This window comes from Castor canadensis, chromosome 12 (genome assembly GCF_047511655.1).
Source record: "Castor canadensis chromosome 12, mCasCan1.hap1v2, whole genome shotgun sequence".
Taxonomy (NCBI): domain Eukaryota; kingdom Metazoa; phylum Chordata; class Mammalia; order Rodentia; family Castoridae; genus Castor; species Castor canadensis.
Window position 1 is genome coordinate 76,509,331 of NC_133397.1, and position 143,518 is coordinate 76,652,848.

The following is a 143,518-nucleotide window of genomic DNA, read 5'->3' on the forward strand; positions in this document are numbered from 1 at the left end:
GTATTTATAGATGTACATAAACATACATATATGAATATACAGATACACACACTGTGATGGTTACTCATGATAACTTGATTAAATTGAGAAGCATCTAGATTAGTAAAGCACACCCCTGGATATCTCTGAGAGGGTTAACTAATGGGGAGGACCTTCTCTCAATGTAGGCAGCACCACCCCACAGCTGGGGGCATGGATGAAATAAAAGGGAAAAAGGAGTCAATTACATTCTCTCTCTGCCTCCTGGCTGGCATGATGTGAGCTGCTCTGATCTGCCATGCCTGCCAAAACATTGTCTCCATCCCAGATTGTTCTCCTGAGCTCCAAATTCAAACATCTTGCTACTGATCCTCTCCATTGGGATGGGCAGAAGTTCAAAATGTCTAAAATTGAACTTCATGGAGTTATTTTTGTCACCCTCCCTCCCTTCCTCGAACTTCATTTTCTAACCCCCAACTAATGTACTCCTTCCACCTCCTCCTGGAGTCCATGTCAGTAAGCATTATCACCGTCCTCGGGACTGCAAGAGCCACAACATGAACATCACCATTGCTGCTCTACTTGACTGCCCTGGTCTGGTTCAGGCCAATCATGTTCTTTCCAGGACTTGAGGCAGCCTCCTGCCTGGTCTTTTGTGTTCTGGTTTTGCTCTGCCTCAACTCCGTAATTTGTTTCATGTAACAAATTATGCACATAATGCCTAGTGGGGTGTTGTTTCAGAGGTGGCCTACTTCCTTGTTCCCTCAACTCATGAGGCACAAGTCCTTTCATCTAAGCTCTGAGGGACAGTGCCTTATAGTCAACCTGTCTTAAAAACTCCTTTCCTCTGGATTTCTTCATGGTTTCTTGAGCTTCCTCTGATGATTCTTCCAAGGGACCTTACATTTCCTATAGCACCCTTTCTGGTTGCCAGGCAACCAACTCCATATAGACATACTGTAGGATGTAATGAAAGGAGTTAGGATAATTGGGATGACAGAAGTCAAATCCTCTAGATTTTTAAAAGAGAGAACTCAAACTTGCCCAGGGCCTTTAATAGCTTCTCTCTGTCCCAGTGACAAACCCAAGTTCCTTAACATAGCTTATAGGAGACTTCTTTGCTTTCCAGGCTCAGCATAACAGAGAAAATTCCAATTTGTCAAACATGAATTTATGGATTTCTTTATAGACTTTTTGATCAGGTGGCTTCTATTAGGAATACACTTCCCATTTCTTCTTCTAAGGAACTGGTCCTTGTAGATGTCTGCTTCAATGTCTTGTTTGGTGAAACCTTTCCCCAAAGTCTTCTCCCATTCCAATTAGTCAGTTACACTGGATCGCCTCAACATCCCTTGCCACTGCTATTGTAGCCTTTCCACCCTGGACTGAGACTGCCCTCTGACTAGCTGGCTTTTTCTGTTGGGTTGCAAGATGTCTATGAGAAACAGCCCAAATTCCCATTTTCTTTCTCAGGTTCCTTCATGGCATAGTGTAGGCACAGTGCTCTCAATATGTGTTCATGTTACACTGGTCAATTCCATTCTTTAAACTTGTTTTTGACAATTATTTTTCAAATTTAGCCAGAATTTGCCTCCCTAAACCTTCAATTGTTTAGGTTCTGTTTTTTGGGAAATGCTATCTTTGAAGAAGCCTTAGAAACAAAAAGTAAAGAGGAAACAAGTGCCAAAAAAGGCTCAGCTTTAACCAGCTTTATATAATCTATTTGAATATTGGGTTGAGGTGGGGAACAGGATCCCCCCATGACATTTTATGGAAAAAAGTTCTAAAAGTTTTGAAAATTACTGTGCAAGCTGTAATGGCTTCCTCAAGATTATCGTATCACATATTTATAGTCTTCTCCTGACCAATTTCTATAGTTTTAATAAAATATTTAAAAAATTATATACATGATATATTTAGTAGAGACTAATGTTCAGATGTGTGCTAACTGCTGCATTTGAATCATACCTTGGCATCTTTCTGAAAATTCTTATAGTGTTGCCAGGATAGAATAATCTAATGGAATTTTAATTTTCTTTTTTTTGTGGTACTGAGGTTTGAACTCAGGGCCTGCACCCTGAGCCACTCCACCAGCCCTTTTATGTGAAGGGTTTTTTCAAGGTAAGAATCTTTTGAATTATTTGCCTGGGGCTGGCTTTGAACTGAGATCCTTCTGATCCTTCTGCCTCCTGAGTAGCTAGGATTATAGGCATGGGTCACCAGTGCCTGGCTTTGGAATTTTATTTCTTATAAATTCATCTCTTTAACTATTTGGAAAAATTGTGGCCAGCCATAGATTTCTGTGCTAAAAACTGCATTCAAATATGAATAAGCCTGGTGTAGTAGGTAAGAAATTTTCACAAGTTCATAGTGTGATTTACTAAAAAGATCTTAACACTTAAGTACAAACTACCCAGTTACTGCTTTTCTTCCAAAAGAACATCACAGGTAAGTAGGAACAGATTTGACAGAAAACATGCAGAAATTAGAACACTTTATTATAAACATTTTCAGAATATAAACTGATTTTGTATGAAGACTCTTTGAAAATTTTAAAACTATATGTAATATAAGCTTATTATTATTATAATGTATTTCACTTTTCAACCTAGAAAACACATTGCAAGTTAGAACAAAGGAAAAAAAAAACCTAAATTGCATCATAGAGAAACCTAATGAACTAAAAAAATCTTGACTCAAAATTAAAACAAACCCAAAAAAGAAACAGATTCTGCAGTCTACAAATCCTCCAATTTAAAATAAATCATCTACTAGGGGAAAATAATTTCACCATCACAGCAATTTGATAAGTAAGAGCCACTCTCATAAAGGGAAGTTAGATTATATATAAGAAAAACGTAGTAATTCTTTTGGAAAATGAGGAAAAGTAATTTCCATGGTGAAGAGCAAGTATACTAAATACTTCATGTTCACTTGGCCTTTGTTAGAAATTAAAAGTATCTGCTCACATAAGAAAAGTGGTAAGAACATGAACATCATATAACCAGGTTCCAACTATTTTTTTCAATTTAACTTCAAAATCCAAGGATAGACTGGTCCCAAAGCATTTCCTCCTCTGTCCTTTCTTTGCCATGTTCCTTTTTCTCTTTTCTATGCTTACGGTCCTCTTTCTTAGAGGATGCACCTCGGTTTTTTTTCTGCTTTCGATCCTTAAGCTTTTCTGTACTGACCTGTACAGTTTCTGTTTCCACCTTTGTTTTTTTACTTTGGATGCTCTTATGTTTGTCTGAATCCATTTCCTCAGAACTTCTTTTATTCTTATGCTTGGGCCGTTCGTCCTCTGTTTTTTCTCTGCCTTCCTCTGGGTGCCTTTTCCTCTTCTGATGTATCTGTTTACGACTGGTTTGAGGGGCACTGGTACTGTGTTCTAAGGAGAGGTGCTTGTGAACTCCGGATTCTACATTGTATGAACCACAATTATATTCTTGTTGACTAAGGTTCAGGGGCACTGGTTTTTCTGAGAAACAGTCCCTGGTGAATTGACAGTAGCCCAGAGAGTCTAGTCTCAGCTTGCTGTCATGAGTTGGTAACCACTGAGGCAACCGGTTTTCTACTTTTTGTGAAATATTGCATGATCTTGGGTAGGTCTGCATAGTTCCAGATGGGAGTCTTTGATCAAACATTCTATACCTGTGTCTGGAATCAACCTCTTCTCTGTACTCACAGGTTTCCAAATAGTCCTCTCTCATTTTTCTGAAACAAGTCTTTGGCTCTAAGCCTCTGGATTTCTGTACTTTAATATAATCTTCGAGTTCATCTTGAAAAGAGTCAGATGACTTCTTTGAATGCTTCATTAGGTTGACAAAAAGGGATTCTCTGTAGAGAAGACAGGAAAAAAATCCTTGCTAGATTATTTTGTTCTGAATAATTCCTTTGCTCTTGAAAAGAGCTTAAAAAACAAAACAAAACAAAACCAAAATCTGAACAAATTAAAACCTACTTTAGCATAAAAGTTAAGTATTATGCTAATGTATGTCAAAAGTAGCACAGGAATGGTTAAACATCTCCCAGGCCACTCACAAGTAACTTTACCCTTCTAAAGTGGGAGAATATGTGTACAAAGATGACATATAGGGTTAATGTCATAGGGCTAAAAATGTAAGACATGTAGGGATGTGTGAATAAAAACCACACATCTGTGGTAGATGGCCTGATCTGAATGTTTAGATAATTTCTTAAGTTCTGATGAATCAGTTTCCTGTGTACTATTTTCTGAGAGTAGCAGAACAATGGAGAATTAATTTGATAGTCAAAATCTTCAGTTTACTGAAACAAAATAAACATACATACTCACCTGACTACAGTACTGTATGGCTTAATAATAAAAGGATGTTTGTAAAATGGTTTGGGAATGCTAGAAATTAAGAAATTCAGCTACGAAATGAAAACTCCTCTTGGGGATAGGGCATAAGAGAAGATGAGGGAACAGAGTTCTGTATCTCTGCACAGCACTTAAGATTTCATTCCATTACTTCTGATTGGTGAAAAAAGCATTCTAGAATGCCTTCTGGTTTGTTCTCTCAAAGTACTGGTGGGAGGATTATGGGAGGAAACAGGAGAAAATGGAGATGAACATGGTGGGGACAGAACTGATATAGAAAAAGTTTCATAAGTAATTTACAGAAGATATAAGAGATTTTGTTTGGCTGTTTGATTTGGGGGGAGGAGGGTTGGAGTATGGTGGGCAGTACTATTCCTGATTGTCTTTCCCCTACATCAAATCCCGAATAAGTAAAAAAAAAATAGCAAAAAGTATACTCACTATGAGATGATAATGCCCTAAGCATTTCTGGTGATATATTTTTATCTCCAAAACTTAGGAGGCAGCAGTAAAACCCATGTAGAAATGAATATTGAGTCCCTTTAACAGAAACAAGCCTGACAAAGCACTTCAGAGTCCCTAATGATCAATTATTTTTCCAGAACTTGATATGAAAAAGAAAAGTCTAAATGAAGCCTAATGTGGTGAGTTAGAAAGATTAGTGCCTATTCAACTTAAATAGTATAACAATTCTGACTAGGACAGTAATTAAACACTTGATTAAATATGGGCAAAATATTTTAACAGATAATTCAGAAAAAAATATATATCTAAATAGCCAATAAGCACATGAAATGATGTTGAAAACCATTAATCATCAAGTAAATGTGAATTAATGTCAAAATGGGTACCATGGCACATTCAGTGGAATGACTGAAATTAAAAAGACTGACAATACTTGGTGAGGATGTGGAGCAACTGGAACTCTCACATATTGCTGGCAGGAATGTGAAAGGGTACAACCACTTAGACAACATTTTGGCAGTTTCTTAAGAAGTTACACATATCAAATGACCATTACCAAATGATCCAGTTATACCACTTACCCCAAAGAAAAGGAAATACTTGTTTATACATAGACTTATACATGAGTGTCCACAGCATTTTTATTTGTAATAGCCCCAGAAAGGGAAAAAGAAACCAAAACTGAAATGTCAATCAATAGGTGAATTGATAAGCCAAATGGTAGAATAATCATAATGGAATAAATATTATCAGTGATAAAAAGTGGAAAGAATCCCAATGTCCATCCACTGACAAGTAGGCAAATAAAAAGTGGCATACTAATACAATGATAAAAAGAAATAAAGTACATAGTAAAAGCACATGGTCCTTGAAGACATTATGCTTCAAAAGACCACAAATGGCACAGATATGAATAGGTGAATGAAACCTTACCCTTATCAGGCCAAGGACTTGGTGGAGAAATCTGATCATATTCACCCATTAATTGCTTTAGTTTCTCTATATGAACCATCTGCAAATAGTGAGCTTGTGCAACAACCAGGAAGCTAAGACACCATGATGCAGAGATTACAACATTTATTTTTTTTGTCCAATACTCTACTCCCATTCACCTGAAACCAAGCACAATCTTGTTATAAAGATTAAATAATTCAAAGTTTATAACTACACAATCAACACAGACTAAGCATCTTAAAATTCATAAAATCTATCTTACTATTTGCATCCTGTAAATTTGAAATCAATCCTAACTTTTTGAGTTTTGTTTTTTTTTATCCCTGGAAAAACTAGTAATTATTTTAAGAATAAGTGATTCCAAAAGAAGAATAAATGATTCCAAACTCATACCTCTCAGTCTGAAAATAGTACTTATTCATGAGTTTTAATGTGTTTGGTCTGAACTAAGAGTTTTAAGAATAGAGTTTTGTTTCCTTTCAAATCAAGTAACGGCTTCAGTAGAAATAATCCTACAGTATAGAAGCCAGTTTTTTTCTTCATTTCTTGAGAGATGGGATCTTACTAAATTGTCCAGGCTAACCCTGAACTCCTGGACTCAAATGATCTTTCTGCCTCAGCTTCCAGAGTAGCTGGGACTATAGGTGTATGCTGTGTCTAGCTTTAGAAGCCAACAATTTTTATAATCCTATTGGTGACAGAAACTACCAATTGTCTTCCAACATACTTTTTTTCCCCTTTGGTAACAAACTCTAGGCAACATAACTAGTTAATTAAAAGACTATTTTCTGGCCATTCTTTTTTTTTTTTTTTTTTGGTGGTATGGGGTTTGAACTCAGGACCTTATACTTGCTGAACAGGCACTCTATATCTTGAGCCACTCCACCAGTCCTCTGGTCATTCTTAAAGCAGTATGTGGCTATCTGAATAACTTCTGGTCAAATAAAAAGAACGTTTAAGTGCTGTACAGGACATCAGGAGGGTTTGGCCCTCCTGCTTCTGGAATGAAGAGACCATGGTTGCTGTTCAGTCATCATATGAGTAAGGAAGTTATTGCCTTAGACCAAAGACAGAAGATGCCTGGGCCCTCTATGACATCCCGAAACTGTCACAAGTCTGTACTGCTCACTTACAAACTTAAGTAAGAGAATGAATAAACTCAGTGGGTTCAAGACCTAATAGAGAATCATCTTGGAATGAGTTTAAAACTGACCACATTACTAAAATGTTGATATAAGGAAAAGGGAGAAACTAACATTTTCCAAGCACAATTAAGAATGTTCTTTATTTTCTTGTATTTGTATGTCTTTTTCTATATTGATATTAACTTTATAATCTTATAAAGTTATTTCAAAATTTTCAAAGCAACTCAAGTTCAGAGAGTTGCCTTTGACTATCGCTTTTCACTAATCTGTCTGAAGAAACATAAAGAGGTACAAATGACCTGCCCAGCAATTAATGGTGGAGTTGAGACATGAATCCAAATCCATTCAATCCAAGGTTAAGACATGACTGTAATTATTACTTTAATATCATCCACGCATGAACTAAAATTCAGTTTCTGACAACATTACTAATGAGCAGAATTAGATGAATTCTTTAAAACAGCGTAACTGGCTTTACATTTCATGTAAGTAAATTAATCGAGTACTTTTGGTATCCCAGTACCAGATTTCTAAAGAGATCCAATAGCTTTTTTCAGGTCTCAGAGTACAAAGAGAACAGAGAAGGAAAAAGACTACTGTAATGTAGTACACATAAGTAGTAGTGTTCAAAACACTATTTTTTTTTCTCTAGAATACCCTTATATGGGAAAGATAAGGAATAAGAAGCTATATCATATAGAGGGAAAGAACACTGGATAAGGAATCAGATCAGATCAAATTTTCATGCTTAGTCATGCCTGTGACTAGCTAAGGAGAATCACTAACCTTCTCCATCATTTTCTTCAGCTATAACCTATTAGACATTTTGCATTCTAGCTCTATAATTTCTAAGGCTAAGTTCAGGGTAAGGTTGCTCATATTGTGTTTATAACCTTCAACTATTACAAGGGAAGCCTCTGAGGGTATATCTCTTGATTCTTACTAATAGTTTCCTGCTCAAGCTTTATAACTTCTCTCATATTTCTATAATTAAGGATATGGTGGCTTTCTGGAGACAATGGAAGATGCAGGGAAAAGAAAATGAGCTTAAGAGTTAGTTATTTCTCTTTTCTGAGCTTGTCTCATCCATCAAAAGGACAATACCACTCCCTTTACAGGGCTCTTAGAAGGACTAAATAACATGACATGTATGAAGTTTCCTGCTACATTGAAAAGCATTTGTAGGATATATTCTTTTTATTTTTAACTTACCTCATAATGTGAAGTCTTTCACTACTCAAACTGTAGCATTACTCCACAGATGCCTTGTATAAAAAGCTGTATTTATTCATTGAATGTGGTTATCTCTGGAGAAAATAAGACAGAAAATCATATTAAACATTAAGTAATATTTTCAATTCTCAACTAGTAGTATCATTTCATAGATAATCTTAAACTTTAATTTCCCAAGTGTTTATTGCTTTCTGCTCAGAATGGCAATATGAAGATATTTAGTAAGTAGGACTGGAGGAGTAGCTCAAATAGTAGAGTGCCTGCCTATCAAGTGTGAGACCCTGAGTTCAACCCTTAGTACTGCTTAATAAAAAAAGATACATGCTTCTAATATTTCATATGGTTAACTTGTTTTCTTTTGCAGTGCTGGAGAAGGAATCCAGAGCCTTGTGCATGCTAGTTAATTGCTCTATTACTGAACTACTTCCTCAGCCCTTTCTAAAATTTTGAGACAAGGTCTCACTAAGTTGCCCAGCTGGCTTCAAACTTGTGATCCTCCAGCTTCAGCCTTCCGAGTAGGTGAGATTATAGCTGTGTGCCACCATGCTTGGGTGTAACATTTTTATTTGGTCCACTCTAAAGGAAAACTTACTGGGGTATCACTAGAAGACTGGACTCTTATGGAAATGGTCTGGGGCACCAATGTTGAAAGATAAGAAATCCAGCCATACCATTTTGTTTTATAGTAAACAATCTCAAGAAATGCAATCCATATGAGAATCACTAATTCTAACTTCAGTAAATCCTCCACATCTAGGGCTTCCACATCTTAGGATTCAACCAAATGCAGACTGAAAATATCTTTAAAAATCACGCCTGTACTGAACACATACTTTTTTCCTAGTCATTATTCCTTAAGAAATACAGTATAGTAACTACTTACATTAAATTAGGTATTACAGGTAATCTATAATATATGGGAGAATGTGCTTACATTTTATGTAACTACTACCCCATTTTACAGAAGGGACTTGAACATCTGTGGGCTGGTACTTATTGGGGGTAGTGGTGGGAGTACCTGGAATCAACCCCAGCAGGTGTATAACTAAAGTCATCGGAGAATCACAGGAACTACCAACCATCTTTACCTGTGGCAGGCAACCCTCCCCCATAGTTTGCACAAACATGACCACACGAATTTCACTCAACAAGGTTGTATAAGCTCCTGAAGGCTATAGTCAATGTTTACGTTAACATCTAGAATGTTTGCCGTAAGTTTTTTCCCTCATAATCTACTCCAAAACTACTGTATTTACACTTGAGTCTACACTTCAATCTAAGTTCCTAACAGCTGAAATTTATTTTACAGAAGTTTACCAGTTTATATACAGGATAATGCTATGGTTTGAATATGACCCCCAAAAAGCATGTGTTGGAAACTTTACCCCCAGTCCAATAGTGCTGAGAGGGTGGATCCTAATGAAAGGTATTTAGGTCATGAAGGCACCACTTTGAGAGGATTAATGTCAATTTTAAGAAGGCCTGAGGCAGCAAGCTTGATCTCTTTCACCTTCTGCCATGGGGTGATACAACAAGAAGGCCAACCAGATGCACCAGGCACCTTAGTATAGAAATCCCCAGCCTCTAGAACTTTGAGATATAAATCTCTTTATAAATTATCCAATGTGGTATTCTGTTACAGCAACATAAAATGTGTAATACAGATGCTAATCATGTAACATCACAACTATACATCTGGGCTGGAAGCATGGCTCAAGTGGTAGAGCACTTGCCTAGCAAATGTAAAGCACTGAATTCAAATCCTAATACAAAAAAAAGAAAATAAAAAACTCCAAACAAAAAGAGTGTACTTTTATGTAGCAATTTAAATGAATGAGTTTGAACCATATATATCTAATGATATTTGCTAGGAGAGAGACCTCTTCTCTAAAATTTTCTCAGTAAGATGTCCCTGGTTAATGATTATTGATAGTAAATAAGCCCAAAATCTATGAGGCACAGCTCCCCAGGAATAAGCCATAAAACTCCCTGGGGTGTAATAGAAATGGTTAATAATTTACTGATGAACCTCACTTAGAAACATATATAATTCTGGGGCAGATTTACATGTTAATGTGAGAAAACATGGTCTAGGGAGACATCTTTCACTTATCAGATACCTCTCTGCTTTATCTCAGTCTCTCAATGGCCTGAATCCCTGAAATAATTACTAAACTTTGATATTGGGTTATATTACAGATTCGTGTAAGTCCAACTGGATAGTTTAATATTGTGTGTTGAATTTTTATAAAGTTGGAAAGATACAGACTAAGTCTAATGGAATTTTGGAAACGGGGTTAGGAAAGTAGGGGAGAACATTTAACATTTATTTTGCTCTGTGTACATGTCTATATTGTTTTAACTTTTGCAAAAAGCATGACTTTGAAACTCCCATAAACATTTAATTATACTGGGTATCTTCAAACTAAGCTTAATTTCAGTGCCAGGGTATATATGTGCTCAAGGTAACTGTGAATTAGAAACATTTTACTTTCTTTATGTAGCCTCAGACTTTTCTTTTGTGGCAGTACTGGGGTTTGAACTCAGGGTTTCATGCTTGCTAGGCAGGAGCTCTACCACTTGAGCCTCTCAACCAACCAAGAAACATTTTAGAAAGAATGTGAACATATTATATAGTATCTCAACTATTTTTATTTTTTGGTGGAACTGGGGTTTGAACTCAAGGCCTCATGACTGCAAAGCAGGTGCTCTATCACTTGAGTCACACCTCTAATTGATTTTGCTCTGGTTATTGTGGAGATGGGGGTCTTAAGAACTATTTGCCTGGGCTGGCCCTGAACTGTGATCCTCCAAATTTCAGCCTCCCAAAGTAGCTGGGATAACAAGGGTGAGCCACCAGCACCCAGCTCTCAATTACTTTTGATTTGTTTTAAAACACTCAATTGTATTTGAGTTAAAGTCAGCAAGGTAAAAAAGTTAATTACAGAAGTTTTCAGAACATACACAAATTGACCAAAGGGATGTGACACTTCTTTTTTTTTGAGAAAGGGTCTTATGTTGTTCAGGCTGGCTCTAACTCCTGGGCTCAAGTGATCCTACTGCCTCAGTCTTCTGCCTCAAATCAGTTTCAGTGGTCCTATCAGGATTTTGAAAGCGAAAATGAAACTGTAGTAACTGGGAGCATGACAGCTCTTTGGTAACTTTTGCAGGAATCTTCTAACATAGTCTGTCTGCCTGCCTATCTATCTATCTATCTGTCATCTAATTTAATACCAAGCAACATTTTTTCCTCTTCTTGTTTATCACAATTGGCAATTATAGCCTTTTATAATTATCTAAAATACAAATATACTGAGTCCTTTTTTTTTTTTTTTTTTAAGGTCCTGGGGTTTGAACTCAGGGCCTTATATTTGCTAGTCAAATTCTCTACCATTTGAGTCACACCCCTAACCTCTTAAATAAGATTTTAAATAGCATATCAAATATTGATCATTTGTCAAATGGCAGTTACCTGAACTGTTAATGAAGGGTATTAACCTGAAATAAAATGACAAAAAGTGATTTTTTAAAAAAAATTACCTTGTATTTTGTCTTTCTAATCTTAGTGAATAATCTCAACCTCAACTCTATAGATTTCATTAATCTTTGACTGTCATCTGATGGACATTGTAGACCAAAGTTTAATATTTTATGAATTACTATTACAGTACATAGCTACACCATGAAAGAACATCAACAGAGAACTGCTAAATCAGTTCATCACTTTCAGTTGTGATGTTAGTTTACATATTGGACTGTTAGTTTGGTTAGTACATGGTTCTTCGACCTTGACCCTGCTAACATTTTGGGTAGGACAATCCTGTATTGTGTATGTGGGGTTATTAAAATCATTTTAGGCATTTTTGTGGCATCTATGGCCTATACCAAATAGATGCCTACAGCACATGCTCACTTACCATGTCCCTCCCTGCCTGGTGATAAGCAAATATCCTGGAGGTGGGGGATCACCTTTGTTTGAGAACAACTGGGCTAGTACAATTATCCCACCCTTATATGATAAAACTAAATCCAGAAAGTTTGGGATTTACAGATTTACTCAGTATCATACAGCTAGTGGAGAAACTAGCACTAGACCTATTACTAGTCAAGATTCCTATTCCGGTATTTTCATTTTACAATCTTAAAGTAGTTTAGAAAGGTTATTTGAACTGGCATCAAATGTGAACGGACATCTTTTAGTCTTTTGCTCATATTCAATGTCACTGCAAAAAACCCCCTCAAATGTTGAGTCTGGCAGAAAGCTGTTTTTAAATGAAGAGCTGTTTCCAAATCTTCCTGTGATCTGACCATGGGGGCCAAAGAGAATTGTAGTCGTGACACTAATAAGCTGCTCAGGCATACTTGGTGGCAGGCAGGAAGTTTGGCACAAAAGGAAAACATCCAGTTCATTTGTTTGTTTTTTAAGTCTCAAATAGGGCTGACTAAAGACACTCACTTGGGTGCAGTAAATTTCTAATTAAATATTTTTAGTGAATGGAAATGGTATAAAGTGTCTACAAAAATGTTGTAAGGAATTTTACTATTTTTCCATTTCTCCAAAGTGAAATGTGTTAAGATACAGATCAGCACACAAAATACATGTCAAGAGAAAGAAATTATTTTTATAGTTATTTATGGACATCCACATATTTATGATGTCCCTCCTCGAAAAAGAAATATTAATTAATTATTCTGTAATACTCTGGTTTCTATTATCTTCCTCTGGGGATAAATAGTAACATAAGGCAACATAGCACATACTAAAAATTATGAAACTGAATACTCTCAATGTTTTACTGAGATGTTCTGCAGTGGAATAAAGCACCACATTCTAAAATCATTTACAAAACTGCTTTAAAGCCTTATTTCACAGTTGCCAATAAGCAGGCTGTTTGCAGGAGTGCAGCACTTTGAAAACCCGTAAGTCTCTTAGATTGGCATAGCCTTTTCTGTTACAGGAAATGTGCTGGTGAGAACTGTAAAAACTCCCCAAATCCTTGTGCAAAGAGTCTGAGCCAAAATTGAACATGTCCTCTAGCAGCCTAAGGCAGGGACCACCTTCACCGCCCCTTGAAGAAAAGCTCTGAGCTGTCAAGAGTTTACTGTTTGTTGTAGCCAACACTTGATGATCAGGCCCCTACCCTCCTGTTTTTTTGTGGTGGTGGAGATGGAATACAGAGCCTAATGTATGCTAGGCAGAATATCTACCACTGAGCTACACCCCTGTATTGGCTTCTTTAAAAAAAAAAAAAAAAACAACAAAACGTTTATTAAAAAAGGCTTAAAATTGTGAATCCTTCCTATATCCTTTTGAGACAGGTATTTCCTACAACTCAGGAGTGTCTTTCAAGGAACAGAAAGCCATTCCTTTGAAATATAATCAGGAAGGACAGAGCCAGTCTTCCTGTCTCTGTGGGAGGACAGAAGCCTAACTGATAATGCCCAGCTAGCAGACACAGCTGGCTTACTTGCAGCTAACCCTTTGTAGTTTTTTCACCTTCCTGATGCTACTTGAGCGCTCCCTTCCCTCTCCTTACCCACTTTTTCCCTTTAAAACGCCTGGTCACTTCTGAGCAAATGAGAATGTAGCTCAGCTTTCCCCGTACTGTCAGTACTAATGGGATAAAACCTGTTTCCATCGCTCTAGCTAATGTCCAGCTTCATCTCTGGCACTGATTCGATACATACCAAAACTCCTATCACTATCAAGACGGGTCTGGAAGTCTTAGTAACCTGTCTAGCCTCGAAAAGCCTAGAAATGCTAAAAGGTGACCCCCCCACCCCCCCAAAAAAACCCTCACCTACTCTTCTCTTCCCTGGAGACCTCTGCCACTTTTGGGCTCCCATGTAACTTCCTAGAAGTCCCCAATTCCTCAGCCCACCTCTCCCTAAGTACCCTGCTGTGATGTCTCAACTCCCTATACTGAACTTCACCAAACGGAGGTTCCCTCCCTTCCACGTCTCGGGCGTTCGTCTCATCTCGTCTGTCTGTCCGTCCGTCCAGGGCATGTTCCCTCCAACCCCGTTCCTCTCCCTGACCTCTTTTCCCACTCAGACCTCAGCTCCCTCGGCAGGTGAGGCGCCCCTTTGCCCTCCACGCTCCACTTGGGAGCCCTGGCGCCCCACTCCAGGGCGACGGGTGCTGGGGGGCGCGGAGAGCCCGACCGCGCCCCGGTCGGCCATTTCGCGTACTCGGGGCGGGGCGCGCAGGGCCTCTACTGGGCCGCGGGAGATGAAGGGCTGAAGGCCGGGCCGCCCCCGCCGCCGGGGCGGGAACTCACCTTCTCTGAGGCAGGGGCGGGCGTCTACAACTACTGTCCCCCTCCCCGCCAACGCCGCCGGCCGGGGGATAGGCTGCGGTGGAGGTGGCGGAGAGGCAGGAACACCGCTGCCACCGCCGCCGCCTCCGCCGCCGAGCAGGCGGGTGGGAGGAGGGGCGGACACCCGGCTTCCTGAAGGGAAGTCGCCGCCACCATCGGCGGCTGACAGAACTGCGCCGGCGCCATAGCGGCGAGGCGCGCTACTGCGCTTGCGTAGTAGGGAGCTTCGCGCTCACGGAGCCCCTTAGCCCCGCCTTCCTGTTTGCTCCGCCCTCTCCATTTTCTATTTCCGGGCTCCGCTCTAGAGCGGCTTCCGCCCTGGTGGTTCCGGCTCTGAGCTTCGGTCTTGCTCTTGGAGGAAAGAAACCGCGTTTGGGACTGCTGGCTGAGGAGCGCGAACGTAAAATCAACTGAGGCCGAAATAAGTCTAGAAATGTATGGATTCCATCAGCAAATATCTCAAAAATACATTATCTCCTGGTTTTTCTCCTCCCCCCGCCCCGTGTATGACCTTTAACACAAAGTAGACTAAACACAATCCTTGGTTGGTCATGACACATTGTCACCGTCGGTGGTCTTTCTCTCCCTCTTTCAGGTTATGTATATATGTGCGTAACACGTAAATTCATATACAGTATATGTATAGATTTTGTCATCTGATCTCTAAAAGTTCACTACCTTGTTTGTACACATTTCCCTCCCCATCTCTGCTCATACTACTGTGTCCTTGGGACTGAAATGGTCTCTCTCCTCCAGTTTTGATTTCCCCTCTCCGTACTTATCTAATCTGGCACTTCTTCTGAAAGTTGTCTCAAGATCTTAGGCTGCTCTAGATAAAGTTTCTTTGGCTCCTACCACTCTTAAACCATATTTCTGTTCTCTCCCCAAATCCCCTTTCCATGGTCAATGTCTTGAAAACAGGTCCTACATTTTATGTGTCTTTTTATCTTGGGCCCTGATCATAGTGCTTGATACCTGTGTTGATATCTGCATGTGAAATAACTGAATGTAGGAATTCTCAGGAGGAAAGCAGTTTGCAGCTAAGAATTTCTTAGAGCCAGAGGGAGAAAGAGAAGTGAGCATGCTACTTTATTTTACTTTGCAGGGCTAGGGATCAAATCCAGGGTCCTGCACCTGTTAGGCAAGGACTCTGTCAGGATCCCAGATCCATACTATTTTAGTAAGAACAGAAGGACCAGAGAGAATGTGAGGTTTTGTCAGTGATGTAATTGTGCAGGACATAGTGGACTATTAAGGAGAGAATATGCTGTTCTCATCCAGGAATGTGAGTGCTAGATGGGCACAAGAACTTTCTCTTTGCTTCTCTCTCATTGTTTATGAAATGAATTTATGAATCAGCCAGTGAGTGTACTTTGGAGCAATGAGCTCCCTGGCCTATTTAACACTGACAAGCATTAAGTTATTAGTCTCAGCAAGGTTTGGCAAACATTTTCTATAAAAGTCAGATGTAAATACTTTTGGCTCTGTGGCAAATATTCAGCTCTGCAATCATAGTGTGAATGCAGCCTTGGAAAATATGTAGACAAGTAAATGTGACTTTTTTTCTGATTCAATTTAAACATTTGAATCTTATGTAATTTTCATGTATCACAAAATGTTATTTGATTTTTCTATAACAATTAAAAAAGGTACAAAAAATTCTTAGCTCACAGTCCTAAAAGATCCTCATAGACCCCTCTCTTAAATGAACCTTAATACCAGATAGAAAGGAGTTTGAATCCAATGGTAAAAGACTGTCCTTTTTACTAAATTAGGACCTAGAAAAAGATGTTAAGTCTTGCAACTTCCTTGATTTGCCACTAGATGGTGATCTCTGTAGGTGTGTGGCTCAGCCAATAGGTCATTAGCAGAAGGGATGAGTTTTTCCAGGATATGGTAGAGTAGTGGATACAGTACTGGTATAGGCAGATGAACTGTACCAAAGATTCAAAACTTATCACAGCCATATAGGTTTGCTTAACTTCTCCACTTTTCTACTTATTTGTTCATATTGCCTAAATTGTAACATTTCCAACTGGGGGAATGCAATCACTCTCTCAGGGCCTCTGGGATCATCAGCTCAAAGGCTTGGGACAATATTATAAATATAAGGCTATAGTTAAAAACATGGCTGCAGTTACAACATGGCATCTAGAAACATATTCTACCCTGGGTACAGGTTAACAATTGGAGTCTTTTCTTACACTAAGAGGATATTTATCTGGGCATGGTGGCATGTGCCTATAATCTCAGAACTCAGGAGGTTAAGGCAAGAAGACCACCAGTTTGATAGTAACCTGTGACATATAGAAATACCCTGTCTCAAAAAAAGAGGATATTTGAAGCCCACACTAGTTTTGTGATAATACACTGATGGCTCACTCCAAAACAACTTAAAATAGCCCCTACATCTGACCTTTTCACATCACCTTATTGTACCTTTGAAGTGCATGATTAGGGACCCAGCACTACCTGTGCTTAGCATGTCCTGCACCAATTGCCTTGAACTTGCTTAGGGTATGGGAGTATGGGATAGTCAGGGTACTATTCCTGGTTTATATGGGTGTGTATATGTATGGTGGAGGGAGTTCTGCTGAAATAGACAGCATGGACATTCTGTTCCATGGGTGGTCATTCTTGTCATTCCCTTGTCTGGAGTCTCCCAGCTCAGACTCCTCTTCTGGACTGGGTCACCTATGTCTTGTGCTGTTTTATTTCTTTCCCTTTCTCACCATACTTCTTCATCCAGACACAAAAATGAAAGGGACCAGATGCCTATTGAAATCATTAACAATGAAAAAAGTTTCTAACTTCTTGCAGTGATAAAGGGCTCATCTATAGCAACATGATCATGAAGGTTGTGAACAATTATATCTTCCCTGGTCTCTAGTTGGACTCTTAGGAGACACAGAATTAATCTATTTATTCTTGCATACTTTAAGATGTATAATGTCAAAGAAAGCTCTCATGTCCTTACAGAATCCTTTCTTCTCTGACTTAACATCTCCACTAGGATAAAAAAAAAAAAATCCTTTCAAAACTCTAGACATGCTTTCCCTGAAAGAAGCACCTCTCAATGGAGAAAACTTCCCTATGCAGGAAGAATTTTAGAGCTGTGGGTAGAACTTTTGGTTGTCACAGTGTGTGTGTGTGTGTGTGTGTGTGGTGATGGTGGCTGTTGATGGCATACTGTTGTCAAGATTAGAGCCACAAAGAAAAATTGGATCCCAGTAAAAGAAAAAACCTGGGGAGAGGGTGCTAGCAAGGGCAGATGGCCAAATTCATATAAAATTTTAAATGAATTTATGTTGAAATACAATGTAGTAGTGCCCTGTGCCCCTTTCTGCACCACAGTGTGGAAATTAGTACCAACACCTCCTGTCTCATTGATATTGATCAGAGATGCTAGATGTACTGGAAAGGTGGAAGGCAATTTTATCAACAAAGAATCTGCCCATCTTGTACCATCTCAAATAGCCATATGTGCTCTTCAGGTAGGTGAAAAATCTGTTTATAATTACGTGAGTCTAAAACTCTGTTTTGTATGCAATCATAGAGTAGTTTTGTAACATTTTAATACATAGTGGATTTTCTAGGAATGCAACTTCTTGTTAGCTGAAAATTTATACTTTCTCTTGTCATTCCCTTGTGTGGAATGCAATGGCTTGCTCAAAACTCTAAGAGACATTTACCATTTCAGAAAATGCCCCATCTCATATTTGTGGTATTTGTGTCTCCCAAATCAAGCTGCATTTTTAGCTCACACTATCGTAGTGATTCCACTTAGAGGTGCAAATGTCTTGCCACTTTATCATGTTTTCTAGTGTAATTGTACACAAGCATATTAATGAGCATATTTATATTTGCAATTAATATATGTTAATTTATTATAAGTTAACTTTTATTGTCTTTCTTCCTTGTTAGGGTAGGCTAATAACATGTTTTAAAGATACTAGCTAAGAAATTTTATAAGAGTTTCATTTCAGAGTAGCAGAGGGGATGTCAGATAATATTTACTGCAATGACATTAAGTATAACACTTTATATGTTAGTTTTACATTGTTGCTGTAACAAATTATGATAATCTTAGTGACTTCTAACAACATAAATTTATCATCTTACAGTTTTGGAGGTCAGAAGCCAGAAATGAGGTTCACCAGGCTGAAAGCAAGGTGTCAGCAGGTCTGTGCTCCCTCTGAAGGCTCTAGGGTGAGAATCTGTTCTTTTTCTTATTGTAGTTTCTAGCGGTCTCTTGAATGACTCATGACCCATTCCTCCATCTTTAATGTCCATGACATAGCACCGTAAAATATCTCTCTGATTCAGACCCTCTTGCTTCCATTGCCATGTCTCCTTCTCTGACCCTGACCCTTCTGCCTTCCTCTTAAAATGCCTGTGATTACATTGGTCCCACAGCAATAATCCAGGATAATCTCCACCACAAAATCCTTAATTACATTTTCAAAGTCCCTTTTGCTATGTGTCTTAGTCCATTTTTCTGATGCTATGACTGAATATTGCAGACTGAGTAATTTATAAAGAATAAGTTTATTTTTAAACTCATGATTCTGAAGGCTGAGAAGTTCAAGACTGGCTGGCTTCACCTGGTGAGGTCCTTCTTGCTGGTGGAGACTTTGTCTGTAGAGGTCCAAGGCAACACAGGGCATCACATAGTGAGACAGGGTGTTTTCACTTAGGTCTCTTTTCCTCTTATAAAGCCACAGTACCTTTGGCTTAGGGTTCCCCCTCTGGCCCCATTTAACCTTAATTACCTCTCACAGAGTCCATCTCCGAATACCATAATTGGGTTAAGATCCTACCCTCTTCATACCTCAGGATTTGCCACCAGAACTACCATTCAGATGTCCTGGTAGAGTCATTATCCAAATGTTGCCAGAACCAGGATTGGTTCAAACCCAAGTATGTCCCAAGGGGGCATGACCTCAACCCAGTGTGTCAAGCTTGTGACATAGGATGCTGTGTGGCTTCCCTGCCAACTAAATTTGTGACATCATCACAGAAAAGAACTTACAGACGAGTCTAGTTAGGTGAGAAGTTTATAGAAGTTTTATTTAGCAAAGCAAGGGAAAAAAGCACCCCCAATAGACTGGAGATGTGGACACGTGAGCAATGTGCCATCCTTCGTGTAATGTATATTATAAGGCTCAAGTCAGTCTGTGGGGGGGTCTACACTTCCTTATCTCTGTGCCTGCTATTTCATTTTGACTGTCTGGTATGTAATCATTTGTTGTGGTAGCATCCTCTAATTGCATCTTATAGTTGTTTTTTTCTTTTTGGCAGTACTGGGGTTTGAATTCAGGGTCTCATGCTTGCTAGGCAGGCAATCACTAAGTCACTTCAGTTGACACAGATGGTATATGTTTGAGAATCTGCCAGATGCTTTTTTAGAAGTTTACTTAAGGGCAGAAAAGGTCCATCTTTTTTTTTTTTTTTTTTTTTGCAGTGCTGAGGTTTGAACTCGGGGCCTACCTTGAGCCACTCCACCATCCCTTTTTCATGATTTTTTTTTTTTTTAAGATACGGTCTTGGGAGCTGTTTTGCCTGGGCTGACTTTGAACTGTGATCTGCCTGATCTCTGCCTCCTGAGTAGCTAGGATTACAGGCATGAGACACAGGCACCCAGCAAGGCCCATCATTAGGAGAGATTTATTTTCCTTTAAGGAGGTTTCCTTTTAGTCCAAGAATGAATTTTACCATATGTTTTTCTTGAGATATTTATTCATGATTTGTTTATATGCAGCAAATCATTAATGCAAGGTTAAAAGTATGGTTAGACTTCAAGTTTTCTATAGTTCTTATTCTTAGCTCCTGGATCTTAACTCACTTTGGATTTTTTTGTCATGCCTTAATGTCCCTAATCTAGCTTTCCTCTGGATGGAGATTATATTTCAACATGAGTTTTGGTAGAGACAGTCCACTCATGGGAAACATATGTAGGGTAACATTCGTAGCTTTGGAGATTTAACCTATACATCTTTCAGGGACCATTATTTTGTCTACTATACTTTAATAATATATTATCATCATGGTTCTGATAAGGTTGATACCCACAGATATAACTAACACTCTGGGTTTGATTCTTCTTGTTTCCTTCTGGTCTCAAGGCAGGCAGATTTCTTCCTTGACCGTGGCTTGGGTCAATCCTGTTCCAGTGCAGTGGCCAAAACACAACCTAATTCTTGCCACTGCCCCTGAAGGAAGATTAGTTGTTGCAGGATCCTGAGTGGCAGAGCAGTGTAGTATAGGACATCCATTGGAAGCTAACTTGAATTGAAAAACTCCTTAATGTTTTTTTTCTTCCTCTTGGGAGCATATGCTGTAGCTAACCCAGATTGAAAAACTCCTTCTCAATATTTTTTCTCTTGGATTTATATGCCCTTCCTTCCTCTTTCCCTCCCTCCTTCCCTCCTCACTCCCTTTCTCTCTCTTTCTTTCTTTCTTTTTTAAAGTACAGAGTCTTGCTAGCCCAGGATGGTCTCGAACTTTTGATCCTTCTGTTTCAGCCTCCTGAATATCTGGGATTACAAATATGTGTTACCACACCTGGCCCTTCATGTTTACTTTTTGAGGCACCAATTTCAAATGTCTTAAGTTGATTTGCTCTTCAGAATAACTCTGAAGTCACTAAGATAGCCTCTACTTCTAGTAAACTGTGTTCTTGTAACAGGACCTTACCTTTGGTCCCATATCCATAGAAATGGAATCTCTATGAGAGTGGGGATTTGAAGAAGAACCCAGTCACAGACATAACTAACTCTCTTTTGTTTGTAATTCTATCTCATTTCTTTTTTTCCTTCTGAGCTCTTCTGAGTCTTTCTCCCCTATAGTTACCTATATCCCAGGAACAACAGGCCTGATTGTTCCTGAAAATCTTAAGATAAAATCTTAAGATAAAAGACTGAAACTATCCACTTAAGCAACAGAGACCTTCTTGGTACCAACATAGCTTTGCATGGCTAATCCTGAGATTAGCCAATGGCTCAAAGTAATAGTCAACCAAACCACTCCAGGCCAATACAACTTGGATGACTACCGTGGAAATCTGTAACCCTTGCCTTTGTTTCTCTTCCCTATATAGCATTTAGACTACTGAAGCATTTTGAAGTTAGATAGACCTCAGTTCTCCCCAGTGTGATCATGCTGTTAATAATGCTCCCTTCCTGCCTTTACTGCTGCTTGTCTCTCTATTTGACTTTCTAGGATGGGATTAAGGTGGCTGGGACTAGTTCACTGAGGCTCCATAGAGCCGAGGCTTTTGACCTGACTCCAGTATCATTATTGTTAGAACCCGGAATCCTATTCCCCCGAGAGACAGAGAGCCAGGCGTGAATGCAATCTACAAAGCAGAGTTTATTGGGCTGGCTAGCCAGGGTCGAGCTCCCACACGGACACGTAGGACCGGTTAGGAAAAACACGACCCTGAGCCTCTTTAGGGGAAATCTTATATAGACCGCGGTGGCGTGCATATTTTCGTTATCAACATTGGGCAAGCAGGCAGAGCACATCTTGCGTGTACCTCACATCTTGCACGTACCTCCCGCTCACATTCCCCACATTCTATATGCCCTAACCGAGCCCTGCCGCATTGCTTATCTTATCTACACGGGGTGTTTGGTACTGGTTTCTCCAACAAGGGGGTTGGGGCCCGCTGAGACCTCCTATTCCTTTCATTCCCCCCTTTTCTTACGGCCTAAATTGAGGAGTCATTCTCAAGGGGATGAAGAGCCTGATATTGTTGGCGGAGGACCAGAAGTTGGATAGTATTAATTCGACTTTTGACAAAAGTCATAAGTCGGTTTAGAATCCAGGGTCCTATGGTAACAAATAATAGGATGATTATTATTGGCCCTGCCAGTGCAGATAAAAGGGTAGCCAACCATGGGGACTGGTTAAACCAAGACTCGAACCAGCTTTCCCCGGCCTCTTTTTCTCGTTTTCTTTGTTCCAGGCTCTTTCGAAGTTTAGACATGGAGTCACGAACAACTCCGGTATGGTCAGCGTAAAAACAACATTCTTCCCCTAGAGCAACACATAGTCCCCCCTTTTGGAGGAACAACAAGTCCAGACCTCGTCGGTTTTGAAGTACTACCTCAGACAGAGAAGTGAGGGATTTTTCTAGGTGGCTAATGGAGGTTTCTATTCTCTCTATATCTTCGTCTATAGCTGCACGCAGCGAAGACATCCCTTTCTGCTGGTGGCCAAAGAAGCTATGCCGGTTCCTGCTCCCGCTAACCCTAGGCTGAGTAGGGTAGCAATAGTTACTGCGGATATAGGTTCTCTCTTTTTCCTTTTCTCAACCATTTTTGTATTCCAGTATGAATATAGACTCTCTTCTGAATGATAGAGGATGCGGGGCAGCACAGCCACTATAACACAGAATTCTTTAGCGCTGTTAAACACCTTAGTTGATAGGCACGGGGTGAGTCCGGACCGCGAGCATAGCCACCACCCATTGTCCTTTGGAATTACCCATTTAATAGCATTTTCCCAGGTAGAACTGGCGTTAATAACAGTACATAAGTCCCGTCTGTTCTTTAGCACTTTTCCTAAGCAGGTTCCTTGACCGCTTACCTGCTGTATGGTCAGACCTCTCTTACGGTCTCCCCAGGAACATTGAGTAGGGTTTTCCTCAGATGAGGTATCGTGAGTGGTGTTTAGCCCTATTGCCTCATAGAATGGGGGCCTCACATCATAACATAACCAACAGGAGTTAGTCATGTTAGGGTTGGTGTGGTTTAACGTCAGGAAGGCAGCACCCACTAGCTCCCAGAGGGGGTCTGTAGATCCGGTCATGAGACTGGGCCTCACCAGGGGAGGGCTGGTTCCTGATGGTCTTGGAGTTGTAACATTAGCCCGGGCTATGGTTGAGGGAAGGTGATGAGCTGTGGAAGGTCAGGGAGGTGGCTTTACATAGGGTGGCCTAAGTACCTTATTAGGGCCTATTGTTAGAGTAGAGACTGGTTGTCGCACACGCCGCAAGGTAAAAAGGGCTCCTGGATGATTTGTTTTGTAGAGTCTGACTCCCCAGGATTTACCCAATTCCCAATTCGTTGCCTTTTTTCCTAAATCAGTGAAATTTATCATAATGGGATTACAATTGGGGGGAGTTGGGCATCCCTTATTTATAGGTCTAGGTTGGTGGTATGTAATGCCAGATTGAGAGACTCTACTTAATTGAATAAGGTCCCCCTGTTCGGGGGGTGGCCACCATATGTCCCCTGAGCTCTCACAACCCCATGACTTACAATAATAGTCTGCGATTCCTCCACATTTTTTTCTGTGGTTGGGTTGGGGAGCGGGGCAGACATAGAAGTAACTTTGGCGCAAATCCCATTGTCCCCTGCCAGTGAATAAGGCCCTTAAGTCAAAGTATAATTCTGGGAACCAGGTGCTGGGAGGGGTCACCTTGGAGGTCTGGTTAAGAATGTCTCCTGTGGATACATCTACAATCATCCAGGTCAGGTTAAAAGGTTGATGTGGATTTGTATGCCCCCAGCAAGTGGTGGACAGGGTTAGAAAAAGGAATAAAGTTACCGAGGTCCAGTATGAAGTTTGAGTTTGAAAAAATTTTCCTTGTGGTGGGACACCCTTCTTGTTGGCAGGAGGCCTTTCTTCATAGCTACCGGATCTGCCGGTCTGATGTGGGTGTAGTGGACCCAGGTGATAATCCCATTCTAGAAGGGCTGCGGAGCATCTGGAGTGTTCTCGTTTTTCGGAGCATCCCGTATCAGCCGGAGCTTGAGTGGGTTTGTTGGATGCTTCCGTGCAGACCAATTTTCCTGTTTTTTCTCCGGAGGGTGAGCCCGTCTTACATGGGAATGGTGTACCCATGCTGCAATCCCGTCGACCTTGAGGGTGGTAGGGGTAGTAAACAGTACAACATAAGGTCCTTTCCATCTAGGCTCTAGGGTTTTGGACTGATGTCTTTTAACCCATACCATATCCCCCGGGACTATGCCATGCTCCGTGTTCGGGGTCCTCTCTGCAGTATGGTACGCTTGAATTAGGGGCCATATTTGTTGTTGTACTTTAGCTAAAGCCTGTAGAGTAACCCGATAATTTGGGGCCAGATCGCCTAGTCTCGGGCTTAAGGTCCTCTGAATGATGGGGGGTGGAGCCCCATACAGGATCTCAAAGGGAGTTAGCCCGTGGACATATGGAGAGTTCCGGACCCGGAAGATGGCCAAGGGAAGGAGCGTCACCCAATCACCGCCAGTCTCCAGGGCCAGTTTGGCTAAGGTCTCCTTTAGTGTCCTATTCATCCTTTCTACTTGCCCTGAGCTCTGGGGGTTATATTCACAATGTAGCTTCCAATTGGCCCCCATAGTCTGGGCTAGTCCCTGCAGGACTTTACTAACAAAAGCCGGACCGTTATCTGACCCAATTGCCTCGGGCACCCCATATCTGGGTATGATTTCCTCTAGCAAAGCCTTTGCCACTACCTGACTCGTCTCCTTCTTTGTAGGAAAAGCCTCCACCCAGCCCGAAAAGGTATCTATGAATACCAGCAAATATTTGTACCCAAACTTTCCCGGTTTTACCTCAGTAAAATCCACTTCCCAACTTCTTCCCGGAGCCCTCCCCCGTTCCCGAGTACCTGTATGGTGCCCCTCCCTTCGTCCTGGTTTCATGACTGTGCAGCTGGCACAATCTTCCACAATTTGGTGGACTGCTATGGTCTGGTTCGGAAATCGGAGCTGCGCAGATGTCAACAAGTCTAGTAATTTTCTCCGCCCCAAATGGGTGGACTTATGTAAGTTAGCCAACAGGAATCGTCCGAGTTTTTCAGGCAGAATTAACTTGCCTTCCAAGTCGCTTTTCCGTCCGTCTTCCCCTTCTCTAAAGGGGGAGTGGGCTCTCATCCAAGTGAAATCCTCTGTGGAGTATTCTGGTCGGGGGGGGGGGGTAGCGGAGGGAGCTCTGGGACCGGCACGTCTATCGCCGCAACCGTGGAAGGTTGCCCTGTCTCCATGGGAGGACTCACCATTGCTACTCTCTTTGCTTCTTGATCTGCTCTGTTGTTACCGACAGCTTCCAGCGTCTTGGCAGACTGGTGGCCTGGGACATACATCACTGCCACTGCCTTCGGTTTTTCCACTGCCATTAATAGACGCTGGACTTCGGCTAGGTTCTTTAGATGTTTTCCTTCTGCTGTGCGGAATCCTCTTTCGCGATAGATGGCCCCGTGGACATGGATGGTACCGAAAGCATAGCGGCTATCGGTGTAGATACTGACTCGCTTTCCTTTTGCCCTCTCCAGGGCCTCTGCCAAGGCAATTAATTCCGCTTTTTGGGCTGATGTTCCGGGTGGGAGGGCGCTGCTCCATACCGTATTTCCTTCTTGGTCGACTATAGCTGCCCCTGCCCTTCGGGCTCCATCTTGGAGAAAACTGCTTCCATCCGTGTACCAGTTTAATTTGCAGCCGGACAGGGGGGTATCCTTTAGGTCAGCCCGTACCTGTGTAACTTCGGAGAGGAATTCTTTGCAGTTATGGACAGGTGTCTGCAGTTCCAGGTTAGGCAACAAGGTGGCAGGGTTCAGGATTACGGGATCTGTGAATGTGATCCGAGGGGAATCCAACAAGAGCCCCTGGTAGTGGGTGAGCCTGGCATTCGTCATCCATTTCCCAGGGGGTTGTTTAAGGATTCCCTCCACCGGGTGAGGGGCCGTTACCCAGAGGGCCTGTCCAAAGGTTAGTTTATCGGCTTCTCTCACCAGCACGGCAATGGCCGCTATGATGCGGAGACAGGGGGGCCATCCTGCCGCTACTGCGTCTAATTTCTTGGAAAAGTATGCCACTGGTCTCTTCCAGGGACCTAGCTGTTGGGTCAAGACTCCTTTGGCTACCCCCTTTTTCTCATCTACAAACAGAGTGAATGGTCTTGTAGGATCTGGCAAGGCTAAGGCAGGGGCCTGCAAAAGAGCGTCTTTTAGCTGATCAAAGGCCTGTTGTTCTCTCTCTCCCCAACTCCAATCTGGAGCTTCTTTGGTGGCCTCATATAGGGGTCTGGCTATTTCCGCAAATCCTGGAATCCAGAGTCTACAGAACCCCGCGGAGCCCAGGAATTCTTTCACCCCCTTAGTGGATGTCGGGGATGGGATAGCCAGAATAGTCTGTTTCATGGCATCAGTCAGCCATCTTGCCCCATCTGCAATCCGATAACCCAAATATGTCACTGACCTTTTACAGATGTGAGTTTTCTTGGCACTTGCCCGATACCCCAGCTCACCTAATTCCGTTAGCAGGTGTTCAGTAGCCTTGATGCACTCCTCTCGGGTTTCTGCCGCTAACAGTAAGTCATCAACATACTGTAATAGAGTGACTCGTGGGTGGCTCCGGCGAAAAGGTTCCAGGTCCTGGCTCAGGGCCTCATTAAACAGGGTGGGAGAGTTTTTAAATCCTTGCGGCAGTCTGGTGCAAGTGAGCTGTCCGGATTGGCCCCCATCTTCTTGCCATTCGAAAGCAAATAGTGGCTGACTAATTTCTGACAATGGAATGCTGAAGAAAGCATCTTTCAAATCAAGGGTTGTATACCATACTTGCGAGGGGGGTAGGTGGCTGAGCAAGGTATAGGGATTCGGAACGGTGGGATGAATGTCCTCCGTCCGCTCGTTTACCTTTCGTAGGTCTTGCACAGGCCTATAGTCCCCGCTTCCCGGCTTTCGGACGGGGAGCAGAGGAGTATTCCAGGCAGACTGACAAGGCCGCAGTACTCCTTCCTTTATTAGCCTGTGGATATGAGGAGCTATGCCTCTTCGGGCCTCCTCAGGCATAGGATACTGTTTCACCCGAATGGGGAGAGCAGAAGCCTTCAATTGTATAACTATGGGCGGGAGGTGTTTGGCAAGGCCGGTTCCCGCGGTCTCTGCCCAGGCCGTGGGAAATCTTTTTACCCAATGAGTCATGTCCCCTCCTGGTTCCTGTTGACTCTCAAACAGACGATGCTCGTCAGCCAATGATAGGGACAAGACATGAATCGGGCTCCCTTCTGATCAGTCACAATTATTCCATCTGGTTCAAAATGGATATGGGCCCCTATTTTGGTGAGTAGGTCCCGTCCGAGCAGGGGAGCGGAGCTCTCAGGGACAACCAGGAAGGAGTGTGTGACCTGGTGTTTTCCTAAGTTCACCTTTCTTTTGGTAGTCCATGTACATAACTGCGTACCGGTGGCCCCCTGAACAACACTTGTTCATGCCTTGTTCAAAGGTCCATGTGCCTTGTTTAAAACCGAATACTGGGCGCCGGCATCCACCATGAACCCCATCGGCTTCCCCTCCACATGTATTGTTACCCAGGACTCGGGGCGGGGGTCCGAGCCCCGTCTCCTTCAGTCCTCTTCTCCGGCTAGGAGGACTCTGGCCTGCTCTACTGCTCGTTCCCTTTCCCTGTTTTCCCCCGGTCTCCTTCCAAACCCTCTTCTTCCCTTTAACTTAGGACATTCTCTCTTCCAATGCCCAGTTTCCTTACAGTAAAAACAGTGTTCCTTATCCGGGGTCCTGGCGTGGCCCCCTCCCCTGGGTTGGTCCCGGACACCCGCTAGGAAAATACGGGCCATTTCTCTCTGTTGCTTTCGGTTTTCCTTAGCCTGGAACTCCCGGTCCTCCTTTCTCAATTTCTCCTGGGCCTCCCTGTCTTCCTTTGTCCGTCTTTCCTCCCTTTCTTCTGGAGTTTCCCTAGCGGTAAAGACCTTTTCCGCTACCTGTAGCATTTCCCTTATAGTCATCTCCCCTAAGTTTTCCTGTTTATTGAGTTTTCTCCTAATATCTGGAGCTGCCTGATTAATGAATGAAAGTACCACAGCAGACCGGTGGAGGTCCGCCTCAGGGTCAATAGGGGTGTACTGACGGTATGCCTCATAGAGGCACTCTAAGAAACCGGCCGGGCTTTCGTTTTCCCTTTGAACGACTGCTTTCACTTTTGCAAAATTGGTGGGCCTTCTAGCGGCCGTTCGGAGACCGGCCATAAGAGTCTGGCGGTAGATCCGAAGATGCTCCCTACCTTCTGCGGTCCCAAAATCCCAATCAGGGCGGCGTAGGGGAAAAGCCTCGTCTATGGCCGGTTGGAGAGTTGTGGGTCTCCCATTATCCCCCAAGACGTTCTTCCTCGCTTCGTTGAGGATGCGCTCTCATTCCTCCATCGTAAAAAGAGTATTGAGCAGCTGATGACAGTCATCCCAAGTGGGACGGTGTGTATGCATGATGGACTCCAAGAGATCTATGAGACACTTGGGGTCTTCAGAAAAGGGCGGGTTCTGCGTCCTCCAGTTATATAGATCACTGGAGGAGAAGGGCCAGTACTGAAACTTGCCCTCCTCCCGGTCCCCCTTGGCCCACCATCCGGACTGGAAGTGTAGGGACAGTTTCCTCCCCCTGTGTTGATGAGGAGGGCCCGTCTTCCCCTTCCCTTTCCCGGATCCCTCGGGGGTGAAGTCTTCGACTCATTCCTCCTCCAGCTGCCAGTCCTATTGAGGTGGATGAGGAAATTTCCTTCTCCGGGGCACTGGCTTGGCTAGGGGGAGTCATATATGGAGGCGGCCGATCTTCCTCTGCCCCTGCGAGGGATGGGTAAAGGGGGGAACTCTCTGGTAAGACCGGAGATGGTGAAGGAGATGCCCTAATTTAAGGACCGGTCAAGGTGGGAAGAGGAAGTTTTTCCTCCTCCTTTATGACCAAGGCGGGCGTGACTGGGGTTTTAGCCCCGGGGGCCGAACTGGAGGGGTGGGTCAGAAAAACTGTTAACCAAGGGGGAGGGTTCCTCACCAGATCCTCCCAAACCAAAATGTAAGGAACTTGGTCTGGATGGCCTCGATTGTCTGGCTGAAAAATGACTGCTTTAACCTTAGTGATCATGTCTAGGGAGAGGGAACCTTGAATGGGCCACCCGACTCCAAAGGTGGGCCACTCTGTAGAACAAAAGGTGTCGAACTTACCTTTCTTGATGACCAGACCCGCATTTAAGGCCCTTTCTTTAACTTCTGAAAAGTGAGAAAGGATCAAAGACTTTGGGGTTGTCTGCCCCTGTCCCATTGTGGAAGGAGAATCAAACACCAGGAGAGAGAGAACAAAAAGGGTGAAGACAACAATAATTCCACACACACAAAACACTCTCCAGCACTCACTCGGACCGGTCCTTCTCTCACACTGGTGCGCACCCCATTCAACCTCCTCACCATCCAACTGGGATATCAGGCCGAAAGGCATCCACTTGACGGGTGGTCGGTCGACTAGTTCAATTAGTTCTTCACCTGGCGCCAGGGTTCCTAAAATGCTCGAGCCCAAATGAGAGGAAAGCCTCTCCCAATAGGACCCTGTGGTCCTCTTTGCGAGATTCCCAGAATGAATCTCCCTGGGGATTGGCCGAATCCCCGCCGCGGCCCAAATGGAACACTCAAGTTCCTCCAAATGAGGGTCTGGGATCCCCTCCCAACGCCTAGGACTTGGGATCGCCCCTGCTCTCTCGCAGGCAGGTTCTGTCTCTTGAGAAAATGAAATCTCGGTGGGACCTCCAAATGTTAGGACCCGGAATCCTATTCCCCCGAGAGACAGAGAACCAGGCGTGAATGCAATCTACAAAGCAGAGTTTATTGGGCTGGCTAGCCAGGGTCGAGCTCCCACACGGACACGCAGGACCGGTTAGGAAAAACACGACCCTGAGCCTCTTTAGGGGAAATCTTATATAGACCGCGGTGGCGTGCATATTTTCGTTATCAACATTGGGCAAGCAGGCAGAGCACATCTTGCGCGTACCTCACATCTTGCACGTACCTCGCATCTTGCATGTACCTCCCGCTCACATTCCCCACATTCTATATGCCCTAACCGAGCCCTGCCGCATTGCTTATCTTATCTACACGGGGTGTTTGGTACTGGTTTCTCCAACAAGGGAGTTGGGGCCCGCTGAGACCTCCTATTCCTTTCAATTATGACCTAGGAATTAGAATATATAGTCTGATAAAGGATTATGGATGGATTTCCAAGAGTCAAAGGAGTTTTGGCAGGTACAATTTGGTTGAAGACACATATTTTGATAATTTGCAGTAGATAATATGACAGAATAAGTAAAATAAGACAGCCATTACTTAATGAGTATTTCATGAAGTGCCAAGTGTGGTGCTATGTTCTTATACACATTACCTCTTTAACCCTCACAACAATTCAGTGAGGTAGAAATTATCACCCTTGTTTATAGTTTCATCTCAAGGTGGTGGTAGTAGACTCAGAATTCAAACTCAGATCTATTTGACTTAGAAATCAGTGCTGTGAACTATTACACTCACAAAGATCCAAGACACAGGGGCTCTCAAAAATTTATTGGTTTATGGTTCTGGAGTCGAAGGTTGAAGGGCTGCATCTGGTGACTTCTTGCTGCATCACAAAATGGTGGAAGGTATCACATGGATAAAAAAAGAGAGAGAAACAAATTCATCCTTTACCAGGAATCTACTCCCAAAATAACCAAACCACTTCCTTAACAATAGCATTAATCCATGCTGAGGGTGGAGCCCTCATGAGCTAATTACCTTTTCAATGTCACACCTCTCAATATTGTGGCTTTGAGGATTAAGTTTTCCACACATGAACTTTGGGGGATACATTCAAATGTACCAAGATGTATCATGAAATTAAAAGTATTACATGGAAGATAAATGCTAGCTCCAGATCTGTAGGTGTTTTTTTTTTTTTTTTTTTTAACCAACCTTAGGGGGATCTACCTGATGGTCAAGAAGAGCGGCATTTCAATCAGTGGGGATTTTAGACTTGTCCCTTCAAAGTCCTCACTCCTGGGTATGAAGAAGGAAAAAAACATGTTGGTATTTTCCTGGCAGCAGACATATGTTTAAGGAAAATATGATAGAAAGACTAGGAGTGGTTGCTTTCAAAGCCTGACTCTACTGTATTCAGCCTGCATCCAGCACTTTGGAACCACTAGCACTAGCAATGCTCTTACTCCCCTGCCTCAGGGCAGGGAGTGGAGGGATACCTTTTGGAGCCTGCACAGTTCAGCTATGTACATACCAAAGGGCTCAGTTCTGTTTCTGCTGCTTCCTGCCAACAGTACCCCTACTGGGGAGAGACAGGGTGTTGGGGGAAGGGGCCCAACTCACTTGAGAAAGTGCAAGCCTGACAGCTGAAGGGTCCCAGAACAGCAAATATCACCTTGCCTCCTTTCTTGGACTATTCCAGCAATCTACTTTTGATTGACAGAGGCATCTGGCTGCTAAAAATACCCTACTGACCAAGTGCTCCCTATTCCAACTCCAGCTGAAGAGGCTGCAGTCCAGAATGTAGCACATGCAGATAGTTTCTCCTTGCAAAGAAACTTTTCAAAATTTGTCAGAACTCCCCATCCCCATCCCAGGACTACACTAGCACACGGTCATTTTTCTGCCCCATCAGCTTTGCTGAGTGATGAATGAAAGCTTTGCCAGGTCACTTTTCTCTTGGCTGTCCCAGGATGAGTGGCAGAGGGGGAGGTGAGGGCCCAGTGGCTGAGAGGGGTTAGGGAAGGGGAAGTGGCCTGTCCATTTATAGTCCTGCTCTTTGGGATGCTGAAGGTGCTAAGTAGCAGCAACAACAAGAGGCTTGGCTCAGTGTGAGACGTCCACTGTGCTGGCCTGACAGGCTCTGAGATGACAATTGGAGGCATGGAGAATGTGGAGGTCTTCACTTCTGAGGGCAAAGGCAGGGGTCTGAAGGCCACAAAGGAGTTCTGGGCTGCCGATGTCATCTTTGCTGAGCGGGCTTATTCTGCAGTGGTTTTTGACAGGTAGGAAACTGGGGAGTTGCCTTTTCTCCCTTGTTGGTTTGACTGGTGCCAAACTCTCAAATACTTGCTCTCAAAATCCCCAGGGGAAGGGATAAAGTCATAGGATTTTTAACAGAGTGGCATTTCTGATGACTGTTTGCCGGCATAATTTTTTTTCTGCAAGGAGTCAGTTCCAATGATATGCTATGGTCACTAGAAGGGTTAAAAAGGTGAATAAGGACTTTGGGGCATTTTCTCCTGATGCTGGTGAGAGGGTGGCTAGAGGGTTGAAAGGTGGGTATGGTGCTGGGAAATGTTTTCTTACAGAGAACTCTTTTTAGCTTCTTTTGACATATAGAAGAAGCTAAAGTCTGGCAGAGTGGATCAAGTGGTAGAGAGCCTGCCTAGCAAGCATGAGGCCCTGAGTTCAAACCCCAGTATCACCAAAAAAAAGAAAAAAAGAAGCTAAAAACCTATGTATTAGGTGATAAAGTAGTTGTTGAGACTTTAAGAAATTTATTGTAGAAATACAGGTAAGACAAGTATCCATTTACCTTTCAAAAACTAGAATCTCATCCAATCCTAGTCCCTGCTCCCTAAAATCATCATGTGATGTGCTCTGTATTGTGCATACATTTATCTGCACTTACCAAATTGGCCAACTATAGTTTGTATATTTTTTCTTTTTATAGAAATGGCATACTACTTCAGATATCATTTTAAAACTTGATCTTTTCCCTAAACAACATGTTTTGATGTCTATCCTTATAAGAACAAGTCTATAAATATTTTATTTATTTATCTTTAAATTTTATTTTATTGTTTTTACATTTACTTACATGTGTATACATTATTTGGGCCACATCCCCCCCACCTCTGGCAGAATAGAATAGTTATTTTAAACCCTCAAAGATCTTTCTTTTAACTACATGTTAAGCCATCCATGTTGATCTATAAACCATATAGATCCCAATTTTAACTGCTGTAAATATTCTACCCTATTAATATATGACATTTTACTTATCTATTTGAGAAACATTTGGTGGTTTCCAAGTTAAACAAAATCTAACATTTCTGCAGTCAAAACACTTGCCTGTGTCCACATGTCCACAGGTGTGATTATTCTGTAGGGTATGTGACCAGAAGAGGAATCACTGGGGCATAAGGTGTGCCATTTTCGGTTCTAATAGGTGCTATTAAATTTACATGCCTGTTTCCTTACAACCATGTTTCCACTGGACTACCCAAATTTTAAAATAGTACTGAATCTTTATTTTTAAAACACCTACATAATGATGACATTAAACTAATTATTTTCTGAGCTTTTGGTTGGAGTGACCTGCTTGACATTTATGTGATTTGAATTAAGATGATCTCTGATAATTGAGGCTCTGTGATTGGCTTGCTGTACCAGCTATCCTGGGAGTGAGTGCTACTTTTTCAGAGATAACTTGGTTAGTGTTCAAATTGTCTTTTCTTCCTGCCTGCCAAGACCTTCAAGGGAAAAGGCAGTGAACCAGGGAGTATGATTTACTACCATTCAAGGAATACCAGGTGACTGAGCCACAGTAATATTAATATAATAAGCTCATCTTGTTTCTTTAATTTATTTGTATGTGTGCTGGGGTGGGCTGAGGGTAGGCAAGGAGTCAGTTGGGGCCAGAATCAAAACACAAAAAGTCAGAAACACATGGATGGCAGACACTGATCTTGGTTTTGTCATTTAGTTGTCATCTGACTTTAAAAGAACATCTCCATTTGGTGCCTAAGATTCTCTAAAGCCAGTCTAGCTAGTTTCTTTCTCAAGACTGTTTGGAGCTGAGAGGTTTTCCCAGGAAAACATTCTTATTTTAGAAAATTTAGAAAGAAAAAAAATACATCACCACACAAAGATAACCCCTCTTATCATGTTGACTGTTTCCTTCTAGCCTGTTTTAAAGCATAGCTTTCATTTGTACTACAGAGTTGGAATCTTACTATTTAAACTAGTGTGTTCCTTCATTTAATAATTTAGGTATCTTCTGTGCAGTTATATACTTGTCATGGCCACAGTATTTAAGGACTGCATGTTCACCTACTATTTGCTGATGAGTAGACATTTAGATTGTTTCCATGTTTTTGTTATTATATATAATGTGTCATACATTTAAAGTAACAGCTATAAAAAAAACCTTAATGCACATGGCAGAAAAATATTATATTATTATTACAAGAGTAATACAAATAAGGATGATTGGGGTAAATGATCTTTAAAATGACTTAAAAAGGGTTTGGGGGTGTAGGTCAGTGGAAGAGTGCACGCTTAGCAGGCATGGTGCCTGTGATGCTGAGTTCGATCCCAGCATCTCTCTCTCTCTCTTTCTCTCTCTCTCTCTCTCTCTCTCTCTCTCTCTCTCTCTCACACACACACACACACACACACACACACACAAAATTGAAAAAGTTCTAAAGGAGAGTTTTAAAAGTACATCATTCAAACTTGTCCTGCACACATGTGGGGGCTGTTCTTTTTGGGGGGCACACTATACCTGCGAACCCAGAGAGGCATCAAAGGAAAATTTACCTATTGTAGGCTCCTGCTGAGGCTCAGCCACTATAGATGAGAAACTTGACTGGGGAAGGTAGGACTGAGTCACCCACAAAAGTCATTATATAAAAGAGGTGCATTCTATTTTTTTTCCTTTTTCTTTTATTATTCATATGTGCATACAAGGCTTGGTTCATTTCTCCCCCCTGCCCCCACCCCCTCCCTTACCACCCACTCCACCCCCTCCCTCTCCCCCCCTCCCCAATACCCAGCAGAAACTATTTTGCCCTTATTTCTAATTTTGTTGTAGAGAGAGTATAAGCAATAACAGGAAGGGACAAGGGTTTTTGCTGGTTGAGATAAGGATAGCTATACAGGGCATTGACTCACATTGATTTCCTGTGCGTGGGTGTTACCTTCTAGGTTAATTCTTCTTCTTTTTTTTTTTATGGGTTTAACTCATTTAATAATAACAAATCTATGTGACCTGTCATTTTACAGATGAGATTAAAGAAATTTTGAGACTTTTCCAAAATTGTATCATCATTGCCAGTGAGAAACTTTTTTTTTTTCATTTTTCTTTTATTATTCATATGTGCATACAAGGCTTGGTTCATTTCTCCCCCCTTCCCCCACCCCCTCCCTTACCACCCACTCCACTCCCTCCCGCTCCCCCCCTCAATACCCAGCAGAAACTATTTTGCCCTTATCTCTAATTTTGTTGTAGAGAGAGTATAAGCAATAATAGGAAGGAACAAGGGGTTTTGCTGGTTGAGATAAGGATAGCTATACAGGGAGTTGACTCACATTGATTTCCTGTGCATGGGTGTTACCTTCTAAGTTAATTCTTCTCGAACTAACCTTTTCTCTAGTTCCTGGTCCCCTTCTCCTATTGGCCTCAGTTGCTTTAAGGTATCTGCTTTAGTTTCTCTGCTTTAAGGGCAACAAATGCTAGCTAGTTTTTTAGGTGTCTTACCTATCCTCACACCTCCCTTGTGTGCTCTCGCTTTTATCATGTGCTCAAAGTCCAATCCCCTTGTTGTGTTTGCCCTTGATCTAATGTCCACATATGAGGGAGAACATATGATTTTTGGTCTTTGGGCCAGGCTAACCTCACTCAGAATGATGTTCTCCAATTCCATCCATTTACCAGCGAATGATAACATTTCGTTCTTCTTCATGGCTGCATAAAATTCCATTGTGTATAGATACCACATTTTCTTAATCCATTCATCAGTGGTGGGGCATCTTGGCTGTTTCCATAACTTGGCTATTGTGAATAGTGCCGCAATAAACATGGGTGTGCAGGTGCCTCTGGAGTAACCTGTGTCACAGTCTTTTGGGTAGATCCCCAAGAGTGGTATTGCTGGATCATATGGTAGATCAATGTCCAGCTTTTTAAGTAGCCTCCAAGTTTTTTTCCAGAGTGGTTGTACTAGTCTACATTCCCACCAACAGTGTAAGAGGGTTCCTTTTTCCCCCGCATCCTCGCCAACACCTGTTGTTGGTGGTGTTGCTAATGATGGCTATTCTAACAGGGGTGAGGTGGAATCTTAGTGTGGTTTTAATTTGCATTTCCTTTATTGCTAGAGATGGTGAGCATTTTTTCATGTGTTTTTTGGCCATTTGAATTTCTTCTTTTGAGAAAGTTCTGTTTAGTTCACTTGCCCATTTCTTTATTGGTTCATTAATTTTGGGAGAATTTAGTTTTTTAAGTATTCTGGTTATCAGTCCTTTGTCTGATGTATAGTTGGCAAATATTTTCTCCCACTCTGTGGGTGTTAAGAGGTGCATTCTATTCCACATTATGGCAAGACAGGCTTTCTGCCCTACTCTTCCAACACAAACAAGAGGAAGATTTCATTTTTAGTCAACATTGCATGAAATGAAAATTAATTATTTCAAATAATATGTGTAGTATATTGTATCCATTAGCATAATACTTCAATATATAATATAGATAACATAAATCATATGGATAACATATATTCTAATATATAATATATAGTGAAGCATAGCAATAAATGCACACCCATGAAGCCACTATCCAACCTAACTAGAAGATTCCAGTATTACATCTTCTCTTTCTTTCTCTATCCTGTCCCATTCCAACCCCAATTGTAACTGCTATCCTAAGTTCTGTATTATACTGTAGTTTCTTTTCAGATTGTATAAATCTTTCACCTTTTATTAAGTTTTGTGTTATATATCCTACTGTCTTTTTCCTAAGTTTTTTTAAACACATAGGTACATATTTATAGTCATTTATAAACATAGGTACTGTAATATATGTATGCCAAATTTTTATTACTGAAGTTTATTTTATTATTCATCCTAATTGTTTTTTGTAAGTACTAATATAAATAAGTTATGTATTTGTGTGTTACAATTTATTTTTCATTCTCCTGTGAATGGTTGCTATGAAAATTTTGTCTATCTCTTGGAGATCAATCAGATACACAGGTGTATATACTACCTGGAATTGCTGGATCATTAATGTATGGATATTCAAATACAGTGAAATGTAGCTGTGTAAGTCTGAATTGTGCCTTTGCTTGAATAGGCTTAGCTTAATATTTACAGAAATAGTCCAGGCTCTTATTATAGTTCTTAGTCTGGTTAGGATCTCTTTAGCTTTGCTGGTTGGAAAAACAAGGTAAGAGAGCAAGAATGAAGCTGAGAAAATCCTTTCAGGCACAGCAAATACATAGACTTGGGTCATGATGGTCCCTGGAAACATGACTAATAGTTAAACACATCTTTCTCCTGAACTCCAACTTAGCATTAGAATCTTTTCCAGCAGGGTGCTACAGGCTGCCATTATGGATCAGTTGGAACTGGCATTTCAAATGAAGTCTATTTGCTACCCCTCTTGGGTGTCTCTGCTTAGTGCCAGAGAGGAGTGAAGGTAGTGAGGTGAGGTCATCTTACCAAGAAGTTGCATTTTTTTTTTTTAAACACACAGTAAGGAATGAGCTAGTAAAAACATCTTCACCTCTCCACTCTGAGGGCTCCAGTTTTGGGGAGGACAGTGAATGGAAATCCACAATACCTTAGCCAACATGATCTCATTTACTTCTGCAAAAGGTGGGCAAACTGGGAACTCATGATACTGAGTTTGTTGTTGTTGCTATTTTTTTCAGCATTTTAGAAAGTTTATAATTATAGAAAAAGGAAGAAAAAACTCTCTAAAATCTTATGGTTTGAAAAAAAACCAATGATTGACTTTTGGAGTATATCCTTCCAGTTGTCTAATGTAAATATTACCTTCCCTTTTTTTTTTTTTTTGGCAGAACTGGGGTTTGAACTCAGGGCCTTCCACATGCTAATCATGCACTCTACAACTTGAGCTATACTGCAGCCCTCTCTGATTATTTACTAAAGATAAACTCCTTTCAGATTCAAAAGTATATTTTTAGAGGTTTTATTTGTTTATTTTGAGACAAAATTTTAATATGTAGGCCAGGTTGACCTTGAACTTGCCATGTAGCTCAGGCTGACCTTGAACTCACAATCCTTCTTCCTTCCTGAATAGTGGGATTATAGGCATGTGCCACCATGTCCAGTTTAAAAGACATTTTTAAGCCTTTTGATACAAAGTTCCAAATCACTTCACCAAAGGAAGTCATACTTTTCTTCACTACAAATGTTGCGTTTGCCTCCCCATCCTAATTCTGGCTAACACAGAAAGTTATTTGTCATCTTTCATATTTTCCAACTTAATCTGTAAAATCTGATTTAGTTATTTATTATTGGAGAAATAAAAGTCTTCATGTTGATTAGTTATTAACATTTATTCTTTTATTATTTGGGTGATGTGTGTTTGTGTGTGTAGTGCTGGGGATAGAACCTGGAGCTTCACACATGGTAGGCAGCACTCTGTCATTGAGCTATACCCTCAGCCTCCTGTTTTCTTTAGATGACTTCGGGTGGTTTTTTTTTGCAGTACAAGGGTTGAACTCAGGGACTCCTGCCTCAGTGGTAGGCAGGCACTCTACCACTTGAGCCACTTTACCAGTCCTGTTTTTGTGTTGGGTATTTTTGATATAGGGTCTCTTGATCTATTGCCCGGGCTGGCTTCAAACCTTGATCCTTCTAATCTCTGCCTCTTGAGTAGCTAGGATTACTGGTGTGAACCACTGGCACCTGGCTTGACTGCAATTTTATTTATTTTTAATTTAATATTTATTTATTCATTCATTCATTTTTTTTCTTTTTTTAATCGTTTATTCACATGTTGACTGCAATTTTAAAGTATAGATGGTCCCAACTTATGATTTTTCAACTACAGTGGTATGCAAGTGATCTGTATTCAGTAGAAACCATACTTCACATTTTGAATGTTGATCTTTTCCTGGGTTAGTGACATGCATACAATACTCTGTCAAGATGCTGGGCTGAAGCAGAGAGTCTCGTCAGCTATGTGACCAGCAGGGTAAACCACAGATACTCTGTAGTATACCGTTCTGCTGAGCTATGACATTAGGTAGGTGAGGTGTATTAAATGCATTTTTGATTTATGATATTTCCAACTTATGATGAATTTATTGGGACAAGTTTCCACCATAAATTGAGGAGTATTTGTATACACTCAACTCTTTGGTTTATTACTCCTTTATGTACTGATCCAAATAGTTTGAATTATTTTGTATCATTTTTTAAATTTTTCTATCATTTTTGTTTTGATTTTGACTCTTACTACTTTTGTTGTTCTTTAATTTTCTGTATATTTTATCTTAAGATATTCTAAAAGGAGCACATTTTTCTTGTTGTGTACCTTTTAAAGGGATATTTTTAAGCTGCTTTTCCTCCCTCCCTCCATACCTCCCGCCTTCCTTTTCTCCCTTCCTTTTCTCTCTTTCTTTCCTGGGGATTGAACCTAGAGCCTGGAACAGCATGCTAGGCAAGTGCTCCACCATTTTAGCCATGCCCCAGCCCCAGCTTCCTTTTCATTTCTTTATTTTTATTTTATTGGCATTGTATTAATTAATTTTTCATGTTTAGCTTATTTGATTCATTTTGTGTCAAGTATAATAAGAAGATAAATAATTTTATCTTCAAGAATGACTCAGAACTGGGCGCTGGTGGCTCACCCCTGTAATCCTAGCTACTCAGGAGGCAGAGATCAGGAGGATCGAGGTTCAAAGTCAGCTGGGGCAAATCATTCTCTAGACCATATTTCAAAAAACCCATCATAAAAAAGGGCTGCTGGAGTGGCTCATGGTGTAGGCCCTGGGTTCAAACCCCAGTACCGCAGGGGGGGAAGAAAAGAATGACTTAGGCTTTTAGGATAGAGTTCTAAAAGGACTCTTTCAGACCCTTAAAGCAGAACCTTCATCTTTTCCAAACTTTAAAGTCAATCAGTTAGATAACTCAGTTGATCCATAGATTAAAATCCATGGAGGATAATTTATGGCAGTATGAATGCAATTATATCATCACCGTCACCACCATCATCATCTCCAATATCATTATCATTACTTTTTTTTTGGAGTACTGGGGTTTGAACTCAGGGCCTCATGCTTGCTACACAGATGCTCAACCACTTGAGTCACTCCACCAGCCCTCATTATCATTACTTTCAAACATTGTCCATACCTAGTAACTATATGACAAACTGGAATGGTTCAGAATTGAGGTGAAAGAATTTGAAGCATGTCATACAGTAATGTTCGAAATCTCTTCTAATAGCCATCTACAAATAATGAACTATCTTTTGAAGAAAAGAAGGTTCTGAACTTTTTTTTTAAATAGAAAGATTAGGACCAGGCACCTTGAATATAAGTTATAGAGTCTTATTTCAGGTTAAATGACAAGGAAAGAAAGCCCTAGGGATCAGAGCTGGTCTTGAATTCTCAATCCCCCTGCCTCAGCCTCCTTAGTGCTGGGATTACAGCACTAAGGTTATGCTCCTCCACCCCCTGTATCTTTAAAGCCAGTAGTGCAGCTTCTTCACTGCCTATGACCTTCTGCTTCCTTTGTATGACCTTGTAATTACATTAGGCCAACCTCGAAGACTCAGGATGCTGTCCCTACTTCAAGTCCCTTCATCCTAATTATACCTGTAAAGTCCCTTTTGCCATGTAAGGTGACACATTCCCAGGTTCTAGGGATTAGGACATGGTCATATTTTGTAGGTCACCATATCCTACCACAGCCAATAATATGAATTTTCTAGATTAATCCAATTCATCACAAAATATATTAAGAAGAGGCAAGAACAGCTATTGAATTTTTCTTTTTTTTTTTCATTTTTCTTTTATTATTCATATGTGCATACAAGGCTTGGTTTATTTCTCCCCCCTGCCCCCACCCCCTCCCTTACCACCCACTCCACCCCCTCCCGCTCCCCCCCTCAATACCCAGCAGAAACTATTTTGCCCTTATCTCTAATTTTGTTGTAGAGAGAGTATAAGCCATAATAGGAAGGAACAAGGGGTTTTGCTGGTTGAGATAAGGATAGCTATACAGGGCATTGACTCACATTGATTTCCTGTGCGTGGGTGTTACCTTCTAGGTTAATTATTTTTAATCTAACCTTTTCTCTAGTTCCTGGTCTCCTTTTCCTATTGGCCTCAGTTGCTTTAAGGTATCTGCTTTAGTTTCTCTGCATTAAGGGCAACAAATGCTAGCTAGTTTTTTAGGTGTCTTACCTATCCTCACCCCTCCCTTGTGTGCTCTCGCTTTTATCATGTGCTCAAAGTCCAATCCCCTTGTTGTGTTTGACCTTGATCTAATGTCCACATATGAGGGAGAACATACGATTTTTGGTCTTTTGAGCCAGGCTAACCTCACTCAGAATGATGTTCTCCAATTCCATCCATTTACCAGCGAATGATAACATTTCGTTCTTCTTCATGGCTGCATAAAATTCCATTGTGTATAGATACCACATTTTCTTAATCCATTCGTCAGTGCTGGGGCATCTTGGCTGTTTCCATAACTTGGCTATTGTGAATAGTGCCGCAATAAACATGGATGTGCAGGTGCCTCTGGAGTAACAGTCTTTTGGGTATATCCCCAAGAGTGGTATTGCTGGATCAAATGGTAGATCGATGTCCAGCTTTTTAAGTAGCCTCCAAATTTTTTTCCAGAGTGGTTGTACTAGTCTACATTCCCACCAACAGTGTAAGAGGGTTCCTTTTTCCCCGCATCCTCACCAACACCTGTTGTTGGTGGTGTTGCTGATGATGGCTATTCTAACAGGGGTGAGGTGGAATCTTAGTGTGGTTTTAATTTGCATTTCCTTTATTGCTAGAGATGGTGAGCATTTTTTCATGTGTTTTCTGGCCATTTGAATTTCTTCTTTTGAGAAAGTTCTGTTTAGTTCACATGCCCATTTCTTTATTGGTTCATTAGTTTTGGGAGAATTTAGTTTTTTAAGTTCCCTGTATATTCTGGTTATCAGTCCTTTGTCTGATGTATAGTTGGCAAATATTTTCTCCCACTCTGTGGGTGTTCTCTTCAGTTTAGAGACCATTTCTTTTGATGAACAGAAGCTTTTTAGTTTTATGAGGTCCCATTTATCTATGCTATCTCTTAGTTGCTGTGCTGCTGGGGTTTCATTGAGAAAGTTCTTACCTATACCTACTAACTCCAGAGTATTTCCTACTCTTTCTTGTATCAACTTAAGAGTTTGGGGTCTGATATTCAGATCCTTGATCCATTTTGAGTTAATCTTGGTATAGGGTGATATACATGGATCTAGTTTCAGTTTTTTGCAGACTGCTAACCAGTTTTCCCAGCAGTTTTTGTTGAAGAGGCTGCTATTTCTCCATCGTATATTTTTAGCTCCTTTGTCAAAGATAAGTTGCTTATAGTTGTGTGGCTTCATATCTGGATCCTCTATTCTGTTCCACTGGTCTTCATGTCTGTTTTTGTGCCAGTACCATGCTGTTTTTATTATTATTGCTTTGTAATATAGTTTGAAGTCAGGTATTGTGATACCTCCTGCATTGTTCTTTTGACTGAGTATTGCCTTGGCTATTCGTGGCCTCTTGTGTTTCCACATAAATTTAACGGTAGATTTTTCAATCTCTTTAATGAATGTCATTGGAATTTTGATGGGAATTGCATTAAACATGTAGATTACTTTTGGGAGTATAGACATTTTTACTATGTTGATTCTACCAATCCATGAGCATGGGAGATCTCTCCACTTTCTATAGTCTTCCTCAATCTCTTTCTTCAGAAGTGTATAGTTTTCCTTGTAGAGGTCTTTCACATCTTTTGTTAGGTTTACACCTAGGTATTTGATTTTTTTTGAGGCTATTGTAAATGGAATTGTTTTCATACATTCTTTTTCCGTTTGCTCATTGTTAGTGTATAGAAATGCTAATGATTTTTCTATGTTGATTTTATATCCTGCTACCTTGCTATAGCTATTGATGATGAAAAATATGGAACGCTTCACGAATTTGCGTGTCATCCTTGCGCAGGGGCCATGCTAATCTTCTCTGTATCATTCCAATTTTAGTATATGTGCTGCCGAAGCGAGCACTGAATTTTTCTTTTAAGTTCCTTTTTTTTTTTTCTTTCTGTGCTGGGGACCAGAATCTTGTCCTTGCTAGATAAATGCTCTACCACTGAGCTATACCTTTCCCCACCCCCTGCTGCCTTTAAGTTCTTTAAATAAAAACTCGGTCAGTTTCTAAATGAGTCTGGTTAAGGCGTTGTAAGTGTCCAGGAGGTCCTGCGTATGTATGTGTGCAGGGAAAAAGATGGAGGGGTGCATGAGGAAAAGTTGAGTACTTTTAAGGAAATGCGTGCCAGCTAGGCTGTTTTTGAAAGTTGAACCAGTTATGAGCTTCTGTAGGCCCAGTGGGGACAGCTGGGCTTGTATCTGGTGTAATTCTATGTGATCCTGTGGGAAAGCCAGGATTAGCCCTGGCATATGAACGAACACACATGTGGCCTTTAATCTGACCACAGCTGGTGAGTGGGTGGTAGAGGACAAATGGTGCTATAAATGGCAATAATTTAATAAAGAGCTTAGAAAAATTTCTGAGCAATTAGTTCAGAAAATGAATGAATAAGTGTTTGTTATTCAGGTTACCACCTTTGATGTTTCACTTGTTAAGGATAGCCATAATAACCACAGTAGATTTAGAATTATGTCTTTAATTTGGTGCTATTAGCTGTGGAGGCTGCACATGCTGATGTGCCCCACAACTTGTGATGAGCTGTATGGCTAAATTTTACTAAGTAATCCTCAAATTCAGAAGTTTGGAAGTAATTGCCTTTCTGCTTTTCTTTCTTTTGCTTTTCTCTTTATTTCTTTTCCCCCCTTTTTCTCTGGGGTCTCACTATGTGGCCCAGATTGGCCTCACGTTCCTGATCCTCCTGCTTCAGCCTTCATTGTGTTGGGATCTCATGTGCTTGCCATCCTGCCCAGCAATAATTGCCTTTCAAATGTGGATCATACCAAATGGGAAGTTGCCTCCATAATGAGGTAACATCTGAGGATGTGACTTGAACTTGGGATGAGGGGTATAGACATAGCTGGGGAAGGTGAGGGTGTATGTGCACCTTGTCATGGGAGTTGTACCAGAGAAAATCTTGAGAGTTGGTGTTTTAATGAAAAGCAATGTTAGAAATAAGTAAGCGGCTGGGCATGTGGTGCACATCTGTGATCCCAGCACTTGTGAGGCTGAGGCAGGAGGATAGTGAGTTCAAGGCTAGCCTGGTTTACATAGCGAGACCCTGTCTCTACAAACAAGCATACTAAAAAGGCAGTCTTGAGAATGAAGAAGGAAGCTGTGCCACCTAACTTATGCCATGAGTATAGCCATGCTCCTCAAGGGTTGACATGGGCCTTTGAAAAATTGAATTAGGCAGATGTCATGGGGAAAACAGTAAGCTTCTTATCAGCCCTGATGTGTTGCTCCTATCAGCAAATGCAAACGTCAGTGGCCCTCCTTTGCCTTCAGGGTAAGGACACACTACTGAGAAAGCATCCCAGATCCTCCACAGGCTGGTCATCTTTCCAACATCATTTCCCATTGTGGTACAGTCTATGATCTCGACAGCATCTCCTGTCTCCTATACATGTCTGTACTCCCCACTTCCAACCTTTGACTCATGTCAGTGCTTCTTCCTGGAAGACCTTGACTTTCTCTGAGTACAAACTCAGCCAATCTTTATGGGGTCAGAACAATACCTCTTTACCTCTTAGCTGATCGATCACCTTTCTTTCCTCACTTCCCACAGCTCAGTGGAAGTACGCTGAGGTGTCCCTTCCTTGAACCTTATAGCAAGTTGTCAGCAGTTGTGGACTTCAGGCCTCACCTTTTTAAAATTTGTGCTTATGTCTTAGCCCAGTCTGGTGACTGCTAGAAGGCAGGGTCTGCTTCTTCTTTATCTCTAAAGCCCTCTACTACCTAGCTCAATGCAAAGCACATAATAGACGCTCAATCAATACTTGTGAAAGGAAGGAAGGTGGGAAGAAAGGAGGGATGAAAAAAGAAAGAAGGAATGAGTAAAGGAATTTAAAATATGGTAAAGTTGTCTGGGTACTTGAGGAATGGGATATTCTTTAAGATACCTCTTGCCAATTTTTGAGGGGAGACCTGGCAGGCTAAGAGGTTTTTATTTTAATTTTTTACAAGATAGATACAAGTTTATCTTTATTTTTTAAACAAAAACATTTCTTTTCTAAAAAATAACATACACCTAAAGCTAATTTGATTTTTAAATCAAAGCTCATTTAGTGATATGACATCTTATAATAAAATTGTAGTACAACACTGACATTTGAAAGTTTAAGCAAGTATCATTTATGTAAAAAACATAGCATATAAAATCTAATTAGAAAATTCATAGTTCACAAATGTGTGTATGTGTATTCAACAGCTTGAGAACATCATAAATTTACTTAAAGAATAAAATTTACAATTAGTTTTAATATTTAGTACTATAACATTTTGCACTGACATTTTTGTTAATAAGGTCAGACAAGAGTTTTTAAACAGCCTGGAAAGACAGAAGTAATGGCTCAGTCCTCTTTGGTGGTGTTTTTTTAAGGTTGTCTGTCCACCATGCAGACACTTTGTCTTTGCATTTATCTGTCAGTAACTGACTACTTCCATACAAGGAGCTGAACAGCAGCTGCCCTTCCAGGCCTCTTGACTCTGACAGATGACAGAACCCAGGGTAGGGCTTCAGAGGGAGGATGAGTGGGGACCCTTCAGCAGGGCACTCCAGGCTGCCTGTAAAGTGAGTGGGCTGTGTGGGGCTCTGCCCTGTGTGCTGGGAGCAGTGGCCAGCAGCTGAGATTTAAAAGAATAATATCCCTGTAAAAATAATGATCACCACTATTCTAAGGAGCTGGGTAAAGATTAAAAAGAAAAAAAAAACAGAGTGGTTAGAAATACACTTTGAAAATGCAAAGTTCTATAGAATAGAAAGTAGGAGACACAATGCTTACTGAAGGTCACTCCACTAAGCCTGGCTGGGACAGGCTGGAATCTGAAAAGAGGTTTGGGGATTTAGTGTCTCTTGGATACTTTCCCATACTAACAGAAGTATGGGAAGGAGGCATTTCTGTCAGGTTCTCTTGTACTCAACTGTCTTCTTCTCCCAAGAGGTGCTGGAGGAGAGCAGAACTCAGAGATCACCTGGGGTGTCTTCCCCATGGGACAGGTGGGATAAGCAGAGGAGGCTGATGTCTACTGAGCCTGTACCCAGGGCCAGGCTGTGTGCTGGCTGCTTTACATGTGGTTTAATTTAACCCTTAAAGTCACTTCAGAACTTCATTGCAACTTTCTTCTTCCCTGTATTAGGAATGCTTTATTCAAAAGCAATAGTCATTAGTCAAAAAGATATCAAGATGTAGACAGCGAGATTCCCATCTTTACGTAAGAAACAAAGACTCAGAGAAGTTAGGGGACTTGTTCAAGGTGATACAGGCAGTAGATACTGGAGTCAGTTGTTGACCCAGCGCTGACTGACTGCAGATTTGACCTTCAATATTATCCATCCTACCACCTGAGGGGAGATGGGGCCTAGAGGGTTAGGATTTTAGAAAAAATTTTAAATTTCCCCTTCCTGTCTACCTGGCATTTCCCAGCATGCCCCACTAGAAGAAGCAGGATTCAGGTTTTTCTCACATCTCTATATTTTTGCTACTCAAAGCTGAAGCATCACTACCACATGGGAATAGAAAGGGCAGAATCCCAGATGGAATGTCAGAATCCCAGGCCCTCAGCAGATCTGGAATTAGAACCTGAATATTAATGAGATCTCTGATGATGTGTGTGCACACTAAAGTTTGAGAAGCCTTATTCTGCATCTTCCTCCTTTCCAGTCCTAGTTTTGTGGCTAAGCCTTAACAGGTAGGGGGATGGAGAAAAGGCTGGCCAACACCTAAAGAGACCCAGATTAAGAGGGAACTCACAATGCTTCCTGTATTTCATCAGCTTTTCAAATTTGCCTCTAGGTCTGAGCAAAATTGTAGAATGGAATATAAAACAGATTGGTGAACCTGGAGGGAATATTTGGTGGTTTACATTTGGAGCCCACTATAAGCTCACCATGAGAAAAAAAAATCTTTCCAAATTGATCACATTTTCTTTTTGTGAAAAGTAATTAAAAGTTTCTTACAGTGAAGCATTTACACAAACAGTTTCATGAGATAAAAGATTGATGAGACACTGTTGAGCTGATAGTGAATTGATTCAAGGCCTGATAAATACTGATATAAATGATTTTAAATGTCTCTCTGTCACTCCACCTGGGGTGAAGACTTTATTGAAGAACCTTAGGACTCTGCAGCTTTTTTCTGGTCAAAATGGTTATTAGTGACTTTGAAGACACATGGTCTGTGCCACTGGAATTTATTCTTAGGGAGACAAGATAGCTACAATTCATGGCAGATGGCTCATTCTATAATTGGGCCCTATTATAAGTGAATTAGCTCAGTTTGTGGGAGCCTAGAGGCAAGTGCTAGACCAGTTGTATTCTTCCCTTTTGAGTCAGGATGGAAAAACCTGCCACAATAAACTACAGATTGTGTGGACCAGGTCAGGGAAGAACAAGGAGTCCATCCCCAGTGCAGGCAATAATAGTGCATTGTCTGTACAGAATAACAGAAAACAGTAATAACTAAAAGTCAGTCTTCTTAAAAAAAAAACTATCACCATGTACCAGCAATTCTGTTGAGCCTTTTCTGTTGAGATGGTGTTTTACGAGCTTTTTGCCTGGGCTATCCTGAAACCACAGTCCTCCTGATCTCTCCCTCCTAATCAAATTATCCATTTAAAAATCAGTTATCCTTGAATGAACATTGTATTTTATCTGAAAGTTAATTTGATAGACTTTCACTTATATAGTCATATCCTAACACAACGTGGCTACCTGGGCTTATTTCAAGGTCAGTTCTTAATGTTCAGAATTGTTTGAACTGGTCACAGTCCATGCTGTCAATCCCTGTGATGCTAACTATTCCCACATTTTACGTAGGTTAGAAATAAGCAGTGATTGTAACGTCTGCTATTCCAGGTGAGCACTAAGAGTTTTTCTTCATATTTAAATTTTATTTTTATTTTTAAAAAGTAAAAAAAAAATAAAATTTTTTGGGAATTGAACACAGAGCCTTACTCATACTAAGCATGCCATTGAGCTATACACCCAGCCCCCAGTATTTAACATTTAAAACTGTGAAACTGAGTGAGAACTGTGTGCTGTAATATTTCTGTTTAGTAGGTACAAATTTCCGTGTATTTATGGAGTTTGCATTTATTTTTAAGAATAAAAATATGAGAGTATTATACTAGAATGTTCTAATCATATCATTTGGGTATACACTATTAGAATAGTCTTAGTGTGGGGTTCTCTGCTGGGTGCCCCTGGAACAGACCAGGCAAGGAGTTGTAAGTGAAAAGTGACAGCCAGCACAATTGTGCTTGCTTCTAACTGTTGGATATCCAGACACTTTTGCAACTCTCCTCCTTTTATTTTCTACCTTAGATTTGTACTCCTGGTCTGGGTTCTGGTATCCCAGAGCTGGATATCTATTCTTCCTACTTCTTTCCCAACCAAAGACAGGCTGTCAGATTTGCGGATTACTCATAGCTTAGCATACTAGCATAAAAGATGTCAGAATGGAAGTCAAAATGAGGGTATTATACTTGACAGTTTGGAATGCTACACTGAAAGCAGCCAGGTAGGAAGAAAGGTGAAGCCTTTACTTCCTGTTAAATAATTCAGTGTCATGAGGTAACTTTTGGAGGTAATGTGTATGTTCACAATCTTGATGGTTTTCTGGGTAGATATGTTTGTCAGAGCCTATGAAAGTACATACTCTCAGAGATGGACTGAATGTTTTGCTTTGTGAGATGGATTTGAACTTTTGGAGGCCAGGGCAGAACACTAGAGTTAGATCTTGTGTGTCTTCCAAAGGCCCAGGTGTTGACGGCTTGGTCTATAGCCTGTGGCACTATTAGGAAGTAGGGCCTGGTGGGAGGAAGTTAGGTTACTGAGGGCATGTCCTTGAAGGAGATGTTGGACCTTGGTTCCTCCTCTTCCTCTCTTTGCTTCCCAGCCACCATGAGGTAAGCAGCTTCCTCTGTCATGTGCTGTTGCCATGTTGTCCTCCCTCACTACAGGTTCCAAAGCAATGGGCCAACTGACCACAAATAAAACCTCCTAAAATAAACCTTTCCTCTTTTTTAAGTTGATTATCTTGGCTATTTTGTTATGATAACAGAGTTAACACATACTTTTTTTCTTTTGATGCGAGGGATTGAACCCAGGGCTTTGCACAACTTGCTCATGCTAACATGTTCTCTACTGCTTGAGCCACACCTTTAGCCCATTTTGCTCTGGTTATTTTGGAGGTGGGGTTTTATGAACTATGTATGTCAATTGCATCTCCAGAAAGCTGATCAGAAAAACTGATTTAGAGAGAAACTGACTTAGCTCAGCACCTTTGAGAAAGCTTGGGCAGTTCTAGTGACTTTGTAATTTGACTTCAAACTAATGTTTTTTTTGTTGTTTTTTAATGAAAGAAACTAATGGAAGCACACTGTTGAGATACAGTAAATAAATGGGAGTGCATCTGGATACTATTCTCTGTTCTTGGCACCACAACATTTTTTTTGAGACACAGTTTCACTATATATCCAAAGTTTCCTTGAATTCAATATCCTCCTGCCTCAGCCTCCTGAGTGCTGAGATAACAAATGTGAACCATCATGCCAGCCCCTTGAATATTGTAATTATAAAGTGTCCTCATCCTTGAGTGGCTAGGAGATAAGATTTGGAGCCTCTTGGAGTCTAATATACTTGTGTTCTTTAGCAGTCCAGTCCCTGCTAGTGAACTTCACATTCTTGCCAGAGAATGCACTCCTGACTTGAGACAGATGTGAGAGATTCATAACTCCCCATCTCCAGGGGTTTGGCGATTCCACTAAGTGGTCAGGATCCCATGTTTGCTGCCAGTGTTCTATTCTGTTAGAGCATTCATGATGAATGACCTTCTCAATCAGACTCACCATCTGTGGCATCATTACGATGGACTATGGATTCCATGCAATTCCAAGTATGCTGGGGTAACTCTATTCCTCCTGTCTCACTAGAGAAGCTTAGGGGACACAAGTGTGAGAGTAAGGAAGACATTATTTTGGGGATAACCTTGAGCCTTCTCTAACTTATAAATAAGCACCGACCTTCTACACCCTCCAGTACTTGGGGATTCTTAACAAATTACACTTTGCAGGAGATGGGGACAGAGCAGTGTTGAGTTGGTTCTCCAGAGGCTGAAAACTGCCTGGACTCTGGGAAGCCCCAATCCTAGCATGGAGTAGTAGCCCATATAGTACCCTCAGCTGGATCTGTACCTATCTCCCCTGCCAACCCTCTTTTCTTCCCTTTCAGCTTTTATTTCTTTTGGTGGCACTGGGGTTCAGGGCCTCACACTTGCTAGGCAGGCACTCTATCACTTGAGCCACTCTACCAGTCCTTTTTTATGTTGGGTATTTTTGAGATAGGGTCTATGAACTACTTGCCTCGGCTGGCCTTGAACTGAAATCTTGATCTCTGCCTCCCAAGTAGGTAGGATTACGGGTGTGAGCCACCAGTGCCCGGCTTCCCTTTCAGTTTTTGAGACAAGGCCTCACTATGTAGCCTAGTCTGCCTTGAACTTGTGATCCTTCTGCCTCAGCTGCCCAAGGACTAGGCTTATAGATATGTACCACCATGCCCAGCTATTAACAGTTCTTAAAAGCAGACGACTCTTCTTCACATGGGAATTAGAAATTTCATGATCAAGGATGCACACAAGGGAGTTCTGTACTTGGGGTTCTGTGAAAGTTTCTTCTTGTTGGCTCTAGAATTCTGTGATTCTTATACTTTTGAGATCCCTGCTTAGATGGCCTACTCCAACCTGAGTTTATGTATTCATTTCTTCTGAGGGAGCTCAGGGCTTCCCTGCATGTTGCTGAAATTGTCCTTCAATTCTTTGCTTCAGTAGCTGGGGGCCTGAGATGCTGTGCATCCCACCTGATGTCACTCACGCTGGATGTCAGGCTATCTTAGATTTGTTTCCTCTGTAGCCTATGCCCTTTTCTGTTAATGATGGGAACACAGGGTGGCCAGAAGCATGGGATAAGAGGCCTCATCTTCCTACATCTCTCTCCCTCACCTCTAACAGGCCTGCATTTTTCCTCACCACTTCTACCCTTTCTCTGAGCTGGGAGGGTACATCAGATGACACCAATAACCTCATAATTCTTACTGTTACACAGAATGGTGACATGGTGGGTAGACTTCATACTGTGTACCATGCTATCATGTTTCTTTTCACATCACTTTTGAAGACAGTTATAATTTGTCATTCTCTCTCTTTTTTGTTTTTTGAGAATGGTCTTGATATGTAGCTTAGGATGGCATCAAACTTGTGATCCTCCTGCCTCAGCCTCCCAAGTGATAGGATTACAGGTGTATGCTGCCATACCTGTTTTGTGATTTGTTATTCTTTTGGGAAGGGGACTTCACATTTCAACAATGAGAAGGATGTGCCACATGACATACTACTAGTACTATAGTGCTTTTGGCAGGGAGCCCATGAAGAATTTCAATCTACTTCCTGGCCTAGGTGACTGCCAGGTTCCTCTGTGTTTTCTCCCATGTGTTATAGGAATGCCCTGTGTTTCCCTTTCACTGTGCTGGATACTGCATGGTGATGTTCAATTGCATTTTTGGTAAGCTGCTCACTGGTGTCCCAGTGCCTGCTTTACAGAGGTGATGAACTTACACTGGCTGAGATGAACTGAAGGACTTATATGAAGAGGAGACAATAGTGTCTCCTACATGAGAGTCATTTAGCAGTCTCTGCTAAAGGAATAATTATAGCTAAAATGACCCCTTTGGAAGCTCGTGTCCCTTATTTTGAAAAGCAGGAACCAAAGTTTTGAATGGTAAGGACCAGCCCACTGAGCCAGTACTGGAACCCAGATTTCCCAAGGGCCAGTATGGTCTCCTTTCCACTGTGCCCTCTGCTATGGTTTGGATGTAGGTTGAGTGTGTGCCCAAGGTTTCCTGTGTGAAATTTAATCCCCACTGTGAGGTATGAAGAGGGTGGAAGCATCTGACTATGGTGTTTAGAGGTGAGGTCTTTGGTAGATGATTAGGATTAAACAAAGTCATCAGGGTAGAGTCCCCATGATCAAATCCTGATGGTTCTGTAATAAGAGGGAGAGACAAGACTCATGCACATACATTCTCACTTCCTGTTTCTTGTCATGTGATGCTCTGCACCACCTTGGAACTCTACCAGAAGGCCATAATCAGATATAAGCCTCACCCTTCCATCTGAACTGTGAGCCCCAATCAGTCTCTTTCTTTCATAGCCCACCCAGTTTGTGCTAATGTTTTATTAGCAAGAAAAAATGGATTAAGACAGTTCTGACCATATGTTTTCTCCCTCTATTTCCAGCCTTATTAACTTTGTGTGCCACACCTGCTTCAAGAGGCAGGAGAAACTCCATCGCTGTGGACAGTGCAAGTTTGCGCATTACTGTGACCGTACCTGCCAGAAAGATGCTTGGCTGAATCATAAGAACGAGTGTTCGGCCATCAAGAGATATGGGAAGATACCCAATGAGAACATAAGGTCAGAGCTGGGCCCTGGGCAGGCTAAAGATTTCCAAATTTCAGGCAGGGAATGGCAGCAGTGACAGCATTCCCAGGCTGTGGAAGTCAGGATAAGCGCAATCAGGAAAGAGCCTTAAAGAGACTGGATATGGTCCTTCTCTTCTTCTAGTCACGCCCTTAGTTCCATGAGGGAGAACTGGGTGTCTACAGCAGCAGTTCCAAACCGTGGACCCCAGCTGGAGGGACTGGCTCCTGAAAGCTCAGTTTTTAAAAGTGAATCTGCCCTTTTAAAAATTGGGAATTTTCTCTTTAAAAAAAAGTTAAGGTTTCTGGTTGCTCTTGAAAGAACAATGGAAGAAATGAAGATTTGACAAAATGGACTGGTGTTCAGTAGCATCTGTCTTTTTAAGAAAGTAGTTTCTATTCTTGTGGACTCTGGTGGCTCACACTTGTAAGCCTAGCTACTTGGGAGGCTGAGATTGGGAGGATCATGGTTCAATCCAGGCAAATAGTTCTCCAAAATAAGCAGAGCAAATTGGATTGGATGTGTGGCTCAAGTGGTAGAGTGCCTGCTTTGCAAGCGTGAAGCCCTGAGTTCAAACCCAGTCTCATCAAAACCCAAAAACAACAACAAAAAAAATGCACAGTTTTCAGTGCACCATCAACTGTCCCTGAGGTCCTCCCTGCAGCCTGCACACTTGCTCCACCTGTCAGACATTGAGTTTGTAATGCCCTGGCCTCCACTGGCCACCATTGCCTGAAGCAGTTGCCCTGGCTCAATATCCCTCACTGCTGAGCTAGTGCCGGACCACAGGGAGGTACTGAGAAGGTGGCAGTGGAGACCAAAGGAGGTGGGGATGGTGACTGGGAGCATTTTCTGTCTGTGTGTAGGGTGTGAAGGGAAGGCCTCACATGGACTTCTCAGTCCTGTGACTCTTTAGGAAACTGCAACCTCCCATCCTGCTTAGTTCCATCTGTTAAAATTGCAAGTATTTTTCAAGATTCACAGTGAATATCACCTCCTGAGATGGGAGCGAATTCCCCCAGGTGCACAGTTCCTGTGGATAGCTTATTCTGCACTGAGGGGAATTTTCCACTGCCTCTGTCCTCTCAGCTTTATGACTGCTTTCCCAGGACTTAGAGGCCACAGACTTTCTCACTCCCACCCTGAACCTTATTTTTCCCAGTGCTGCCCTGGTCTCTGTGTGGGGACACCTCAGGTCCCAGGTATCGGCGAACTCCTGCAGAACTGCAAACAGAGTCAAACCCAGACCATCAGACAGCTTGCCCAATGCTCATCCAGTAAGCTATACTGTCAGGAGAGATCCAGGCTGCCGTACCTCTCTCTGTTCCCAGACTCCAAGTGACCCAGCTTCTGGTCTCCACTCCTTGCTCTCTCTATTCTGCCACCTGGATCTCCTTGCTGATTCTTCATTGGGCCAAACCTGTTCTTCTTTCATGGTCTTTGCTCCTTCCCCAGTGTCACTGTGTATATTCCAGTGTATTCCTTCTGTGTATTCCAGTTCCCAGCTCAAATGTCCCTCCTCCTGATACTTCCCTAATGACCTTAGTTTCCCTTCCCCTAGCCACTCTATCCTATCACTTAATTTTATTTTCTGTTAAAATGATCTTGTTTACTGAACTCTACTATAAGAAGCATCATGTTAATGGGTCATTGATGAAATAAAAGAGGAAATTAAAAGGTTCCTGGAAGTCAATGAAAATGAAAACACAACCTACTGGAATCTATGGGACACAGCAAAGGCAGTCCTGAGAGGAAAGTTTATAGCCATGAGTGCATATATTAAAAAGACTGAAAGATCTCAAATCAATGACCTAATGATACATCTCAAACTCCTAGAAAAACAAGAACAAGCAAATCCCAAAACAAATAGAAGCAGAGAAATAATAAAAATAAGAGCTGAAATCAATGAGATAGAAACCAAAAAAACCATACAAAGAATTAATGAAACAAAAAGTTGGTTCTTTGAAAAAATAAACAAGATCGACAGACCCCTGGCAACCTGACTAAAATGAAGAGAGAAAAAACCCAAATTAGTAGAATCAGGAATGCAAAAGGGGAGATAACAACAAACACCATGGAAGTCCAGGAAATGTTCAGAGATTACTTCGAGAACCTATATTCAAATAAATTTGAAAATCTTAAAGAAATGGACAGATTTCTAGATACAGATGATCATCCAAAACTGAACCAAGAGGATATTAATCACCTGAATAGATCTATAACACAAAATGAAATTGAAGCAGCAATCAAGAGTCTCCCCAAAAAGAAAAGTCCAGGACCTGACGGATTCTCTGCTGAATTCTATCAGACCTTTAAAGAAGAACTGATACCAACCCTCCTTAAACTGTTGCACAAAATAGAAAGGGAAGGAAAACTGCCTAACACATTTTATGAAGCCAGTATTACACTTATCCCAAAACCAGGCAAAGACACCTCCAAAAAGAACTATAGGCCAATCTCCTTAATGAACATTGATGCAAAAATCCTCAACAAAATAATGGCAAACCGAATTCAACAACACATCAAAAAGATCATTCACCATGACCAAGTAGGCTTCATCCCAGGAATACAGGGGTGGTTCAACATATGAAAATCAATAAACGTAATAAACCACATTAACAGTAGCAAAGACAAAAACCACTTAATCATCTCAATAGATGCAGAAAAAGCCTTTGATAAGATCCAACACCATTTCATGATAAAAGCTCTAAGAAAACTAGGAATAGAAGGAAAGTACCTCAACATTATAAAAGCTATATATGACAAACCTACAGCCAGCATTGTACTTAATGGAGAAAAACTGAAACCATTCCCTCTAAAATCGGGAACTAGACAAGGATGCCCACTATCTCCACTCCTATTCAACATAGTACTAGAATTCCTAGCCAGAGCAATTAGGCAAGAAGAAGAAATAAAAGGAATACAAATAGGTAAAGAAACTGTCAGAATATCCCTATTTGCAGATGATATGATCCTATACCTTAAAGACCCAAAAAACTCTACTCAAAAGCTCCTAGATACCATCAGTAGCTATAGCAAGGTAGCAGGATATAAAATCTACATAGAAAAATCATTAGCATTTCTATACACTAATAATGAACAAACTGAGAAAGAGTATATGAAAACAATTCCATTTACAATAGCCTCAAAAAAAAAAAATCAAATACCTAGGTATAAACCTAACAAAGGATGTGAATGACCTCTACAAGGAAAACTATAAACTTCTGAAGAAAGAGATTGAGGAAGACTATAGAAAGTGGAGAGATCTCCCATGCTCATGGATTGGTAGAATGAACATAGTAAAAATGTCGATACTCCCAAAAGTAATCTACATATTTAATGCAATTCCTATCAAAATTCCAGTGACATTCATTAAAGAGATTGAAAAATCTACCGTTAAATTTATATGGAAACACGGAGGCCACAAATAGCCAAGACAATACTCAGTCAAAAGAACAATGCAGGAGGTATCACAATACCCGACTTCAAACTATATTACAAAGCAATAACACTAAAAACAGCATGGTACTGGCACAAAAACAGACATGAAGACCAGTGGAACAGAATAGAGGACCCAGATACGAAGCCACACAACTATTGTTAGCGCCTTTTGACAAAGGTGCTAAAAATATACGATGGAGAAAAGACAGCCTCTTCTACAAAAACTGCTGGGAAAACTGCTTAGCAGTCTGCAAAAAACTGAAACTAGATCCATGTATATTACCCTATACCAATATTAACTCAAAATGGATCAATGATCTTAATATCAGACCCCAAACTCTAAAGTTGGTACAGGAAAGAGTAGGAAATACTCTGGAATTAGTAGGTATAGGCAAATACTCTGGAAATACTCTGGTATAGGAAATACTCTGGAATTAATAGATATAGGCAAGAACTTTCTCAATGGAACCCCAGCAGCACAGCAACTAAGAGATAGCATAGAGAAATGGGACTTCATAAAACTAAAAAAGCTTCTGCTCAACAAAAGAAATGGTCTCTAAACTGAAGAGACCACCCACAGAGTGGGAGAAAATATTTGCCAGCTACACATCAGACAAAGGACTGATAACCAGAATATATAGGCAACTCAAAAAACTAAATTCTCCCAAAATTAATGAACCAATAAAGAAATGGGCAAGTGAACTAAACAGAACTTTCTCAAAAGAAGAAATTCAAATGGCCAAAAAACACATGAAAAAATGCTCACCATCTCTAGCAATAAAGGAAATGCAAATTAAAACCACACTAAGATTCCACCTCACCCCTGTTAGAATAGCCATCATTAGCAACACCACCAACAACAGGTGTTGGCGAGGATGCGGGGGAAAAAGGAACCCTCTTACACTGTTGGTGGGAATGTAGACTAGTACAACCACTCTGGAAAAAAACTTGGAGGCTACTTAAAAAGCTGGACATTGATCTACCATATGATCCAGCAATACCACTCTTGGGGATGTACCCAAAAGACTGTGACACAGGTTACTCCAGAGGCACCTGCACACCCATGTTTATTGCGGCACTATTCACAATAGCCAAGTTATGGAAACAGCCAAGATGCCCCACCACTGATGAATGGATTAAGAAAATGTGGTATCTATACACAATGGAATTTTATGCAGCCATGAAGAAGAACGAAATGTTATCATTCGCTGGTAAATGGATGGAATTGGAGAACATCATTCTGAGTGAGGTTAGCCTGGCCCAAAAGACCAAAAATCGTATGTTCTCCCTCATATGTGGACATTAGATCAAGGGCAAACACAACAAGGGGATTGGACTATGAGCACATGATAAAAGCGAGAGCACACAAGGGAGGGGTGAGGATAGGTAAGACACCTAAAAAACTAGCTAGCATTTGTTGCCCTTAATGCAGAGAAACTAAAGCAGATACCTTAAAGCAACTGAGGCCAATAGGAGAAGGGGACCAGGAACTAGAGAAAAGGTTAGTTTGAGAAGAATTAACTTAGAAGGTAACACCCATGCACAGGAAATCAATGTGAGTCAACTCCCTGTATAGCTATCCTTATCTCAACCAGCAAAACCCCTTGTTCCTTCCTATTATGGCTTATACTCTCTCTACAACAAAATTAGAAATAAGGGCAAAATGGTTTCTGCTGGGTATCAAGGGGGTGGGGGGGTAGGGAGGGGGTGGAAGCGGGTAAGGGAGGGGGTGGGGGAAGGGGGGAGAAATGACCCAAACATTGTATGCACATATGACTAAAATAAAAATTAAAAAAAAAGAATCATGTTAGAAGAAAATCCAACCTCCTAGTCAAGGGCTGGACACTGTGGCTGGCATGCATTAGGCACCCAGTGTTTGCTGAATGAACGAAGGAAGGAATGTGTGCGTGCATTGACCTCCCTGATGCTGCCCTTCCTTGCAGGCTGGCAGCGCGCATCATGTGGCGTGTGGAGAGAGAGGGCACGGGGCTCACGGAGGGCTGCCTGGTGGCTGTGGATGACTTGCAGAACCATGTGGAGCACTTTGGGGAGGAGGAGCAGAAGGAGCTGCGGGTGGACATGGACACGTTCCTGCAGTACTGGCCACCCCAGAGCCAGCAGTTCAGCATGCAGTACATCTCACATATCTTCGGAGTGGTATGGCCCTGCTCCCTCCTCCCTTGCTTGCGAGCCCCCTCCTCTGCCTCTCAGAGGTCCTCTTCCTCCTTCGCTCCTCCCCTCTGGGGATTGGGGCTTCTCAGAGGGAAGGAAGCCCCATCTGCCCTGGACAGTGACTTCAGTTTCCATGACGATGGCGTCTATCCCAGGCAGCCAGATTGCTGAAGTCTGCCTTCTACTTCCCAGGTGTAACAAACACCTGCTGCTTCTTGCATTTTGGAACCCATTTAGGCTCCTAAATGACCCCATTTAAAAAATCCAGAGACCCTGGAGTATGATCCTTCATAAAGGAGGGCCATGGTGACAGCTGGTATTGCCCAACTAAGAAGTTTCCAGAAGCTGCCAGGCCAGGATACCTGAGGAAGAGTTGCAGCTTATCCAAAAGCGTTTCTTTTTGCTTGAGGAGGGTCAGTCTTTATTCTTCAACTGATCGGATGAAGCCCACTCACATTGGGGAGGGAAATTGGCTTTCAGAGTTCACCAGTTTAAGTGTTAATCTCATAAAAAAAAAATAACTTCACAGAAGCATACATAATAAGGTTTTGCCAAACAAAATACCTGGGCCATGACACAGCCATGGTGACACATAAATGTTGTAATCACAGCTTCCCATCCTACATTATTTCATACAGTTTTTACAATGCAAGGTGAGATCCATGCTTTAAATGTTCCTATTTTATAGACAGAAACGTAGGCCCAGTCAGGTTACATAACCTCTGCAGGCCGCACAGTTATTTGGCCCCCAAAGAAGGTCTAGAAGCAGTCTGTCTGGTGCCAGAGCTTCTAGTCTCACTTGCTATGCTCTTATAGCCATAGACCAACACTGGGCATCCCTAAAGGAGTCTGGGGACTATAGTCACAAATCACATAACTAGCAAAGCTTAGAGCTGAATTCAGTTCATTCAACCCAACTTTACTCAACCAGGGCTCAGAGGAGAAATAAATTTGCCCAGAACAATACTGCTTGTTACCAGTGTACATAAGCTTACACTCATGTAGTTGCTAAATATCTGATGAGAATAAATGGAGTCAGTAACACTACTTTTTTCTGTAACAAATTGTCATGGGAATGCATACATGTGTATTGTATTTATATTTTATGTTGGCATGTATTCATATATGTATTTATAAAGTAGAAGGTTGTGTGAGTTATTAATGTATTCTGTTCTTATGTACTTTTCATGCTTTGAGAGCAGATATTTGAAATTTGTTTCTATAGAGAGCAACATATTATTCATTTATCTATCGATCTATTTATTTATTTTGCAGCACTGGGGTTTGAACTCAGGGCCTCATACTCGCTAGGCAGACACTCTTATCATTTGAGCCACTCTACCAGCCCAGAGAGCAACTTATTTTTAAGGAAAAGAAAAATCAGTTGAATGTCATATCATTATTATAACCAACTTAATTTGCCTTGTATTTCAGAGAGAATTGTTGAATGTAATACCCATCTGATTTTAAAATTGTAAAAATGAGCATAAAACTATACATCAGACACAAAATAATCCAAACAAGATGTCAATTTTATTTTGTGCACAGCTACAGGAGTTGTGGGTGGGTAGACAAAGGAAGGCGGGGAGAGACAAGCAGAGAAGTACACACACAAACACACACACATACAAGACAGATGAGGCAGGGCATGGAGAGAAAAACCAAGACAGACAGGAGGACTCGTGTGAGATCCAGATACAGAAAAAGGGATCCTATAATGCCATCTTTGGCCTCTTTAGAACACAGTCACCAAAAGCTTCCAAGGTGGTGATAATATTGTGGCACTTATTTTGTGGGTCATCTGGAATCACACAGAGAACAGGAAATGGTTTCCAGACTCTCTTCATGGTGAGACTGGTCTTCCCTTTTTTAAGATTCCTTTTAACAGCTAGGAGAGTGTTCTGTCCCTAGTCTGTGTCTGTTGACTGACTCTTTCATCCTTTCCTCTGGGTAGATTAACTGCAACGGTTTCACTCTCAGTGACCAAAGAGGTCTTCAGGCAGTGGGTGTGGGCATCTTCCCCAACCTGGCCTTGGTGAACCATGATTGCTGGCCCAACTGCACCGTCATATTCAACAATGGCAAGTGAGTATGCCTTTCACTGGTGGTGTGACATTGGGATGAGGAGATTGTTTTCCCCACTTGACTTCCAATGAAGTCAACCTGTTAAACCAATATCCAATGTTTAGCAGTTCTGGATCTCGTTCTAGGCTAGTTGTGGATAGGTGAAAAGAATTGAGGTGGATATGCTGCCTAGATATGTTAGATAAACCTCTAACTACTATCCTAAACTTGAACCCTGGAATTATCTATCTAAAGGTCATGGTAGAACATTGAGTCAGAGGGATTTGGCAGGAGCATGTTATATAATTAAAAGGCACATTAAAAGAGGTCTATGCAAAGAAAATGTAAGGAAGGGACAATTTATAGAGGTATAGGCAGGATTTAGGAATTGAACAAGGAATGGTGAGGGGTCCAAGGTTCAGAGCATTTGAAACCATTATGACCTCTAGCTTTGGAGGGACAAGTAGAGGAAACACCCTTTCCTATAGTCATTGAGTGCCTGAGCCATGGTAGAGGGCCCTGGCAGGTCAGCTGTGGTTTACAGCTGTGCCTGCTGAGGAACCATGTGATAAATGCTCCAAACTCACTCTCCTCAGACCTATTGGTCTTCTCCCCTTGGCCAATGAACTTGGGTAATGTAGCCCTTAGAATTCAGCCCTCTGCCCCTAGAATGGCACAGATGAGGGACACAGGGACAAAAACTGGATCTTGGGGGTAGGGTACAAATGGAGGAAAATCAACCAAGTAGCTGAGTGAGCCCTTGGTAGTCCATGGCTTAGGCTGGGGAAATTGGGGAGTGAGTTCTGAACCATATTCATTGCTTTATCTCTTAGAGATGATCTCTTATGACAAATGCAAGCCAACTGTGAGCCATCAATTTGAGCAACTTTTCCCCTCAAACTTCTTAGAAGCCAAAAGTCAGTGGTTTCTGAGTCTTAGCTGTGAACACAGCTTAAACCTCAATACAACAAGAACTCTGATTTTCCCTTTCCTTCCTATTTCTGACCCCAGGCTCTAAAGCAATTGAGAAAGATGCTCGAGATGGGAAAGTTTATTTTGAACAAGATGTTAATATTGTCCCAGCATTTGTATTTCTCTTCAGGTCATTGGCCTGAACCCTGTGGAATCCTCCCAAGAAGCCTGTTGTCCAGGCTTAGTCTGGTTAACAAAAAGGATCAAATTTAGCCATATATGAGGCCCAATTTTCTAGATGGCTCACCCTAAGAAGTGGTGACCAGGGCTCCTCACTATGTGTAATAATCAAGGAACCTGGGAACCCTTTCTTCAGATCATCTCTGTTGTCTGCTCTGGCTTCTTTGCATCTACTAAAAGCCATGTGTTACTTGGGCTTCTTGGCTTTTAAGGTCCTTACAGTTACAGCTGCCTGGCATAGTGGAAAGAACTCTGGTCATGGTGTTAGGGGCCCAATTCTAATCCCAACATTTATTTATTTATTTATTTTTGATGCTAGAGCTTGAACTCAATGCCTTGTACTTGGTAGGCAGGTGCTCTAGCACTTGGGCCATTCTTCTAACCCAATCCCAACTGTTTTTGCATACTGCCTGTGTGACCTAACCAGTCTCCATGTACAATTAAAACTTTCCCCAAGATAGTCATTCAAAGAGGCTGGGCTTATTTATGTAGGATGCTTGTCAGTGGGACAACAATAACAACATTCCCTACATTTCTCAGCCCTATACTCTTAAATGCACTGTCTCACAGCAGTCTCATTACTGGGTTACAGGTGAGACACTGAGGCCCAAGGAAGGGCCTGAATCTAGCACTTTGCATTCCAAATCTAGTGTGCTTTCCACTATCCCAGACTGCATCCTGCCATGTGAGCTCAGCTAGAAAGGGCTGGAATAAAGGTTGTGGTGGCCAAAGCTTTGGTTGTGTGACCCAGAATGCTGTGCACCTTTGCTAGCCATACCAGATCAGCTAATGGTATTGACTTCCATTTGGGTATCTGTTTTGTCTTTCAGTCATGAGGCAGTGAAATCCATGTTTCACACCCAGATGAGGTGGGTCAGTCTTTTCAAGCATCCCTGCTCCCTGACCCATCTCCCTCACTTGTCTGGTTTGCTTGGGACCTGCCCCTTTCCAAGAGTCCTTGGCTGCTATCCATCTGTAATGTCCTGCACTGCAGTGTCTCGTCTTCATTGGATGATATATTTTTAATGCATTTAAATTAACCATTTGCTCCTCATCCACCCACTCCCTGCATTGCCTTTGCTGTTTTGTTCTTCCTTTCTTCCCTCTTTTTACTGTATATTTCTCTCATTCCCTCAGCCTCAAAGCATGAATCCTTCTAGTCCACATCACCTTAGCTAAAACCTACATTGTTCATCTAAACCCTGCTTACTATAAAATGAGGACTATTGATACTGCTGACCCTCTCAAGGACTGTGTGTTTGTTTATAACGTCCACTTCTCACCTAGAATGGGCTCTGAGAATAGTACCCATTACTGTGATATTTTGATACGTTTTCATAGTATTTATTTGTTGTTTCTGGGCAACCGTAAATTTGTGGTTTAGGTTACACAAAGTAAACTTTTGACTTTTTTAAAAGTCCACCATATGGCCAATGATGGGTCTTTTGCACAAACTGGACTTGAAAACCCTTAAAATGATCTTTGGGTTAAGAAAAAGATGGTGCATGGAAGTTTGGGCTTTGGAATAAGGGTACACATGACTTTGGATGATTCACATTGTCCCCTGGGCTTGAGTTCTACATCTGTATAGTAAAAGTCAAAAGGAGAGCATCTCTAGAGACTTTTCTAATTCTAATCTGTGCAGCTCTGGTTCTGTTCCTGATCTCTGCAAGAAACACTTAGATAAATTGCCTAATCGTGGTTTAATTAGCTGAACTATAGAATGGTGTCATTGGAAATGGAAGTGTGTGGAGTTCAGGGTGGGGAAGTGACTTCTCCAAGGAGGCTGGTCACAGGAAGAGCCCTCATCTCCTGACTTCTTCTGCAGTGCTTATCATTTTTTTTTTTTGGTGGTATTGGGGCTTGAACTCAGGGCCTCAGGTTTCCTAGGTAGATGCTCTACCGCTTGAGCCACTCTACCAGCCCTTTTTTTGTGTTGGGTGTTTTTGAGATAGAGTCTCGAGAATTATTTGCCAGTGCTGGATTCAAACCTCGATCCTCCTGATCTCTGCCTCTTGAGTACATTGCTTATTTTAATAACCATTTGTCCCTACCTTCCAAGTACAGATGGCCTCTAATTTACGATAATTTACTTATGATTTTTTTTAACTTTATGATAAGCATAATCATATAATCATTCTGTTTTCCACCTTCAGTATAGTATTCAAAAAATTACATAAGATATTTAGCATATGTAATAAAATAAGCTTTGTGTTGGGCTTTGCCCAATAATAGGTAATGAAAGTATTCTGAGCACATTTAAGGCAGGCTAGGCTAAGCTATGTTGTTTGGTAGTTAGGTGTTAAGTGCATTTTCGAGTCGTGATATTTTCAACTTATCTTGGGTTTATTGGAACATAACCCCATTGTACATTGACGAGCATCTGCAATGTAAAATGGAATGGGGATATATGCATTTTTCACATTTAAATAATGTGAAATTAATTTGGGTTTGAAAACTGTGATACTAGTTCAATAATCTGAAATACCCAGATGCCTTTGGGAGTTGGTTCACCCAAGAGGGGAAGCAAAGTTACTAGAGATTCCAAACCAACTGGCCTCTGAGTCACTATTGAATTATGATGTATAATGGTTGCATGGAGAGCTGCCTCTGAAAGGGACAAGTGGGGGCAGAATTGCTTACTTACTGCACCATGACCAAACATCAGGCATCCACACTGGTTCCAGAAGGGCTCACGTAGAACTACGTAGGACATTAGTGGAGTCCTAAGAAGTCAGGGTTTTGATGCACTTCATTCCCCATGCATCCACCACAGAGCCAGTAAGCAGCTGAAAACTGTCAGAGGAGGTCAGTATGAAGTGTGGAAGCTTAAAAGGCACCTGTGTGCTAACCTTGGCTTTGTAGCTCAGGTGCCATGGGAAGTTACTTACCTCTTGTGTAAGCATCTTTGTGAAATGATGGTCCCCTAGAGTTTGGACTTATTAGGATTCTCAACAAAACTGTGAGCAGAGTCACCCAGCCTTCCTCTCCCACTGGCCTTTTATCACTTCAGTAACAGCTGCTGCCAAAAATTGGGCAAGGGGAGAAAGGAAAGAAGGAAAAAGAAGTCAAGGTAGAGGCAGGAGGAGTGTAAATTTAAGATCTGGGTGCAGTTAGTGAGACCCTATCTCAAAAATAAGAAAGAAATAAAAGGACTGAGGGTGTGTCTCAAGTGGTAGAGCACCTACCTAGCAGGGTGAGACCATGGATTCAACCCCCTGAACTGCAAAAGAGCAACCATTTAGGTTTTCCCAGGCTCCATGTCAGTTGTTTTTATACACATTATTGCATTTATTGGACATGTCAGTGTTTTCCACTTCAGGGAAAGGTTATTTATTTATGTTTCTTTGTTTAGAGATAGGTTTTGCAGTGTAGCCCAGGCTCGAACTCATGATCTTCCTCCTTTAGCCTCCTGAGTGCTGGGATTACAGGGATATACCATGATGCCCTGCTCAGGGAAAAGGATTTTAACCTTAAGTGATCACTTTGGATGCCTGGAAATATATGCCTCTGCCATTCAGCAGCTACTTCCTTGGTTGTCATCTCAGAAAACATGGAAGCAGCTGCCTTTGGGACCCTATGAGGTGATGGGGTCTTCTTGCCCTACCTTTCGCACAATGTCCAACTTCGCCTTGCTGGGAGGTAAAGAAACAACCACTGATCTCTGTGATGATGCTGTCCCCAGCCCTCTGCATCTAGTCACTTGCTCTCTGGGGGGCATTTTCTCTCTGGGCAGTGAGACCCCAGGCTATTGGAGAGATACAGGAGCATGGCATAGGTCCCAGCTTGCAGGCCTCACCATTTCTTTTCCTTAGCTGTCTAGCCTTGTGATGGGAGGAACGTGGCTGAGCGGTTCTGGGCTGGCCTCCACTTGTTTGGCTTGGCTGATGTCAGTTCTGCAGAGGGCTTTTTATCTGCAGCACCATCTGTATTATTATATGGTAAGGTGGGTAGTGTTGTGGGTAATTGGAGGGTAAGATCTACATAGGAAGGAAATGAAAATGTCATCGACAGTTCCTAACCACCTTCAACCAAGACGCCACTTCTCTTAATAAGCACAAATATGAACAATGCAGCAGGCTACAGACCCAGCCTTTGTTTATTGAAATGTCTTAAGTGATGTCCAGTGGTCATAAATTCCCCACACAATGCAGGTCTGAACCGTTGAACTGAAGTATAAGAGATGAGGAGGCTTAAAATTAGAAGCAGCCTGGACCAAGATTTTGGGTAACTAAGAGTATGTGTTTCTGAGAGCATAGTCTCCAGACTAAACAGAAATAATTTTTAGATTTTTTTTTTGCTTGAGGTTTCACCTTATTATCTCTCCCTTCCTTTATTAATCAGTAGCTAAGTGTTTGTGGATAAGTGTAGGCATAGAGGTTGTGTATAGCTTTATCAGCAAGCCTAGCCCTCTACTGGGATTCTGTTTGAGCTGATTCCAGAAAAAATTAAGCAAATGGAGCAGATTTGACTATTATATTGAGTAGGGTGGAATTACCGGAAAACTGGTTACTTGTAAACTAGGCCACATTTCCCCTTTCTGGAGGGAGTGGGAATTTTCTTAGTGTATAATTGGAAGTTGCTGTGTTTAGGACTGGACTCCTAGAGGCCTTGGAGAGCATGAATCCCATGCTGGCAAGATTGGATTCCACTGACGCTTTCTCTTTCACCCTGCTCTAGAATTGAGCTCCGGGCCCTGGGCAAGATCTCAGAAGGAGAGGAGCTGACAGTGTCTTATATTGACTTCCTCAATGTCAGTGAAGAGCGCAAGAAGCAACTGAAGAAGCAGTACTACTTTGACTGCACATGTGAGCACTGTCAGAAAGGGCTGAAGGACAACCTTTTCCTGGGGGTGAAGGAAGACCCCAAGGTACATACAGTCCTGCTGCTGGGTGTGTTTGTGGCAGTCTTCTCCAGCAGCCAGGCAAGGGTGGATTTTACAGTTAAGCAATGGTTCCAAAGCTCTTGGGGTGATAGCGTGGGATGGTGCACAGAGCAGAAAAGGTAGGTCCTGGCTACACAACTGGCCAGGTGTTTAGGTCTGGGAAAGTCACCCAGTCTTTTCAACCTTAAAATGGGAGTGATAGTCCCACTATATGGTTGTCATGAGGATGAAACACAATAATGTATGTAAAGAGAATGGTATTGTAGGCACTCAGCAAGCTTTGGTTCCAACCCTTGACCCTGTACAGGTTAAGTAATGTGGAGAATTCCAGATACCAAGGTCTGCTGGGCAAAGAGGCTTTTGTTACCCGGGGTCAGGATGCGGCTCAAGAGTGCTTGTTTGGCATGTTTGAAAAATAAAGAGATTTTGTTATCTGGTTATCACAAAGACATCTTTAGTTTGTGGAGATGGGCAATATGGAGATGGGCAGGCTCACTGAGGGGATGCTGGTTGACAGCCTAGCTGCCAGGTGTCAGAGTAGCTGGCTAAAGCCTCATGCCAAAATGGCAATAAAGTCTCTAGCCACTTTTGTAGTAGTAGAAATTGCTGACGCCCCTAGTCCCTGTCTTCCTTGGAGTATGCAGGGGCAGAGCGTAGATCTGCACTGGGGTGGAGGGAGCTGCTCCCTCCATCCATAGATCCATAAAACTACTGGAGCCTTTTTAATGGGATTCCCTCAACAGTGAAACGCCTCCACTCCCATACTGATCCACCTTCGGCCTCTGCATGCTAGGCTACTCTAACAAAGTACCAAAAACTGAATGTCTTAAATCACAGAAATTTGTCTTACAGTTCTGAAAGCTAGAGGTCCACAATCCAACTGTTGACAGGGTTATTTCCTTCTGAGGGTAGTGATGGAAGGATCTGTTTCAGATCTTTCTCCTGGGCTTGTGGATGTCTGTCTTCTCTCGTGTCTGTTCATATCATTTTTCCTTTACATTAGCTTCTTTCTCTTTATATTACATTTTTTTAAGGTCAGCAGTCATATTGGTCTATAGACCCACCCTACTTAATTCAGCATAATCTCATTTTAACTAAATTACATTTGTAATAATCTATTTCCAAATAAGGCCACATTCTGAGGTCCTGGAGGTTAGGACTTGAACATAAAAATATTGAGGGGATGAAATTCAGTCTATAACATGGTGTATGCTAAAGGACATATTCATTTATGCACACACAGACCCATGCATGTATGTGTAAACATAGTCAGTGTCCATGTTGACATAAACAGGAGGAAGCTATGATCAATGGCTCACCAAAGGATGGGGTAGAGAAACTAAGTCATATCTCCCAGTCAGGAGATAAAGTAGTTGGGATCCGAGGATTAATATGTTCTTTATAGAATCAAAGGTTCTGAAATCCAGGAAGTGTATATTGGCATGTATGCATGCACAACACTCTGGATACTACAGAGAGAATAAGCTATCCTGTCACCCTCATCCTGACCTTTCAATACCTGTGGATATCATGTTTTCTCTGTGATTCAATCAGCATTTGCTCCTGGTGCCTGGCCCTGAATATTTGTTTCAAAACTTGCTCCCACCACCACTTAATTATTTTTTAATAGACAAGATCCTCCTTTCTCCCTTTCAAAATTATACAATGTATAGTCATTTTTCTAAATCTTTCAATGTTCACCTGGTGGTTTTAAGAGGTCAGTAGTTAATGCGTGGCCTGTAGTTTCTGCCCCTTTACATGAGATAGGCTCTTACTGATGCCCATGTCCTCTGGTCTAAATTGCAGGGTTGGCATCTCTCTTGATACAAAAGATTCATGATTTCTCTTGAACCTACCAGGATTCAAAGCAGAAGCTTTCTATTACTTTTTTGAATGTAAAATTGGGTTCCTCTATTAAAATAAATAAACTAAAAAGTAACCTAAATAACTGAGTAGAAAAACATCGAACATATCTTTTTTAAAAACAAGTGTATTCTTAACCATAATCAAGGCATCATATGTAGTAAGAATTTAGAAAGAAACTAGAAAAAAATTAAGAGGAATATGTTCTAATTCTGGCTACAACCCTATTTTGATAGATTTAGACAAGTTACTAGGCTGCTCAGGCAAATGCATTAAGTCGAACAAGAGACAACTGACAAAAGTAAGTCACAGAGACAGCTGACAAAATCTCTCAGGATATTAAAACAAAGAAATAATGACTGGATGACCATAATTATGAGCTCTCTCTTTAATGAGCTCCAATGGCAAACTGGAGTATGATTTTTGGATCAAGTGTCCAGGCTATGTCTTTGGCCCCATTCTGGCTAATATTTAAATCAGTAACTTGAATGAAGTAAGAAAATACAATGTATGTCTGAGGAATATGTGGTTGACTTGAAGCAAAAAAGAAGACTGGTGAATATTTTGGGCAACAGAGAAAATTTCCAAAGGCCAGAGAGAACACAACAGGGATCCATGTCAAGTTCTGCTTTGAAATTCAGAAACCCAGCAGTGAGGCCAGACTGGGGATGATTGGCTGACACAAGGCTCTGGGACTTGGTCACTAGGAAACACAGAAGGGTGAAGAGGCAGCTGTAAAAGCCATAGAGGTCTTTAGACACTTGCAGAAATGAGACATTTAGAATGAGTAAGGTATTGATATTGCATTACAGTGAATGCCAAAGATGGCACTACTCAGAAATAGAATGGGGTGATCCACCAAGATGTCTCCAACTCAATGCCTCTCTCTTTTCCAGCCCTCTCAGGAAGTGGTGAAGGAGGTGACACAATTCTCCAAGGACACACTAGAAAAAATAGACAAGGCTCGCTCTGAGGGTTTGTATCATGAGGTGAGAATACTTTTTATAGGGAATGGGGATGGGGAGGAGGATGGAAAGTTTCTCTAGTAAGAGATGGATGTGAGATGTAGAGGTTACTAAGCAGGCTATTTTTCTGGGAAATGTACCATGTTCTCAGTGACTATTCAACCCACAAAACTGGGTTTGAGGAGCACAAAGGCAGCTTGAACAAAGTGCCTGTGGGATCTGTGACAGCTCAGATGATGTTAAAGATGGAGGGATGGGGATTAGAGGTGTGGTTTAAGTGGTAGATTACCTGCTTTGCAAGCAAAGCCCTGAGTTCAAATCCCAGTACCACCAAAAAAAAAAGATGGAAAGATAGTGATGGCAGTGGGACACACTGGGGGTAGTTTGTTTGCTTTCCCATAACTGAAATGCCTTTACCACTACAGTTTCTAGTTTCTACCAACTGCGCTCTAACCTTGACTGTCGAAGCATCAGAGGGATTCACATCTGTGTACTAAAATTGCCTTTGAAAACTCCTCATGCCCAGACCCCTACCCAGGGAAATTTTAAAGGAATTTCTGGGAGTGAGATCTAGCCTCAAGATTATTAAACTGATTTCTCAAGTGATTTCAATAGCAGCTAAAGCCTAGACCCACTGCCAAACACTGGCCTTCAGAGAGTAACTTTAAATACATCTAAGAAGTTTGTTGGAAATTGATTCCTATCTCACCACCTCCCCCCCGCCCCAACCCCAACTCCCCCCTCCCCCACTGCCAAAGTGGGATTCATCCAGTCTGCAACAGAACACAGGGACCAAGAGTCAGTATTTTTTTCATTTGGGATAGTACTAAGGCACAGCAATGTGGTAGGTTATTTTTTCTTTGTTTCTATTTGCTTTTCCCTTTCTTTCCTCCTTTACTAACTCATTCATTGCACATGTATGAGCCCTTCCTGGGGTGACCAACACAGGACATGTGCCTTGCTTCCTAGGAGTTCTGTTAGGTGAAGAGACAGTCATGTGGACAAAGTGTTATTGTACAATATGGAGAGTCTGTGTCAAGAGCATAAATTAGAAGCTGGTGTAAGCAATGGGGCTCCATAGGTCCTATTCCCCTTGCTTCTTTTCTTTTCATTTCCACCTCCCAATAGCACCACAGGCTGACGACCAAGCCTTTAACAGATGGACATTTGAGTGATACTTATTCAAACCATAACAATATATTTGCATTATGTGTATATTTACATATATGTATGATGCTTCAGTATATACATGTTGCATAGATATATATACACATTGATATATAGTGTTCATAACTCTCTGCTACCTATGACTTTGAAAACTCCTTGTTCTTCTGTATCATCCATATGTCTCATTACTACCCTTCCTATCTCTACATCTTAGCCACATAGGACCATTTTGCTATTTAAATCACAGCTTTGCTTTCCTACCTGTGTCAGCAATTTCTCTAACCCTCAAAGAACAAGTGTCCAGTGTTGTCCTGATGCCATGTGTGAGCTAAACATGTGCTTGGATGCCATGGTGATAGACAGGGCCTTTTTCACTCCAGGTTGTGAAGCTGTGCCGGGAGTGCCTGCAGAAGCAGGAGCCAGTGTTTTCTGACACCAACCTCTACATGCTGCGGCTGCTGAGCATTGTGTCGGAGGTCCTCTCCTACCTGCAGGCATTTGAGGAGGCCTCGCACTATGCCAGGAGGATGGTGGATGGATACATGTAGGTGATGCCCCTGGGCCTCAGATAGTTTCCTGGAAGCTCGTCTATTCCAGGAATGGCAAGTAGATGGCATGCATGTTGTCACCCTTCCTGCTGCACCCATAGCAGGCGTCAGTAATCAGTCATGGTCATGGTTCTCTTTACAATTGAGCCTTTTCATCATGGTGCTCTGAGTATAAATGACCAAACGGTCAGAGTTGGTACTACAGATGAAACCTATTTGTCATTCCCAGCCTTTCCTAAATCCTCAATTATCATTCGGGTGACATCTTCTGCTTTTGATTTTCCTGGCTAAATGTAGCTTGATTTTAAGTGCTTAGAAAGTTTCTTTCAGCACACAAAGGTTCATCCTTTGGAGGATGCTACTCCTTTTAAAAAATTGTAGGTGAACTGCACAGCATGTTATCAGGGGACTCTGGCAAGAGAAGCAAAAATGCAGTGCTGTCCCAAGAAGGACATTCTAGTTATTTTTCCCCTTGAACTTCCTGTTACTTTCCCAGGAGAGAACTGAAGTGCTCCATCTTCCTAGTCTCAAGCTAGAGTACCATCTTGGCCCTCTTTCCCCATGGGGACTTGGCTTGATGGCGCAGGCCAAAGACATTGTCATCTCTCTGCCCCTCAGTACCCTCTTGGCAAGACACAGATGCCTCACTAGTGGGAGGCATAGATGGACTTGATCCACAGGGGCACTTTATGGGTTAGTAAATGATGTGCAGATATAAAATGGTGGGATAATGTGTCATAATTACTTGCTATGTCCCTACAGGAAGCTCTACCATCACAACAATGCCCAACTGGGTATGGCTGTGATGCGTGCAGGGCTGACCAACTGGCATGCTGGTAACATCGAGGTGGGGCATGGGATGATTTGCAAAGCCTATGCCATTCTCCTGGTGACACACGGCCCCTCCCACCCCATCACCAAGGACTTAGAGGCAAGTAGCATCTTGGGGCTGGGTACTTCCTGCCTTGTCTGAGCTGAGGATGGAAGTCTTAGTTCAGCTGGTTTCCTAGGGAAGTCCATAGATTGCCAACTAGACCAGAGGGGAACTTGGAACTGCCTTAGCCCACATTCTTTGTTTACATTTGAGGAAATAGAGACTCAGGGAAGAGGTCTTATCTCTCCACAGTTACCTAGTGAGTTGATGACAAGGTGAGGCTTGAACTCCAAGTCTGTTGCATCGTGATGCCCCTAAGCCTGGACTGAGAAAATCTAAACAATGGTGTGTGTTGGGAGGGGGTATGTGTGCAAGTGTGTATGTGCCCCACCACCATTTATATTAGAAAGTATCCTACATAGAGTGGAGTTTGGGATCATAGGCTCTGGAATTGGACCACCAAAATTCATTCCAGCTTGTGACTTTTCTAGCTTTGTGATTTTTGCAAATATATGAATGGATGAGCCTATAGGGTTCTGATGAGATTCAATGAGTTGATGTGTAAAAAGCCCTTAGATCAGTGCCTGGTAAGTAGTGTGGTCTTAATAGCTATTGTTTTCCTTTGTGCTTTGAAGAGCTGTTTGAAAATGACCAGCTGTCCTCAGATGGTGTATTCTAGGGAAAGCAGACAGATGCTGGTGTTATAATATGGGTGATAGAGTAACTACATTTAAGACTAATGTGACCTCAGGTATGGATGTCCTTTTGCTTCTCAGATCACCAGTTTTTTTGTCTATAAAATGAAACTAATACACTAACCCCTCTAAATTGATGAGAGGACCAAGTGAGGGACAAATAGAGACAAATAACATAGTTTATGTCCAGTAGGTTAAGCCTATAAAAGGCAGTCTTTGTCACTGTGGTACCTTCAGCTCCTGAGCAATGTCTGGCTCTTGACAAATATTTGTTGAGTGGATATATGGTAGAACAAGGGCTTTTCTGTGTTTTGTACACTATAATCTTCCCAACTCACTGTAAGACACAAAGGAATCTCTTGGAATGGGGAAACTGAGGACTGAAGTAATTGTGACTTGTCATAATCAGTAGGTACAGGATCCAGGGTTCAAACCCAGGTCCCCACTTAGAAATTCTGAGAACATTCTCTGCCCAAAACAATTCCTTAACTACTGTCTCAGGGTTCTGATTTCCTCTTTCTAAAAAGTGGGCACACTGCTCACATATTAGGCCACAGTGGATGAGTGTGTATGTGTGTTCTAAAAGAGCAAAGCTGAATCTCAGTGAGATAGGTCAGGAACCATGTCCTGGGGGCCTGTTACCACTATTTATGGTGTATCTGTTCCACAGGCCATGCGGGTGCAGACAGAGATGGAGCTGCGCATGTTCCGCCAGAATGAGTTCATGTACCACAAGATGCGTGAGGCTGCCCTGAACAACCAGCCCATGCAGGTCATGGCTGAGCCCAGCAATGAGCCAGCTCCGGCTCTGTTCCATAAGAAGCAATGAGGATCTTCTGGAGAAAAGTCAATGTGCCTGGGGACATGGGGAAAGATTCTGGAGGTGGTGGGTCTCTGCAGAGACCCTTGATGAGTAAGTCAGGGTCATGCTCAACCAGTGGCTGTCTTCACTGTGTTCTCCACTGTCGTTTGGTTTAATTCAACTCAGTTCAATTCATCCCAGCCCAAGTTTTCCTATTACTATCTTTATTGCATGGTAGGATCTCACACCTAATAAAGGAGCTCCAAATGTAGTTGTGTGGGGAGGCAAAATGTAAACAGTTAAAGCACAGTATAATACTAAGTGCAATGGCAAACTATATGAAGAGAGGGGTTCAGAGGAGGATGTGGGGTGTGTGTGTGTGTGAACTGAGGGGAGTGTCATCAAGGGAATGGCATCTGAGCTAAGGGTTGCAGGTGCCTGGAGTCTTCAGGTGGTTTCTCACCTATCTGTGCAAATATCTCTGGGGCTGTGGTCTCACCCATGGTCAGAATTGTCAGGATTTGGCAAACAAGGATGGGTAAGTCCCATTTCCTCAGGCTGGTGTGAGGTGATAAAGACAGGGCTGGGCTGTGTTTAGTCAATTAGAATCTACTAAGAGACCTGAAATACCTTCAGAATGGGGCATCAAAAGAGGGGGCCTTGTCCAAATCACCTGAAGTCCCAGGTGATCCCTGGAGATCCCTGGAGATCACACGGAACGTGGTACCTTTACCTACTCTCATTGCCAAGTCTTTTGGCTACTTGTGATGTGGGGGCTTCTTGGGCAATATGTGAGATTTTTCTGGTTGTTGGCCTAGTAGAATTGAAGAAGTCTTTTTCAGGGTGAAGCTGAGAGAGAAATGTTGAAGCACACATACCTGATGATCACAGGCCTGGAAGAATTGGCTCCTGGTTACATGTGTCTGGTGATCTTTATCAGATTAGACTTCATTGTTGACCCCAACAAACCTCCATTTTTAGTACTAAATTGTTGCTACTTCCCTTAATTTCTTTTTCTGTCCATGCCCTGGGGGCTTATGCCCTTCTCACCAGAAGGAACACACTTGCGCACCTGGGTTAGGATCTCTTCAGAGGTGTGGCAAAATTTATCCTCATTTTTTGGGAAACTGATTTCCATCTGAGAAGTAAAGGTCTTGGGAACTAACCAATTCCAAGAATGGCCTGTTATCTTCTGGGACCCCAAATTTTTCACCAATGCTTTTGGGAACCCAGGAACAGTGCCCTTAAGTTGGGGGTATCACCAAGATTTCTATACACCTTGAGCTATCCTTGATCCCAGAACTCTTTCTAACATCTTAAAGTCTAGCTATTCCACCAATCCCCATATTTATCTCTGCCTAAAATGTTAGCTCCTCCAGCCCCATCCTTTCATTCCCAGAATGAACCATGCCTCCCTTTGAATTGCATCTGCTAACTGAAACCTCTGCAGATAGAACATTCCTTTGCAGAATATTAATGTATGACATTTGACTCTTCTTTGAGGACACTCTCTTCTGTAGAAGCTTCTACAGGAAGACTGACAGTTCTTTCAAGCCTCCACCTCTCTGGCAAGTAGAACATTGACATTCTCCCCAGGATCCAACTGGTACATTCAAATCATCAAAATACAAAACCTCCCCTAAGCCCTCTTTCCCTTCTGTGTCATTGTTCTCTGTCCACCCACTGGTCTTTCTCCCATGTTCATGGTCATTTTTCACATCTTTCTAAAATTTGTTGTCTTCAGTGAATTGTGCTCTGTGTCTATCTATGCTCCTTGTCCCCACCTCCCCTCTTGGACCAGTGGAATGGAAGTTCCTATCTCCTGCCAAGGCTAGCCTGTGCTCCTGTACTCTGGACTCCTTGCCCTCCTTGCCCTTGTGATCTTGGTCCATTGTTATTCCTTCTCCATCCTAGATCCTTGACATTTCCCCACTGCTGGCCTTCTTAATGCATTCAATAAACATGCTGAGGACTCTTTTTATTTTTTGGGTACTAGGGTTTGAACTCAGGGCCTACACCTCAAGCCACTTCATCAGCCCTTTTTGTGACGGGTTTTTTTGAGATAGGGTCTCATGAACTATTTGCCCGGGCTGGCCTTGAACCTTGATCCTCCTGATCTCTGCCTCCTGAGTAGCTAGGATTATAGGCGTGAGCCTCCGGTGACCCGCCCTGAGGGCTTCTAATAGTCTTCATAGCTGAGTATTTTTTTAGTTGTATAGTTTTGTCTGCTTCTCCTCACTTTCCATTTCTTCTTGAACCCACTGCAGACTGGCTTCCACTCTTGCTCCTCCACTAAAATGGTTCTTATCAAGATCAAATCTAGTGGGTACTTTTTAGTCTTTATAGTATTTGGCATCTTCATCAACTGATATTCCCTAACTTGAATTCTGTGACCCAGCTTCCTTGTGATGATCCCTTGATGAGATTTCTCAGGCTTTTTCACTAGCCTGGTTTCTCCATCTTCCCCTGACATGTTGGCATTTGCTGGAGTTGTTTTGTCTTTGATTCATTCTCTTCTCACTCTGCAATACTCCCTGAATGAGCTTAAGCGGACCTTGTATTGATGATTCACAAATCTGTATTCCCTGATCTTGCATCTGAAATCTAGCTCCACGCACCCTCTCAAATGTTCTGCATGTGTATCTAACTCAGCATGTCCAAAATGAAACTTTCCTTTCTTCCTCCCCTTAACATCTAGTACCACTCAGAGTACCACCCGAGAACATAACCTCCTCTATCAGACTGTGAGCTCCTGGAGGACAGGGGCTAAGTGCCTTCGTTTATCTTTCTATTCCCAGAACCTAGCACCAGAACATGGTGGGTACTCAGTAAGTGTGTGTTGAATGAATGAATGAACAAATGGATGAATTTACTTATCTCAGAGCAAAAGAGATATGGAACTGTGCATTTCAAGTTTTTGTGTTATACCAATAAACAAAGCCCAATTAAACTCTCTGTGTTTCTAAGCAAATAGGCGTGGCATCTTTCTTTCTGATAATCTTTTTGTAGCAGCCCTGTTTCACAGAACATTCTGGGATGGTGGAAATGAATTATATGTGTGTGTACAATATAGTAGTCATTAATAGCATGTGACTGCTAAGTGCTGCAGTAAGACTGAGGAACAGATTTTTAATTTTACTTAATTTCAATGAATTTATGTTTAAATAGTCAAAGTGGCCAGTGGCTACTGTATTTTTTTTAAATTGTACAAAATAATGAGTTTTATTATGATATTTTCATACATATATACATACATATAAAATTCTTATCACTTGTCTACTCTACCCTTTCCCACTGGTCCCCTTTCCACATAGTCCCTCTTGACTTTCAAGTCTTTTTTACAAAAACTTTATTTCATATTTTTGATGGCATTGCGGGTTTGAACTCAGGGCTTCACACTTGCTAGTCAGGCATTCTACCACTTGCCTGCCTAGGAAGTCTTTTAACATAATGATCTCCAGTTCCATCAGTTCTCATGTAAATGACATAATTTCTTTCTTCATGGCTGAATAATACCCCATTGTATATATATATATATATATATATATATATATATATATATATATATATATACAACATTTTCTTTATCCATACATCCATTTATGGCTACCATACCTTGAATAGTGCCTGATAAACATGGACATGCAGGTCTCTCTATTGTATGTTGATTTTGTTTCCTTTGAGTATATACCCAGGAGTGATATAGCTGGACCATATGGTAGTTCTATATTTATTTATACATTTATATATTTATTTACTTAGTTGGGAGAAGGGAACCTCCATACTGATTTCCACAAATGCTGAGCTAACACATTCCCACTAACAGCGTCTAAGTGTTCCTTTTCTGTGCACCCTCACTAACTTTTTTTTTGTTTTCTTCATGATACTGTATTAAGTTATGAAATTTTAGAGAAATACTTAGCATGGGAACTGAGAGACATTATTTTAATTTGCCTTTATCCCAGATCTTTGAGCTAATATTCACCCATGCCTCGGTTTCCTTAATTCTCCCTTTGCATAGTTTCTTTATTTCTCCTTTTGCCATCACACTGATAACTTGAAATTGGCCATGGTAAGAATATTTATACAGGTATAATTGGCTTAGCCTTAAAACACATGAATTTGTTCTGTTGTCAATCTATCAAGGATATTTTGCTGCCTGTGAAAAACAATGAATAATTAGAACATTAAAAAAGTCTCTACTAACACTGGGTGAAATCTGCATTCTGAACCTTTACCCTTCAGGGCCATACCAGACAAACCTAGGTGCTCTGTGTACCACTGTCAGGGACATTGCTTCAGGGTGCCACTTGCATTGCCACCACACCACTGATGTACCAATAAACATGAACGAAAGCCAGACATAGCCATTGCTTGGGCAAATCTCTTAAGGTTTACTTCTCTAGTGGATGCAGAAGGAAAACTATAATTGGGATCTTCACTAGGGCCAGAATTATTTTTCTACAATGCATTTCATGTCATGTTATTCTTAGAACCAAAACCATTCACTGATTCTTGTCTTTCTGATCAAGTCCAAGCTTCTTACCAGGGCAAAAACCGTAGTCATGGGAGAGACTCAGTCCCTTCCCTGCCTCCCTCTTACCATACCCTACTTTCATCACACCTCCTTGACAAGGAAGTATCTTTGGATGCTTTCAGAACTCTGATGTTTTCCTAGTAAGAAATACTGGAAAATTATAGAATGATCAAGATGTAATATGGACTAAGATAGATTCCCTCCTTCCTCACCTCCCCAAATTACTTTCTTTACACTAATGGCAATTTATAAGAAGGAGCAGGATGGAAGAGGAGGAGAAGGAAATGGCTGTTTTGTGGATAGAAACATCAAAACTGTGCCCTTACCAAAGTGTTCTCAAGAGAAAGCGCCCCCTGTTGTCAAGATGCCCACAGAGGAAGGGAAGGATCCTAAGCGGGGAGAGGTCAAAGTAAAAATAGCTGATTCCATAAACAGCTGTTTATTCAGCGTTTGAAGCAGGCTTCAAGACAAAAGTTCCTTGGGCACCTGTACAACATCTAAATTCAGCATTTCCTTTTCAGGTAAAACCATACAACATCCCCCCTCCTCAAAAAAAGAAAAAAAAAACCCTCAAAAAACAAAAACAGAGTTGTTCCCAGGAGAAGAGCCTGGTTAGGAGGAATCTTTGGGAATTTTGCCTGATCCTCAGACGCTTTGCCAAAAAGACTGTCTTACTTTTTCCTCCTGTGGCTCCACAGTGAAAGAACCTCAGTTCCACCATTTGTCAACTGTACGGACAAAGCAAATCTCTTCTCTCTCCTATGCCTCTGCATCTACATTCAGAGGTTAATTTCTCTGGGCAGAACAAGGGTTCTGCTAACTCTCTGAATGTGAAACCCACTAGTATTCCCTAAGTAATCTCTGAATGGCAATAATGACATGTTTTATTTAGATGTCATTTGACTTGCACCATTTCCTGGGTTCCTCACAAAAGCCGAGAGTAGGTATTGTATCGCCTGTTTCACAGATGAGAAAACTAAGGTCCAAAATCATGGATTAGTTAGTTACAAAAATGTCTTCAAGCCTGATATTTTCCTTGAAGTCATCTACTTGTTGAGAAATTAATTGCTTATAAAAAACAGCTCCACAAGATTTGTTGCTTGTGAAAGTTTCAAACTATGTAAGTCACTCAAAAAGTTCTCAACCTCCTGATTCTGTACCCACCCAGAGGTAACATCTATTATCTGGTGTTCCAATCATCTAGGCTTTTTTCTATAAGTTCAAATCCATATATGCATGTAAGTAGATAATATTGTTACATGCTTTAACAAAAATTGCATGAATAATATATCGTTTTGAAACTTGCCTTTTCAATAATGTACTTCTGCCTCGTCATTTTATCTAGTGTAGATTATTTCAGAGCGTGACTGTGTACTCCAGTTTATTGAACCCATTTTTACTGATGAACGTTTGTTTCCGGTTTTACATTACTGCATCCCTTATGAGGTTTTTTGGGCACATGTATAAACACTTCTCTAGTTGTGGCACTGCTAGGTGTTAAGGACTTCACACTGAAAATATTAAGGGATACTGACAAATGGTGCTCAGTGTGAGCTTCAGCAGCTTACATCTCTACCATGGAAAGTAGAGCCTTCCTCAACCTTGGCTGTTATCAGTACTTTTACTTTCCACTAGTTGAGTTTTTTTAAGTGGGTACCTCATCTTACATCCTTCCTTTCTGATGAAAAAAGCATTTCATACTGTGAGTTGCTTATTAATGTTTTCATCTCGACTTCATATCGACTTATTGATCTTTTTATTGATTTGGGGAAAGTTTTTACAGTCTAAAAATATAAATATATAGCCTTTGTTATGTAAGCCACAAATATTTTCTCCCACATTGCTTCTTTTCTGGGAAACTATGTTTACTTTGTCTCTTTTTCATATACAACTTAAAGGTTTTCAAGTAATCAAATTTATTAATTTTTTCCTTCATGGACTTTGCACGTTATATAAGAAAGTCTTCAACCCATCATGGTGGCACATGGCTGTAATCCCAGCACTTAGGGAGATGACGCAGAAGGATGGGAGTTCAAGGTCAGACTGGGCTACATAGTGAGACTGTCTGAAAATAAAAACAACAACAAACAACAAAATAGCCTTCTATATTTGAATTTACTTATCTGCTCTTGTCTTTATTTGTAATATTTCATATTTCTTTAGTTCTTTAGTGTGTTTGGAATTTATTTTTATAATGATGTTTTGTAGTGTGCTATTGTTTTGTTTTTGTTTTTTTCTCTATCTCCTGGCTCTGAGTTCTTGCTGAAGGGCTAAAGCTCTTTCCTTCAGTCTGCCTCAGATTCCCAAATAATGGATTTCTTTTTTTGCTAAGACTTCTTCCCCAATGTAGGAAAAGGAGAGCTAACCCAATAGAAAACTATATGCAAGGCAGGAGGAATGTCATTCCATGCACTGATGCAGATGAAACTCCAGAGGGAGGGAGGGAGTATGCTGTTAACTAAGCAAACTGGAAGATTTCTTGAAGAAGTGGCACTTAGTTGTGAGAGAAACTGGAGGCTGTGTATATTGCAGGCCACCATTCTAAAGCTGGACTGGGCATAACTGTAGGTGCTGCCATGCTAGAAGATGGAGGTTTGCAGGAAGCAGGGGGCAAGGAGGTGCCATAGGCGGTGTGTGAGGCAATCCAAGGAACAAATAATGGGGTCCTTTATGAAGGCTGAGTACCCTTCTAGCTAAAAGTCACTATGAAAGTGGAAATGACAGAGTCAGACAGCTCTTTAGTGTCTGAATATTGTGTTAGTTTGCTAGGGCTGCCATTGTGCCACAAACTGGTGACTTAAACTACAGAAATTTATTAAATCACAATCTGGAGGCTGGAAGTCTGAGATCAAGGTATCGGCAGGACTAAGCTCTCTCTAAAGGTACTAGGAAAGTCTCCTCATTCTGGAGAGTTCTGTGGTTTGTGGCAGCATAAGTCCAACCTTCATTTAGATACTCCTCATGTCCAAATTTCCCCTTTTTATAAGGACACCAGCCATATTGAATTAGGGGCACAGTCTACTTCTGTATAGCTGCATTTTAACTGATTAAATCCATAATGACATTATTTCCAAATAAGGCCACTTTCTGAGGTACTGGGGATTAGGACTTACATGTGTCAATTTTGGGGACTGCAACTTAACTCATAATAAGCACTTAATGGTCTGGTACAAAGTAGTGTCTACAGGACTCCTTCCCTTTCCTACTTCTGCCTCTCCCACCTGAGCTACTTCTGTCCAATTCTGGAACCCCTCACTCATCCCCTCCCATAGGAGAAAAAGTTGTTTGAGGTCAGTCAGTGCCTGACCTTTTGTGCCTATCCACTGGTTGGGTGGGTCACTATGGCTGGGCTCATTGGTATAGTTCTCCTTTGTCTGCTCAGTGTTTCTGCACCCTGTGCCTATGGGGAGCCACCCTCAAGAAGAGCCCACTGCACACCTTCCTGCTCTAGCTCCTTGTCTGTATGGCTGACTAAAAAAGGACATGCCAGAGCCACTCTACAGATGCCACACTTGGCGTTCTGTCAGGGACACCTGAGTAGACAGTCTGAGTCCTGTATTCAAGGTGAGAATTGCCCTTCAGATCTTACCTGGCAAGGTTATAATTAAAAAAGCATAGGTGATCACTGCTCATTGAAACTAACAGCAGGGTTGAGGATATGGCTCTGTGGCAGAGTGCATGCATGCCTAGCATGTGTGAGGCCTGGGTTCCATCTCCAGCACCCCCCCCCCAAAGAAATTGGAATGAATGTCACCATCAATGAGAAACTATCAAGAGTAAAACATTTTTTTAAAAAAATATGGAATGCTTCACAAATTTGTTTTTCATCCTTGCCCAGGGGCCATGCTAATCTCTGTATTTTTCCAATTTCAGTATATGTGCAGCTGAAGTGAGCACAAGAAAAGACATTTTTTAAAACAAAGTTCACTTTATTACATTAATTTTATGCAGTAAAAGAATATGAGATGCAGAGTTGTCTAAACTCTCTTGCTGATTCTCTTGAAGACAATGTCTCCCAGTGTCATGGTCTGAAAGCCAGAAAAGAAATCATGAAATGTTCACCTGATATTAAATTGTAAAAAACTAATTTAGTCCCCCAAATAGCCTCAAATATGCTAAGATATGAAACAACTCAAAGAGTCCCATTTCTTATAGGACCAGAAGAAGGGTTGACATTTTTTCCTAAAATCTTATGTAAGGTCTTTGTCACTTGGAGTTGTCCTGCCATTTGCTGAATTCTTTTCTGTACCAATGGTTGTTATAGCAAGAGCATCTAATCTAGACCAATTCAATACAATTTCTCAAAAATTCATTGACCAACAATGAAGAAGCCTAACCTTTGGCCAAACAAAGCCCTCCTTGTGTGGGGGTACTACATGGATGGGAAGGGCTGCTGAGGCCCACAGGAGGGACTCTCTGCAGACTGACTGGATTTCTGTGGCCATCTCTGGATTGAATGGGCTTCTGTCCTCTAATCTGAATATGAGGCTTTTGGCTACATCCTAGTATCAAGAAAAGGGGAATTGTGGCTTCTACACAACGTGTGCCTTTCTGTTTCTTTGCCCACCAAGCTCCTCTTACTTGATTGCTGGAGGAGAGGAGACAGGGAGTAGGCAAGGAGGCAAAATGGAAGGGTGCTGGGAGTGTCTGATTGACTCACAAAGTGGCACAATGCACAGGGGAGGTTGGTAGTACCAGATAGGGTCATTGCCAGCTCATGTGGAGCTTTGGTGAATTAGAAAAGGGAACCCCTTCCTCAAGATACTGTGGAAAAAAACATCCTGATATCTGGACTGATCCTCATCCTTCACTTCTTCTCTCCCCTCAAGCACTTGGAGCCATAAGCTTGGCAGAGTGCCAACTTACATTGATGAGTGTGTCACCATTGAGTTCAGTCACAGACTTGATGTTTTTTAAAGTTGTCACCAGTTTGTTTTCACCTTCCTGTTTAACCACTGCCTACAAGGAACAGAGAGATGCCATGTGAAGAGGAGTCTGGGATGGGAACAAGATCCTTGCTAATAAGGTTAGATACCCCACATGGTCTCTGCTGGCAACAGCCATAATGCTCCTGTCCCTGTACTCTTAGTGCCCCAATTCTCTGGCTCTAAGCAGAGGTGAAGTACATCTAAGAATGGAAGAAAATGCCAGGGCTTCTTTGGTTAGAATTTGAATTTATGATATGTGATCTAGAAATGAGCATGTGAGAGGTTCCTAAGACAAATGCTAAAATAAAATCAAGTAAAATCCCAATTCTCCAAGCTAATGGAGGGAGGCAATAGTAAAATCCAAAACGCTGGCTAGTTGACAGGACGCGCAGTTTGCTTTGGTGTGTATTTGTCCTTCCAGGACATTAATCTTTCCTATTGTGATCTTTCTTCTCAGCCTTAGACATCTAGACATAGAAACCCAACCAGGGCTGTGTGTGGTGATGCATGCCTATAACCCCATCACTTATGAGGCTGAAGTACGAAAATAGCAAGTACCAGGCCAGCCTGGGCTACATAACGAGACACTGTCTCAAAAATAAACAAACAAAACTCAACCAGGGGCAGAAGACAAGGGCCAAGGTTAAAAAAAAGGCCCATGATAAAACCCATGATGGCTTGCCATCTTCTGAAATTTATCTTGACCTGTAATATGATATCTTGAGCAATAAAGAGCAATCAGAAAAGGTAAAGAGACAAATATGCTGAGCCCAAAGCATGAAGTCATCTGGGGCCAGGAGCAGAGAAGACAGCTGCTTAGTGGTGTTGCCTACACTGAGGTGTGTGGTGTCTCATAGGGAAAAGATGGGTACTCACAGCACCTCTCCCTTTCATCACCTGCTGACCACTTACATGGCCCACAGCCCAGCTCTCCCTGCACACCTGGAATCACAGCCCAGTGCAGGTAAAGATGCCCTGGCTTGGGTACTGTTTTCCCTGGCCTTTACTTGCCTCATTGCTGGGCCCTCCTTGGACTCTGAGAGCCAGGAGCACTAGATATGGGAGATCCTGAGACTTAAAATCCTGCTCTGTGCCTGGTTTTCCCCACCTCCTCTACATGGGAGAGTTTGGGCTTGGAGGCTGGAGCACCCTAGAACTTCCCTGGGAAAATGACAACAGCTTCCCTAAGAGTTCTCTGTTTCTTTCACCTGAGAGGTGGGTTCCAGATGAGGTATCTATGAGGGAAATTGTGAGGCATGAACTTTGGGTCAGGAAGACCCTAGGCTAGGTTCTAGGGGAAGTTCTGAAGCAAAGAGTAGATGGGCACCACCTACCTTGATTTTCTCCCCAGTCATGGAATCCAGCTCACACTCCTCCCCCAAGGTGAACTCGTTCTGGATCACTTTGGTCCCTGTGGTGATGGTGAGCTTAAAATGCTTCCCATTCTGCACAATTTCTGATACGCTCTTGAGGTCCTTCCCCTTCTGGATGAGGTCATCAGGTACACCTGGTAGAAACTTATGAGATTTAGAGACAGCAGGGATGGGGGTTGCACTGGCCAAGTAAACAAGAGAATCTGTGTCATGGAGGGGCATAGGAGGGCACTGTGTCTCCCCAGAGGTCACGCTTTCTGTGGTAAGAACTTTGACCTTTGAAAAGGAAGGTCAGTGGCCTGGCCTGCCACTGTCTGGCCAGTTAGCTTTTGAAAAGGCCCTGAAGAACCTTTCCTCTTGTCTCCCTGCTTCTTGCTCACTCACCTTCTTCCTTCCTTAATGGCTTTTCTCATGGAGTATAAGCATTTCATTCTTCATACTAGAAGGACTAGAGCACTTATTTTCCAAATCAAGTCACCCCTGCAGGATGGGTTTGCTGGTAATAATTTGACCAGGATACCACGCACAAAACAAGCTCATCAGGCAAATCTGTGCTTCCCTCTCCCTGTGAGTACATCTGGGGAAAGATGGACTGGAAATTCCTTGTCTCGAAGCAGGGCTTTACCAATTGCAGAACACCTCTGTGCTTTTGTATGAGCAGAGGTTCATGGAAACCTCATGCACTGACAGCAGGAATGGAGGGTCCTGTTGTACAGGTAAAGGATGTGAGACACAGAAGTAGTGTGATTTGCCTACAGAAGAAGTTTGGAGTGCTCAGGTGGCCCTGAAGGGCCTCCTTTCCCTGTCCTTCCTGTTTTCCTTTCCCTTCTTCCTCTAGGCACCCTCCTTTATCATTCTGTACCCTCTGCTAATGGAGTTTTTCTCCCTAAAACACACTCCCCTTCCCAAAGCCCTAGTGGGCACCTGCTTATCTTCCAAGGCTCAGCCTTTGCCACTACTGAGCCTTCACATCTTTCCTCCACAACCTCCGCAGCACCACACTCTACTGTGCCCTAGGAGACATGGGGGGGGTTGAAGTGGAATTCACAGAGAACGGTGCCTGCTTCCAATACCAACTCAAACACTTCCTACCATGTGATCTTGGTCACAACAACTCAACCTTTCTCAGGCTCAGTCGCCTCAACTACAAAATGGGAAAATGGTACTTAACACAGTGTCTTGGTGAGATCTAAATGGGGCATTACTTACCAAGTGGCTGCCACAAAGTCGTACATGTTAGGGGTACTTTGTTACGTTTATTTCTTCTGTCTCTAAACTATGACCTTGAAAATGGAACTCATATTTATCTGTCTCCCTGGTATCATGGTCCTTGATATATAGTTGATCTTGACTCAGTGTTTGCTAGAAGAATGCATGCATGCATGCATGCTTGCAGGAATGAACAGGGTAATTCCAGCAGACATGGACTTCAATCCAGATCAGGTCCAAGATCAGTGCTATTTCCACTGTCTCTGGAGTGGCCTTGTCAAGTAATAGCATAAATGACAGAAGACCACTAAAGTCAGTAAAATGTGCCCTACTTCAGTTACAGCCTGAACCTCTCCTCCCATCTCAAAATCAGACCTGGAATGGTCTCGGCCAGTAGTGAGGCCAGCACTCACCGATTGCCTTCATAAAGGGCTCAAAGTTTTCCTGGGTCTGCAGCTGGTACTTGCCAGAAAAGCTCATGGTGGCAATGCAGCTCCCTTTCCACAGCTGACCCACAGTTCTGCTGGCTGGGCTGCCCACTGTTGGCTGTTTTATAGGGGGCTACCTCCCAGTTTAATATTGGGCATAGGTCAGTAGCTGTCGATTTCCTTATGGCCAGGTTCAAACATTAACTCCTGAGAGCAATGGTCAGTGATAAAAACTAGATGGGCATGGCAGAGGTTTGCTTTATTTAATTCAGCAAACATTAGTAAATGCCAATCAAGTGCAAAGCTCTAGGGCCCTGTGGCCTTTAAGGTGTCTCCCCACCCCTCAGGATGTAAGTGTGAATGAATGAAAAGAATATACATGAACACTGCACACACGTGTGTATATATGTGCATATGTATATATGGGTGTATATATGTAGGTGTGCATAGTACGTGTATGCACATGTACATATATATGTTTATGTAGTGTATTACACGCACATACAGGTTTGTGTATGTGTGCACACATGCTTGTGTACATTATATATTATGTATATGAGCACTGTGTATATATTTATGCATATGTATGTATACATATATGTATGTGTACATATATGTATAAGCACATTTGTGCATGAATATGTGTAATGCACACAGAGAAATACCTTTGAACTCAAATCCTTAGCTTATTTACATAGCCTTGGGATTGTTTCCCAACCTTATTATCATTGCATAAACTTAACTTTTACACACTTGTCATCAGTCATTACTGGCATTTTTATTCTGGGAATTCTTCCTTGATGATTATAGGCAATTGCACAGTCCAAACCAGTGTTAACCTGTGCTTCAAACCCTTTTGAAGTGCTAAAGCAGTGCATACTACAGGATAAGTGGAAAACATTTAAACCAGGTGTATGGAAAGTGCAATGCATTTTTCTTTGACAGGAACAAAGGAGGACAAAGCAGCATCTGCTACCTGACCTCATCCCTGCCTCCAAGGCAGGAACAAGGGACTTGGGTGATATGTGGGAAATTTGGCCTTGGAGAGCTCCCTGAGTGGTAGTGGCTTTGGGGAGGTGGCATGCAAGTGCTTCCAGAGGCCTCAGGATACTCTCATTTGTCATGTGATAGTACCCAGTGAATCCACATTCCCCCCACTTTTTGCCTCTGAGGCAGTTCTCAGAAAGAAACTTTTGACCCCCTATTTCTCTCCCTATTCTGTCTGGACTTTGGTATTGGCCCTTCACTCACATCCTTCTGACTCCTATTGTCCAGGGCTCATGGAGCCTAAGGTCTATCACTCCTCTAGGTAGAAGCCTCCAGTGGTGCCCAATGTTCCAGCAACCACAGGTCCTGGAGGGTCCTAGTGTCAACTGTCTTGGCCATCATGACTGCCTCCAATAGCACTTGCACTTTGCTATCATGGGTTGTAATTTTTGGCTTGGAATATGATTGTCATTGACTAAACGTCTAGCAGTATTGTTAGTCTTGCAAAACCAAAGCTCTAGTTTACCTTTCCACCCTCACGCCATCTCTCTTTGTAGGTCACAGTCACAGGGCAAGCTGAACATGTCAGGGGCATCCATGCTTCCATACGTATGTGCATGTCACTCCCTCTGCCTTTCTTTCCCTTCTTCAACCTTTTTCCTCCTCTGAATCCTCTGGGCTCCTAGAGCACTTTGTGATTCTTGCATGCTGACTCCTGCTGGGCTGGGATTGTTTCTGTATGTATTCTTTCTCACTGTACTTCTTCCTTGCTTTTCCCAATTTCTGGCACATAAGAGTATCTCAATCAGTGATGGGTCAGCAAATAAAAACTGTCCAAAGATAAGGAGACCATGGATCTTTTGGATAAGAGAAACTAAGAGATATGGAGTAGTCAGGTCAGCACACAGCCCTCTAATCACTGAATTATTGGAGTTGGAGGGAGAGAAAAAGAGAGAGGGAAACAGAGAGAGAGAGAGAGACAGAGACAGAGATACAGAGAGAGAACAGACTGACAGAGACACAGATTCTGTGCAAATGATTATGTATGTATGAAGTGTGTGTGTGTGTGTGTGTGTGTGTGTGTGTGTGTGTGTGTGTATCTCATAGAGTTGTGGCTTGGCCAAGAGTTCAGTGGGAGGGGATATGAACAGGGCTGGCAAAGTGTGAGCCCAGGCTGGAGAGCCCACTTCTTCTTCCTACCCTCTGTGTCTTCCTCTTTCCTCTGCAGTCCCATTCTGCCATTCCAGCTTGTGCCAGGCAGAAGGTGTGAGATTGCAGATGGAAGTGTGAGATTCTCTGTTCCTGGATAGTTCTTTCCCTGATTGGACATGCCTGTCCCTATTTCCAGCACAATCACCAAGAAGAATAAATGTTCAGCCTGCTCATGTGCCCAGCCGACTGTCCCCCTGCTCTGTACCCAGAAACTCTCTGGGCTGCAGGGGTTTGTGCTCTCAAAACCTGGCAAACCTCAGGTTCTGGGCAGGAGGCAGGGAAAATGAGTGGATGAGAGCTCATGCCAGGGGCATGGGTGCCCCAAGAAGACCAGCATGAGTAGCTCAGGCTAAACAGCTGCACACACCCTCAGCAAGCCCCATACTCCAGAACCTCCAGAGTTCACATCTGCTGATCTGGCAAAGCACTTCAGAAGTCCTCTCCTCCACTGGTGTGCCCAGTGCCAGGGCCTTCTGTGGGATCCCTGATAGGTGAAGTGTGTACCTTGCCATGGGGAGGCCATCTGCCATGGGGAGAGCTGAGATACTAATTGAGTATGCTGTCATGTGGAGCCTGATACCAGCACAGAGGGCACTCTGCTCAACCCTCCCCACTCTGCCCTCTCCTGACAGTGCTGGAGACACAATGTACTTCGTAAGCCATGAGTCAGATTAGGGTTGTTCCTGAATATGGTTGTATGCTGAGAACTCATGGTAATTTGGCAATTTATAGGTACCATAACCACCTGAGCATAGGAACAAGAATGGGCAAAGTGGCTCAAAGGATGATGACCCTTTGAACAGTGCCCTTTCATCTTGTCCTGAGCCTTAAATGTGTATTTTTTTTTAATGGTATAAGGGTTGAACTTAGGGCCTTGTACTTGCTAGGCAGACACCATACCACTTGAGCCACTTTGTCAGCTCTTTCAGCTTTGGTTGTTTTTATTTTATTTTATTTATGTATTTATTTAGTGTAGGACTGGGGTATAAATTTAGGGCTTCACACTTGCAAAGCAGGTGATCTACCCCTTTTTTTTTTTTATTCATATGTGCATACAAGGCTTGGTTTATTTCTCCCCCCTGCCCCCACCCCCTCCCTTACCACCCACTCCACCCCCTCCCGCTCCCCCCCTCAATACCCAGCAGAAACTATTTTGCCCTTATCTCTAATTTTGTTGTAGAGAGAGTATAAGCAATAATAGGAAGGAACAAGGGGTTTTGCTGGTTGAGATAAAGATAGTTATACAGGGCATTGACTCACATTGATTTCCTGTGCGTGGGTGTTACCTTCTAGGTTAATTCTTTTTGATCTAACCTTTTCTCTTGAGCCACACCTCCATTCCATTTTGGTCTGGTTATTTTGGAGATGGGGTCTCATAAACTATTTGCCCAGGCTGGCCTGGAGCCATCATCCTCCCAACTTGAGCCTTCCAAGTAGCTAGGATTATAGGCATGAATCATTGGTGCCTGACCACTTTGGTTATTTTTTGAGATAGGGTCTTACTTTATACCCAGGCTGGCCTAGACTGTGATTCTCCTATTTATGCTTCCCCACATAACTGGGATGACAGGCACATGCTGCTGTGCCCAGACATTGGTTGAGATGGGAGTCTCATGTCTGATGCACTTTTTGTACAGGTTGGCCTCTATCTCCTGAGTAGCTAGGATTACAATAATGAGTCAACGTGCACAACCTAAATATGTATCTTTTAATGTAACCTATTGTTTTAAAACAGCCAATTTAGAGCCTGATTTCTAAGTGGGACAACTTATTGTTTCATTTTTCTATATATAAGGAAGTGAAAAATCCATTATGTTGAGAAGTGGTATGAAATTCCTCTGGGAGAGGGTGTGTGTGTGTGTGTGTGTGTGTGTGTGTGTGTGTGTGTGTGTAGTGTCTGTGTATCTGTGTAAATGAGTGGATAAGCTACTTAGGAGAAAAAGATGTTTGAGACCCCAACTGGTCCATCAATAAGCTAAACTGGAGAAGTCAAGGGCTGCCCCATTGCACAGGAGGCCAGGAGAAGACAGTGTGTCTTTCTCTCTGGGGAGAAGGGAGAGGAGAGGAGCCAGTGAGAGGTTTTGGGGCAAAGGGCCTCTAAGACATCCCCAGTGGCCACAAGGTAAGGATTTTTGGAAGGCTAGTGTTGAATTTGCAACCACTTGTTTGCCACAAAGTGAATTCCCATCCACTTTTCTTTATTCTTTTCACTACTACCTTAAAAGCTTCAGTAAGCTGTAGTATACCAATCATTGTGTGTGCAGGTGGAAGGTGATGAAAGGGTGAATTTTATTTTTGGGTTGATGTAATGGAGCTGACACAGTTTACCCAGAAGCAGTGCCAGGAAACAGTGTCTATGGGGATGCCTTCTCCTTAGGGGTTCCCAGAAATCTTAGGGAAGACCTTGGGGGAATTAATTTAATTTTATTTAGATCCCAGAGTACTTGTGATTCCACATGACATCAGGGTTATGTATGCTGAAGTCTGGATTACAGTTAGCTTATGTTTGTCTGATGACTATGTAGTTGTTGAGTCCAGGGCTAAATTCAAGATCATACCCAAGACCACATCCATCCTCTCCTCACCTACCACCTACCTAAAGAACTCTTCCAACATTTGTCTGGGGGCAAATCAGTGCAATTCAGTGGTTGAATGCTAGCCTAGCATGTACAAGGTCCTGGGTTTGAGCCCTAGCATGGAAGAGAGGAAGAAAGAAGGAAAAATGGAAGGAAGGGAGGGAGGGAGGGAAGGAGGAAGGAAGGAAGGAAGGGAAAGAAAGATAAGGGTAGGGGAAGAAGGAAGGAAGAAGGGAGGGAGGGAGTGGAAGGGAGGAGGGGATAGGAAGGGAAGAGGAAGGGAAGGAAAGACAAGGGAAAGAGAAAAAAGGAAGAAAAGAAAGAAGGAGGGAAGGAAGGAAGGAAGGAAGAAAGGAAGGAAGGAAGGAAGAAAGGAAGGAAGGAAGGAAGAAAGGAAGGAAGGAAGGGGAAGCTGGGAAGATTAGATGTTTTGCAGCCTAAAACGAATGAAACAATCCTTAAGGTAAACAAGAGCGCTAGAGTCATTACCGCCCCACTCCTATCCCATCTATCAAGTGCTTAGTTTGGGAGGGTCCACTGGCACCACCCATGCTGTCTCATGCACCTGTCACACATCCGTACTCAAATAAAAGGCATACCTGTCATATAAATCTCACATCTGGACCCTCTTCCCTTGATCACAGATTTCAAATGGCATACCAACAGTGGTATGTGGGGTTTATGGCATGGAATGGAAAGAAGGGGCATGAAAGTTTCTCCATGGAGCAAGTCAACATCAATCTCAGAGGTCTCTGGAGAAGCCTGGGTCAGGGGCAACTTTTCTGATATCTGAGAAAGAGCAGGATGCTTGAACAAACTTCCTGCAAACCCTCTGCCTGCCCTGACCTCCTGCCTACCCTGCCCAGGCAGCACCTGCACATTGGAACAGCAGTGGAGAGTGCATCAGTGACTGACTCAGAGGCTGGTCAAGGACTTGGCTCAGGAGGCAAGTGGACCGCCCGACAGACAAAGAAGTAGGTAGACTGAGGAATGCCAGGTGAGGATGCTCCTCTCTCTGTCCCCAGATCCTAGATATGGTCATTTCATAGGCAAACCCAATTGCTTCCTTGTGTCCAGATTTTGAGTATATGAGTTTTGAGGCTTCAGAGATTAGTAGCCATTTCAAAAAATTAGCACTTGTGAGTAGTTTTCCATAAAATTCAGCAAGTGTGATGACATCTTCCACCCACGAACTAAGCAAACACAAGAAGAGATAAGCTTAATTGTAATGACAAAGTTCAAGAAAAATAAAAAAATTCTGACTCAATGGGCACACCTTTGGATTTTGATCAACCCAAAGACTTCTAGCCTCTCTCTATTTACCTCTAGACATTCCTTCTCTTCACATGGCCTATGCAGATGGGCAGTGTGGAGACACAGGAGAGGAGGGGAAAGGAAAAGGCAGACACTTCTTGGCAACCAGACTGTGGCAGGCATTCATTTTAGAGCAGGCACTCTGTACTGTATCTAACCCCAGAGTACCTGCAGTGCCAGCTTGCTCATTTCCTGGGTATTTGGGACACAGAAGGTACCTGAATGCACATATTTCCCTAGACCTTCCCTGGGGCAAGGACTTGGGTTTGGGCCCAGCTCTTCCTTATACCTACTTGTGATTCTGGAGCTTTTCTGGGCATTCACTTCCTTATCTCTGTTAAATGGTCTGATACTCTTTGCCTTGTGGAAAAAAAAAAAAAAGAGTTCCCATTCCTTCAAGAATGTGAAGCTCCTGTCAGAAGGGACCAGAAGAGAATTCCAATATGGCAGCTAGAGGTAGGAAGCAGAAAGCGACCCTCCTATAGTGAAAGCTTGGAGAGATGCTGGAGACACACTTTGCAGGCATAATCACTGAGAAAAGGCATAACTTTGACCCCTCCACATCTCCAGCCGGTGCAGAGAATCTCCACTTCATGTTAAACGGAGAAACGAGGAGGGCCCCCGGCGCCCATACGGCTTGGGAAGACGTGGACCAGGTGAGCTTCGCGGTACCGCGGTAGCCCCACAGACAAGCCTGGGCCAGAGCAGCATAGCCCCCTGGACAGACTGACCTCCACCCAGGGAAAAAAGAGAAACTGAGTAATAAGCAATAAGAACAGTTAAGACACGCTGGAAAGAGGGTGGGGCGCCCTGAGCGCTGAAGATTGGGGGAAGGGAATCCTTCCCAGGACTGTAAATAAACAAGCCAGGCAGGCCGGAGAGGCTCTGGCGGGAGCGGGGCGCACGCCCAGCAACCAGGAGCGGGGAAGCTTGTGAGAGGAGGGAAGACCCACTTCCCATGTGAACTGTAAACAAACATGGTGGCCGGCAAGAGCAGCAGCACCGCCCAGTAAGCAGGAGCAGGAAAGCTTCTGAAAGTGGCAGTGGGAGGAAAACTTCAGAGGAGAGGGGGGAAGACCCACCTCCCACATGAACTGTAAATAAACATGCAGGCCTGACAACGCGGGGCAGTGTCACCTTTCCCAGTGCTTGGAAAGGGGAAAGCCTGTAGCAGAGGCTCCTGCACAGGAGAACTCTGAGCAAACAAAGCCTGTGGGACCAGGTGAGCGCTAGCTCACCCCAGAGATCTGCATAAATAACGCCGCCAGCTACAGGCTGAGAGCAGAAGGCAGGCAAGCCACAGTTGCAGATACCACTCTCAGAACTGCCTCCAGACGCTTTTTTTTCTTTTTCTCCCTACCTTTGATGAGAGAACAACCGAATTACACCTGCAAGCCAAAAAACTTACTGAAACTGTATTGCATTTGAACTGGGGACACTTGGTGGGGCTTTTGTGTGTGTGTGTGTGTGTGTGTGTGTGTGTGTGTGAGAGTGTGTAGTTTTGTTCTACTTTATGCATCCCCTTTGATGAGACAACTACAGAACAACATCTGAGGCACCAACTCCAGGACTGGAAATTGAGACAGACACCCAAATTATTAAGACTGAAACTGCATTGCATATAAAATTGAAAGTTTTTTTTTTTAATTTTCTATTTTCCATTTTATTTTAATTCATTTTTATATATAGATGTTACTTTCATTTACTTTTTTTATTTTTTTATCTTTGATTTTCAATCCTCTCTCTGTCTCTCTAATGTCTGTTCAGCTTACTGTCGATTAGTACACTAACACTCCCTGTTTATACCTTTGAAACTCTCTTGTCTGATACCTTGTTCTGCTTTCTCCCTCTTGTCTGTATATTTGTTTTCCCCTTTTCTTTAACTTCTTGCTTTCCATCTCAGCTCACTCTTCCATTCTAAATATTACCATTGTTATTATTACAAGCTAGAAAATACTTAATTAAACACAGTACAGGGACAGTAACAACACCAAGGACAATGACAGGAAGACAGAAAAAACAGGGAAACCAGTTTCCCCACAGCAAAAAATTAGTACAGGAACCTGAGGGGAATGAAGAGAACAGAAGCTCAGATCCAGACTCCAACAAAATGAAGATAAACTATGCCAAAGGACCCAATGAAGCCCACAAGAATAATTTAAAAGAAGACATACTACAAGTACTCAATGAGAATTTTATAGAGATGATACTGGATAGGGTCAACCAAAATGTACAGGATACACTCAAGAAATTCCAAGACAATAAAAATAGAGAATTTGAAAAAGCAAAAGAAGAAATAAAGGAAACCATAGAAGCACTGTATAAACACCAAAGTGAAAGAAAGAACACAATGAATAAATGGATAAATGAACTCAGGACAAAAATAGACAACAATAAAGAAGAAAACTGCCAGGATATGGAAAACCTCAGAAAAAAGAATGAAACAGAACTGCAAAACAAAACGGAAGGCCAATCCAGCAGAACAGAACAAACAGAAGACAGAATCTCAGAACTTGAAGATGAAATGGTAATTAAAGGAAAAACTGAAGAACTATGAATTAAACAACTCAAGACCTGTGAAAAGAAAATGCAAGAACTCACTGACTCCATCAAAAGACCAAACTTGAGAATCATGGGCATCGAAGAAGGAGAAGAGGTGCAAGCGAAGGGAATGCGTAATATATTCAACAAAATAATAATGGAAAATTTCCCAAATCTAGAGAAAGATATTCCCATACAAATGCAAGAGGCCTCCAGGACACCAAACAGACCACATCAAAATAGAACTACTCCACGACATATCATCATTAAAACAACAAGTTCAGAAACTAAGGAAAGAATATTGAAGGCTGCAAGAGAGAAAAAACAAGTAACATACAAAGGTAAACCCATCAAAATCACAGCAGATTTCTCAACAGAAACATTAAAAGCAAGAAGAGCGTGGGGTGAGATCTTCCAGGCACTGAATGAAAATAACTTCAACCCCAGGATACTCTACCCAGCAAAGCTATCATTCAAAATAGATGGAGCAATAAAAGTCTTCCATGATAAGCAGAAACTAAAACAATATGTGACCACAAAGCCACCATTACAAAAGATTCTGCAAGGGATCCTGCACACAGAAAGTGACACCCAACTTAACCATGAAAAGGCAGGCAGCACCAAACCACAGGATAAGAAAAAGCAAGACAGTAGAGAGTAACATCAAGTTAGGTACACACAATCAAACCTTCAAACAACTAAGACAACTAAATGGCAGGAGTCACCACATACCTATCACTACTAACACTTAATGTTAATGGACTTAATTCACCCATCAAAAGACACCGTTTGAAAAAATGGATTAAAAAAGAAGATCCAACAATTTGTTGCTTACAGGAGACTCCTCTCACTGACAGAAATAAGCATATGCTTAGGATGAAAGGCTGAAAGAAGATTTACCAAGCCAATGGCCCCCGAAAACAAGCAGGAGTAGCAATACTTATCTCTGACAAAGTAGACTTCAAACCTACATTGATCAAATGAGATAAAGAAGGACATTCCATACTAATAAAAGGGGAAATAGACCAAAAGGAAATAATAATCATCAATCTGTACGCACCCAATGTCAACGCACCCAATTTCATCAAACATACCCTGAAAGACCCAAAAGCATATATATATGCCAACACAGTGGTTGTGGGAGACTTTAACACTCCATTATCATCAATAGATAGGTCATCCAAACAAAAACTCAATAAAGAAATCCAAGATCTAAAATATGCAATAGATCAAGTGGACCTAGTAGATGTCTACAGAACATTTCATCCAACCTCTACACAATATACATTCTTCTCAGCAGCCCATGGAACCTTCTCCAAAATAGATCATATCCTAGGGCACAAAGCAAGTCTCAGCAAATATAAGAAAATAGAAATTATACTGTGCGTACTATCTGATCACAATGCAGTAAAAGTAGAACTCAACAACAAAAGTAAAGACAAAAAACATGCAAACAGCTGGAAACTAAATAACTCATTACTTAATGAAGAATGGATCATCGATGCAATAAAAGAGGAAATTAAAAAGTTTCTGGAAGTCAATGAAAATGAAAACACAACCTACCGGAACCTATGGGACACAGCTAAGGCAGTCTTGAGAGGAAAGTTTATAGCCATGAGTGCATATATTAAAAAGATTGAAAGATCCCAAATCAATGACCTAATGATACATCTCAAACTCCTAGAAAAACAAGAACAAGCAAATCCCAAAACAAATAGAAGGAGAGAAATAATAAAAATAAGAGCTGAAATCAACGAAATAGAAACCAAAAAAACCATACAAAGAATTAATGAAACAAAAAGTTGGTTCTTTGAAAAAATAAACAAGATCGATAGACCCCTGGCAAACCTGACTAAAATGAGGAGAGAAAAAACCCAAATTAGTAGAATCAGGAATGCAAAAGGGGAGATAACAACAAACACCATGGAAGTCCAGGAAATCATCAGAGACTACTTTGAGAACCTATATTCAAATAAATTTGAAAATCTAAAAGAAATGGACAGATTTCTAGATACATATGATCATCCAAAACTGAACCAAGAGGAAATTAATCACCTGAATAGACCTATAACACAAAATGAAATTGAAGCAGCAATCAAGAGTCTCCCCAAAAAGAAAAGTCCAGGACCTGATGGATTCTCTGCTGAATTCTATCAGACCTTTAAAGAAGAACTGATACCAACCCTCCTTAAACTGTTCCATGAAATAGAAAGGGAAGGAAAACTGCCAAACACATTTTATGAAGCCACTATTACACTTATCCCAAAACCAGGCAAAGACACCTCCAAAAAGGAGAACTATAGGCCAATCTCCTTAATGAACATTGATGCAAAAATCCTCAACAAAATAATGGCAAATCGAATTCAGCAACACATCAAAAAGATTATTCACCACGACCAGGTAGGCTTCATCCCAGGGATGCAGGGGTGGTTCAACATACGAAAATCAATAAACGTAATAAACCACATTAACAGAAGCAAAGAAAAAACCACTTGATCATCTCAATAGATGCAGAAAAAGCCTTTGATAAGATCCAACATCATTTCATGATAAAAGCTCTAAGAAAACTAGGAATAGAAGGAAAGTTCCTCAACATTATAAAAGCTATATATGACAAACCTACAGCCAGCATTATACTTAACGGAGAAAAATTAAAACCATTCCCTCTAAAATCAGGAACCAGACAAGGATGCCCACTATCTCCACTCCTATTCAACATAGTACTGGAATTCCTAGCCAGAGCAATTAGGCAAGAAGAAGGAATAAAAGGAATACAAATAGGTAAAGAAACTGTCAAAATATCCCTGTTTGCAGACGACATGATCCTATACCTTAAAGACCCAAAAAACTCTACTCAGAAGCTTCTAGACATCATCAATAGCTATAGCAAAGTAGCAGGATATAAAATCAACATAGAAAAATCATTAGCATTTCTATACACTAACAATGAGCAAACGGAAAAAGAATGTATGAAAACAATTCCATTTACAATAGCCTCAAAAAAAATCAAATACCTAGGTGTAAACCTAACAAAAGATGTGAATGACCTCTGCAAGGAAAACTATACATTTCTGAAGAAAGAGATTGAGGAAGACTATAGAAAGTGGAGAGATCTCCCATGCTCATGGATTGGTAGAATCAACATAGTAAAAATGTCGATACTCCCAAAAGTAATCTACATGTTTAATGCAATTCCCATCAAAATTCCAATGACATTCATTAAAGAGATTGAAAAATCTACTGTGAAATTTATATGGAAACACAAGAGGCCACGAATAGCCAAGGCAATACTCAGTCAAAAGAACAATGCAGGAGGTATCACAATACCTGACTTCAAACTATATTACAAAGCAATAACAATAAAAACAGCATGGTACTGGCACAAAAACAGACATGAAGACCAGTGGAACAGAATAGAGGATCCAGATATGAAGCCACACAACTATGAGCAACTTATCTTTGACAAAGGAGCTAAAAATATACGATGGAGAAATAGCAGCCTCTTCAACAAAAACTGCTGGGAAAACTGGTTAGCAGTCTGCAAAAAACTGAAACTAGATCCATGTATATCACCCTATACCAAGATTAACTCAAAATGGATCAAGGATCTTAATATCAGACCCCAAACTCTTAAGTTGATACAAGAAAGAGTAGAAAATACTCTGGAGTTAGTAGGTATAGGTAAGAACTTTCTCAATGAAACCCCCGCAGCACAGCAACTAAGAGATAGCATAGATAAATGGGACCTCATAAAATTAAAAAGCTTCTGTTCATCAAAAGAAATGGTCTCTAAACTGAAGAGAACACCCACAGAGTGGGAGAAAATATTTGCCAATTATACATCAGACAAAGGACTGATAACCAGAATATATAGGGAACTTAAAAAACTAAATTCTCCCAAAACTAATGAACCAATAAAGAAATGGGCATGTGAACTAAACAGAACTTTCTCAAAAGAAGAAATTCAAATGGCCAGAAAACACATGAAAAAATGCTCACCATCTCTAGCAATAAAGGAAATGCAAATTAAAACCACGCTAAGATTCCACCTCACCCCTGTTAGAATAGCCATCATCAGCAACACCACCAACAACAGGTGTTGGCGAGGATGCGGGGAAAAAGGAACCCTCTTACACTGTTGGTGGGAATGTAGACTAGTACAACCACTCTGGAAAAAAATTTGGAGGCTACTTAAAAAGTTGGACATCGATCTACCATTTGATCCAGCAATACCACTCTTGGGGATATACCCAAAAGACTGTTACTCCAGAGGCACCTGCACATCCATGTTTATTGCGGCACTATTCACAATAGCCAAGTTATGGAAACAGCCAAGATGCCCCAGCACTGACGAATGGATTAAGAAAATGTGGTATCTATACACAATGGAATTTTATGCAGCCATGAAGAAGAACGAAATGTTATCATTCGCTGGTAATGGATGGAATTGGAGAACATCATTCTGAGTGAGGTTAGCCTGGCCCAAAAGACCAAAAATCGTATGTTCTCCCTCATATGTGGACATTAGATCAAGGGCAAACACAACAAGGGGACTGGACTATGAGCACATGATAAAAGCGAGAGCACACAAGGGAGGGGTGAGGATAGGTAAGACACCTAAAAAACTAGCTAGCATTTGTTGCCCTTAATGCAGAGAAACTAAAGCAGATACCTTAAAGCAACTGAGGCCAATAGGAAAAGGGGAACAGGTACTAGAGAAAAGGTTAGATCAAAAAGAATTAACCTAGAAGGTAACACCCACGCACAGGAAATCAATGTGAGTCAATGCCCTGTATAGCTATCCTTATCTCAACCAGCAAAAACCCTTGTTCCTTCCTATTATTGCTTATACTCTCTCTACAACAAAATTAGAGATAAGGGCAAAATAGTTTCTGCTGGGTATTGGGGGGGGAGAGGGAGGGGGCGGAGTGGGTGGGAAGGGAGGGGGTGGGGGCAGTGGGGAGAAATGAACCAATCCTTGTATGCACATATGAATAATAAAAGAAAAATGAAAAAAAAAAAAAAGAATGAAGGCTGGGGATATAGCTCAGTGGTAGAGTGCTTGCTTAGCATGTGCAAGGTCCTGGCTTCAAACTCCATCACTGAAAAATAAATGCATAAATAAATAAAAATAAAAAATAAAGAAAAAAAAAAAAAGAACCTGGGTTACTGGGCTAAGCAGATTGCTAAAATGTCCCCCTCCTCACAGCACCCTGCCCAGGTCTTCTTTTCCCACTAGACTTCTCTTATCCGTTCACTGCGGGCACTGAAAATCAGAAAGCAGTGAGAATAGATAATTTACCCCCAGACTATGCACTCCAGCTCTAAATGGAAATGATTCACAGATGTGCCCTACTTGACTCAGAAAGGAAAGGCCTTCAGAATGAATGTCAAAGGGTAACCAAATCTGTCATTGCCCACCGTCTACTTTTCCAACCTTCCCATCACTCCCATCCTCTCCTTAGGTGCTCACTGCTCAAGTCACAGGGCCTAGTTGCTTCCACACCTCTCTGCTTCACACATGATTTTCTCCTGCCTATAGTGCCATCCCCCTTTAGTCGTATTGCTAACTGCTACTCATCCTTTCAGATTAGGCTTAAGGATCACTGCCTCTGTGAAGTCCTCCCTGATTTCTCCCATATCCTTTCATTCAAACAGTTCACATGGTCTTTGTCTCTGTGCCCAGAACATCCCAGCCATATTTCTTGCATACGGCGTAACACACTACATTTGTAACAGCTGACTTGATTATCTGTTTTCCTTGCTAAGCTTAGACCTCCTACCATCAAAAACACTACCACCTACATTTTCTATGCCCAGAACCTAAAATCACCCAGGTTTGGATTCTAAAGCCATGGTCTGATTGAGGACATGTTCTAATAAGGACATATTCTTTGAAAACATTTGTTCTAAGACATTGTAACCTAGAATCTACACGACTGGAAAAGAACAAGAATACTTGAGTTGTATGTAAATTTTCACATTAAATTTTTTAAGGTTTTTATCAGATTCTCAACCTTGATCTTCTCCCAAATTCAAGAAACCTGGACTCAATGCAATCCCTTATTAATTGATGAGGAAACAACAAAATGGAGTGATACACACAGCTAGGATGAAGGGGAGTTGGAAGAGAACTTGGGGTCTGCTGTATACCACTCTCTACTCTCCTTGGAACACAGAGAATTCCTCAAAGTGGTCCATCCAGCTTCCAAATCAGGTTAGACATTCAGATGTCTGAGTCCATCTCAGAACTACTGAGGCAAAGTGTCTGAGGTAGGGCCTGGGTATTTAGCAAGCTCCCCTAGTGTTTGGGGTGGCGGGGAGGGGGGGACACTAAAGTTGAGAATCCGGAACCTTTCCCAAAATAAAAAGACACAATGAGATGCAAAACTTTCAATTCTTTTAGCTATGTTTTTTTCTGGAACTTATCTCCACATTTCTAAATAGTGTGTTTGTATAACCTTGCTTTTCCCCTTTTTTCTCTTCTTTTCCTTTCCCCTCAGTAGATATTATCAGCTGATTTTTCTATCATGGGAAATAAGGATCGTGAGACTTATTGATGGTTTTCAGGTGCCTCGCATGTCTCTGTCATCTCCACTGTCAGGGATGCTCCTGGGGTATAATAGATGGGCAGCTGGGGATCCTCTCTTCACCTTGTGGGGTGGGAAGGGAGGATGCACTGGAGAGCTGGTACATTGTCCCAGCTGCCTTCCATAGCTGCTTCTGGCTCACAAGATACCTAGGAACCCACTCAGAAACCTTTGTGATAGGATTCTGTGCGTAGCCTGTGAGGTCTACCTGCTGCCTCTCTGTGCCCTCTTCTATGCTCCAGCATCTGTTTCTAGTCCTGTCTGTGCTTTTTTCACTCTACCATCTCTCCAACTCATGAGATGCTGATGAAGTAGCCTATAATTTTTTCATCTGTGTTTACTTAAAAAAGGGGGGGAATGATGTCTTTCTGCTGAGGAACTCAGTTGTGTGCTATTCTTCACTTTCCCCACGTGCAAGGGTCTACAAGACTGAGACCACCACATTCAGCTTGGACCTTTTCCCTACTCCCCCACATACCTTAATGCATTGCATGCATTACAAAAACAACCACTGATAGACGTTTTTTTTTTTGGCAGTACTGGGGTTTGAACTCAGGGCCTACTCCTTAAGCCACTTCACAAGTCCTTTTTTGTGATGGGTCTTTTAAAGGTAGGGTCTCGCAAACTATTTGCCCAGGCTGGCTTCAAACCCCGATCCTCCTTATCTCTGCCTCCTGAGTACCTAGGAGTACAAGTGTGAGCCACAGGCTCCTGGCCACTGATAGTCTTTAAAGTATAGTGTCCCTAATGATGAAGTGATGGAGAATGGTCTGATTAATAAGAAATGAGAATATTAGTCTCATCAAAAGGAGATTACTTAGAATTCTTTTTTTTGGCAGCATTGGGGTTTGAACTTGGGGCCTCACACTTGCTAGGCAGGTGGTTTACCACCTGAACCACTCTGCCAGCCAAAAAAAGATTACTTAGAAAGGAGCCAGGTACCCTTGGAAATGAGAACACAATCTATTTGTTATATCTGCAAAATGTGGAAGGAAGGTCCTATCTACCTTCTGATTCTAACATATGATAAAACATTTTAGACAACTGCTGTTTTAAAAGCACTTAATGGCAAAACTGGGGGAAAAGAAAAAGGTGATAGAAGATGCTGCCTGCCACTTGGAGATCAAGAAAAAATTAAGTACAATGTCACAAATGTGAACACACACTTGATACCTGGCTATGAGGTAGCAGAGGGCATGGTAAAGAAAGATCACTCTTGTGAGAAAATTCTAGTATTGCCAATTCTCCTTTTCCTTCTTGGAAAATACTAGGATTTGCTTGATTCTTAACCCTTTTTTGTCACACTAATATATATAATTACATATGCAGCCTAAAGAATTAAAATAAATTTTATTTTTAATCTAGAAAATTCTATTGCCACCTTTAAGAACCCCATAGCACCACCATCAAAATCAGAACTGGGACTGGCCACAATAAACACCTGCTGCAAGCACTTTGGTTACTACTGCCATCTGGTGGCAGTTAATGTAACCACCTTTGTTTATGAAAGAACATAGGGTGCCAGGGCCAGGCAACTTTCTGTGGTGTGGATGGATATGATGGTTAAACTTGCCAATTTAACTGGATTGAGAAACACCTAGATTAGTAAAGCACATCTCTGGGTGTATCTGTGAGGGGGATCCCAGAGACTCTTCGATCCTGAGGGCACTGACCTAATAAATGGTTTAATCTGTTCAATATTTGAATAGACTATTGGGAGGTGGTGGAACTTTGGAAGGTGGGGCCTGGGTGGAGGAAGTAGGTCACTGGAGGAATGTCCTGGGGAGCTAAATCTTGCCTTGGCCCCTTACTAATAGTGTCCACTCTGCTTCCTGTCACACCCTCCCCACCACCATGATGGACTGAAAACTCTGAAACCAGGAGCATAATAAATCCTTCCTTAAGTTGTTTCTATCAGGTACTTCTTTACGTAAAAACTCAAAAATAACATAGTGGGTAAGATAAGCCATTTTCAGTTCCACGTGTGACTGCAAACTCAAGTCATGAAGGCTAGATCAGAGGTCACCTTCCCAACGAAACCTCCATCTTCCCTGACCAGCCCTGACCAGCCCCTTCCCCTCTGTGCTGTGCGAAGCCTGTGCTTGCTTTCCTTCGATCCCTTTTCAGCTGGGTTGTGCAAGTCTTTCTAACTCCTTCTGCTTCTCAGACTGTGAGCTCCAGGAAGTCAAAGACCTTGTTTCATGCCTTCCTTTGTATGCCTAGAGCCTGATCCAATACCTGGAACTTTTTAGGTGCACAATATATATAGAATACATATAATTACACATCACATATATATAATTGTATGTAAGTTATGAAATAAAAATAAAGGCATGGCAGAATGTCCATCACTTTGTAGATGTCAGTTACTGGGCATCTACTCATCTTAAATCATTTTGTAAACCTGGTAGATGCTTTTTACTCTGCCTATTCTCCTTCAGGAAGAAAGAACTTCTTCCACAGCTACTGGAACTTCTGGGAGAGGACCTGGAAGTCAGTATGGACTTCTTTAGGGATTATAGCATCTGCAGACACAGCCTGTCTTCCTGAGGCAGCTATATGCAATGGTTGATCAGCATGGGAGCATAAGGACCTAAAATAGAGACTCGCTTGGACTTCTGAAGATACTATGATATGTCTAAGTTCTGTCCCCCTGGGTGACAGATGCTTGGTGTGGCTTCTGTTCTGTCTCCTTCCCCAAACCTGAGTTACTCCACCCATCTCTGTACCAGCAGACCTGTTCCCCCCCTACCCTATTCCATGACACATCTCTAGTGTTCCTGCTCTTTCTACTTATCACAAGCTATCTCAGCTGATAGTTTAGCTGAATTTGAACTGGGTCTTCAATTTAAACTGCTCTCTTGCCTCTGGATCCCTGTGTGACTTGCCTTGTTTTCTGAGTCTCCAGAACCTGCGGTCCTTTCTTTTTCCCTGAGAGATACAAAGTCAACAAGCTCTTCCTTTTGTTGTTTGTTTTGGTTTCTTTAGACAGGTCTCATCACATAGCCTAGGCTGGTCCCAAACTTGATTCTCCTGCTTCAGTGTCTCGAGTGCTAGAATTATAGGCAAATGCTGGGATTGCAAGGCATGCACTGCCATGCTGGGCTCCAGAGTCAACAAGTTTTGAGTCTTCCTCAGTGTTCAGCCCTCCCACCTTTGTTTCTTAGACTGTAATTATGACCTTTTACACCAGAAGTCAGCAAACTTTTTCTAGAAAAGGGCCAAATGGTGAACATTTTTGTTTTGTAGTCCACATGGTCTGTTGTAGTGCAAGAGTAGCCACAGGCAATACTCAAATGAAGGGGTGTAGCTGAGGTCCAGCAAAACTTTACAGTTGACTCTCCATGATTGTGGGTTCTACAAATGCAGATTCAACCAACTGCAGATTTAAAATATTCAAAAAAAAGAAAAGAAAAATTGCATTTGTACTGAACACGTACAGACTTTTTCTTGTTGATATTCTCCAAACAACACAGTGAAACAACTAATTACACATCATCTACATTATGGTAGACAGTATAAATAACGTAGAGATGATTTAAAGTACATGGAAAGATGTACACAGGTTGTATGCAAATACTGCACCTTTTACATAAGGGACTTGAGCATCCATGAAGTTTGGTATCCACGGGGGTCCGGAAATCAATCCCTATGGATAGCAAAGGATGACCGTATTGAGTGTTGCCAATTAGCGTTCCAGGAGACAGTGGCAAATACCAACATGGTGCCTGCTCTCACAGAGCTTCCATTAAATTGCCAACAGGGGCATGTGTCTGATAGCACTAAGAGCTCTGAAGACAATAAATTGAGACAGGATAGAGAGAGCATGGGAGGGTGGGCTCCTAGTGTGTGCTAAGGCCCTCTGAAGTAGAAAAATAGAAGCTATTGTCTCACTCCTAGAAAAGACAGGTGTCTGTCACTCCCACAAAAACCAATACTTGTTTAGAGCTCGATTGACTGGGACTTGGTCCAGGGACCGTAGGCACAATGGTGAATGGGGCAGGGCCAAACAGCTGATGTTCCAGTGTGGGTAAGGGTGGAGGTGGACAATAAATAAAATAAAAAATAAGTGAGACAACCTCAGACTGTGTGATACTATAAAGAAAATAAGAAGGATGATTGGATGAAGAGAAACAGGGAAGGGAGAATGATGAAGGAAAGTTTTCTGAGAAGGTAGCATTAGTGCCAATCCCTCAGCTGTGAGAAAGACCCAGGCATGGAAGAGTATGGGGGCAGCATTTAGCCAGAAGAAGCAGGAATACCCAGTGATAAGAAGAGGCTTGGATTACTGTAGAGAGGAAGAAAGACAAGTGCTGCTTGGTCATTGCTGTAGGTGAGGACTGAAGGATTTCAAGGTGAAATTAAAGAAAGCACTCAAGGTCACACGGGCTTGAAACTGAATTCTAATAGTGATGGGAACTGTTAAGGCTTTAGCCACTGGTGTGCTGGCACCAGTCCTGTTGCTGGGAGCGGGGGCTGAGGGTGGAAAGGCAGGAGTCGCGGTAGTGTGGTGGTGGTATGGATGGAGATGTGGAAAGTGGGCTATATATTTTGTGGATAGAACCCAGGGAACTTGCTGATGCATTGAATGTGGGAGATAAGAGAAAGGATAAAATCAGTAATACTTACTCAGAAGCTTGAGAAACTGAGTCAGTGGTGCCATTCACAGAGCAAGGAAGAGTAGGCGGAGAGTGGAGAGTTCTGTGTGGGCCATGCTGCATCTAGGGTAATTCAGGCACCACGTTTCATACTCTTGTTTTATAATTGTCTCCCTCACATGCTCCTCATTTTTGCTTCTCTTTCATCTTGTCAGTTTCTGATAGAAGGAATGTAGCAGTAAGAATATTGTTTGGCTTCTAGCCAGAAAAGCCAAGGTTTAAACAAATGAAGAACAGAGCCTGCTTAAAGAAGCCACCAAGATCCCAGGCCACTTCTACCTTTCTGCTCCTCTGTCATTAATTTTTGACTTTAATCCTTATGGTTTAAAGTGGCTGCTATGGCTCCATGTATTGGGACAAAATTCTCCATGAGTATTTCATAGTTTTGCATAGTACAGGTTTTCCGAACAAAGAGAATATTTAAATTGCAAGGCATTGGAAATTGAAGTATCTTCCTAAGGTAGAGTTCTCCTGAGAGATATAGAGAGTTAACTCTCTCTTGTTCTCCACTCTGGAGACATTTCTTACATTCCAAGGTAATCAACCTAGCTATGCTTTCTTCTCTCCCCTGAATTTTATAAAAGTCCCAATTTCAGAATTAACTTTACTTAATTCTGATTCAGTGGGTAAGCATGTTTTTCATATTTGCATGAACAAAAGTACCTTTAAACTTGGCTTACATGTTTTCATACACATAGAACAATCCTTAACATGAGACTAGGAGAAGGAAAAAAAAAAACTGACTGGGAAACCAGCATCAGCCCTTACAACAAATGTCTTATATAAACCCATACTCTCAGAGGGTGAAAGAACAGCACTTCATAAAAATAACTGCTGAACAACTTGTGCTGCTCTCAAATAGATTCTACTTTCTTGAAATACACTGAGTAAAACCAGACTTCAGAATATTAAAGGCATCTCCTGACCTGTGTTAGTTCACTGCTATTCCAAATAAATTCAGGAATGGAAGAAATTGTTTGGAAAAATAGGAAAGAGCACATAAATAATACAAATAAGAAAGAATGGAAGAGGATTTGTTGGTCCTTTTTAAGTGTTTAGAAATGATTTCTAAATTCATTTATTGATGAATTAGATCACCTCTGAATCACAATCATTCTCCAGTTGTTTTGCTCTTAGTGGTAGCAGATGTCCCTTTTCAGGACTCAGTCTACCACTTCATGCTGGAATGCTTTCCTGTCTGGTAAGCTGTGGGAAATAATATGCTCTGAATCCTCATCAGTCTGTTTTTATATGTGTAAAAAAATTTAAGCCAGGCTCCAGTGGCTTATGCCTACCTTCCTAGCTACTTGGCAGGCTGAGATCAGGAGGATCGTGGTTCGAGGTCAGCCTGGACAACTAGTTGGCAAGACCCCATCTCCAAAATAACAAGAGCAAAATGGACTGGAGGCATGGCTCAAGTGGTAGAGTGCCTGCCCTGAGTTCAAACCCAAGTTCCAAAAACTTTAATTATAGTATAATTTATGTGGTATAAAATCCAAACTTAGTAGTTCACACCTCTAATCACAGCTCTTTGGAGGTTGAAGCAAGGGGATCTTGAATTCAAGGCCAATCTTGGTGTTGCCTGTTTCCCCTTTTCTTCCTTCTATTGGTGACATTTTCCTAAAACTGTGATCTGTTTACTCAAGTTACCTACTGTCCAAGCTTTGGCTTATACATGGTGTCCATTTGACATACCTGTATAAGTCCACACAGCTACCACTGGCTGACTAGTTTGAGTGGATCTCAGATTCCCAGAAGAGGGAGGAGACACTGAGGGACTCTCACTGCTCAGCTAATGGATTGGGCTTTCCAGCACACACTGGGGCCAGAGACTTGTCACAGAGTTCACACAGGTGTGTGTGGGGGGGGGGCATTCCTCAGAGGGGAATAGGCCAGGCTGGGAACCCCAAAGTGTTGCAATCTCCTCCATCATGTGCATGTCATCATTTAGAGGCTAGTGGCAAAAATGTCATAAGATTCAGCAGTGCTTGTTATAACCAACCCAATGAAATGTCCAAAACCATGCAAGGACAGCAGCGTCTTCACAGGGCTTTCTCAACAGGCTCTCTGCTAGGCTCACACAGGCCTGCAGGACTCCCCCATTCCATGGACAGGAGGACAGCCAGAAACTCTTGTGTGAAGTATAGATTGACTTCTCACAAAAGACTCAAGGAACAACAGGTTAATAATTAGGAATTGCTACTGGAACATTCAAAACAGCAGCTATAGAAAACAGAAACATCTACGTGGCCCAAGGAAGAAGACAGAATTCTGAACAAGTGTGAACAGCAGAACCAGAGGTTCTTTCTCCAAAAGAAAGACCTCCATTTAGCTCTTGGATACTGAGTTCAGTACCCACTGATATTGTTGCAAAAAAGAATTTTAGGACACGTCAAGATAGAGACCAAGAAAGTTTATTAGTAAAGCAAAGCAAAGGAAACATAGTACACAACCCAGACATGGGTGCTGGCACATCTGTTAACGGATACAATGAGTGCTCTAACGTCAGAGGTATTTATGGTGAAGAAGTAGTTGGGGGCTGACTCAACTTCACTTTGGGAGAAGTGCTCCTCTTTGTTCTGACACCTGGTATATTTCATCATTTTCGCTGTTACATTGTTTTAGCGATTAGGCCCAAAGATTTCAAGGTTGGCCTGCTTATTAAATTTTGGTCATCATGACATAGATGTCTGAGCTTTCCTTTAAACAAAGAATGTGTCCTATCATGCTTCCTTCAAGACATGTGACCATCTTTGCAATAAGCAGTTTTTTTGTAAACACTTTGTGTGTGTGTGTGCCCAGTGGAGTCATTTTTCCAGGTGTCTTCCCTAGAATAAGTACCTTTCTTTAAGATATTCTTGTTCAGTCCCAGAGCAAACTAATTATTTGGGCAAGTAGACAAGGTCAGAGGGAGATAACTGCTCTTTCTTCCTTCTAGCTAAATGTTGCAGTTTATTGAGGGGGTGTAAGGCTTCAAGCAAAGAAAATAGTGCTTGTGTGCTTTTAATCAGGTCATTTATTAATAGTGTTTTCCTCTGAATTCCTGGCTACTATTTCCCATGCCTCATTTTCTATGATCTGTTCTACCTCATATCAACATTTAGTTTTTTATGAGATTAAAAACTGTTTCTTCCCTTTTTGACCTTGATTAGAAAGCTTAGCTGTCTGTGACTTTGAAGCCAGTGATCTTCAAAGCAGAGCTGAGTCACTCTGCAGTGACTCAGGCAGAGTCACTTTTCTGAGGCTGTGCAGAGGGAGAAGTTTCCTATGTCTCTGTGCTCTGGGATGTAGGAATTAGAGACCAGAGCCCTCACTAAGGATTAGAGAGCACACATGGCCTGGACTCTGGAGAAGAAAGCCACCTGCTAGAGTCTCTCCAGACTTCAAGCAGCACATAGGCCAGATCTGGGGATTCCTCTGGTGTCAATTCAGGCAAGGACAGCAGGGCAGGGGGAAAGGAAGAATGACATTCCAAGTCAGGACGCACCTGCTCTCTCCAAGTATTTAAAAAATTTCTACATTGATGATCAATCATTCCACTCAATGTGCTTGGTGGTTATTTGAAGAGATGGAATAACAACTTAAGGTCAAGAACCCTGAATCATCCTCAGATGGGTTCCAAATAAATAGTCCCAAATTATCCAGCAAAAACTGACTGGCATAATTCCAATTGGTTTTTTTTTTTTCTTTTTTTGCGGAAATGGGCAAGACGATCCTAACATTTATGTGAAAGGGTAAAGGACCCAGATCAGCCAAAATTACCTTGAAAAAGAAGAACAAGTTTGGGCTGGTGGAGTGTCTCAAGTGATAGAGCACCTGCCTAGCAAGCCTAGCAAGCATGAGGCCCTGAGTTCAAGCCCCAGTGTCACCAATAATAATAATCATCATAATAATAAGTTAACTAATTAAAAAAAAGAACAAGTTTGGAGGTTTCATATTTCCCAATTTAAAAATCTGGTATAGAGTAATCAAAATGGTACAGTACTGACATAAGGATAATCAAACAGGTAAACGAAATAGAATTGTGAATCTAGAAACCAGCACCAGCCATTACAACACATTTTATTCCTCCTCCTCCTCCTTCTTCTTTCTTTCTTTTCTCCTCCTCCTCCTCCTCCCCCTTCCCCTCATCCTCTTCCTCCTCTCCCTCCCCACTCTCAATTTGCATGGACGGTACTTTTTTTTCCCCAGTCTCTTGGCTTTCTTTTCTTCAAAATGAATTGAGAGGCAGGATTAATATACTTAATAAAAAGTGTTTTCTTTTTGGGATCTGAGGTTGAGGATGGATTAAATTAAAAAAAGAAAAAAAGCGTTTTCCCATAAACATGTTTTGGAGCTAAGCAGACACAGCCATGTGGTGAATTCTGGCCCCAGTTTGAGAAACGAGTCTGTCCTCTGTGATTTTGCGGAAGAGCGTTATGAAGCCCAAAGAAGAGAAGGGCCTTTCTTCTTCCCATCTCGCCCTTTATTTTCTTATCTGAAAAAAAAAAAAAATGAGGTTTTAGGGTGCTCTCAGCAGCGCAGAAAGATTAAAGGCCCGAATGAGACTAGAATTTTTAGCAAGCGCCCAGCGAGAATAAACGGCTTTCTCTCTACGGTTCACTTGGCCTTGGCTCTGTCCACCTCCTGTTCCACGCCCCTTCCTCCCCCACCCCCTTGGTAGCGCCTCGGGTCCAGGCATTTGACGCCACAGGGGTCCCACGCGAAGCCGAGCCCTGCCTGCCGCGCACTCAGACTGGCCAGCGCCGCGATCGGAGCCGCAGCCCTGCGCCCCGCGCCCCGCGCCCTGCGCCCGGTAACCGCGCGCGGCCCCGCGTCCTCCCGCCGTCGCCGCGCCCTCCGCGCTCTTGCTGGGCTGGGCGGGCGACCTTGCTGTGCGCTGACTGTCGCGGCCGCATCGGTCCCCGCGCCCCTTCTGTAGCCTCCAGCTGGGGCACTAGGACTCGGAGCGGCCGGAGGGTGGAGGGTTTCCCACGCCTCGGTTTGGCGACACTTAGCCCCGAAACTGGGAAGCTGAGGGGTGTTCAGAGGCTGGGAGGGGAGCCTTAGACCTCTGCGAGCCGCCTGAGGGCTTAGATCTCTTTCTTGGGCCTCCACCCCGAGGGGCTGGCTCAGTCTGGGAGTGGGGGGGGATAGGGGGGGCCAAGGTTCCACCCTGTCCCACTTCTTCTCGAAGCTACTCCGCGGGTCCCTTCCTGAAATGTCCCTTCAACTTCCCCCCTCAACCCCGGCCTTCAGGCGGCTCCTACTCCCCTTATTTACCCGGGATTTTTACAGTTTTTCTGCCCTGTCTCCACTCTGGAATAAGATCCAGAGGAGTCACTGGGAAAATTATTGCAATAATACATACTGGACGTCACTTAGTCCAGTCCCACGCCCGATGCCTGGAGTCCCCATATAACAGTTCAACAAAAGTGCTTGGTTTCTTCCTCAGCTTCCCCACCCCCATGTGGCAGCTGATTCTATTTCTGGGCTTCTCTAGTTCCTTGAATCCAACCATGTCTTTCTCCCTAGGGCGGCCCAGTTGTCTAGGGAATGCTGCCCCTTGTGGTCGCTGGACAGAACAGGGACAATCTGCTGCTGTGTGCATGGATTTGTGTGCTAATGTGACCAGCTCCATATATCCACACGGGCAGAACCCTAGTCAGCCTCTTTCCTTTGTTCCTGAACAGTTTATCCACATCCTCCTCAGTGTGGGAAACCCAGAGACCAGCCCAGTGTCCACGGTGCCATGTGGTCCACTCCACCCAGGGAAGAGCCTTCTGAAAATATTTCCTTACTCCTGCCCTCACCTCTGCAGTAGTGTTTTGGCAGTTCTGTTGCAGTGTATTCTTTAGTGTGGTCCTAGTGTGGGCCAAGGCCTTCTGCCTGTTACTCCAGACTCAGACAATTTGCCGTGGTGCTAACTCTTGGCCAGAATTACAGAAATTCCTCTTTGTTGAAGGCTCTGGCTTCATGACCCTGCTTCTATTTGTGAGACACCTTACCCACTATAGATGGCTTGTCGAATTACCTTGAATTTCCTTGCCATAGACTTCTACACAGGGTGACTGTCCCAACTTTCCAGAGACAACTCACTTGTACCCATTGTCCCAGCATAATAATATCTCTCCCCTTTCACTTTCAAAAGATTTGTGGTTTGAATGATGAGACGCATGTCTGTCTCTAAATTGGATGCATATGCATTCGTAGGCAGTGGGGTGGCGTGTGGCAGCCCAGGAAGAACTCACACTGGGCCTACAGGTGTAAGAGACACGGTATGGGAAGCCAGAATTCTTCTGGACCAATGTCAGCTCATACCCTTAGGTAGAAATCTTTGCTCCCAGTGGGCCCAGAAAAGTGGCACAGAGAACTACATCTAGTCAAATTCACCCCCAGAGTCACAATGGAACCTTAACACTTGAACCCCTAAATTCAACTGCTGTGACTCGTCTCCACCTGCAGAACCCAAGAACTCTGAGTCCGTGCCAGTTAACCAGGGCCACTTAGCCACGGCTAGAGAACTGTAAGGACAGGCGCATGCGTGCTACTAGCTAGTCTTCTAGGATTAGACCAAGAGGTAAGGCACTAGTTATCAACTAGGATGACCAACTATCCTAGTTTGCTTAGGACTGCGGGGTTTCCTGGGACATGGGACTTGCAGTTTTAAATCCAGGAAAGTCCCAGGAAAACTGGGGTAAGTTCGTCATGCTGTTCTCTGCCTGACTTTGCATAAGGCTTACTCCAGGAGCCTCTTATTCAGTCTAGTTTAATTGCTCCAGGTGAGGTCTCAGGTATGTGAATTTTTTTTAGAGCTTCTAAATTGATTTCAACCAGAGTTAAAATCCACTAAGTTAGTGGCAACATCTCTAAATAACCACTGAAGGTCGTTATTTTTTTTAGCAGATGTGGACCCATTCTCTTCTCAAAAGGGTGCATGACCAGATGTGTCTGTCTTCTTACCAAGAAAGCTATCTAAATGGCAGTTGTCTGCTATTGCTATGATTTTTCCCCACTCTAAGGATTGCTTTTTCACTGGTGAGGACTGAGTGTTCCCTGTCCCTGGCATGCTCCTGTACCCTCCTCCTCAAGGTAGTAGGTCAGTGCAAATTGTCTCATTTTGATGGGAGAGGTCATGATTTGCACAGTACCAGACAAAGCAGGCACAAGACTCAAGTTAGGGCTGCTGTCTCCAGGTCTGGGACACACACCCCAGTGAGTGGTGGCTCAGAGGCCAGCCAAGAGGGCTGTAGGTGCTTCAGCGTTACTCTGTGTGGTGCTAGGAACTGGAAGACCAGGTACCTCTGGGGCTGTTCCCTCTGCAGGCCTCCAGAATCATGTGGTACATCAGCACCCGGGGCATGGCCCCACAGGTTGACTTTGAGGGGGCCCTTTTCTCTGGCTATGCACCTGATGGGGGACTCTACATGCCTGAGGAGCTCCCACAGCTAGACAGAGAGACTCTGCGTCATTGGAGCATGCTCTCCTATCCTGGCCTGGTAAAGGAGCTGTGTGCCCTCTTCATCGGCTCTGAGCTCATTCCAAGAAACGACTTAAATGGTGAGTGTCCTCAACCCCTGCCAGTTCAGCAAACTCCCCCACCCCTGACACACACAGAATTGTAAATCCATCACCTAACTGCTAAAAAGTCTCTAGTTGCATTTCCCAAACTTTGGGGCTTTTTCCCCTGACTCTAGAACCCCAGAATCGAAAATATCCCGAGAGTTCATCTGTTCCAGCTCCCACCTCCAGTGAGACAAATGCCCAAATGGTCTGCTGGGAATTTATTTTAAAACCTCTTTAAGAATAAGGATTTGACAGTCATCCTAGTGGTTTGAACATTAGGGTGATTCTTTTTTTGTGTACAAAGCACCAGGACCCCCAGATTGCCATTTTGTCTCTTTGAATGGTAATTCCACAAGGGACATTGCTAGTGTCCTGTACCAGCTTGTCTCAAAACTGTAATGTGCCCGTGGATTCCCTCTGAAGATCTTGGTAATAAGCAGATTCTGGTTTAGTAGATCTGGGGTGGGCCTGAGAATTCTATATTTCTATCATGCAACCAGATGAGACTAATTTTGTTGGTCCATGGACCACACTTTGAGTAGCCAGAAGAAAGTCCATAATGTAATGCTGGATGTTTCGGGATGGGGAGGAGAAAGGACCATTCAGAATGACCAGTAGTGATACCAGTTGCTTTGACACTTGTTAGGCATCTTAGTCTTCTTCAGATCTACAGGCTTAGACTCTGTATTTTAACAAGATCCCAGGGGCTTGGTCTATCTATAAAAGTTTGAGAAACTCTGTTCTAGACTGCCCCTCTATGGGTATGTTAGTGTATCCCCTATGCCCAGGTCCTGGCATCATGGTGTGAGATTTAGTATTACAAAAAACAGACAAAGTCTTTCTGTCTTTAGGAAGGAAAATTAGAAGGATTAGACATGGTTTGTTTGTTATATAACTATTTAATTGACTATTGGAATACATGTTTGTAAGAAACTCAAACAATGAATAAGTGTACAAAGTGGAAAAACTAAGGACTTCTAGCATTAATTCTGGTCTCTGGGAGAATCCTATTGAGCAATCTATGAGCAGTTTAGTGCATGTCGGTCCAGATTTTTTCTAGGTTTATATGATTGTATTCACTCATAAATAGTGTCATTTAAGATAAAAGTTTCTGGTCTTTTTATCTGGTAGAAGGAGATGAAAACTTTAAATTCATCTAAATGCTAAAGAGACTGAGAGAGAACTTGAGGGAAGAGATAATGACTTTCATTCACTGTCCAGTTCTCCTTTCCTGACAGATCTGATTGATCGAGCCTTCAGCAGATTCCGCCACAGAGAAGTGGTTCATCTGTGCAGGCTGAAGAACAAGCTGAATGTTTTGGAGCTGTGGCACGGGGTTACTTATGCTTTTAAGGATCTGTCCATGAGCTGCACTGCTCAGTTCTTGCAGTACTTCCTGGAGAAGAGGAAGAAGCATGTCACCGTGGTTGTAGGTGCGTATTGTGGACATGAGGCTGGAGTCCCTTGGTACCCCGTATGTAGGGTGTCCACATGTAGGATCCCTCAATTGAGTCTCTCAGGCACTGTCATCATTTCTTCTACAGCATGATTCTTAACCTGTTCTCGTGCCATGTACCCCTTTCTCAATCTGGTAGAGGCTATGGATCCTCTCAAAATAATATTTTCAAGTACACAGAATACTTAAGATTATGTGGTACTAAGTTCACCCATGTCCTGAATTTCATCCAAGGATCCATGGACCCCAGGCTATGTATTAAGGTCCTACCCTGCAGTATTTGAAAGTGGATATCGCTGCCTTTGGCAACATTTCTTTTCTTTTCCATCCCCCTCTAAAGGGGAGGGGTCTCCCGTCTTCCCATCCAGGAACTTCTGGGGACACAGGGAGTGCTGCCATTGAGAGTGTTCAAGGGGCAAAGAACATGGACATCATTGTTCTGCTGCCCAAAGGTCACTGCTCGAAGATCCAGGAGCTCCAGATGACAACAGTGCTGAAGGAGAACGTCCATGTGTTTGGAGGTGGGTGCTGAGGCAGAGGTTCCAAGGATGGCATGGTCCTGCCTTGACTGGGTCTCTTTTGGCAGATGATCTGGGACAAAACTTCTCAATTGACTGGCTGACTGTCCTCCCATCTCGTCTTTCTCTCTGTTCATCAGTTACATTTTGAAGTTTGTATATATGCCTTGGCTTGGCTCTTAGCAGTTCCTGGCTACATAGTATCCTAAACTACTTGATGTGACATATGCATAAACCAATTATAATAATTCAACATAGAAAGTGCAGGTTTAGTACTTTTTTTTTTTTTGGTAGCACTGGGGTTTGAACTCAGGGCTTCATGCTTGCTAGGCAGGTACTCTACCGCTTGAGCCATACTGCCAGCCTAAATTTCAGATTTAAAGCCATACGTCACAGAATGCCACCTCCATGTAGTTTCTGTTTGCTGGTGTCACGTGCATAGGCAGCCATGCAGAGCTGTAACCTGAGCTAAGAGACTTTGGTTTTATTCTAAGGCACTGAAGTGTAGAAGGCACAAATGTGTTAAATAATTAAGAGAATGTGTTACTACATGTTGGCAGTTCGTGCCCTTCCCTACAATTCAGAAACCACTAAGCCATGTTCATAGTTGGCAGGTCTAGTATTTAAAATAGGAAGCCGGTCAGCAAGACCCATCATTAGTTACTTATAGCTAGTTCTGTAATAAAGTTCTCAGCTATATTAAAGGAACTATAGCATTTTGTGGTTAGAGAAGGTAGAAAATCATCTCTTTTTGTGCCGGATCATTTATTCCAAATGATTCTAATTGTTGTGGAGACTGAGACTGGAGAAGGTTGGGGAAGGTGTGGGTGGAACTACACATTTTTATTTGCACCTCTCACATTCCACTTGATTTCAGGGAGATGAAAGGTGGGGACAGGAGTTTGAGCAGTACCATGTGTTGGTTGAGGTTCTGTGCACTGTGACCAAGGACAGGCTATCCATGAAGCCTGGCATAGTTTGGTTACTTACTTGGCAGGGATAGCAAAGATTATGGCAGAAAATATTCCTTCTACAGTTGGCTTGGCCTCCTGGTGTAATCCTGTAGAGGATTTTTTTTTTAATGTAACATCAATTTTGTCAAGGAGCAAAGGCAATGTGGAAGCAAACCTTACTCCTGGAAGCAGCACGAATATCCTTTGTCTGTTTGTTCAAAAGCAAACCAAATGCCTATGTTCTTGTCCTTAGCAAGTACAAGCACATTCCAGTGTAGCAAAATCGTGCACGTAGCCTTGATAATTGCTCATATTTGGCTGCATTTTCCTGCAGTCATTGCAAGATTTTAGTGCAAAAATTCAGGCTCTTGAAGGTCCCTGTTATACCCCAAGTACCAAAATTGCTAGTTATGGACCAAAGACTCTTTTCCTAGCATTAAACTAGAGAATAGCTTTTCGTACTTTTGCCATACCACCAACTTCTTTCTTGCCTTTCACATATATTAGAAGGCTTTGGGTAAAGGCATGAATGGAAGTTCATTCCTGTTGGATAATGGTGCCCATTTGTGAACTAGTGGAAGGCACGTGGCTGATGACGAGTGCAGCTATCACGCTTTATTACTAGAGCTGAAGGTACATTTTTGTTCTGAACAGGTTCTGAGCTTTAAGAAAATAGTACAGTAGGCTTTCAAGAAATCAGTCTTGTTTGTAAACAGCACATTTCAAATTCTTCCTTTCTTTTCTGGTTTGGCTGTAAGGAGGATGTTGTAAGTTCAGGAGCTAACAATAAGTGTGTGTTTTCCCTTGGATTGATGAGCTCAGGGGATAGGGATAGACCACTTAGATTATTGTGTGTGGACCTTAAATTTACAAAGTTGTAATTTCCACATACATTGTGTAGTTCTTAGCATAAGCAATCAGTACGGACTAGGTATTAATTGATTCTATTATTGGGGATGTTTTTTGTAGGAAGTAACAGAAAACCTAACTCAGGCCAGCTTAAAGAAGAATAATTTCCAGCTTCTGTGACTGGCCTTCCAAAGATGGGGTGGGTTTTCACTGACTCAATAGTACCTTCAGGAGCTCAAGTTCTTCTTTTCTCTACTCTGCCTTCCCCAGTCCTAAAGCTTATTGCTCTTGTGGTCATATAATGTTGACACAAGGTAACCAGATCTCTGTCTTTTCCTGTGGCTCTTTCTTAAAAGCAGCAAATCTTCTCTAGAACCCAGTAAACATTCCCTTGTGTCTCACTGGCCTAAATTTATCATATGCCTATCTTGGTGCCAGTCTTGACCCCTCAGGAATTCCAGGTACTGATTGGCTTGGTCCTGGCAAAGGAATGGGATTGCTGTGAGTAGCTCAGGCCACTTGGGGTTGACACTTGGACATAGACTCAGTCCCCAGTCCTCATTACTGCTATCTAGTGGTTAGGGGGAAATGGTTCACAACCTTAATGCTTGCTGTGGGACTTCCCAATAAATTTCACCTCTCCCCTCCAAGCATAGATCCAATGGATAAAGACCCATGTATCAGATAAGAATCAACATTGTGTGGTTGCTAGTTATGCTAGATTGAGGAATATATGTTGGACTAGTGGACAATTCACTGATAAGTTTACCCAATAATTCACCCATAAATTAAACCATTATACATACCCAACTTCAAGGAAGAGAAGTTCTGCCCAAGCAAGGTTACCTGGCATAGAGTTGCAGAGAGAGGAAAACTCATCCTTGTGATCTCAATGAGGGCAGACCACAGGGGAATAGTGACCATTTCTCCTGAGCCCCAGTAGAGATATGGAGTAAAGGATCAGCTTCTCACCATCTCACAATCAGGTGAACAATTCCCCCTCCTTTGCAGAAGAGTGGAGGAATTGGGCATGGAATACAAAGGGAAATTCTTTTCCCAATATGCAAAAGGTTGACATCATATATCTTATTTTATATAATGATAGTAACATTAGAAATGGTTCCAGCTATCTTCAGGTGAAGGTAAATATTCAGGATCACAGGAATGAAAATAAGTCCGAGCCATGTAAAAGTAAAGAAACTCGAAGACTGAGTGAAGATCCCAGGAGGGTGGGCTCAGCCTGGGAGGACCTTGGCCCAGTCCAGCAGTGGCCATCTGGGGCTTCATCCTGCCCTTGAGAGCTGATTCTTCTCTCCCCAGCAGTGGAGGGAAACAGTGATGAGCTTGATGAACCCATCAAGGCCGTGTTTGGTGATGTGGCTTTTGTGAAGAAGCACAACCTGATGAGCCTGAACTCCATCAACTGGTCTCGGGTCCTCGTGCAAATGGCCCACCACTTCTTTGCTTACTTCCAGTGTGTACCCTCCTTGGACATGTACCCCTTGCCTCCTGTGGAAGTGGTTGTGCCAACAGGGGCTGGTGGTAACCTTGCAGGTAAGAAACCCAAGGGTCAGATAAGCTTTCTACACAGATTCCCAGTCTCTTTTCAACTGCCCTCTGACTGGAAATGTGAAGAGAAAGAAGGTCAAGTCCTAGTTCCAAAGGCAACAGGAAACCACACTGAAGAACACCTCAGAGGATTTCCCCACTAACTTCTGGGGGAACATCTTGGGTGCTTGCTCAGGGGGGAGGGTAAGGGCTTAGCCCTGGGGTCCTCCAGCAGCTTGAGCTGCTGCTCTAGCTCACTCAGCAGAGTGTGGAGAGACAAGGTCAAAGGTTGTCCTTGGAACCTGACGGGCAGTGCTCTCTCCCAGAAAACTGGACTTTACTCTCAGCTGTGCAGGCTGCCTGCTGTGGGGGCAGTACTCAGGTGCCATGTGAGGCGCAAAGCGTGCTGAACTTAGGATTCTGGCCTTAGTCTGCCCTTTAATAGCTGAGTGTGTGTAGGCGGTCCCTCAGACTCAAATCTTAGCTGTAAAAAGGAGATTGAATCGCTTACCATATCTTTCAGGACTGTAGTGAGGAGCAAGTAGGATTCTCGTGTGCATATGAACTTTGTAAGGGTAAAGTGCTGACTGACCGCGTGGCAGCTTCAGGCACAATTCTTAGGTCTTTTCACGTATTAATTCATGCACCCTCATGTGGGACTTTAAGCCAGGGGCAAAGATAAGTCATCTTGCCCCTGGTTACATGGCTGGTCAGTAACAGAGCCAGGACTACAGCTCAGGCAGTCCAGAGCCTGCGTCCTCACCAATTCTCAGAGCTTATGGTGTTACTGTTTCTGAGAGTTCTGTCTCTGAAAGGCATTGGGGTGGTGTAGGTGAGACCATGAAGACATCTTAATGGTTAAAAACTTCTCAATTTCTTCCACTAGCAGGGGCTGGAAAGAGCAGTGGGTTGGCAGTTAAACAAGGACCTTTGGCTCCTTTACCATGCATGGTGGGGGATATCTACCATACTTCCCATTCATGTTACTTTCTAGCTAGTGGTGCCAGCTGCAACTGTGCAGCTGTGGCCTCTGCAGCCCAGGGTCCTCCACAGTGCTTGACACAAAGTAAACATGTAGCCACCATTTGCTGAGGGCATTCCTGTCCGGCCCTGCTCCATCAGGAACTGTTGGACTTTAAGCCCCTGGACCCTCCTGAGTGTCCATTTCTTCTTTTCATCCAAGAATATCAATATTTCCATGAGGACTCAAGGGAAATAAGAATCGGAAAGTGCTTTGCAAAATTAAGAGTGATATTGGGGAAATGTGCGTAGCCCTAAGTCCCCTTAACCACTCACTAGAGAAAAGCCACTCATGAAAGTATATAAAACCTTCCTAGGCTATGTCACATATTGGAGCCTTCCATCTCTCAGGGTGAGGAATTCCTTGTTTATACCATGCAAACAAGAGCAGCTATTAGGGTGGACTGGGGGTGCTGCTCTGTCCTCTCTTGGCATGTCTCCAGGAAGCACCATCTGGAGCCACTGTTTCTAAGAGATGAGTTGGGGGAGGATTGTGTGTTCTAGACTCATGTGTACTTTGAACCTGGACTCTGCTACTTAGCAGGTCTTGGACATTTCAACCTCTTGTATTTTTATTTCTTCTTCTACAAATAAGTTGTCTGACAATAGTGGGCGTGTGTGGGCACCTGGTAGGTGGCTGGCACATAGAACAGGTCACTGTGATTCTCTCTCTAGCTTATTGCTATATGATTTCCATTCATTCACACATTTCAAGTGTACAGTGGTTTTTAGTATATTCACAGAGTTGTGTGACTATCACCACAATCAATTGTAGTACATTTATAGCCCCCTAAGATAAAACTCTGTGCCCATTAGCAATTTCTTCTCATTTCCCCTCAAGCTACTCTCCCCACAAGCAATATGCAGCCACTCAGCTATTTTGTCTCTAGATTATCCGTTCTAGACATTTCTTAGAACTGGAGTGACACAATTTGTGGCTTTTTGCATCTGACGTCTCTCACTTAGCATTGTGTTTTCAAAGTTTATCCATATTGTAGCGTGTGTCAGTATTTATTCTATTGCATGGGTGTATCATATTTTGTTTATCAACTTCTCAGTTGATGGGCATTTAGATTGTATTAAATTTGGGGCTATTATTTATACTGCTGTGTACATTGGTATGTTAAGTTTTATGTAGACCTGTGTTTTCATTTCTTTGGGATATATAACTTATAATTCAATTGCTGGGTCATATGCTAACTTTATGTTGAACATTTTGAAGCACTTCCAGACTGTTTTCCAAAGTGGGTGAACCATTTTACATCCCACCAGCAATGAGAATGTTCTAGTTTCTACATATCCTTGCCAACACTTTATCTGTCTTTTTTATCCTGGTGGGTATGAAGTGGTGGCTCACTGTGGTTTTGGTTTGTGTTTTTCTAATGACACTGAGTGACTTTGTGACTTTTCATGTGCTCATTGGCTATTTGTGTAACTTGTTTGGACAAATTTCTACCCAGATCATTTGCATATTTTAAAATTAAATTAACTATATTTTTATTATTTAGTTTTAAGTGTACTTTATGTATTCTGGATGTATACATATTTATGTACACGTTTATATGTGTATATTCTTGATATCTAATCAGATATATGACTTGCAAATACTTTTTCTCTTTCTGTAAGTTGTCTTTTCACATTTTTTGATAGTATCCTTGGAAGCACAAAAATATTCAAACAATACAAAAGTTTCTCAGTTTTGATGAAGCCCAATTAAATTTTTTTTTTTTCCTAAAATACTGTTCTTCTGTGTTGTCCCAAGCTGGGTGCATTGCACAGAAGATGGGGCTGCCCATCCACCTGGTCGTGGCAGTGAACCACAATGACATCATCCACAGGACTGTCCAGAGTGGAGACTTCTCTCTGTCTGAAGCTGTCAAACCAACCTTGGCATCAGCTATGGACATTCAGGTGGGCCTGCGGGGAGTGAGCAGATCTGACCCAGGTGTTAGTGGGGTGGGACTAGTCCAGGATGACCTGGACTCTGCCTTTCTGCCCAGGTACCATACAACATGGAGAGAATCTTCTGGCTGCTTTCTGGCTCCAACAGCCAGGAGACAAAAGCCCTCATGGAGCAGTTTGAAAGAACCCAAAGTCTGCATCTACCCAAGGAACTGCACAGCAAGGTCAGCCACTACCCATATGCCACAGAGAAAGGAAAGGGTGCAGCCATGCAACAGATATGGGGTTTGGAACTCTGGGCAAGGGAATGAGACACCTGTTTTTTGAACAACTTACCAGGAGCCAGACACTCTTACTGTTACTTTATTTGGGTTAATTTATTGAATGAGGAAAGGCAGAAGAGAACATGATTTAGAGTCAGTCAGGCTCAGCTTTAAACCTGCTGTGAGGTATTAGACCCGTTTCTTAAATTCTGTGCCTCAGTTTCCTCATCTGAAAAATGGGGATAATAAAATGCCTACCTATCAAATAATACACGTAAGGCACTTTAGATACTGCCTCCTAATATGGGGTTCAATACAGTAACCATTCATGTTTTTATTTACTATAGTTGTTTATTTCCAATAATAATAATTGGTAAACAAGGGCAAACCACTCTGCCCTTCCAGACTGAGCAGACATTGATCCTGTTAGACCTTTCTCTCCCCTTCTCTTCCCTTCCCTTCCCCTCCCCTCTCTTCCCCTCTTCTCCCTCCCCCTCCCCCCTTCCCTTCCTTTCCCTTCCCTTCTCTTCTCTTTCCTTCTTGTCTCTCTCTTTCACTTAGAGAAGAAATTTTATTTAGGAAATAAGTTTATTTATTTTAGAAATCTCTTCGAAAGGTTTGCTTTTATTTTAATGCAACCTGGTGATAGTTACTTATTCTATGTATAAAATATAGGATTTCTGAAGCTGTCTTTAATTTTTGCTATATTCCCACTAAGTGGCCATCTGAACAATATACCTCCAGTGAGTGACCAGGACCTCACTACCTTATGCCAGCTCTAGTTATTACAAAGTTCTTTATGTAGAGCTAAAATATGTTCCTTCTAGCTTGCAAATCTGATTTTACTTCAACATTTTCTACAGAGTTGAAGAGAATCCTCATTTACTGACTTAGTCTTCCCAGTTCCTGTAACTGTCCCTATGTGACATAATTCTGCATGATCAGTGACCCTCTAGACTGAGCTACACCATGCAGACCAGAGTGGAATTTCTGTCTTTGGAATCTAAGCTTCCTTTGATGCAGCCAAACACCTCTTTATTTGGTTAATGGGTTGTTTTGACACCCACATTCTTTCTCCTCTTGAAATGAGATGCTCCATGAAGCAAGATACCATATCCTCTGTCTCTTCATTCTCTCCTTGGCTATACACATAAGAGACACTCCATTTGCCAGAGGTGCGTTCACTCATATTATCTATCTACTGTGTTCTTGGTGTTGGAGATACAAAGACAAAACCCATCTATTGAACTAGGGGTGGTTATATCTCAGTGGAACATTATATGCCCAGCATGCATGAGAACCTGGGTTCAATCCCCAGCAATAGAAAAAAAAAAAGAAGAAGAAAAAGAAGAAAGAAAATGCATTCGTTGCCTTCTCTAAACCCTATGGGAGGTAGCTATATAAACAACCTAAACACCGTGTGGTCTCTCTTGTGGTCAAGTGTAAGTAGAATGCTTGCAGTACTTTTTCAAGGAATGATCAGATAAGCCACCCTCCCTGAGGGAGCACCGAGAGGGGAGTCTCCTCTGTCCTGGAGTAAAGGGAGGCTTCCTATAGCAGTTGCTTCTTAGCTGGGTGGGAACTGATAGGATGCAGATTTCACACCAGGAAGGAGATGCATCAACAACAAAGCACCAGAAATATTGAATGCCCTTGACCTTCTGTGCTGTCTGGTTGTGGAACATGACTACATATTGATTTGATTAATGAGCCAAATTGCCACCTAAATGTATTGACCTAACACTGAAATGTATCCTTCTTCCAAGTTGAACGAATCAGCTCAAAACTAGGAAACTAGCTAGTCGTGGTGGCACATCCCTGTAATCCCAGCCCATGGGAGGTGGAGACAGGAGGATTGTGAGTTTCAGCCTAGCCTGGGCTGCATGGTGAGACCCTGTCTCAAACAAACAAACAAAAACTGGGACTCTTCAGCTTTCAGAGGCAGTAACATCTGAGTCAGTATCAGATGACGCCATCACGCGGACCATGGCCCGCTGCTGGGATGAGAACAAGTACCTGTTGTGTCCTCACTCTGCTGTGGCTGTGAGTTACCATTACCAGCAGACAGACAAGCAGCAGCCCAGGTATAGACCATAGGGTCTGTGTCTCTTAGGCGTCTTGATTTTTCAGGGGCTCTCCTCTTCTAAGCAGGGAGACGGGATTGTGCCCAGTTGCATTAATGGGTGTAATGAGTACCATGTGAACTATGCCTGGGAACTGTAGGCTCGGAAGAGGAAGTATGATAGATATCTGATGGATTGTGTGTGTGCGTGTGTGTGTGCACGTGTGCGTGTGTGCGCGCGCGTGTGTGCATGTGTGCGTGTGTGCATGTGCGTGTGCGTGTGTGTGCGCGCGTGTGTGCATGTGTGCGTGTGCGCATGTGTGCGTGTGCGTGTGTGTGCGCGCGTGTGTGCATGTGTGCGTGTGCGCATGTGTGCGTGTGTGCGTGCGTGTGTGCATGTGTGCGTGTGCGCATGTGTGCGTGTGTGCGTGCGTGTGTGCGTGTGTGTGCATGTGTGTGTGCGCGCGTGTGTGCGTGTGTGCGTGCGTGTGTGCGTGTGCGTGTGTGTGCGTGTGTGTGTGCGCGCGTGTGTGTGCGTGTGTGTGCGCGCGCGTGTGCATGTGTGCGTGTGTGCGTGTGCGTGTGTGCGCGCGTGTGTGCGTGCGTGTGTGTGTGTGTGTGCGTGTGTGCGTGTGTGTGCTGGTTGAGCTGGGCCTCCAACTAAGAGCACTTTGCTTGGCCGCATTACTGTAGAGGTAAATTCAAGGTATCAATTGTTCCTCTGTCTCTCCTTCTCTTAACTAACACCTGTTCCTTCTCCTTCCTCCTTTGCTATTCTCTCACCTGTCCTCCTGCTCACACCTGCCCCATCCCTGACAGTGACCACCGGTGCTGCCTGGCCTCTGCCTCTGCAGCCAAGTTCCCTGAAGCGGTCCTGGCTGCAGGGCTGACCCCCGAGACTCCTGCAGAGATTCTAGCCCTGGAGCACAAGAACACATACTGTACCCCCATGCAGAGAGGGGACAACTGGACGATGATGCTTCGGGACACGATTGAAGACCTGAGCCAGCGGTGGAAGGGTCATATCCTGAGGGCCCAGAATAGCCAGCCAGAGTTGGCTTCCAGTTCCAGGAAGGTGTGCCTGTCAGCTGCCTTGTGCCCCTTCTCCCTGGGAAGAGCTGGTGTAGGAGGTTCTCAAGGGGTTGCTCAGCTGGGTGTGGAGCCTCCTTGGGGGAGGAGGGGGAAACGGAGCACGGCTTTATGTGAAAATGTCAATGGAGAGTCCTGAGCACAGGGTAGACCTCTGCCCTAGGGGTTTAAGACCCCAGACCTGTGAATTGGGTGCTGCTTACGACCTTAACACAGGCCTAGGACTTACAGTCTCTTGAGTCTTAGTTTATCTAGCTCCCTAACCATAGAAAGGAATTGGCCATCTTTGTCAGTTAAAATGTTGGGAATCCCTGGAATAAAGTGTTCAATCTAATGGGGACTCTGGATGTCCTGTGGGCAAATCACTTCCCTATAGAGCTGTGGGAATCAGCAGCCCTGATGGGTGCTGAGTGGCAGCACTGAGGTTTTCTGCACTGGTTGTCACAGCCTTGTGTAGCAGCAGAGCAGACAGGGCACAGGGAGCCCTGGTACTGGCAGCGTGGAAGGGGTTGAGGTGAGGATCACCAGATCAAGCCATGGTTGCAGAAGCCTTGCTGGCATCCATGTACAAACCATGTCAAGTTGCCCTGTGTTTCATATATCACATATAGCAGCAGAGCTACTTATTTATATTCCTGGGCTCAAATCCTATGGGCATAAGAGACATTTTAAGCAAACACAAGCCCATGGATGTCAATGTCAGCCTCATGTCTTGGATGCTGGGTTTCCCTCTGGAAAGGGTAGTAGAGTCATGGGGTGGAGTGAGGTTTTTTTGCCACCAGAGGACGCTGTGTTGTCCCACCCTTGGGGCTGCTGTGACCTCACCCAGGGAGGGTCTACCCTCCAGAGTTCTTTCCCTGCCATGAGGTCTGAGGGCGCTGGTCACCCAGGACTGGTCTCTGCCTGGCATTCCTCATCAAAACATGCCATCCCTGGATCTCTGTTGAGCCCAGGGACTGAAGAAAGAGGCTGGAGGATACCTGCTACTGGAAAGCCCAACATTGAAGCCTGGTGTTCAGTACCTAGAGGGTGAAAGGAGTATTTATTCCTACAGAAATGATAGGAATGACAGTGACCCCTTACAAGCCATACCACTTGACAGTTTCTAAGACAATTTGACATCCACTTTAACATCAGTGGAGCTCCTGGGACCACTTACCTGTACAGGTACAAGAAGTCCAATGTTTAGGGAGTCAAAGGAAATGTTTAAATTTTTGAGACCCATGAAATTTTAAATTTTTTCTATTTATTTTTATTAGCATTCATTAATAGTATAAGGTGGTGTCACTGTGATAATTCCAGAGATACATATAGTGTACTTTGAACAAATTCACCCCCTCTATTATATTACCTTAACCCTCCCTCCTCTGCCCTCCTTTTTCAAACAGTACTTGGCTAGTGGAGTGACTCAAGCAGTAAGAGTGCCTGCCTGCCTAGTAAGTGTGAGTCCATGAGTTCAGACCCAGTGCCACCATCAAAATTTGGTGGGTTTCGTAAACCAAAAGGAAACCATGAATACAGTCCAACTTAGATTATACTCATCTTTCTACCAACACAGTGGTACAATAGGATTTTTTTAAAAATATTTTTTAGAGAGGAGGAGGTCCACAATGTAACCCTGGCAGCATCTACTTTAGGCCAGTTGATGCTTTACAAAAATTAGCTCACTTAACCCTAATGACTTGTGAAGTGGATGCTACTGTTTTCCCCCAATTTACAGATGAAACAACTGAATCTCTGAGAGGTGAGGTAACCTGCCAGGGTGTCACTGTTAGCGAATGGAGAAGCTGGGACTTGAACTCCACACCGTGGCTTTGAGTTTGGTGTGTAATTTGCACCAGCGCTCCTCATATGTAGCTGGTGGCATTCCTGTGGTATTCCCTCCATCCTTCCCTGGTAGCATGGTCCTGCTCCTGGGTCCTACACCCCTCTCCCTTGCTTGGATAAGATTTGGGAGCATGGTCGTGCCTCTCAGGGAGGTTCACCAGGGGCTGCTGTTGCCCTGCTTTCCTGGTCTGTGCTTTGGGCAGTCCCAGCCGTGGTTCCTCATCCTTTGCCACCATGTTTCTGAGGGCCTCAGGGCACAGCAGAGGGCACAGGGAAACTCCTACCCTCTGGATGGCTCTGGGCCTCTGAGAGGCCACCACATCCGTGAGGGAGCTCAGAATAAAGCCAGTGGACATGGCAGAAATAGACGGGAAGTGGGAACTTCAGGCTACACTAGCCACAAGGAGTCTTGGGGGGAATGGAGGAGGAAGACTGGAGTGAGATGTGTTTTGAAGATACACCCACCCCTGTAAACATACACACATACCATTATGGGCTGAATTGTATACCCCAAATTAGTCTGTTGCCATTGTAACCCACAACACCTCCAAATATAACTGTATTTGGAGATAAGGTCTTTAAAAAGGTAAGTTATAATGAAGTCTCTAGAATGAATCTGAATCCAATATGACTGGTGTCCTTATAAGAAGAGGATGAGGACCCAACATGTGCACACACAGAGGGAAGCCAGTGAAGTCTGAGAAAAGGCACCATTTGCAGGCCAGAGAGAATGTTCTTAGAATGAAACCACCACCACCTCAATCTTGGACTCCCAAATTGTAGAAGAACTGTGAGGAAATAAACATCTGTTTTTTTAAACCATGCAGTCTGTGGCGTGCCATTATGTCAGTCCAAGCTGACTAATATACATCACACATACACACACACACGCACACGCACATGCACACACACACAGCACTTAGTGGAAAAAAGCAAGGATCTACATATTAAATGGAGTTGGACTCAGCTGAAGGCTTTTTCTGAGTCATCCACTTACAGGTAGTGTGAGCACAGATAAACCATTTCATCTCTGTGAGCCTCAGTTTCCTCCTCTGCTAATCAGAATACTTACCTTGCAGGTTTGTTTTCAGGATTACCTGAGATAATGGATTTCTAAGTGCTGGGTAAATTCTCAAATGCCATACAAATGGTTCTTCCTATTAACACAATTACAGTCTGCACCCAAACAATTTAGTACTTTTAAGCTATCTTGTGTTTTTTACTAATTGCCTTGTGAATTAGTCTCATCTTGCCTGGGAGATTGCCTCTCCCTTGGGGATAAAGTTTTCTTTGTGCTGATGCAGCTCTGGGCACAAGTTGGAGGTCGACCTGGCCCAGCCACCATGCCCAGTGACAGGATCTGCTAGGATTATTTGGGGATTGAGTGCCACAGACTAGTCAGTAGTGGTGCTGCAAGTCCATTAACAACGCTTGTTAGCTTGCAGTGATGAGGACGATCGTGAAATCATTCCTTTCTTAAGGACTGATGGGGTGAGTCCTTTGTAAAGCACTTTCCAGGCACTGAGTCTTCTAATCTTAGGATCCTCATTTTAGAGATGAGGAAATGAAACTCGGAGAGGTTAGGTAACTTGCCCAGTGCCACACTGTCAATGAGTGGTAGAGGAAAGATGTGAGGGTAGGGTCCGTGAGCTTAATTACTGTGCTGTACTACCAGGAGAGGCACTTGGGGCCTAATGGCCTTTATTTACCTTCAGATCTGTGTGTGTGGTGGCCTGGGGGCCAGATGGAAAGACGGTGATGTCTGAGAGTGTGGGAGAGGTCTTGTTGGTAGGCCATGGATGGTTGCTCTGGAGAAGAAGGATGGTACCAGGACCTTTCCCCTGGCTCAGACCCCTCACTGTGGGGATGGCTAGGAGTGAGTGACTGCTCAGTGGAGTGGGTGTTGCTGTGGGATTTTCAGCTGCAGGCGGCAGGCCCAGCCTGGTGGGCCCCACTGGAAAGACTGGAGCTGTGGGTCTGAGTGGGGAGATGGGAGAGCCCTGGGAACCTTTGCTGAGTTTCTTCGGCTGTGTCCCTAAATAAACACAAGGTGAACAATGCAGGAAGAAATGGGTCATTCACCTCCTGGAAAGAGGACAGAGCTGAGTTCTCTGTGCCTAGAGCTTGCTGCTGCTGACCAAGAAACCCTCTTCCTTTTCAGGCCCCTCTCTGCCCCCCTTTCAGGCCCTACCCATAAGTCCTCCATGCCACGACCTGGGGTCTTGCAGGTGCTAGGGGCTGGTCAAATACTGAGGGCAGAATGATGACTTCCTACCATTAAGCTGGGCAGTGTTGGGTATCTAGGGGGAGAGAATAAATAAGAAGAGATGTGGCTGGGGCTGACTGTGTACACGGATAAAAGCTGCACCAGTGATGCCTAGGAGCTGCCCAGGGTTGTTAGTGATGGTTCATGTTTCTACAAAGCAGGTACCAGGCAGCCCTCCTTCAGCACCCCCCCCACCTTCCCTTCCCACCCCACCACTGACCAGATGTTACAGAGATCAGCTCAGGGGCCTGCTCTCTACTACCTACACATTCCTCAAAGGTCACTCACTGATGAATAGCCCATAAGACCAGGACCTAGCCTCAAAACGTAGCCTTTCCTGAGAATGTGTGACTAGAGGTAAGCCAGGAGGAGGTGATGCAGAGAGATGACTGGACAGGAGGCTGGGAGTGAGTGGAGAGGACTGAGCTGGGTCTCCCAGAGTCTGCTGGGCACCAAGGGAGTCCTCCTGGATTTAGGACTGTTTCCTTCTCAATGGTTTGGTCATTGCCAAGATCTGTTATAAACCAAAACCCCGGAGTAGGCACTAGGGTGATACCTCCTGTTGCAAACAGAAGTGTCTTTACAGCTGAGGAGTGGGTCTCCTTTCTCTCTAGATGGATGCTCAGTAGCTAAGTAATCAAGGCCAAGGCCCTGTAACGGGTGCAAAGTCAAGAACTAAGGCAGGGCTTGGATCTGTCAGGCCAGAGGGAAATCGTGGGAGACGCTCCCTGGTTTAGCCACTAGGGGGCACCGTAGTGCCTCCCCTTCCTGTCCTAGCTCACTCCCACCATCTCTCATCCCAGGCTCATCCCCAAGCAGGGACAGCGCTTGCTTATGAAATTGAATCAATTGAGGTCTCGAGTGTTCAGATGGCTTGGGGTCCAACTCTTGCAAACAAATGTCACTGTGAGCTGCCAGCGCCCCCCCCCCCCCCCCCCCCCGGCAAGCAAGCCCACCGAATTCTTCTCAAAGCCCCCTGGCCTTAACCTGTAGAGGGCAGCAAAACACACCCAAAGTCCTCTCTGCAAGATTGTCTACTCTTCACCTCCCATTCCCAGCCCCACTTCCACACCTGGCAAGCATGTCAGTCTGATTTTGCTCCTGGGAATTAGAGTCCCTCAAGGTCAAGGGAGAAAGGGACCCAAAGATTTTTCTTTTCTTTTTGTGGTGCTGAGGGTTGAACCCAGGGCTTTACCAGCGAGCCATATGTCATTATTTCTCAAATTACATGTTGAGAACTCCCTCTTTTAAAAGAAACAAACAAACAAAAAAAAAACCACAGATGGATCCAATGTTGTCCTAAATAGTTTTTATTTTTCTAGTAAAGTGCCTCAAACATATAAAAGTAAAACTGCCTATGAACTCCTTATACTGACAGTTGTCAAATAGGATAAGCAGAAATAAAAATTCAAATTGAGTGTAAACAAATCTTGAAATACTATTGCTGCCTGCAATTGTAAATTTAAATGCAAATGCAGATGCTGAAATTATGAGGTAAAACTTGTTTTAAGGTGAACAGACTAATGATCTAGAAAAATCTATGAAAAAAATGATGGAGATGAGATCACATACAAAACTCATTGCTAATGACAATTCTTAAACAGCAGGAATGCATTCCAGAAGCCCCTTTAGAAAGATATCATCTCTCCTAATCCTTGCTTTTTACAGATGAGCACACCGAGGCTCAGAACGGAGTGTTGCTTAGCTGAGGTCACACAACTCATGGTACAGGATGGCTTGAGAATTCCGTGCTTTGCTGCTTGCGTAACAATTCCTCCTGTTAACAACCCCAGGCAGCCCAGGACAGGCTAGCCCTGGGAAAGAATCCTGAGCACAGATTCGCTGAGGGACCTGCCAGCCAGAAATCAGAAAATGAAAGAAATTGGATATTCATAGTCCCTGCCATGGATGGAAAGACCTTGTGTAAGGACTCCCTGGAAAAGCCTGATGCTTTTGTAGACTCCAGATCTAGCAAGAAGGCCCACCTGCACCTCCCTGGGTGTCCTCATTCTCTGATTAAAAATAGAGGCCTGGCGTCAGTGGCTCACACCTGCAATCCTAGCTAACTGGGAGGCTGACATCAGGAGGATCCTGATTCAAAGCCAGGTTAGGCAAATAGTTTGTAAGACCCACTTCAAAATAACTAGAGCAAAGTGGACTGGAGGTGTAGCTCAAACAGTAGAGTGCGTGCTTTGCAAGCGTGAAGCCCTGAGTTCAAACCCTTGACCTACAAAAAGGAAGAAAGAAATAAGATCAATAATAGCTTATTAAGTCTTTCAGGTATTGAAGTCTTACTAAGTGCTATTATTAGGGGCGGGGGGGAGGGGGGAGGGGAAGACCTATCTTTGTCCCAGTCATAGGGGCAGGTTTTTAACTTGAAGTCTACTAATTGCTAGGGCGCCCATCAACAGAATTCAGAGGATCTAAGAACTTGAAGCTGGGGAGGGAGTGTGGAGGGTGATGAGTGCATCTTTACTTTCTCTTCAAATGTACATGCTGGCTACAAACCAGCTGATCTGCTAGGCACTTGGGGACTTTGTCAACAATAGAAATCACAAGGCATTTTTATGTGACATGTAGATATCTTAAAATATCAATAATTACACTTATTTAGAAATATTATTAGATTTGACACTAGGCTGTGTTATTTAATTATCAATAAAAGACATGCATTTCTATATTATGAATATTTTTAAACGTTTTGGTAACCGTCTTTCCATATCATCGGTTTTCTTTCTTCTTCTATATATCTTATTTTATGCATTTGAAGATATTATTCCAGATTGTTAACGAAGTTCACAGCACAATAGAAACACACTTTTTCTGGGAAAAACAAATCTGTAGAGTTGCCATTTCTTGTGCATCAGTTACAAACTGGGCACATCTGGACTCCTCGTGTAAATGATCTCCAAATCTTACAACAACGAAGTGGACATCACCCCCCCGTTACACATGAGGAAAGCCAGGCTCCAAAAGGTGCCTAATGTCACACACTCCACAAAGCAATGAACATAGAAGTAAGTAGTGTAATAGAAACAGGACAACATGAGAACAGCTTGGAGTCTTTTGCTCACTACTGTATCCCTGATGACTGGCACCTCCTAGATGCTCAGTTGTTGAGTGACTGGATGCAAAGAGGCCAAGTAGACCTGCCAGAAATGGGACAGGAAATTCTCCAAAGGGAAGGTGAGTGTTGAGATAAGCCCTGAGATTCAGGGAAACACAGGCTGGTGTAAACCAATCATGGTACTCCATTTCTCATGGCAATTCCAGAAAATGCTGGTCCCGTGGTTTTGGACCATGAGTTACATGAGAAAGTTCACCCAGGATTGGCTCTGCTTCTTGACACCGAAGTAAGGTGGTGGGGAAGGGGGGTGGAACACATGGAGCTGCTGTAGCCACTTTGCCCCATGAGGATGGCAGAGAAGAGAGGGGACAAGGTCCTCAGTCCTTGGGAATGCTGGAAAGTTCTGAGCTGAGCAGCCTTTCAGCATCCCACCTCTGGAATTTTTGTTAGGGGAGATAGACAGACTGGTTATATTCAAGCCCAGTTTAGTTGCATTTTCTGTACCTTACAGTGATATGAGGGGGAGGCAGAGGCCATATTAGGAAGGACATATTAGGAAAGACATCGAGGTCATTCTAAGGAGCTTATGATTTAACCTTCTAAGTCCTGGCCTGGGTGGGTGGAGAGGGAGATTAAATAATGGGATGAAGGGACTGAAAGGGTATAATTTATGCTCTGAAAGATGACTTTGGAGGCAATATGGAAGATAGAATAGTGCAAAATAGCAAATAAATAGAATGGTGTAGGAAGTGGTAAAATAGTGCACATATGGTAAATAAGTGAATAGGGTGGGGTCTTACTTGGCTCTCCAGCTTGCTGAAAAGGAGGAATGGGACAAGCATGTTGACATTGGAGATTTATTGTAAAAACTCAACTTTCAGGGGAGACCTTTGAATAGGTCCAATTTCACAGGCCTCATGGGAGAGAGCTGCTAATGATAAGAAAGGACCACAGTCTTCTCAGTGCTATTGTACCAGAAATCTGCCCCTCCAGGGATACCATTTTGTGCAAACTGACCATCTTTCTCTGATTTAAAGCAGTTACTCTCAATGATTTTCAATGTATATGGTTATTCATTACAGTCACCATGTTGTACTACATATCTCTTGAACTTGTTCCTCCTTTCTAATAGAAACCCCATTTTCCCCAGATAAAAGGGAAGTCTGCTATGTTGTAGCTTGTGGGTCTGTGCTGCCGTCAGCTCAGGCCTTGGCAGAAGGTTCTAGGCCTAGAAGCCTGTCCTGAGGATGAAGATGGTGCTTGTGGTAGATGAGGAATGATCTAGAAGACAAGGGGCCCCATTCCTGCTCCTGTTTTTTCTGCCATCTAACTGGATGCTCTCCAAAAACACATGTCCCCTTGCAGCCCCCTTGTATGTGAAATAATGGGTTGGTCCATGTTCCTTCCTAGTCACCACACCTCTAGGACTCTGATAGCCCTCTGTTGGGCAGCATCTTTGCTGGTACTGGTCCTACAGAGGTAGAGAATGCGATTCCTCAGAACAAAAAGTGTTTCTCTCTGTCTTGGGTTTGGTATGAGTAGCCAGTTGAACATCCAACATTTGTAAAGGCCCCACTATGTGATGGGTGGGAATACCAGCTGCTTACTTACAGCTACATCCCTTCTGGGGATACACCCCTCCTGATGTTATACCTCCTCCCAGGGACCGAGGGTAGGATGCAAAAGACAACTCCAAAGGGTGACCCCGGCTCCATGCTCCCTGTAGGGTGTCTGCAGCCTCTGTGGCTATACCTTTGTGGGTCAGCTTCTCTCCACCTGTCCTGCCCTCTTCGTTTCCTTGCAGGTCTATCTCCTGACACCACACACCAATAAAGTCTCTGTGTGCCATTCTCCACCTCAGTGTCTGGGGGTCCTTCCTCCCACCCAAGAAAGCCTGGATCTCAGAAGAACCTGGAGTAGCAAGTCAGCTCTCTGGGACTTTGTTCTCACTTCATTTAGACCGGCCATGTGACCAGAAGCAAGGCAGCCCCGGAGCCCAGTTGCCTTTCCTTACCCTGGAAAGGGCTTTTCAGTCCTTTCCTCTGAAGTTCTGTAGAGGAATGAGAACAGGCACTAAGTAAATGAAGGCTCTCAGCATCCAAAACATCCATGCGTGTTTATACCTTATTCCTTCTAATGAGTTGAACTGTGTCTCCCCAAAAGATGTTGGGGTTCTAATCCCTAAGACCTGTGAATGTGGCCTCATTTGTAAATAACAGTCTTTTGCAGATGATCAGGTCAACATAGGCTGTTAGGGTGGCCCTAGGCCATATGTCTGTGTCCTTATGGAAACGGAAAAGTTGGACACAGAGACAAAGGTGCATACGGAGAAGTCGATGCAGAACCCCAGGGAGAATGGTGTCTACCAGCCAAGGAATGCCCAAGGCTACCAGAAGCTAAGAGAGAGGCCTGGGACAGATCCCTCTCAGAGCCTCGGAGGGAACAACCCTGCCGGCACTTCAATTGTTGAAGTCATCAGTTTATGGTATTTAGTCACAGCAGTCCCGGGAAACTAATATACTTCTTTAAGTATCTTTTTTGTCTTAGTAAAATATAAATATAAACGTAATGTTTCCCCTTAAACCTTTAAATAAAATTTATGTTCCCAGAAGATACCAAGGCTTAGTCTTGGCCCCTAGGCCCCTAGGCCCCTAGGCCCCTAGGCTCCCATTCCAGCCACTTGGAAAGCTGGACTTGAATTAATTAATTGTCCATTCATTTTCTCATCTGACACTTTCTTAGGGAGCCCTAGCTACAAGCCAGGCAAGGTTTTAGGCACACGGGTATAAGAGATAGAGAACCTATTCTTCTGGAGCTTTCATTAGGGTGGAGATGTGAGAGAAACAGGGGAGGGCCCAGACCAGCTTCCCATGGGGGTGATCCAGGCTCTGAGAATTAGAGAGCCAAGTGCAGGACATTGCAGGGGGAAGACACAGCCAGACAGGGCTTAGGGAAGGGAGGGCTTGCGTGTTTGGGACTCTCAAAGGGGGTCAGCTTGGTTGTGGTTGTGTACTGAGGACCATGAAATGGGTTGAGCTCCCTGGTGGACCCCATCATTTGGACCCTGGTGGGCTCCAAAAGGGTTTTGGATTTTATTCTAAACACTGCAATAAAATGGCTTCACTTTCATGTTTAAAAGATCAGCCTGTGCCATATAATCCAGAAATTCCGCCTCTGGGTCTACACGCAAAAGATTTGAAGGTAGAGACAACCAGATGCGTGTATATCCATGTTTGTAGACACATTATCGGCAATAACCAAAAGGTAGAAGCAACTCAAGTGTCCATCAGTAGATGAGTGAATAAACGAAGCACAGTATAACCATACAATGGAAAATTACTCAGTCTGAGAAAGGAAGACATTCTGACACATGTTCTGACATGGTTGAACCTTGAAGACATGTGGAGTGAAAGGAGCCAGACACGAAAAACAAATATTGTCTGATTTTACTTACATGAAGTACCTAGCACTGTACAGTCAAACTCATAGAGCTAGGAACTAGAATAGCGGTTCCGTAGCCGTTCCCAGGGGGTAGGGAAGAGCACGTTGTGGGGAGTTTTTGTTTTGTAGGTACAGAGTTTCAGTTTGGGAGAATCAAAACATCCTGGAGATGGATGGTGGTGATGGTTGCAGGGCAATGTGAGCGAACTGTACACTTACAAATGGTTAAGGGCTGTCAGAGTGGCTCAAGTGGTACAGCGCCTGCCTAGCAAGTATGAGGCCTTGAGTTCAAACCCCAGCATCTCAAAAAGAAAAAGAAAAGAAATGATAAATGTTTTAGGACTGGAGATGTGGCTCAAGTGGTATAGTGCTTCTTTGCTAGCTTTAAGCTCTGAGTTCAAACCCCAGTCCTGCCAAGAAAAAAAATGGTTAAGACAGTAAATTTTATATTAGTTTCTCACAATTAAAATTTTTAAAAAATTGAGCTAAATTCTCCTTAGAGTGGCCCAGGCTGGCCTTGAACTCTCAATTTCTTGCCTCAGCCTCCCCAGTGCTGGGATTACAGGCATGTACCACCATGCCTGACTCTATTTTATACCAATTTGGAAACCATAAAGATCAGTCTGGTTGAACTGAGGGAAGGAGGAATGAGTTGGGAAAAGTGGGCAGCCAGGCCCATTTCCCATTGCTCCTTGCTGCATCAGACTGGCTAAGAGTTTCCATCCTGAGATCTCTGCCCAATGCTGCCCCTCTGGTGGGACATAGCACCCTGGTCTTGCACTTGGCTGTCATTTGTTGCTGAGAGGGCTGGGAGGCGCTGTAGGGTGGAGGCCATCTGCTCCCCAGACCCCTTCCACCTCCTGAACACAGTATCCAGATCGGCACCAGCAAACTCCTGCAGGCTCCTTCCTGCACCAGGCCCTGGCGCTGCCTGGGCAGGCCCGGCATGGGGGAATCACCTACCTGAAGAAAAAAAAAAAAAAAAGACGAGAGAAGGAGAAAAGAAGCACAATTAAAATCTTAGTGTATGAATAATTACATTTTAAAAATCCCCACATTTTTTTTACATCAAAAGGAATTCTGTAATCAGAGGTTTAATTTGCAGATTTAGTGGCATTTGGCAGGTTAAAAGTAGGGGCTGTGAAGCGAGTAAGCGTGGGATTTGGGGCTGGAAGCAAAGAATGGGAGGATCTGTTCAGTCAGAAATCCGGGGCTTTGAGCTGCCTCTGAGCCTCCCAGCCGCACTTCCTCTGCCCACAGCCACCCTGGGATGGGGCTGCTGGGTGCAAGAGGGTGGGAGAGTGAAGGAGGGGGGAGACAGGGAGCGATGCAGAAGAGTCAAGCCCTCCAGGCCTGTGGCCTCCCTTCCTTCTTAAAAACAGCTTTATTATTTTTCCTGATTGCTTGTTTTTTGCAATAAATAAGTAAATAAATAATGAAAATATAGGAAAGCACAGGAACAAGAGGAAAACAGTTTTACAAACTGAAGGAGTATCTTTTCTTCTTTCTTAACTTAATTTGGGTCAGTTTTCTTTGCCGGCTGAGTTGGGCCTTACAAATACACACTTACATTATTCTTACCCATCTGGACAGTTCCTTCCCCCTTCTTTCTTCTGGGAGTCGCCCTCTTTTTCTTTTACCAAGGGGAGAAAAAAAAAACAAAACAGCAGCTTTGGTATAGGTAGGTTGGGAAAGAGGCTTGGGCCCAAGAACTTTCAAAAACAATGCAGAAAGAGCAGCTTCAGGAAGGGGCTCAGAGCAGGCCAAGCCTGGGTGGGTGACAGAGTAGGGCGACTCCAGGTGGCCTTCCCTGTGGAGGGGAGGCAGGAAGAAGCAAACTGGATATCAGTATCCACTCAGAAGGGGACTGTTGAGGCAACTTTGCTCAGCTGAGGTGATTTCTACTTGGGGTTGAGGGCTCGTCTGTGGCAGAACCCTCAGTAGCTGAGGATATGCCCTCAGTCCTTGTGTGTGTGTGTGAGAGAGAGAGAGAAAGAGAGAGAGAGAGAGAGAGAGAGAGAGAGAGAGAGAGAGAGAGAGAGAGAGAGAGAGAAAAGGAGAGACAGAGAGAGAGAGATTGAAGATCCTGGAGCGCACCATGGTAAAATTCTAAGGCCAGCTCTAGCCTTTGTCAATCACCAAGTCCTTTGGAGATGCATCTGGGAAGACAAAATAGGAAGGAGACAATTGCTGGGATTTACTATGGCCCACCAAAGCCTTGTGACAATCTAGTGCTTTGGGGAACAGGTCAGGCACTTTCCAGAGACATGAAGTCAAAATCCAGAGCAGTAAGAGAGAGCAACTGGCTCCAAGGCAGTTCTTCAGTGCTCCTCACAGGAACCGTTCTCCTCACTGACATTACCAATATCTGGCAAATCTTAATGGCTACCCTGATGGCATGGACATCTTCTTTTTCAAGAAAGAAAGAAATGTTTTAAATTGAAGTGGCAGCAAGGAGGCTCTGGCTATGCCACCTTGGACTCCAGAGTCGCCATATTTCCCTTCCAGCAGTGCCTGTGACTGTGCCTCTCTGACTTACAACCACAAAAATACTTCTAAAAAGTGTAATGTGTTGAGGGGACACCAAGATTATTAAAAAACAATGATGTTCTCAGATCACAGCAAACAATAGCATGTGGTCTCATGGATTAATTGCAGCAAGAAACTATCAAAGTGAGATTTATATCTGTGTTTTAGAATTTTACAATTCTAAAAGTGAAATTATAGAGATGTTTTGAATTGAAGTAATTCTGGTGTTTTTTTGGACTCACTATGTAGCCCGGCCTGTCCTCAAATTGGAGATCCCCCTGCTTGGAATCCCCCTGCTGGGATTACAGGCATGTGCCATCACTCCTAGCTTGAAGTAATTCTTTTGGCATTATTTTAGAATTATCTCTCCACCTAATATTGATCAAGATAGCTGGTGTGATCTTTGTTATCAAGTTCAACATCAAGTTTAATTTCATATTTTAGATCTATCACTTCACTATACAGCAAAGGATGACAAGATCAACTGGCTATTTTGCATTATTTGTGCAGTGCTTTATTGTTGCTACTATTATTAGCAATTAATTATTTCATTTTTAATAGCTCTTCTCCTGACTTTTGGGGGTGGGGGGGTGCTGGGAATCAAACCCAAGCCCTTGCATGCTTCACCACTGAGTGGTGTTCCCAACTCCTTCTCCTAACTTTTCAGAGTCTCTTCATTTGGAGACTGCTTGACTTTGTGGTTATATGAGTGTGACCCAGCTTGAAAGCACACAATTCTACTTAAAAAACAAAACAAAACAAAACAAAACAACAACAAAAGTCTTCCTCTAGATCCACCCTATGATCCAGCAATCCCACTTCTGGGAATATACCCAAAGGAACTGAAGGGATGTCTGCACTTCCAAGTTCATTGCATCACTATTCACAATAGTCAAGATGTAGAATAGTTCTTAAGTGCCCATCAAAGAGAGATGAATAAAGAAAGTGTGGCATATATATATCCAGCCTTAAGAGGAGGGAAATTCTGTCATTGGCAACAACTCGGATGAACCTAGAGGATTTGTGTTAGAAAAAATAACTCACACACATAAAGACAAATAGTGTATGACCTGGCTTATGTGCAGAATCTAAAATAAGCACAACTCACAGAAGTAGAAAGCAGAATGGTAGTCACCAGAGGCAGGGAGCAAGGGGATGAAGTGTTCAAAGGGCACAGAGATTCAGTTAGACAGGAGGAACAAATTTTAAGAGATCCATTACACAGCATGGTAACTATAGCTAATACATATTGCATATGTCAACAGATAAGCATGTGAGGAGATGGATATATTAATTAGTTTGATTTAACTATTCCATAATATAAACATATATGAAAACATCTCATAATACACATAAATTTACACAATCACTATCTGCCAATTAAAAATAAAATAAACCTCTTTTTCTGGATCCATGAAGATCAATTGGGTGTAGGAGAAGTGTTTAGGATATAAGAAACAATGAAATGGAATAGAACTATATTTGAATCTTATAAGTCTGAACATATGACATTGATGATTGTCACTGAAGAACTGCACATCACAAACATCAATTATTAAATACTATACATAGATGGTGGCAACTCTGGATGTCACGTATTTGTGATCTGGTAATTCTACCCAGCATTCTTCAGTAAAGTGCACCATTTTTAAAAGGCAGATTGTCACACTGAAATAGTAATAGCACCTTAATAAATATCCAGTATTTTTTACATAGATATTTAAAAACAATTTTTTTTGCCAGTATTAGGGGTTTGAACTCAGGCCCTTATGCTTGCTAGGCAGGTGCTCTACCACTTGAACCACTACGCCAACCTTTTTTGTGTTGGTTATTTTTGAGATAGGGTTTCACTTTATGCCCCAGCCTGGACCACAACCCTCCAATTTGTGCTTCTCAGCATAGCTGGAATGACAGACACGTGCAGTTGCACCCAGGTACTGGTTGAGCTTGGGTTTCAAAAACTTTTTGCCTATACTGGCCTCAAACCACAATTCTTCTGATTTCCACCTCTAAAGTAGCTAGAATTACAGACTTGAGACACTGTACCTGGCTTAAAATATTTTTTGAGCAAAAGTTTGGCTAATACTGCTTTGAGGAATTTTTGGAAATATCTATTAACAGTCTACAGGACGACTTAATCCTCATGATAAATTGGTAAGATAATGCTGATCCTGACCTGATCCTGGAAAATGTAGCAAATATTTCAGATGACTTGGTTGAAGACATGCAGCTTAGCATGTAGGAGAAAAATCATAAAAGATTAAGGGAGCTGCTATCTTGATATAAATTTTAAGGGCCTAGTGGTTTAGGGGCATGGTCAAGATACTGCCTCCAAAGTCAAGGGCAATCTATTCTACCTTGAAACTCCTACCACTAAGGAAGAAATGGAGCACTTGGTAGATATCTTTTGGGCTTTGGACACTGCATATCTCATACTTAGGAAAACCCATCATGATTTACTTATCCAGTAGTACAGTGGCTGCTAGCATTGAGCAAGGTACAGAGCAAAACTGGGCCCTATATCAGGTTCCGACTATGACTGAGCAGCTTATACAGCTTAAAGATCACCTGGTATCAGATACATCTGGAGAAAATTGCCATCTGGAGCTTCTGGCACTGCCCTGCTTGCCCCCATGAGAAAGTGGCAGCATAATAGTTTGGGTTCTTGATCCTCTAGATGCATTACCGGGTTTTTGCAGAAACTGAGCCTCTGATCATGAGGCCAAGTTTAGGGAGGAGAAATAGAAAATTATCATTAAATTAAAGGGGTACATTAGAGATTGGGCTTAAGCAGGTTGGGGTGGGGAGTACATAGGCTGTACAAATGGATGCCCTGACCACTGACATCTAACATGTTTTCCTCAGCTCACATGTATAACCTTATTTCGCAGGAAGGTAGGTGGTTCCTATGATCTGCTGATATGGGAAGAAAAATTCTGATCTGGGTTCATGGATAGCCAGCTGATAGGCCCAAAGTGGACTGCAGATGTACTGCGGAATTTCTTAGGGTGGCCCTAGAAGACAGCAGAAAGGACATCTCTCAATTGACACCTGCATTAATATCATGGTAGATTTGGTCTCTGCCCCTGGCTCCTTGAACACAGCTCCTAAAACCTTGGGAATTACCGAGTAATTAAGTGTCTTTTTGAATGCTACACCTTTCCCCCATAGCTTCAGAATGAAAACTGGTCGTCAGAAGACTTTCAGTCCCTGATCCCCAAATTCTGGGGACAGGAGAAGGGCTGAAGGTTGAATTGATCACCAATGGTGAACAATGTAAGTAATCATGTTGCATCAGTCAGCTTTCCGTTACTGTAACAAATACCTGAGAAAACCAACTTAAGAGGAGAAAATGTTTATTTTGACTCATGGTTTTCAGAGGTTTCAGTCTGTAGTCACTTGGCCCCTTTGTCTTTGGGCCTGTGGTGAAGCAGCACATCATGGAAGGGTTTGTGCCATGAAGCAACTTGCTCACTTTATGGTGACCAGGAAACAAAAAGGAAGAAGAGGGCCCATTCAAGGGCATGAATCCAGTGGCCTAACTTTCTTCCCCTAGGTCCCATCCACCTGATAGCAGCACAGTCTGGGGACCAAGCCTTCAATACATGGGCCTTTGGGGGGACATTGAAGAGTCAAACTACCGCAAATGCCTATGTAAAGAAGCTTCTATGAAAACCCAAAAGAGCAGAGTTTGGAGAGCTTTCCAGAGAGCTGAGCACATGAAGGTGCCTGTAGGATGGCATGCTGGAAAAGACATGGAAGCTCCTTCTCCCCACACCTTGCGTGATGCACCTCTTCTATTTGTCTTTTCATTTACCCCCTGTGTAATGCCCTTTATAATAAATCAATAAACATAAGTATTTCCCTCAATTCTTTGAGCTGCTTTAGCAAATTAATTGAACCCAAGGAGGAAATTGTGGGAATCCTGTTATGGCTAGAATATGAAATGTCTCCCACAGGCTCATGTTGGTCTCTAGCTGCTGATGCTATTTTGGGAGATTCTGGAAACTTAAGGAGATAGGGCCTACCTGGAGGAAATCGGTCACTGAGGGTGTCTTTGAAAGCTATGCCTGGACCCTCATTCCATTCTCGCTCTCTGCTTCCTGTCTTCCATGAAGCGAATAGCCTTCTCCACTACATGCTGTGAACACCATGGTATTCTACCCTAGTGCACGAGACCAAACAACCATGGACTGAACCCTCTGGAGCTGTGAACAAAATAAGTCTTCCCTTCCTTAAGTTGTTTCTGTTACACACGTTGGACACAGCTATGCCAAAGTAGCTAATACAGAACCCCAGCATCGAACTTGTCAGTCAGAAACACAGGCAAAACAACTTAAGGCTTGTGATGCATCTCAAGGCAAAAACAGTCTTGTGGGACTGGGTCCTCTCACCGTGGGATCTGACTTTAGCTCCAGGTAGATAGCATCAGAATTGAATTTAGACACCCAGTTGGGTCCATTGGAGAACTGCTTGGTCGGTATGTTGGGAGAAATCTCTACACACATTTTAGTGACCTCCCAACAAGGTGAAGTGCTCTGTATTGACTGCATAAAAGGACAGCGCCCACCCCATTTTTAAATATCTCCGATACCTGGTCAATCTTCTTTCTATGAACAGAGAAACTGTCCAAGGAAAGAGCAAACATAGAATCCTAGGTTGTGCTGAATGGCTTGGTTGGTTTGTCAGGGGCCTCAAAAGAACACAATTGGATCAGGGACAAAGAAGTTTGAAAACTAGGCTTGAGAGTAGATCTTTGTATTAAGCTCATTAATGACCATGAAAGAGCATTCCCTGCAGAAGAGTGGGCTGAACACCTGAACAATTAAGGTCACGTTGTCAAATGATACCAGGTTGCTTTTGTCCTTCTGCTGTTTGAATACAGTAGTTCTTGTAGCAGAGATGGAAGTCATGCATGGCCCGAAAGGCCTGCTCTCTATCACATCAAAGCTGTTTCCTGCTTTCTTTAAATAGCAATGTGATCTACATGTGATCAAGCTTCTAGAACAGATACTAGTTAACAGAGAACACAAAGAAGAGAGGTGTAAAGCACAGAGTAAATCACGCCAGAGGGAAGCATTCAAGAAAATCTAGACTAAGTGAACTTCATAAGACAAATGCTTGAATTTCTTCTACAAATAAATTGCAAGATGAGGAAGAGAGAGGACAGACTGAAACTTATCAACAAATTGCTAAGTCAGCCCTATTAGGGTCATGAATTTCCTTTTTAAATGGAAAAATTTGGGCATTTGCCAATTTGAAAATATGAACACTGAATAGATATTTGATATTAAAAAGTTTTATTTAATTTGGTGGTTACGATAATGGTATTGTGCTTTTAAAAGAGTGAGAGA

The 143,518-nt window shown here is 42.7% G+C and overlaps 4 protein-coding genes, 1 long non-coding RNA gene and 2 other non-coding genes across 12 annotated transcripts; 2 read left to right on the plus strand and 5 right to left on the minus strand.

Moving 5' to 3' along the window:
* Positions 1–2,482: 2,482 nt before the first annotated feature.
* Krcc1 (lysine rich coiled-coil 1) lies at positions 2,483–14,624 on the minus strand. 2 transcript variants are annotated; one of them, XM_020185842.2, is made up of 4 exons: positions 14,400–14,622; positions 8,098–8,192; positions 5,720–5,898; positions 2,485–3,816 (listed from the first exon to the last, which is right to left on the minus strand). In XM_020185842.2, exon 4 carries the CDS (start codon positions 3,792–3,794, stop codon positions 3,015–3,017), a length of 780 nt encoding a protein of 259 aa, XP_020041431.2. In that variant the 5' UTR covers positions 3,795–3,816; positions 5,720–5,898; positions 8,098–8,192; positions 14,400–14,622; the 3' UTR covers positions 2,485–3,014. The 2 variants fall into 2 exon arrangements, with proteins under 2 accessions (XP_020041420.2, XP_020041431.2); XM_020185831.2 differs by lacking the exon at positions 5,720–5,898 and having other exon boundaries at positions 2,483–3,816; positions 14,400–14,624.
* A 16,129-nt stretch (positions 14,625–30,753) lies between these two features.
* Positions 30,754–31,641, minus strand: LOC109700495 (uncharacterized). The gene is made up of 3 exons (XR_012440081.1): positions 31,566–31,641; positions 31,158–31,241; positions 30,754–30,825 (listed from the first exon to the last, which is right to left on the minus strand). It is a non-coding gene; the product is annotated as an uncharacterized lncRNA (long non-coding RNA).
* A 347-nt stretch (positions 31,642–31,988) lies between these two features.
* On the plus strand, positions 31,989–76,447 carry Smyd1 (SET and MYND domain containing 1). 2 transcript variants are annotated; one of them, XM_020185808.2, is made up of 10 exons: positions 31,989–32,227; positions 52,666–52,842; positions 58,233–58,446; positions 60,416–60,546; positions 62,508–62,546; positions 66,358–66,547; positions 69,322–69,414; positions 70,938–71,101; positions 71,868–72,036; positions 73,345–76,447. In XM_020185808.2, the coding sequence occupies exons 1-10, from the start codon at positions 32,091–32,093 to the stop codon at positions 73,501–73,503; spliced, it is 1,473 nt and encodes a 490-aa protein (XP_020041397.1). In that variant the 5' UTR covers positions 31,989–32,090; the 3' UTR covers positions 73,504–76,447. The 2 variants fall into 2 exon arrangements, with proteins under 2 accessions (XP_020041397.1, XP_020041406.1); XM_020185817.2 differs by lacking the exon at positions 62,508–62,546 and having other exon boundaries at positions 31,990–32,227.
* On the minus strand, positions 43,127–43,233 carry LOC141415148 (U6 spliceosomal RNA). Its single transcript, XR_012440162.1, has one exon. It is a non-coding gene; the product is annotated as a U6 spliceosomal RNA (small nuclear RNA).
* Positions 76,448–81,806: 5,359 nt separating the features above from the next.
* Positions 81,807–81,910, minus strand: LOC141415175 (U6 spliceosomal RNA). The gene has a single exon (XR_012440189.1). It is a non-coding gene; the product is annotated as a U6 spliceosomal RNA (small nuclear RNA).
* An 11-nt stretch (positions 81,911–81,921) lies between these two features.
* Positions 81,922–86,094, minus strand: Fabp1 (fatty acid binding protein 1). Its single transcript, XM_020185687.2, has 4 exons — positions 85,937–86,094; positions 84,276–84,448; positions 82,880–82,972; positions 81,922–82,041 (listed from the first exon to the last, which is right to left on the minus strand). Exons 1-4 carry the CDS (start codon positions 86,001–86,003, stop codon positions 81,991–81,993), a joined length of 384 nt encoding a protein of 127 aa, XP_020041276.2. The 5' UTR covers positions 86,004–86,094; the 3' UTR covers positions 81,922–81,990.
* A 24,375-nt stretch (positions 86,095–110,469) lies between these two features.
* On the plus strand, positions 110,470–127,742 carry Thnsl2 (threonine synthase like 2). 4 transcript variants are annotated; one of them, XM_074050149.1, is made up of 9 exons: positions 110,470–110,624; positions 113,134–113,368; positions 114,613–114,807; positions 115,199–115,351; positions 118,471–118,704; positions 121,481–121,629; positions 121,719–121,844; positions 123,816–123,967; positions 124,765–127,733. In XM_074050149.1, exons 2-9 carry the CDS (start codon positions 113,146–113,148, stop codon positions 125,171–125,173), a joined length of 1,641 nt encoding a protein of 546 aa, XP_073906250.1. In that variant the 5' UTR covers positions 110,470–110,624; positions 113,134–113,145; the 3' UTR covers positions 125,174–127,733. The 4 variants fall into 4 exon arrangements, with proteins under 4 accessions (XP_073906250.1, XP_073906251.1, XP_073906252.1 ...); XM_074050150.1 differs by having other exon boundaries at positions 118,474–118,704; positions 124,765–127,709; XM_074050151.1 differs by lacking the exon at positions 118,471–118,704 and having other exon boundaries at positions 124,765–127,742.
* The last annotated feature ends 15,776 nt before the right edge of the window (positions 127,743–143,518 follow it).

Bases quoted from the DNA above. Each gene is read 5' to 3' on its own strand.
- Smyd1 (XM_020185808.2), top strand. From the start codon at position 32,091: ATGACAATTGGAGGCATGGAGAATGTGGAGGTCTTCACTTCTGAGGGC. The intron at 69,415-70,937 runs GTGAGAATACTT...TTTTCACTCCAG, and splicing joins CTGAGGGTTTGTATCATGAG to GTTGTGAAGCTGTGCCGGGA. The intron at 72,037-73,344 runs GCAAGTAGCATC...TCTGTTCCACAG, and splicing joins CCATCACCAAGGACTTAGAG to GCCATGCGGGTGCAGACAGA.
- Fabp1 (XM_020185687.2), bottom strand. From the start codon at position 86,003: ATGAGCTTTTCTGGCAAGTACCAGCTGCAGACCCAGGAAAACTTTGAG. The intron at 82,973-84,275 runs GTAGGTGGTGCC...TGTTCCTTGTAG, and splicing joins TGACTGGGGAGAAAATCAAG to GCAGTGGTTAAACAGGAAGG. The intron at 82,042-82,879 runs GTAAGTTGGCAC...TCTGGCTTTCAG, and splicing joins ATGGTGACACACTCATCAAT to ACCATGACACTGGGAGACAT.
- Thnsl2 (XM_074050149.1), top strand. From the start codon at position 113,146: ATGTGGTACATCAGCACCCGGGGCATGGCCCCACAGGTTGACTTTGAG. The intron at 118,705-121,480 runs GTAAGAAACCCA...TGTTGTCCCAAG, and splicing joins GGCTGGTGGTAACCTTGCAG to CTGGGTGCATTGCACAGAAG. The intron at 121,845-123,815 runs GTCAGCCACTAC...GGGACTCTTCAG, and splicing joins CCAAGGAACTGCACAGCAAG to CTTTCAGAGGCAGTAACATC.